Source organism: Ursus maritimus, unplaced genomic scaffold (genome assembly GCF_017311325.1).
Source record: "Ursus maritimus isolate PB19 unplaced genomic scaffold, ASM1731132v1 scaffold_17, whole genome shotgun sequence".
In the NCBI taxonomy this organism is placed as follows: Eukaryota; Metazoa; Chordata; class Mammalia; order Carnivora; family Ursidae; genus Ursus; species Ursus maritimus.
In genome coordinates, this window is record NW_024424119.1 from 52,136,087 (window position 1) to 52,274,209 (window position 138,123).

Consider the following 138,123-nt stretch of genomic DNA (forward strand, 5'->3'; position numbering starts at 1 on the left):
TTCCAAAACCCTTGAAAGACCTAGTTTGTTCCTGAATGAAGGGCCACTTAAACTTAAAACACAGTGCTAGAATGTAAGCTTTCTGGTTTCTGATTGGGGAAATTCTGTTCCCCTGTCCTCTTCTTACCATGGAGCACCTCCTGCCCCACTTGCATGGAGGAGAGAGGTTGGACCGCTAACTTGTCCCCCTCTCCTTTCCCCTCTCACTCTTGGGATTTGGTTGCCCACAGAGCTTGTGTGTTATTGCCTGTCTTGTTGTTGTTCGGAAAAACACGCCCGAGTCCTCTAGAGGCAGGCGTAGAGGCCCATCTGCCTTGGTTTCCCCTGTTGGAGCTCAACAGTCCTGAGACAGCAGTTGCCCTGGCAAGCATCCGGGCAAGTATCCCATAAGTGGCCTGTTCCACGGTCTAAACAGGAGGGATGGGGGCGTAATAGGAAGCCCACTTGGCGGTCGGGCTCAATTACATTCACCAGTGAGACTCTGACAGTAAGGAAGTTGATATTTTGATTTCCATGTGCTTGAGTCTTGTCACTAATTCTTAACTGATTCCAAACACAGAGAAGAGAGCATTCTGATTTACTGATAAGTTCCCACAGCTCCCACGATTGTGAGACAGGCACAGATTTGCAGGGGTCTGGTTAGGAGGTCTGAGGGTCTGTTTGGTTTCCTTCGCTTTTCCTCTCTTGTTCTTCCCTGTCTTAGCAGAGCATCTGGCACGTAGAAAGTGCTCACTAAATATTTGTTGGGTCTTAAGTGAAGGGTGATAGAGCAAAGGTGCTAGCTAGGAGGCTTCTGTCTGCGATGATGAGGGTCTGAGCTAATGCAGAGAACATGGAAATAGAGAAGAGAGGAGCAGCGAGGGGCTGTAAGACATCGTGGAATTCTACACACGCCCGTAGGTGCAAAATGGTAGACAAGCCTGGGCATTGCAGCAGTATTAGCAATAGCAAAAGATGGAAAACCATTGCCTGGGGAGCTGGTTTAAATAAAATATGACGCATCCACTCAGCAGAGTACTTTGTGGCCATAAGAAAGAATACAGGAGCTTTTTGGGTACTGATTTGGAAAGATCTCCAAGGTACGTTGAATGAAAAAATAACAAAAACAAGGGTTGTGTATAGCATGCTACCATTTGTGTGGGGAAAGGGGAAAAGGGAACTTGCATTTTTCTTTGTCAATCGCTAAGCTTCTCTGGGAGGAATATGAGAGGAAATGAGGGGCTGAGGGGGCAAGAGAAAGGGAGGCTTTCCCTGTACAACCTTCTAGGCTCTGTGGGTTTTGAACCAAGTGAGTGTATTCTCTCTTCAAGGAATAAAATACAAATGCCCAGTTACAAACATACAACTTTCAAAAGCAGTGCTGTGCAGGCAGCAGGAACAGCACCCCGGCGACCCACCAGTGCTGGGTGTGAGGGGAGACATGGGTGATTGCTCTGAACCTTGTGCCTGGGGAGGCTGACTGGGGAAAAGATGGCAGTTTGCTGAGCCGCACGCAGGAGTTGGTGTGAGTGTAGGCCGGGGCTGCCCAGGTGTCCATGGAAACTAGGGCCCGCCCTTGGAAGTCCGAGTTTGCAGTTGGAGAGAAAGATCCAAAGTGGAGCTTTGGTTTGGGGAGTTGTTAACTTAGAGGTGATATTTGAAGGCACAGGAGCAGAGAGGTCCCCAGAGAGGGAGGTGGCCTGAAACAGAAGGAGAGGATCCTCACCGATCAAGCTAGGCATGGAGTTAAAAATTGCACTGTTGCTTCATGTGATCTGAGAACCAGGAGGTGTATAGTCTCACTCTGCCAGGACATCCTGGCCCTTTCCCGGGAACTGAAGCTGCATGTGCCCTACTCACCACGGGAGCTCAACAGCCCCTGGAGAATAACAGCTAAAAGCAATCAGGTTTCCTAAGGAGGTTATGCCATTGCTAAGACTATTCAAGTTTTCTATTCTTTGAAATATTATGGTCCTCAAGGGCCAGCAACCCATTTTTGGTGCTCACCTCATCTCAAAGTACAGTACAGAACACTATAAGGACACACTATAAATAGTGACTAGATAGTATTATTCTTTTTAACCGCTGCTCTTACGGAGCAAAAGGAAATAGCTTAGGCTGCCCTGCCCTAAATTCACCTAGCTAACACTCATTTTTATAAGTCCCATTTTGGCCTAGGAAGCAGACTTGTTTTCTTGTCATCTTCTATAGTGATAAATGTTCTTATTAAAATACTTTGCCTCCTACATTTCTGTAAGTTTGGTTTATCTATTTCTTTGCTTTCTTTAAAGCTCTTTCTCTCCCTTGGCTTCATAGTCTCATTTTCTTAGACTATCTCAGAATCAGAGTAGCTTAGTAAAGTCAACATTTTAGAAAGCCTTTCAGAAATATAGTTTGACCTTAAAAGCACAAAGTAAGCTGCTTTTCTTCCGCTACATGGTCTGAACGTGCCTGCAGGAAAACTGCACACAGATAAGCATGGAATGGATCTAAATTGGTCCAGAAAATTAGAAGGAGAATACAGAGATCATTTAAAGTGTAGCTTGGGCCTTCCCCCTCCGCTCTCCTAGGTCACCTCAAGATAAAATTCATTCAGTTCCAGAGCATTTATTTCTATGCTTGAGACCAAGAATTTTTCACATATTGGTATTGGCTATGAAGGGGATCAGAATATGCCACCCCAAAATATGCTACTTTGGCATAAAGATTAGTTTGAGCTGAAGGCAATGGGGAAGAAATTCACAGAAAGAACTCTGCCCTCCCCCTATCTGCTTAAAAGCAGGGCATAAATTTCCCGTTGTAAAGGTGCCCCCTATCTTCTCCCATACCTAGAGGAAGAGAACAACCCTATCGCCAGAGACAGAGAAGGCATCAAGACGAGTCTGCTTAAATAAGCCTTACTAAATAACTTGTATCTACTATTAGTTTTGCCCCTGTATTTATCTTACCATGATTTACCTCTCCTGGAAGCCTCAGGTCCTTCTTTTGTCTAGTCACTTCTCCACAATTTATTGCCCTTTGTTAAAAGGGTATATAAACGCCTGAGTCTAACTGCTTCTTTGGGTTTTCTCCTCTGTGGAGCCCTTGTGCATGTAAAATTGAAAATTAAACTTCTGTGTCTTGACTTCTGTTAATCTAGCTTTTTGTTTGGTTAATTCACAGACCCCAGTTTCAAAACCTAAGAGAGTAGAGGAAAAATTTTTCCTCCCCGACAGCTATGTTCCTAAAGTGTGAAAATTTTAGATTACAACAAATTGCAGCTTGTCACAAAGAGATCTTTTTCTTTGTGTTGTTCTTCAAGCATCACACACATCTTCCTAATGAGAGGCATGGAGCACAACTTCTGTTTATTCAAATACGTACTGTGCTCAAAGTAGAAATCTTGCTAAGTGCTTCTTCATATGTATTTTCTCATTAAATCCAACAGCCCTATGACGAAGGTACTGTGGTTATCAGTATTTGTTGAATTGATTCATTTTTCAAGCCCCATTTTACAGTTGTAGAACTGAGGATTCATGAAGGAGTGATCAAGCAGTGAATTAATGGTGGGCTAGACAGGGCTAAGTAAATGTAGGCAACACTTATGCACATATAATTTCTCTGTACATATAGATATTTATTTAAGTTTAAGGTCAGGGTTCTGTGTTTTCTCTGTGTGACATTTTTAAAGAATTTTTTGTGCTAGAATTTACATGCAATAAACTGCAAGGATCTTAAGTATACGGTGGGGTGAGTTTGGCACTTGTGCCTGATCTACTTTTTTTCCACCTGGTCCACTTTTTAATGTTACAGCGCCAGTCACTTGCATTTAATTGTATCACCTGCTTATTGAAAGACACCAGCCACCAGGCATAGGAAATGTGAACTTCATGAACTGATAGCTAGTGAATGAGGTGACAATTCTTCCATTGTGATGGCTCCCACAGCATTTGCTTTGTTTGCTCGTATCACTGGCATCATATTAATCTCTGAAATGGATTTCCTGATACTCTAACCTGAGGCAACATTTACAATATTCTTATGTCTGACTCAAAACAGATTTCATGAATATGCTGTCTCATGGAGCTCACTTCCAGCAGCAGCTGATTGTGAAATTGAGAGCACATGGGGGTGTTCTCAGGCCTGATCTTAGAGAAAGTTATGGAGCAGCTTCTGTGTTCACCCTACCTAGTCTGGCTCACCCCACCCTCCTGTGTTACTCCTGGCCCCTCGTAAAGAAGAAAAGCCCTAGGGGACATGATGGTTCTCCTCAGATCTTTGAAGGGCTTTCCTAGAGAAGTGATCTTAACTTGTTTTATATGGCCCCAAAGAGTGAGCTGGCTTGTTTTCTTTCATTCATTCATTCATTCATTCATTCTTACACAACTCCTGACTCTGTGCCAGGTATTATGTTAGGTGCTAAGGATTTTGCGTTGAGCAAAACCAAGGGAGATCCTGCCAGTGTGAAGTTTATACTCTAGTGGGAGAGGCAGGTGTTAATCCAACCCCTTCTTTGGAATTTCTAGTCTGGGGGCAGGGGGTGGGTCAGAAAGAAGAAGGAGTTTGGAGAGCGCGTTCCAGGTCCTAACATGAGAAACCCAGAAGCTGCTCATGGGCTGGAGGCAAAGGAAGAAAGGCAGAGTGGCTGAAGTGCTCAGAGGAAGGGGAGCAGGCCCAACCCCACAGTGGTGCGGGTGGGGGGTGGTATGTGATGGTAAAGAAATTGAAGAAGAGTATGGTGACTAACATAACATAATAAAAAATAAAAAATAAAAGAAATAGAAGAAGAATGAAAGGGTGAAGATGTAGGATCAGCTGGTGGAAATCCAGGGGTGATGGACTTTAATTCACTCCTGGAGAAAACTGTTTAATAGTCAGAATAGAGGGCCTTGGGGCATACTGTGTTTGTGATCACTAATGGTGTGTAAGTACAGACTGGGTAGCTCTTTTTCAAGTATCTGGTAGAGAATACACAATCACAGATAACAGGTTGGACCCCAGATGGTCCCTAAGTCTGTGGAGCTGGAAGTCTCTGGAAGTCTTTTCCACCCTAAGATTGTATGATGAGGAGACAGGAAGACTGATGAGGCCATTGTTGGCATCTGGGATTCAGACCATGAGGACCTGTTGGATGGAGGGACTGGGCTGGCTGAGGATAGGGGCTGATCACCCTCCATGGTCGAGGACTGACCGTAGAGCTTGGGAGGGAGAAGTCAACAGTGATTCATTCCATAGCTTGGAGACTGTGAAATAATTGAGTGCTGGCAGAAGTGAGAAACCACATTGTTGGATCAGTTTCAGAAAAACCACACTGACCTCGTGGCACTTCTGGGAGAAGCAGGAAAGGTAACTGAGTGTACGTCAAGCCCAGAGATGTAAATTTGGAACTTGTTAGTAATATCGATGCCATAAAAGTGCACAAGTCCTTCAAAAGACGGACTTCAGGGAGCACTTCACATTTGGGAACAAAAAGAGAAAGAACAAGCCAGTGAAAGAGGCGGAGGTGACTGGTTCTATGGGGTTCTGTAGAGAAGATGCCTTCCCTGGGCATCCAGTGGGTGGGAAGTTGGTCTGTCAGCATTTCTCAGGTCACCTTTGCAATTTATTTTGGTTAAAAATACAGGTGCTTAGATCCTATTCCTGAAGATTCTGATCAAGGAGGTTTGGGGTAGGGACTGGGCATCTATATATTTAGATGAAAAAATTTTAAGCAAACTAAGACTTTTGCAGGGGACATCAGGAAACTGTCTTTATGACGTGTTAGTGAAGGATTTTTTTTAAGTCAGAGAAACAAAGACCAGAAAGGAAAAGATTGAAAAATGTTTACACTAGAATTTTTAATTTCTCCATGATAAAAGATACCAGGAGCAGATTTTTAAAAGAAAAACCACTGTTTCGAAGAAGAGATCTGTGATTTGTTAACCAGAAAGGGTTGGTATTCAGAAAATACCAATAATTCTTACAAATCAATTAGGAAAAGACCGACAACCTATAGAAACGGAGTGGGTGAAGAATCAGGAATAGGCAAATCCTAGAAAACGTAGCCCATATGGCCAAAAAGCAAAGGAAAAGATGTCCCAGCTCTTGTGTTGTCAGGGGAGTGCAGATTGAAACCACGTCCCAGTGAGACACCATTTCACATCCTTCAGACTGGCCAAAACCAATTTCTGACAACACCAAGGGTTATTGAGGATACGGAGCACCCACAACTCCCATGCTGTGGTTGGGAGGGTGAATTGCTACACTCACGTTGGAAAGCAAATCTGCAATGCATAGAGAAAATAAAGATGCACATATGACCCAGCAGTTCCACTCCTGGGTATGTCATCTAGGGACATGATTGCCATCGTACTGGAGGAGAGATATAAAAGGATGTTGATTACAGCGCTGTTTAAAACCTGGAAACAACTGCAATATCCAGCAGTAGGAGAATGGAAGAACAATGGTACATTAATCCAGAAGGATACTCTGCAGCAGTGTATGTGAATGAATCAGAGCTACAGGTATCGACGTGTACAAATTTCAACAACAAATTGTTCAGCCAGAGAAGCTAGTTGCAGGAAGACATGCATAGTAATGGTATTTATTTGTGTAAAATTTTAAAACATGCTAAATAATACTGTATATTGTTTATGAATAAGCACACAGTGCAAATATAAAAATACGAGCAGGAAGTATAAACCAATATTATTTAGTGATTATTTCAGGAGAGGGAGAGATGACAGTGGAACCAAAGAGATGTACCCAGGGGTTTCAGGTCTGTCTTATAATGTTCATTATGTTGTTTTTCTATGTCTTGAAATACTTCATAATAAAACAGATTAGAGAAAAAAATCCAGATGATTCCGATATATAGCTAGGTTTGAGAACCAAGATCTAAAATCAGTGCTTCCCCAAGTTCCATATGCATATGAGTCCTCAGGGGATCCTGCTATTCTGTTTCATGAGCTCGGGGGGGGGGGGGGGGGGCTGAGAGTCTGCATTTCTAACCGGCTCAGGTCCAAGGACCACACCATTCTAAGTCGCAAGCGTCAGAATGACCTGGGTGTTCTCTAGGATCCTTGGCACGTGGGGGACTGTTCAGAAGCACCTGCTCTGGACAGCGTGCCTCCCTGCAGGGTCCGGGTGCAGTCGGAGGCAGGTCTTGTGCATCTCAGTGGGAAAACGTTGAGGACCTGGGGACACAGACCTTAGAGGGATTTCCCCAAAGAAGCCAGATCTGCAGGTGATCAAGGGAGATATGCAGCAACATATGTTTTCTGTTGATATTTTTTCCCTTAAACCAGTTTCTACTTAATACTTTGTGGTCGTGCCTGTATAGGTCTCCTGTGGGCAAATTATCCTCGGAGCTGGAAGGCTCTTCAGTCCCTTTTCTTAAAGGAAAAGAGAAGCTCAGGTCACTGAAGGGTGGGGAAGGGAGAGAGCAGAGGGACAGACCTTACATTTGCAGGAATCCTCTTGTAAGCAGTGGTTCCCAGCTTTCTGGATGGTGGGTCTTGAGCTGAGAAAAGCATGACAAACCCCCCCACCCCGGACTTCTGCTCTGGGCACCCACACCTGACTCCTGAGGGGATAAAAAGAGACTGTTTTACAGTTTACCATATTTGCTCTCCACAGGTGTGCCTTGTGCTTCCACAATATTTCTGTTCCCATGAAGTCCTGTGTCCTTGACATTTTCCCACTGAACCGTAAGCACTGTGAGAGCAGGGACCACACATCCCAGGTTTAGCACCTGAGCCCAGGACCTGGTACCTCATACCTGCTCAGGAACTGCTTATTGAATGAGTGAAAGAATTTTGACTCAGATAGAGTTTTTTTAAATGAAACTTTTTATTTTGAGAGAATCATAAGTTCATATGAAGTTGTAAGAAAACAGAGAGAGGGGTGCCCGGCTGGCTCAGTTGGAAGAATGTGTGACTCTTGATCTCGGGGTCGTGAGTTCGAGCCCCATGCTGGGCATAGAGCTTACTTACAAAAAGAAATAAAGAAATAACCCAGAGAGATCCCAGGTGCCCTCTACCCAGTTTCCCCCATGGTAGCACCTTGTATCACTGGTGTGCGGTATCACAGCCAGAAAGTTGTGGCCGATACAGTCCACTGGTCCTAGGTTCCCATTTTACACACAGTCCTGTCACATGGGTGGGTTTGTTTAGCCATCACCACAGGCCCGGCGGGGAATGGCTTCCTCACCACAGGCTCCCCAAGCAGCCCTTCATAACCACACCCACCTCTCTACCATGTTGTCAGCTCAAGAATGTTAGATAGATGGGGGGCGCTTCGGTGGCACAGCGGTTAAGCGTCTGCCTTCGGCTCACGGCGTGATCCCGGCGTTATGGGATCGAGCCCCACATCAGGCTCCTCTGCTGTGAGCCTGCTTCTTCGTCTCCCACTCCCCCTGCTTGTGTTCCCTCTCCCGCTGGCTGTCTCTATCTCTGTTAAATAAATAAATAAAATCTTTAAAAAAAAAACAAAAAGAATGTTAGATAGATGGAATCACACCTTTTAGGATTGGCTTTTTTCACACACCGTAATTCCCTGGAAATTTATGCTACATGTATCAGCAGTTTGTTCTTTTAATTTCTGAGCAATACTCCATGGGCTGGATATACCATGGTTTGTTTAACCAGTTGCCCCCCTCCCTTTTTTAAAAGATTTATTTACTTATTTTTGAGTGTGAACTAGGATAGGGGCAGAGGGAGAGGGAAAGGGAGAGAAGCAGATTCCCCGCTGAGCTCGGAGCCTGACTCGGGGATCGATCCCACACAACCCTGAGATCACGACCTGAGCCAAAATCAAGAGTTGGATGCTTAACCAACTGAACCACTCAGGTGCCCCCTAACCATTTGCCCTTTCAAGGACTTCGAGGATTTTTCCAACCTGGGGCTATTCTGAAGAAAGCTGCCACGAAACATTTGTATACAGATCTTTGTGACTATCCGTTTTCATTTCTCTGGGATAAATGCCCAAGAGTGTAATTACAGGGTCATATGGGTAACTGCATGTTTAATTTTATAAGTCACTGCCAAACAGTTCTTCAAAGAGGCTTAGCTTACCATTTCCATTCCCACTGAGATGTGTGAGGGGTCCGGCTGCTCCAGTCCTTGACAGCATGTGGTAGGGTTGCTGTTTTTTATCTAGAGAGAGAATTTCAGAGGCACTGGTTGAGATCATTATCGAGAGGAACTTTGCAAGGAATTACCAGAAGGCTTGAATTCTAGTAGAGAACCAGGTGAATTCCGGGGACATGTGTCTTTGTCGGAAACTTAGTGGATACATAAATACTGTAGGAGGAGTACATTCCAGAATGTTGGATAAAAGAGGATTCAGGTGAGAAAGGTGTCTTAGTGATGAAGAAAGTAACACCGGATGTGCCCAGAGGTTGTCAGAGTATCTAATGGCAGATGGGGAGTGAGGAAGGGGAACGAGAAGGAGGCAGGAACCCACCTGGGTGTAAGCAGAGCAAAGGTGAGCAGACAGTATCATTTATTCATGATTCATTTATTCAACCAATTTACTGAGCAGCCGGCTATGAACCAGGTACTCTGTAAGACACAAAAGGCATGGTGATGACCACGACAGATGAGGTCCCCGGCAGCTAGAATAGCCAACATTTATTTTGTGGCTACTGTGCGTCAAGTGTCATGCTAAGCACATTATGGTATATTTTAATCTTGCTGTGGAGATGGAAATACAGACAAGGAAGGAGGCTCAGAGAGGATGAGTAACTTGCCTGGGGTCACAGAGCTGGTGGGCCATAGAGCTGAGCTCCAAATCCAGCCCTGTCTGACCCCCTTACGGCTGGGGGAACTTGCTAAGGGTATGCTAAACCTAACATCCTGGTCCAAGGAACACGTGATGCTGCAACCCCAGAAAGAGGGTAGGGGACAGGGAGCTGTGTCTGAAGCAAGACCCAAGGGGCTCTGACTTCCAGGGCTCCTTACACTCTACAAATCTGCCTGCTTGATTCTCCCTTCCTCGTATCTGAACTGCCTTCAAAAGAGGACAGAATTCTTCCATTTCATCATTGGAAATTACTGTACAATTGCATCTCGGCTTTTCTAGTGTCACTTACCTTCGGGAGAGACAACCAGTCCCTTCTTTGCAGTAAGCTGTTCCGGTTCCTGGGGTTAGGAGGCTCACGCTCTGTCCAAGCCTAAATCTGTAGTCTGGCACATTTTTTAGCCTCTCTGTTCCTCAAATAGGGAGCTCTCTTCCGTCTGTCTATTTCTATCTGCTTATCAAGAGGGCTGAGGCCTCGTCCTGGTGCTGCTGACATTGAACTCTGCTGTCAGTAGTCTTCTGAAAATCAGCCTGTTGCTTCTCACAAATTCTCTCTGCCAACCCAGGAAGAGTCCCCGCAGTCGCTATTGGCTTTAACTGTTTCATTAGGGCTGGAAAAGTCAGGGGCCTGGATTGGTGGGGTCTGGCCGGTCGGCAGGGGGGATCACGAATCTCTAGGTCAGTTGAGCATAGGACCCGTATCCCTTGAGTGTCAGCTTCCTCTCTTTCCTTATTTAGTTTGATTCTTTGGAGGGGATTGTCCTGCTTTCTGGGAACCTGATTTATATAATGGTAATTTTTCTAGCCTCTTTGTGGGGCTGGAAATCTTTGCTCTCATCCCAGGCCTTACTTAGAGACGTGACATGAAGGTCCTCAGCGCTGCGCATGCTTGCAAGGTGTGATCCAGCATCCTCACACATTAATTTGCTAAAACAAAGTTTCTATTTAGAGCCCAGAACACGTTGCATGGGAGTGAGGAGCTCAAACTCTCTGGTTCTTTTTTGCACCTGCCTTGTGCTGGTGACATGCTCTTGGGTCCCAGCAATTCTCTAGGTGGGGTCACACTGCTAGGCCAACCCTTTGAGGGAGGAGACGTCATGCTGAGCCATGAGGCTGCACTTGGCCCCGTCCCGGGAGGCCTGTTACTTGGCCCCAAACCCCCTCTTCTGCTGTGGGGGTGTGGTGTCTTATTTAAAACTCTTTAAAAAGTGGATACTCCTTTATGTCAAATGTCCCTTCCCAGGGCTCTAACAACCTGCGAATTCATACCACTAAGGAGAGTAATAACACAATAGCTGACACGCATTGAGTAGTGTTTATGTGACAGAACTTGTGCTTAAAATAGACTTTTCTTTGTTCTTTCTAATTTATCCTTTCTAACCCTGTTCAGTAGGCGATACTATCAGCCACGTTTTATATAGGAGGGAACTATTGCCCAGAGAGGTTAAGAACTTATATATCTGTGACCGAATCACATGCCGGCAAGGACCATATGACGCGTCCTCCCGTTAAAACAAACACGGCCTTGTTCCTCCTGATGGAAGTGCTGCAGAATGGCCGATGGGTTTCCCAGGGATTCCAGAGTCATCTGGAAGAGCAGTATTTTTCCAAAACACTATCTGTGGACCACCTGCATCAGAATTCCCCCGGCTGCTTGTTAAAGTCACAGCCGTGCTGAATCACAACCTCTGGGAATAGGGCCAGGGAATCTGCATTTTTAGAAAGCTTCCCCCAGGGATTCTCATGGACTCAAGTATTTCCATTGGCTTTATTAATCCCAGTTCATGGGGAGGCCTGAAACCAGCGACAGGGATTTGCGAGGCTATACAGCAGTGGTCGGGCAAACATTTTTCTGTAAAAGGCCAGACAGTAAATAGCTTGAGCTCTGTGGGCCATGCAGTCTCTGTCGCAGCTGCTCAGCGCAGCCCCGATGTGATGCGAACGCCCTCACAGACTCCCTGTGACCACATGGCGTGGCTGTGTGCCAATCAACTTTGGTTGCAATAACAGGCGGTCAGGGGGCCTGTGATTTGCTGACCCCTGAGAGTCATCCTGGCCCACCAGCGCTCTGACTGCCCCTTTCTGTGGGAGTTATTCTTCTGTCTGTTAACGACAGAGAGCTGTAGCCGTTAAGATAAAATCACCTGTTCTCATAAACTCTGAATCTTAGTGACATAGAATAATAAAAGTTATTTTTCACTCATGCCACTGGGGATCTTCTTTATGGTCACGTAGGGACCAAGGCTCCTTCTTGTTGGGGCTTCACCCCTGTTGGTCCTCACAACCCTCTCCAGTCAGCTAGTGGGTGAGGAAAGAGAGCAAGGATTATTCGTGGGAAATATGTATGGGCTGGGTCTGGAAGGAGGTACCCATCATTTTTGCCCACAACAGAACTCTTCTTGTGTGGACCCAGAAACAGTGATTTCTCAAGCTGCGAGGCCCTTGGTGTCTAGACTCTCTCTGTTACATTTCTCCTTTGTGTGAAACCCATCCGGTTCTTGCCTGGGCTCGTCTCTTCTTTATAAAAAAAAAGCTTTGCTAAGGCCAGCCAGGAGGAGCCAGGCACAGCCTCACTGCTGTATCCAACCACTTTCCCTTAGAGCTGCAGGCTCAGAAGGCACAGGGCCCCCTTCGACGTAACTGTGGGGATATGTTTTGTCACATATTCTGCTACTGTGTTCCCTAGATCGCCATCTTCCCAGCCGCCAAGATCCATTTCCTCACTGGCGGCTGCCTGCCTCCCAGGTATTTTAGGCTGTTGCTGTGGTAGCACCCCCACTGCAAGGTACCCACTTCCGTGTTAGTTCGGGTGACACGGCAGCTTTAACAGGTAAACCGAAATGCCATGGGATTGAGATAACTCAGTGTGGATTCTTGCTCACAGCATATTCTCATACAGATGTTCTTGGAGGTGTGGCCTTCCACTTGGTCTTTCAGAGACCAGGTTTTTTCTGTCCTGAAGCTCTGTCCTCCTGCCGGTCCTTGTAGTCCTTTCCACCCTGCTGGCCAAGGGGAAGGAAAGTAAGGGCCTCCCTTACTTATGAGCGCTTCAGCCCATATTCTCTTGGCCAGAGCTCAGTCATGTGATCACACGGCAAGAGGGGCTGGGAAATGTTGTCTAGTGACAAGCCCAAGAGGAAAAGAGAATAGGTTTTGGCGGGTACATAGCAGTGTCTGCTTCTTGGGCCAGGACTGTCTGGACTGGTGGACGAATGACCTCTGGCAGAGGAGGGAGACTGTCAACAGGCAGCCTGCCTTGGGACTCACTAGGGTGCCCTCAGGCATTTGTAGGTAAGATCCAGACAATGTGCAAATACCTTCATCAGCACAGCAGAAATTTCCTGCATGTCCACTCTGTGCTGAGCACGAGGCCAGGCCCTGGGACCCGCAGGAGAGCAAAGCTCCTCTTGGAGCTCTGGGGGACTCCTTTAATCACATCTCCTGTGCTGGGTACCAAGGGGCCAGGGAGCCTGGGGAGGGAGTCGGGGAGGCCGGAGGGTTTTGTGACATGGCGGTTCGAGGGCCTCCGGTAGCCGCAGAAAGGCACCCCATATAGTTCAGCCTGGCTCTCGCCATTAGCAAGCGCTGTCTCCACAGCGAATTGCACGAAATGTAATTAGAGGGGGAGAAGGGCAACGGATAGCAGATGTTCTGTTTCTGTCTCTCTGGGTTGTTTTCATAGGACACTGCTTTCCCGCTATGAAGCTTCTAAGGGTGTTGCCCCAGGATGCAGGGTGGTCATCTTTTTTTGTGTTAGTTTTTGGCTGTTGGCAAAGTTAGGGAGCTGAGAACGCCCTTGGTGGTGCTTAGGGCCACCTGGGGAGGGGCCCAGAGCCTAGCACCCTTGCTCTTCTCACGATGTTGGTCATTTGTGTTAGAAGCTGCTGCCACTGGTGGTGGTGGGGTGGTGCCCCCCCCAAAAAAACTGAAAAGGTAGGCTGCACTGGGCAGACAGAGCTTTCAGTCACCAGCCATTGGGCGTTCGTCCTGTGCCCCATCTCTGGCCTGGTGCAGAGATGCTCCTGGAGACCACTCTTCTTGGTAACCCAGGGCCGCCGGGGAAGGATCCAGAAGCTGTTATGTAGGGCACTGGCAGTATTCTCCAGGAGGGTTTTCAGAACGGGCTAGGAAAATGGGCATAGAGGACATTTTTAATACAGACCGAAATAGGCCATGGAGGGAAGTTTTAAATCTCTTTCAGAGACTTTTTGGGGGGCTAGAAAATCCTGTCTCTGGAAGCACGATGGTAGCCTGGGAAATATCTGGGGCACCCTTCCACGCTGGATTCGTTAATTTGTTGCACATTTTCTGCTAAGGAAATGAGGACTACAAAAGGTTAAATTTCTCGTATAAGATTAATTCAGCCATCTCTGTGAAATGGTGGACGCAGAATACCAATAGACCCTCATTTCTCTCATGCTGTCTTGCTTGGAGCCTATCAAAGAGTGTCCTGGCAAAGAGTCAGGTCTGTGGATGCGGAACAGTGGAGTCAGTCTCTCTCTGAGCGTGCCAAGAAGGCTGTGATTTAGAAAATGTAGCTACCTTTTAAGGAAGGATGAAAAGGTACAAAATGCACCTTTCTTTGCATGTTAGATACCAAATATTTTGGAGCGATTAGACATGTCGCTCCCGTGTAGTCTCGTTTTCTCCGGCTCCGTAGAGTTATTTGCATGACATCTACGAGAACGAAACTTGTTAAAGCTGCTCGCATTTGTGGAGCTCCGGTGGTTTCAGGAGCACCGCTTGGGGTCCTAAATAGACCGACTCCTCGATAAGATCTGTGTCTTTTGAGTGTGGAACTCTGCATTCAAGATGTAAATGCAGTAAGAGTTTTGCCCTTGTTTTAATTGCTCTTCACAATGCGTGTGATTTTTCTTATCTGATTTAAGCCTGGGGGTGGGGGGGTGCAGGGGAAGTATTAGCGCTTGTTACATAAAAACGAAAGATCCTTGAAGTTAGATTTCTGGATTTTCTGTCAGTGCTGCTCTTTTTTCTTTTTTTTCATATTGTCATATTGTCATAAATGAAAGGGGGTGGGGTGGGGCCTACCAGGATTTTGAAGTTTCCTCCTCCTATTTAAAGTTTCATTTCTGCTTTATAGCATCAAATAATGCTGGTTATTTTTATGTTGAATATTTGGGACAAAGAGGCTCTCTTAAAGGAAAGATAATTGCAAGCTTTGTCCCTGGCCTCAAGTTTACTGCAGGGCTTCTCATCCCCTTTGGTTATACAGAAATGAAATTATAAACCACCAGTAGCCTTGGAAATCTCAATCGATTCCAAATGACTAAATATTTAATTCAATCATTGCCTATACTTCCAGGGATGACTCGGGTGTTTTTCTTTTTACCGAGGGCTCCGTGAGCGCCGGGCTCTGCCATGGCTGCTGAGGACTGTGTCTGTTGCAAGGAGGCTCCCCTGCAGTGAGGAGCTGGGGCAAAGCCTGTACCACAGCAGCCCTTTTTGCAAATGGTAGTCGATTTTTGCAGAAGGTTTGTGGCCAGATCGCTATGTATAATACTGATGAAGCATTTTTGTTCCAGCTCTGTCTCGGAAGACCTAGGCTGTAGACGTGGGGATTTCAGTAGGAAACATTATGGATCTGTGGAGCTGGTAAGTTTACACTGTCTGTTCAGTGGTGGAACATTGATTTAGATTTAGAGCATCGCCAAGCTCATCAGATCTTTTGTTGTATATTTACTGTCAGACCATGTGGGTACCGTGTAAGGCTGGGATGGGAATAAATGACTATTGAAAGGCCATAATAATTTGATCATCTTTATCTGTTTGTTTTTATTGTTACGTACTCTTAATCTGTGCCTTCCAGTTTGTTAAAAATATGTTGTGGCTTGGTATTTTTTTCTCTGGTGCACGTAATTGGGGTATAGAATTAAATTAAATGATTTATGAATTAAGAGAGGCAGCATTTGGTTCTTATATTATCTTATTCCTAAAAGTTGATAAATCTAGTTTTTGAGGTTTAAACATTATTGAAATACATGTTCTGATTTTCTGTACCTTTGCTTTCTGGGTATGTGGTAGGAGTTAGAATATTTATGAGATTTTTTTCTTCCTGTTAAAAGTATATTTGTTGGGCTAGAACATACTGTAATAGATGATAGATACCTAGAATGAAAATATCCACATTTTCCTTACGAGAGACATTAGGGTTTATGTTATCATCTTTTAAAATAGAATGCTTTCATTTTAAAAGAGGAATAATGAAGGCATATTTTAGCCTCTATTTTTTAAAAGAACTGTGATTTTTTTCCCCCCAGTTGCATGGAAATTTGAACAAATTTTCAGGAAAATGTTCTCATAGAATCCTCTTGATTATTATTTAACACTATTAAAAACATTGAATTTATTATTTCTATCTATTTACAAAAAAAGAGTTGCTTGGATCCGTTTTTGTGTAGTACCTAATTTTCCTCCATTAATATATGCTGCATTTTTGCAGGGTTTAAGTAGTAGGACAGATTATAACAGAGTTGTGTACCAGTAGCATTCTATTTGAATTCACTTGTATATTATAGACTTGACTGTGTATCTGGCCCAGGGCTGAGTATTCTTGAAAATATAAAATAAGTAAAAGATTTGGTCCTTGTTGTTAAGGAGCTTACTGTCTTGAGCTGGGCAGATAAGATACATAAAATATCTAGAAAATGAATTTAGTCACATAAAAGACACATTGATTGACTCCATCAATGCGTGTTCTGTGCCCGTCACTGGTGGCACCGGGCCAACTCAGACCACCACCTCCCCCAAAGGAGCATGTGTAGAACTATAATTCAGGGCAGGAACTGGTAAAGATCCTGAGAGGGATACAGATAGGGCCTGGTGGGGGTGAAGAGAGGGGAGGAAGTGACCCATCCTAGCCAGGGATCTTAGGGAAGCAGCCGGGAAGGCCTCGCGGAGGCTGTAGGACGGACGTGGGTTGGTGGTAGAGAAGACAGACAGTGGATATTTGCAAACAATGTGATTCTTGGCAGTGATGTATTCCAGGGGCAGTGAGCAAATGGCCCTGTCTCGCAGAGTGAGTGAGGCAGCAGAGCTGAGTGGCCACACAGCAGGCAGGCTTTGAAATCAGGCCTGGCTTCACACACCAGCTCCAGCACCCACCGTCTGTGGACTTCTCTGAACCTCAGTGGTGCTTACGAACTTGTGCCCTGAAGTCATATTGTTTCATCATTTCCTAGTTGTCCGATCTTGGACTTCTTTTGGCCTCGGTTTTCTCATCTGTGGGGATATTATATATTATATATTATATAAATGGGGATATTAATATTATTTAGTTTATAGGGGTGTCAAGAGATTAAATGAGATGATGCATATAAGCACAGTCCATGTTAGTGAGCCATGGTGGCAAAGATGAAATTTGGTAGCAAAAGGAGGACCTTGACTCACAAGTAGACTTTGGACCTGTTCCAGTAAGTCATATGAAGCTCTTGTAAACAGTGAGAGTGGTGTCTGGGGAGACAACAAAGGTGTGAAAGCTGAACCCTTTATAGACTTGTGGAAAGCACAGGCTGGCAGGCTGGGAAGGTCCTTAGAGCCGTGGTTCTCAAACCTGAGCAGGCATCTGCACTGCGTGGAGAGTTTATCAGAACAGACTGCTGGGCCCCCATCCCCAGAGTTTCCAATCCAGTAGGTCTGGGGTTGACCCAGAGTTTGTGTTTCTAGCAAGTTCCCAGGGGATGGTGATGTCGCTGGTCCTAGGATCAACACTTGAAGAAACCCCGCCTTAGAGAACCCCAGACTCGTCTTTGGTAATCCCCAACCTGATGGGGCAGCTCACTGACCAAAAATCTTCCTTCCATTTGTTCACGTTTTTGTTCTAGAGCCATGGGTGTGTCTCTGTGTGTGTGTGTGTGTGTGTGTGTGTGTGTGCGTGTGTGTGTGTGTTGCTAGCTGACTTTTAAAATAGTATAAAGTTAATTTTAAATACATTTAAAAATTCCACATATAATTCCTCTGCCCCATTGCCACTTTTTTCATCTCATTTTGATACCTTCCAGTCTTTATAGTGACTAACCTATTTTCACCTAGCTGTAATCAAATTACACACATAATTTTGTCTTCCTCTTTTCTTCGTTCAGCCGTGTTTCACAAACGTCTTCTTGTTATTGAGTACCATTTTAATCGTGTAATAGCCCAACATCGTTATAAACAATTCTTTGGGTAACAGTTCCCCTCCTTTTGTAAAATTAGGTTGTGTCAGCTTCTCCCTTGTCAGTAATGGCATGCCCTGGTTGTTGGAATGGTTGAGAAAAATCAAATGAGCCAAGTTCCATTTTTGCCATCTAAAGATCTCTTGAAATTCTGACTCCAGTGTTTTAAGGAAGGAGACCTTTTCTCTCATCTATGACCAACACTGAATTATTAAATTAAAAACCATTTTTGTGTTTTCTATGTGCACGAGAAAGTAAGTTTAACTTGTTTTTCACACCGGGTTTGATGAATATTGTTGGAAACCCAATAAATCTTGGGCATCCTGAAACTCAAAGTTTGTAGAAGGGTGCAGAATTGAAATTTTGGCATAGACTTCTTTTGACCTTGAACAAATGAGGTAGAAGTCCTTGTGAAGAACCAAGCTTGGCTATTGACATCAATAATGAGGACAGATTTGAGGGCTCAGTTGCCTTGGTTTAAAATGGGTATGAATCTGGTGAGCGAGAACATGGAAGCTCAGACCTTTATAGACTCGGGGAGGGGAGGTTCTCAGCGTTCATCTAATACCCACATATTGAAGGCTTGCCCCCCCACCTCATGCCAGGCACGGTGCTAGGCACTGAGCGGAGGGAAAAAGCAGTTTCTCTGCCCTCCTGGAGCTGTGGTCTGGCTTTAGGAACCAGCAGCCTCCAGCATTGCCGGATCCCAGCTGTTCCCTGCCTTCATCAGGAATTGTTTCCTTGCAAGGAACAAGGCCCCACTCCGTCCAGCTCAAGTCTAAGGCAGTTCACTGAAAGTGTGTGGGTGAGGCTCACCAGAATGACGTGCAGGAAGCCCAGCTGGGCCTCCTGTGACCAGAAAGCCATCAGACTGCAGCTGATTTCTCAGGTTCTCTCCGGTCCCTGTGATTTCTTCCATTCACTCTCAGGAAGCCGATGCCGTCCTCTCGGTGGACCAGCTCCCCTGAGGGCGCAGTCCCCTCTCTCCCATCCGCTTTCCCAGCGGGGGCGGGATTTTTTAACACTTCTTTTCATCATGGTCCAATATACACAACAGAAAATTTACCATTTTTAAGCGTATAAATCAGGGGCGGGAAGTATATTCACAGCGTTATGTGACCATCGTCCTCATCCACTATCAGAGTGTTTTTCCATCAGCCCAGACAGTAACTGTACCCATTAGAGAGTAAGTCCACATTAGCCCTTCTTCCCCAGCCCCTGGTAACTTACATTCTGCCTCTTTCTCTATAAATTTACCTCTTGTAGGGGCCTCATGTAAGTGCAGCTCTGCCACGTTTGTCCTTTGTGTCTGGTCTGTTTTACTTAGCGTGGTATTTTCAGGGTTCATCCATGTTATAGCATGTATCAGCATTTCATTCCCTTTCGTGGATGAATTCTGTCCTTTGTATACACCACATTCGGCTTATCCATTTCTCTCTCTCTCAGTGCACGCTTGGGTTGCTTGTACTTTTTCACCATTGTGAGTAATATTGCTGTGAACATTGGCGTGCCAGTCTGTGTCCGAGTCCCTGCTTTCTTCAGTTCTGTTGGGTCTGTTAACTGGGAGCGGAATTACTGGATCATGTGATAATTCTATTTTTAACTTTTGAAGAACTCCCAAGCGTGTTTCCATAGTGGCCACAGCATTTTATGTCTCTACCGGCGATGCACAAGGGTTCCAGTTTCTCCATCATCTCACCAATACTTTCTCCATTTTGTTTAATAACCATTCTGATGCGTTGTAAAGGGGTGCTTCATTGTGATTTACCTTTTACCCATGACCGATGATGTTGGGCATCCTTCCGTGTGTTTATTGGTCATTTGTATTTCTCCTTTGGAGAAACAGTATTCAAGTTCTTTGCCTCCTTTGCCCATTTTTTAATCACGTTGTTTGTTTTGTTGGTACTGGGTTACAGGAGTTCCTAATATATTCTGGATATTAATTCCCTTATCAGATATGTGATCTGCAAATCTTTTTCCCTGTTATGTGGGTTGTCTTTTTACTCTGTTGACAATATTCTTTGATGCATAGAAGTTTCTAATTTCCATGAAGTCCAGTTCATCCATTTTTTTTCTTTGTTGTTACTGAGTTACAGGAGTTCCTAATATATTCTGGATATTAATTCCCTTATCAGATATGTGATCTGCAAATCTTTTTTCCTGTTATGTGGGTTGCCTTTTTACTCTGTTGACAATATCCTTTGATGCATAGAAGTTTGTAATTTCCATGAAGTCCAGTTCATCCATTTTTTTTCTTTTGTCATCTGTGCTTCTGGTGTTATATTCAGGGAGTCATTACCAAATCCAGTGTCAGGAAGATTTGCCCCTGGGTTTTCTCCTAGAAATTCAGTAATTTTAGCTTTTATTTTTTTTTCCTTGATCCATTTTGAATTGTTGTATGTGGTATATGGTGTAAGGTAGGGGTCCAACTTCATTCAGTAGGTTTATGATCTAATGGGAGTTACTCTGTGTATGGAATGACATAGGGGTCCAGCTTCATTATTTTGCATGTCGATATCCAGTTTTCCCAGAACCATTTGTTGAAAAGACTGCTCTTTCCTCATTGAATGGTCTTGGCACCCTTGTCTAAAATCAATTGACCATACATGCAAGCGTTGATTTCTGGGCTTTCTCTTCTATCCCATTAGTCTATATGTCTGTCCTCAAACCAGAGTGGTGTTTTAAAATGTTGGCAGTACAATGTCTTTTCTTTCTGAAAACCCTCCATTGGCTGCCCATTCAAGTCCAGAGCCTTTACAAAGCCCTACAAGAACCTGTGTGATCCCGGTTCTGCCTGCCTTTTCCATCCTCCCTCATGCTGCTCTCTCACTGTGCTTCACACATTTGGCCTTGTTTTGGTCTTGAGAATACACAAGTTCTTCCCTGTCCCGGGGCCTTTGCACTTAATCTTCTTTCTGCCTGGAATGGGCTTCCCTATCACTTCTCATGGCTGGGTTCAGCTTAAATGTCACCTTCTCAGAGAGGCCTCCCCAACCACCCTACCTCAAGTAGTCCTTCTCTCCGTGCTGTTCTGTAACTCAGCATCCTGTTTCTTTTCTTAATAGTATTTAGCACACTGTTTATTTCATGTATTTATTTACTTACTGCTCTCTCATCCATTAGAGATGAGGGTGGGAACCATGTCTGTCTTGTTCATATTTGTATCTCTAGGACCTGGCACAGGGTCTGGCACTTATTAAGTTCTCATTAAATGTTGTTTATTGCTAAATTGACTTCCAATCCCCCATTTCCCCTAGTCTTACAGCCCCAGCACCCACCACAGTCTGTTCATTCTTGGGCCCTAATTTCAAATGCCTAGTAGAATGTCATGGATTGGTTCCTCTGGTTCAGGTGTCTATCCCTGATTCACACTGTAGTGCTCAGGGAAGTGGGGTCATGTGGTATAAATATGGCCTCCAAGACCCAGCACGTCAGCAGAGTTAGTGGATGGGGGGGTTTCCTCCGGAAAGGTTGTAGATGCAGTTCAGTTTCAAACAGCATGACACCCCGAATGCATCTCTGACATTGCCTCTAACAGTAGATGATGTAAGAGCTCAAACTAAGAGCACCTGGTGAAAATTCCTTCTTCTGCCAGTAGACCGTTATCCTTGACACTTTTTTCACTACCATAAACAAGGGTGCAGATTATAAACTCCCTAAAAATAGGAGTCATGGCTGTTCAGTTACCACTGTGTCCCTCGCACTAAGCACAATGCTTAGCATTCGTTACTTAGTAGATATTGATTGAATGAATGAATGGTTCAATTTGGTTAAAATTAGAAAGTAGCCTAACCCACCAGATAGAAGTAAAAGAAAGGAATAACAAGCCTCTTTGGCCCCCCTCCCCCAATATAATTGGACTCATTAGCTTGCGGTGCATTCCATCTAAAACAGATGCCATTTTTCTTCCTGAGGAATTGCAAGTCCGGTCTCTCATGGCAGCATTCTCGGCAAGGCATAGCTATTACACCATCGACCATTCTTCATCACTTCATATGGAAATCTGTCAGGAAAAGCAAAGATTGTTTGTAGCTTTTATTGATCTTTTCTTGGCCTCTGACTCAATGGATACGAAACGGATGTGTTACGAATGACGAATGGTATGGGCACAATATAGATCTCTGTCCTGCCCAGCCCCGCTGCTGATTCTCATATAACCCTACGTCTTGATACTTCTGGGGGTGCCACGGTCTGTAAGGTAATTTCAAGTCCAGCTAAATACCGCGCAATCGTTTTTAAACGTGTTCCTTCCTGACTGAAGCCCGCAGTTGGATGAGTCGCATGCTCCCCTGCTGTACAGGAAAGAAACATATAAATGCTTCTCTGTGCGGACGGCATGGTTTTGTTGTGATGAACTTGCAGTGGCCTCAAAGGCTATCTGTACTACCTAATTACTATCAAAAGAACGGTTTACACTGGACTTGCTTAGCATCTGCAGATTTCCACATTTGAGGTCGTGAGTGTTGAGGACTCCTGCAGGCTGATATGTAGTGATTGGTATTTTCGCTCAGGCACGAATTTGAATTATGCCTGTGGGACTGTCGTACAGAAAGATGATTCTTGGCTAATGAGTGATTTAGCGACCCGTCCAGCATCCCTGACGCAGTGCTGGTTTGTTCTCTACTCAGGGTCAAGGAGGCTTTTTGTTTTCATAGGCGTTTTATGGGAGAAATTATATTCTATGTAGTATTACCAAATTGAGAGATTATTGAAGGTACCAGCACGTTTCCCTCAGGAACATCAAAACATCAAGACGTCGACGTTCTACAGCTAAAATCATCATTTCGGCAGATGTTCTCCAAAATGGAACTGGCTCGTATCTAAGTCTTAAATAGCAGGTTGACTCAGTGAGGTGCCTCCAGGCACGTTTAGCTTGGAGCATTTACCAGTAAGTTAACATGGTTTAAAAATGTGGGTGCTTTCGCGGATATTTTTGGTGTCTTTGTGGGTGACTTAGAACCTTTCCCAGCTAACATTTACAATTCTTGGAACCATCTTCTGTGAAGTAGTACCTGACACCTTCATCCTCTAATGATTTCTGTAGCGTAGTGGAGCCAGAAGTCTTTTATTGTGATTATTACTTTGTTATTACTATTATTAGTTTTAGCGTCTGTTGAATGTTTGCTGTGTGCCAGGCACTGAGCTAAATGCCTTAGGTGCGTTTACCTGTTTGACCCTCACGAACAGCTGTGGGCGGTACGTGTTACTTGATTATGCTGCACCTCGTGGGGGTTCAGGAGACGTTTGTGGAAGGTGAATGGCTCCGCATTTAGCTGATGATCTCAGAGAGGTCCCACAGCCAATGAATGGTAAAAGTAACATTTCAGCCCAGATCTGTGTGGCTCCAAGAGCCCCCGGGCCTAATCTCTCAGTCTCTAAGCCCATGCTCTTACAGACCCTGCTGCTTATAGGCTGTTTTCTAAAGAAATGAGGTTGATTGTTGGAACCACTCCTCTGCCCTTAATCAACACCACAGAGAAGCCCTGCTTGAGGGTTTAGCCCAAACGTATAATTTTAAACTCTCTTCTGGCCAAATATTAACAAGCTTGGTTTTAAGAAGAATGTGGATAAAGAATTATCCAAAGAGACATCCGTGCCATAAATGGTATAAATTTAATTCCTGGATTAATCTCAACCATAAGATAGCTACCAACACTTGGCCTGCTGTCTGTGGCCTCTCCTAGACTTGCTTCTCTTGATCTGTGCCTTGACGTTATGCTTTACCCTGCCCTGATGGACAGAATGGAAAAGAGCCATATGGATCTAGATGGTATGTCTCTTGTAAGATGCTCTTGAGGATTTTTCTCAGTGTGCCACAAAGTGTCACTTTTAAGAGGACCTATGAGAAAAGTTTTGCTCAGGACCAAAAAGTACGATGCTTCTCCCGTGAAGCTGCTTTGTTGTTAATCTTATAGGCATTAGGAATCCTGTGGATGAGTTGGGTCTTTTCCTCTTTGCACTGGCCTCCAGGAAGCTCAAAGCCCTATTTATGGCTTGCCTCTAACTACCTTAAAGGACTTTACAGCATACATCCGAATCTGGTTCTCTTATTTTTACTTTATTTACCCACACCTAATTTGCCCTTTTTCTGAACTTGTTCTGTATCTAATTTAATCCTTTGAATAAATATATTTCAGAAAGGGGCACCTGCGTGACTCAGTCAATTAAGTGTCTGACTCTTGATTTCCACTCAGGTCATGATCTCAGGATCGTGGGACCAAGCCCCACGTCGGGCTCCACACTGGGCCGTGGAGCCTGCTCGGTATTCTCTCCCTCTGCCCCTCCTCTCCCACTCATGTGAGTGTGCGCGTGCGTGCACTCTCTCTTTCTAAAAAAAGAAAAGATATTTTGGTAAGCTGCTTTAAACATTTTTTAAAAATAAGGTAGGGAGCGCCTGAGTAGCACAATTGGTTAAGCCTCCAACTCTTGGTTTGGGCTCAGGTCGTGATCTCAGTGTCGTGAGATTGAGCCCGGCATCAGGCTCGGAGCTCAGTACAGAGTCAGCTTAAGACTCTCTCTCCCTCTCCCCTACCCCACCCCCATGATCACTCTCTCTCTAAAATAAATAAATAAATCTTTAAAATAAAATAAAAATAAGGTAGATCGTAAGCAAACAAGGCATTTCCATATCCAGCCCTTAACAGCGTATCTTCTGTCGCTGTTGATGGTAGTCAAGTTTATAGAATGACTTTGATCCTTGTCTCCTCCCCACCCTACTTTTTGAGATAATGTGACTTACGACCTACTTTCATAAGCTCAACAACACTTGAGGAGAATTAGCGCCACCTGACCAGCCATTCGGTGACCATCTTGGATAGTTGAGACCCAAAATGATGCCAAATCCACTAGCTAAACACGCACTGTAATAAGAATGCCAAGTAAGTCCGCTAAATTTTCCCGCATAAAAGTCTTGGGAACAGCCACTTCCATGATACTCAGCACCAGCACGCTCTCTAGTTTCAAAACTAGAACTGGAGAGGGGCACCCAGCTGGCTCAGTCAGTAGAGCATGGAACTCTTAATGTCAGAGTCATGAGTTCGAGCCCCACATTGGGTAGGGAGTTTACTTTAAAAGACGACGACAACAACAACAATTAGAATTGGAGATACTCCACTCCCAGCCTTCTGTGGGCCTGGGGTTGCTCGTGCTCTTCCTGGTGCCTCCCATCCCTGTGCTGCCATGTCCTTCCCTGTGGGATGATCTCCCTGCTGCTGCAGTGACCCCAGCTCAGCTCCCCATCTCTGGCTCCTACACCCTCTACTGGTGTCCCGGGGTCTTTGTTCACGGACTCCAGTGGTCTTCAACTAGTGGGGTATCATAGTACCGTGGTATACTATAAAAATAACTTCAAATTCTGACCAGTGTGTAACAGTTTATTTTTTATGTAACCAGAGATGCAAATTGTTAACAGATTGTTTGCTTGGTAAATTCTTCACAGGAAATCAAGTTTTCTGCCTTGATTGTGGTTTTTCATATGCCCAGGAGGCAAATTTCTCATGTGTGTCTCAAACACACACACTTTCTTGGTGCCTGTTGGGTAATGCCCTTTGCCTCTCCCATCTTACTTGTGCCAGAGCGATCCCTGCCCTACATCTGTTACAGGAGCCCCCTCAGCTTCTAGTAAGACCGGGTACCATCCGTTGTAGTGAAAGTAAATTTTTAATTTGGTCGAAAGTATATCATGTTGTATACCTTATATACTGTTCTCATGAAGAGAAAGTATTTTCATTGTTTTGAAAATGCTTTTTAAGAACCTGGGTTTACTTCTGAATTTAGGCAGGTCCACCACCAAAACTGTGGGATCCACCAACACACACACACACACACACACACACACACACACACACTTGAAAACCACTCTTTCACTTCTCTCAGTGCTGTTAAAGCTGAAAAGGAATTTGGTCTGTTTTCCAGCATTTCACCATGTGGACTCTGAACATTCAGAGCTCTGTTTTAGGCCCTCAGAAGCCAGTCTAGCCCTTTTAACTTACGAACTGCCCCCTGGCAGGTTGGGGGACATTCCCCCAGGGCGGTAGGAGCAAGAGCATTTGAGGCTTCACTGAGGTCCCTCCCAGTGCCCCTCAGCTGAGGCCCTGGCCTTCCAGCCCCGCCCTGTCTCAGGTCAGGTCCCTGCTTTCTTCAGGTACACATCCATCTCACGGGTTGGAGCAGCTTTTCCCCGTCTTTGTAAAAGATGGGAGCATCCATGGTGGGTTCTACAGTTGGCTTCCCTTGCTTTTCCCCACCAGGTGAGGGTAGGGCAAGTCACACCCCGGGGTCCAGCATGGCTGCCATGGCTGACTGGCCACAAAGGGCTTCCGGTTTCACACCCCACTGTTACGGTTGAGCCCCAGCTAATATTCTCATTTTTATATGGAACTATCTTACCTATTTAATTAAAGCAGTGACTTTGGTTTCCTTTATGTGTAAGAAAAGGATTGTATGCTTTTTGGTCTCAGCTTTTTAATCGGTCTACTCTAGTTATCACTGTGGTGCAGTCTTTTAAAATATAATCTCAAACCGCATTTGCTCAAGAGATGTGAAGACTTTTTAATTACTCTGGGAGCACATTTCAGCCGCTCTCTGAAGTCTGTTTTGATCCCTGTGATAGTTCCACGATTTCCCTTCTGAATTCCTTCTTTGGATGTTTCCTCTTCTCCTTCCTCACTGAGCGTGCTCTTGCCAAGGTCACAAAGACCTCATCGCCACCAAATCCGCTCCTAATCTTTATCTTCCAGGACCAGTCTGCAGCCTGGGCCCTGTGAACACCTTCTCTCCTCCCTCCGCGCCTGTGCCTCAGCTCTCCTGCCTCCCTGCTTCACCTCAGCTTCTTTACGGATTCTCTCTCTTCTGCCGAGTCCTCACATTTTGATGCTCGTCAGGGCTCCGTCTCAGATACTCTGCCCCCACTCCACGCTCCTTCTTGGTGATCTCTCCCACCCCGTGGCTTCATTACTGCCTTCGGACCGTGACTCACACATCCATGTATTCTTCCTAGATCTCTGTCCACGGCACGTGGAACCATTTGCCCAAACGCCCACTGGATGTCTCTCCTGGGACGGCCTGAAGGCGGCTGCACCTCAACATGTCCCAGACTGAACTCAGGTTGTCCCTCTTCCCTACCTCAAACCACTGAGGGAATGGTGCTGCTTTCTTTTCAGTTGCTAATTCCGGAAACCAGGAAATCTCCCATCCCCCACATCCAGTCTCTTAGCAAATCTTACTGGTTTTATGTCCTAGATAGATTTGACGGCTAGATGGCTCTTTATTCACGTGCATGCGCACATCAATGCCAGACAGCCTTTTGAGCTGTAGGGAGATAGATACTCGCAGACACGTGTATATATGCATGGAAATATACATGTGTGTTATGTATACTAACGCACATTCCACAACCACCTGATGAGGTGTTCCTACACCCATTTTACTAGTGAGCTAACTAAAGTTCAGAGAGATTAATAACTTGTTCAAGATTGTCCCCCCCACCTTATCCCAGTAGGTTGTATTTACCACGAAGTTCTGTTATCTTGGCTTGTTATGGCCTGTTCCAATGCCCCTCAAACTTTATTGTCCATAAAAGTCACTTGAGGGAGTTTGTTTAAACTTCAGGCCCTGATTCATTATGTCTGGGGTGGGCTGAATGGTGTGCAGTTTTTACAAGCTTCCATAATGAAAGTGACTTTAAGGTCCTTACATGTTTCTTTTTTGATCTCTTAAGGAGACAAGAAGGAAAAAAAAAAGAGCACAAGTGTTTGCTTCTGTGTACTCCCTTTTTTGTATGACATTTATGTCATTTCCTCTTTCCCTGAGTTTCTGGCACATCGTCTTGCCACCCTGACATCTCGCAGATTCCATTCCACCAGTTTTGATAAGATTACATCCAGTTTGTCAGAATGCTCAGCTGTAATTAACCTGAGTCTGGGGGCTTTGATTTCCTTAATGCCGTAAAGAGTTCTTTCCCAAATACTCAGCTCTGTCAACATGATCTTGATGATTTCAAACAAACAACCTTCAGCATCTCTCCTTTGTTTATGGAATAAAGCAGGAAACCGTTTAGCCTGACATTTAAGGCTTTCCCACGGTCTTTCTCCAGCCTGTCTTTGGAGCCTTTGCTCATATAGTCCGTGATCCAGCCGAGCAGGCCTTCACCCACCACTACCCAGGCCCCTGGGGCCTCTTTATGGCTCTCTTTCCTTCTAAAATACCTTCTTGAAATATGTGTCTGCCAGGTCTGTTTTCCAAGCAGCCTTACCTGAGTTCCCTATGGGAAAGTCATCTTTCACCCATTAGAACCCTCCATTTCTTGGGGCACCTGGGTGGTTCAGTCAGTTAAGGGTCTGACTCTGGATTTCGGCTCAGGTCATCATCTCAGGGTCATGAAATCGAGCCCCAAGTGGAGCCCTGCACTGGCCATGGAGCCTGCCTAAGATTCTTCCTCTCCTCTCTCCCTCTCCCCTCTCCCTCTGCCCTTTGCCACCCCCCACCTCCACCTCTCTCTCTCTCTCAAAAAAAATTTTTAAAAAAGAACCCTTGATTTCTTTACCTTTCTCTATGGCACCTGTCATTTTTTACACTGTAATTAGTTGTGGGCATTTCACCTTTTCTAGTGGGCGGGGCTTATGGTTCTTTTGTTGTGGTTGTGTCTCCAGTGGCACTGGCTCACCGCCAGAGGTCCAAGTATTAGCTAAAAGATCGGTTTTGCTAAAAATCTAGTGTCTGATAAGTTCTTTTCCTCTTCTCAGATTTTTTATATTACTTCCCAGTCTTTGTGTGTGTGTGTGTGTGTGTGTGTGTGTGTGTGTGTAAGCCAGCACACTTCTAAATATACTTCTCTGATTATAAAGGGAATGCATGTTCGTCATAGAAAACTTGAAATATACTGAAAAGCACAAAAATTAAATTCGTTTGTAATCCTACCACCTACAGGTAATAACTATTAAGATTTACTGTATGCCCCTTTAGAAATTAAATTTGTATACAAAATGGGTTTGTATATTTTATTGGTATCTTTATTTCAAAACAAAGTTTCATCTTTCTGGAGATGGAGATGCTCTTAGACAAACAACTTTTTTCTCCTCCCACCCGAATGCCTTCCTCCCTTGTGTCTGATGGCATTGGCTGTGACCTCCTGAACCATACTATGGGGTCCTTGTCCTGGAGTTCCACGTAAGTTTTTAGGCAGTACATGAGGGTATCTGTTCTCAATCGTTACATATCAGGGACTGTCTCAAGTAATGGCTTCCACAAGAATAACTTGACTGGTTTTAAAATTTCCAAATGATCACCTTTTTCTCTTAAAACTTGACAAATTCTGATCTGATACTGTATTCATTTCATAAGCCTGCAGTTGGAAATGGCCACAAACTGGATGGCTTAAAACAACAGAAGCGTGTCCTCTCACAGTTCTGGAGCCTGTAAGTCCAAAATCAACATGACACCAGGCCATGTTCCTTTTCAGAAGGTTCTAGGGAAAAATCCTTCCTTGCTTCTTCCTGCCTCCGGGGCTGCCTGCAATCCCGGTCATTCTTCCGGCTTGTAGCCCTCTCATTCCAGGCTTATTCAGAGGCCTTCCTCCCTGCATCCCAGAGTCTGCACGCCGCCTCTCTTGTCTCTTGTGAAGACACCAGCCATTGGATTTCGGTCCCACCCTAATCTAGTATGACCTCATCTTAACTTACTCAATCACATCTGCAAAGACCCTCTTTGCAAATGAGGGCACATTCTGAGATTCCAGGTGGACGTAAATCTGGGGGGACACCATTCAACCCAGCGTGGTCAGCTTCTGCCGTACGGTTCTGAACAGAAGCCCAGGGCAGTTTATTTCTTTTCTTGATGAGCTTTCCCGCCGGGATTTTTCTCAGATCTTCTTTACTCTTTTATTTTAAAATTTCCCGTAACTTCTCTGTGTGTTTCTCTTTTCATTAATTTTGCCTAAAACATCTCATCTCTTTGTTTTGGTTTTTTTTTTAAAGATTTTATTTATTTATTTATCCGACAGAGATAGAGACAGCCAGCGAGAGAGGGAACACAAGCAGGGGGAGTGGGAGAGGAAGAAGCAGGCTCATAGCGGAGGAGCCTGATGTGGGGCTCGATCCCAGGACCCCAGGATCATGCCCTGAGCCGAAGGCAGACGCTTAACCGCTGTGCCACCCAGGCGCCCCATCATCTCTTTGATTCTTAGTCCCTGGTCTTATGTCAGGGATGAATATTGTCTTCTGCTCTATCTTGGATTATTTCTCATTTTTCCTCCCTACACAACAGTAAGAAAGGTCTTTTTCTCTATCCTTTATAACTGTCTTTTCTTTCTCATTCTTTTTGTTTCATTTTGTTCCTTTTCATTGTGGGGAAGCATCTTAAGTAAAGAATATATTTACTGTTGCTGTCTTCTACAATGAACATTTTGCTTCCTGTCAACAAGGATGTTAATCCCGCATTTGCGTTTTTTGGTCCTCTTTTTTTAATCCCTTCCAAAAACTTTATACACTTGTTGCAAAGATCATGTCTTCTGTCTTATTGAGCACAACAACTGATTTTCTGAAATTTTATTTTGGTTTGAGTGTAAAAACATGGTGTGCTTTCCTTTCTAGTTTTCAAGACCATCTGTAGGATTTTTTTTTCGTAGCTCCCATGTTGGGTTGTTTTGGGTTTTTTTTTTTTTTTTTTTTTTTTTTTTTTACAAAATCTTCAAATAAAAACAAAGAGCTATTTGGACCTTGTATTTTTCAACAGACAGAATATGTGACTGGCCGTCGGCTCTCATTGTCCTTTTGGGTGCTGTAGCTTCTCCGAGCTGACCAGCCGAATGGCCAGTGGTTGTGCAGAGCTCCGTGATCACTGTCCAGCGTCTAGCTGGTGTTTATCTGGTGAAGCTCTGCTGGAGGGAGATAGGATGCTCTCCATGCTTGGCTTTGGCTGCTCTGAACCAGTGGCTCCAGAATTTATATGTATAGCACGAGCTGGGGTGGGGAGGGAGGGACAGATAGCAGTCTGGTTGGAAGGGGAGTATCGAAGTAATGTGTGCTCAGCTCTTTACCTAAGCTTGAGAAAATGGCCTCTGTGTGGATTAAAGAATACGATGGAGGTTATCACGAGGTTGAATCTTTCCCCATTCCAGTCACCCTTGGGCATCCTGGCAAAACTGTATGTACTCCCCAGGAAGCCCCGCTCCAGGACTCCTCCTGTCCCTCTCCCTACCTGGGGCGCTAACGTGACAGCAGCTGCCTTAAAATGCAGCACCCGTGCATGTAAGGGTGACTCCCGATATCGTATTGTCGTTCTCCATACAGACCCAACGTCTCTCAGCCAAGATGAGACCGCAGGGGGACAAATAAAGTGCCGTCCAGCTTCCTGTGCTGACCACAGATTTGCTCTGTGTCAGGCAACAAAGTCAGGGATCAAATGTGTTTCTCCATTCTTCTCCATCGGCCATAGAGTAAGTAGAAAATGTCCTCAGATCGTGGCCACAGGATGAGCAGTCTTTCTCAGACTCCTGCATTGTCCTCTTTCGTGCTGAATCTTCATGGGTATTTTACAGGGAAGCTGAGTATCAGGGACCAATAGTCAGATATTATTTTAATGAGGAAACCAAGACAGATATATTTTGAGATGGAGGGTCAAAGGATGGCACTCATCCTGACGGGCCTCACACTTCTCAGTAAAATAGGTGGAGAGGTCATCATCTCTGAAGAAAGGGTGTATCTGGACCGACCGACAAGGCAGAACCAAGGCGGGAGGTGTAATGGAACGTGAGAAAGGAACAGAGGAAGGAATTAGGGAGTGGTCGTGAAGGTCTAGCCAGGGTCAAGTAGCCTGAGCTGCTTGTAGGCCTAGTTTCTCGGAAACTGTTGTGTCTTTGAACACAGAAGAAAAAGAGAGAGAATGTCCTTGGTAGCAGGTGGTTGAGAGCTGGGGCTTGATGCGGGGCAGGAGGAGAGGTCGGCAGGACAGGAGACCCATATGTTGGGAAGCACAGCATTGACGTATTGACCACAGGCCCCGGCCCGAACATACACCTAACACGCCAAGGTGGGTTACAAGCTAGGTATGTGATAACCGAGCTATGCCAGTGCGGGTGAGCACACGTGCAGGGTTTTAGCAGTGGACGGCAAAGCCGTGAGGTAAGTGAGGTCATTAGATTTGAGAAAGCAGAGGACATGAGCTCAAGACAGCAGGTGAATCATTGTGACAGACGCTGCGTTTGCTGAGGATGGTGGCCAGGGATGATGAGAGCAATAAAGCATCTGAGCCCGGATCTGAGGCCTTGGTGGTTTTCCTTCAGTCAACATCCGTTATCCTGGCTGGACGACCTTCTGACCAACCCAGATATGCCAGCCGCCCCAGCCCCCAGGGCTTTTCCCTGGCCCTTGGCACAAGCAGAGTAGGATCAGGTAAAGAGAGGGAGAAAAGAGAGCATCTCTGGTCCCCACCCCTGCTCCTTGCCTCTCCCTGCAGGCAGCGGAAGTCACCAAGGGTGACCAGGACACGGGCCCAGGAGCCACACAAGCCAGTCGGGGGATGGCTCATTCTACCCAGCTTTAAGCCCATTGACCCAGGCTCCTGGCCTTTATTATTATTTTTTTTTTTTACTGAAATATAGTTAATATACAGTGTTATATTAGTTTCAGGCATACAAAATACTGATTCAGCAATTGTTTTTGATGGAAACATTTACACTTTCTTTCATCCCTTCTGAGCAGCGCTTTCGAAGTCAGGTGTATGTGTCTGTATGGGTGTATGTGTGTGTCTGTGATTTGCATAGACAGCGTCAGAAGGGTCTTCTTGACTCGTATTTGTGGTGAAAAAAAAAAAATCTTCCATTGGAAATCATTTCTCAAAGGCCCTGTACACCTTCTAGAATAGATTTCATTACAGCAATGAAAGCTTCTCCACTTCCCCCGGGCAGAGTTGGTCTCTCCAGCCTCTGACCTCCCCCAGCACCCCATTCTTTCTACTGTTGAGGCATTTAACTAGATTGTGTGGTGATTTATCTGTTTATATGTTTGTTTCTCTCCCACTAGGCTCTGGGCTCCTTCAGGGCAGCGATCATGCTGCATTTGTCTTTCTAAGTCCAACAGTTAGTATAGGCCCTGAAAAATAGGTTCTCACGAATGTTTGCTAGATAGACAAATGTTTAAACAGAGCTTCCAAGCATTTAAATTCAGCATTAAAAATAGTTTAATCGTACTAACTGTAATAATCAGAGCATTTTGTATTCATCATTTTGTTACTAGTATTAGTATATGTTGTTAGACATTTATTGAGCATTCCCTATGTCCAGGCACTGTTCTAGGCTCATTACATATTTTATATTATCGAATGTTCTCCATGAGCCTGGAAGTGGCTACAATCATTGTCCCTATTTTAGAGGTAAAGAAGCCAAAATTTAGAGAGGAAAAATTAAGTGATTTGTCCAAAGTCACACAACTAATAAGTATAGAACTAGATTTGAACCCGAGCAGTTGCGTGCCAAACCCACACTCAGAACCACTCATCGGAAAGAAAGGAGATGGGGAGGGTTGGGTGTACAAATTTGAAATACTGCGTTTTAAGATGTATCTTATTATTAACGTTTTGAGATTTTATCCTAGATTAAAATACTGTTTCTGTGACTTATATACCTGAACGTGACCTCTGTAGAGTGCGTGATAACAGAGGTCACAGGGAATCCTTGAACTGCTTTAGAATGGAAACAAACACCAGCCCAAAGAAACAAAGCAATTAAGTAGAAAGAGAAAGAGTCTTTTGTTTTTGAAAAATTATGTATTCATATTAACTTAGGAAATATTCTCACTGAATTGCCTATAATATTAAACGAATAATGATCTTATTTACAGTAGTTAATGACTAACATTTTATGCTTCCTGGTTTTTTTTTTCTTTTAAATTAATTTGTTAAATCATACGACTGGATATAATTGCTTGGATAGTGCTTTTTTCCAGAAATAAAACATCTAATACATTGAACACAGCTTAGTGTTAAATGAATCTGTTACACTTTGGCTGAGTTTGGACCAAAGCCTCTACTTGAGATATGAAATTTCCCTGAATTTCCACCATCGTTAGTGTATTTAACTAACTCTCAGGAGTTTCCGCCTGAGAAACCGATTCGATCCTGGTCACGCAGAATGGTCTCCATGTCCAGCCTGTCGCAGTGCTGCCCGACAACACTTCCTGTGGCTATGGAAGTGTGTGATTTGTACTGTCCAGCCCAGTAGCCACATGACAGTATTGAGCGCCTGAATGTCACTAGTGCTATTGAGGAACTGAATGGGGTTTTTTAAATTTTATTTTATTGTCAGTAACGTAAAATTTAAATGAGGCTCATGGCTACAGCACTGGATAGTGTGGGAACTCTGAAGGAATCCCTCCTGAGTCAAAAGATCATTTGATTTGCGTCCCCCGCCCCCATCTCTCTCTCTCTCTCTCTCTCTCTCTCTCTCTCTCTCAGATAGTCTTCCTCAGCACGGCCCTTCCTTTGGGGTATGACTGAATCGGAAATGTCAGACAAGATAAAAAAAATAAAATAAAAGTCCTGCCCTCTTTTCTTAGTATTACTGATGTTAACACCCTGTCCCTGAATTCTGCTTTAAAACAAATGCAAAAGGATTCTGCTGCTGTCTCCTTTGAGGGAAGGCTTGGCCGCAGCCAGCCTCCCTGTGACTGAGCCGGCTACCCCCGTGGGGACATGCCGCCCCCGCAGCCAGGGCCCCTCTGTGGGGCCAGTTCTCACTACTGCCCCAGTTCTACAAGCAGGTGCTGGTACTTCAGGTTTCTCTCTCTTCCAAAACCAGTTTTCATTATGTGTATTTTTCTGGAAAATGTCCATTTCAAGGAAGGTTCTGATAATGCTGCACCGTCTCAAGTAGCAGTCTGTCATGCTTCAAGAAATTTCTTTCTTCTTAGCAGTTATGTTTTCCTTATTATCACTCTGTATTCATGTTTGTTCTTTGCTTTTTAAAATCAGACTTGCTGGTGGTTTCTCGGCAGTGTTTATTGATTGTACTGTCTTTTTAATTCTATAATTTCTGCTCTGATCTTTTACCCCCTTGCTTTCCGTGGGTTTTGTTCATTGCTCTTTTGGGTATCTCCTAGAAGAAAAGTTGAGGCACCTTCCCCCCAAAGGGCCTAGCTCCCCACATGCCACCCGGGACTTGGACCATCTTCAAGTGGAGAGAATTAAGTCAAACAGCTGCCTTAAGGGAAATTGATCTGGCCATGTGTCCAGGGCATTCCGTCCTACAGAAGATGGCAAGAGCGTATTTTGGTGGCAGCCAGAGCTCTGCACCACATTGGAAGAGGCGGGGCAGGGAGCTTCTAGGTTACGTGGCATTGGACATTTAGATAGGTGCTAGTAGACATTATTTCATTCCTGAGTCGAATCTTCCGACAAAGGGACGAGTTTCGATTTTCTGTAGTTTTAATTAGCCAGATCACAGGTATGAGGAATAATAGAAGGAAAATTACTGACAGAAACAGCTTCTCTGCTGCATTAAAAGGACTTTTTTTCCTGCATTGTTATTTTTCTCATCCCCAAGTTCACTGGAGCACCGTCTCCTTTCACATCGGCTGGTGTACTAGTCCTCCCCGGGCCCCGGCCAGCACGGCACCTTGTGCTTTACGTAGCCAGCTGCCCGAAGCAGCTGTGAGGCGAGCCCTGGGACTGCCATTCGGCCAGCCGGCGCCAAGTCACTCTGCCAGCGCGACCAGTGAGTCAGTCACCTGCCCACCTACTGCCCTTACATGCACGCTCCCCTCAGCCGGGCCTGCCAGCAGCTGCCCAGGGTGCTAGCTGGGTGTGCTGGATCTGATTCCGTTACCAGCAGCCCGGCTTTCCCTTGCACGTGGTGATTCGGGTTCTTTGGCCTGTCCTTCACACTGGTCGTTCCTTTACGTTAGACCCAGTAAGTTCCCTTGAAATTGCTTGCATGAGTCATGAACCTCTGGTTTCCAAGACTGGCCTAGGTCTTACCCCGAATTTTATATTCCTTTGGTCATTTCGGCAGAAATTCGGCCTTCATCTAGTCACATATTTCTTATTTGGTAAGTGTTTAGTGGACATCTATACTGTGTCAGACAGGGTGCTTAGCTCTGGGGATGTGGCGGTGAGAAAAACAAGCCATCATGGTCTCCATGGGGCTTAGCATTGGGGCGCAGGGGAGCACATGAGGAGAAATGGCGGGAATCACGTGATCACACCAAGAAATGTAAACCACAACTCCCAGGAGTGCTCCAGCAGTTACACTGGGGTCATCTTCCCAGGCAGTGAGGTCTGGCAGTGAATGTGGGGGACGAGGAGGAGGTCTTTTTTTTTTTTTTTCTTTTAAAGATTTTATTTATTTATTTGACAGAGAGAGAGCACAGCAGGGGAAGCAGCAGGCAGAGGGAGAGGGAGAAGCAGGCTCCCCAAGCAGGGAGCCCGATGCGATGCAGGGCTCCATCCCAGGATGCTGAGATCATGACCTGAGCCAAAGGCAGAGGCATAACTGACTGAGCCACCCAGGTGCCCCGAGGAGGAGTATTTTAGGGGAAGATGGGAGAGGGTCTTCTGGACAAGGGAGTGCCATGGGTGCCCATCCTCTGGTGGGAAGGAGCAGGGTGCTGGGACAGAGGCGGGACTGTGGGACAGTCAGATTTGTAGTTTGCCGAAATTGCCCAGTGGTGTGCAGGTCGGGTTGGAGATGGTGGGCGGGTGCATCAACCTGTAAGGAGGCAGGTGCAGTCATCCGGGTGAAAGATGCCAGTGACATGCGTGCGGATGGTGGTGGCGGAGATGGGAAAGGTGCGAGAGTCAAACATGTCAGCCTGAAGCCCAAGTTCTGTGCCTGTGGGCTTCAGATCAGAAGGGGCCAAATTCCTTCCAGCCATCAGATCATTAAACATGTTCTTCCTTTCTGCTTCTTGAACCTTTTAAGCAAAAGAAGCGATGAACTTCTCATTCTAATCTCACCACAGGAAAGGGCATCATTGCCTTTGCCTGGCAGTGTCTGGAATATAGTGGTGGACATTTTATTTTTGTTAGGTGAATGAATGAGTGAATCAGTGAATGACTGTCGGCTCTCCTCCCAAGCCTTTGAGTCCTGGTTGAGACTAGCTACAGTGTCCCAGCCCACCTCTAATTCAGGGGAGCACGTGTCCCCTTATCTCTTTATACACCTGTGTCAGGTGTATCAGTTGATGGCAGCTCTCTTTTCTCTCCAGAATTGACCTCAGAACACTTCTCCCAAAGCCCTTGAGGCAGCCTACGCCAAGAACACTTGACTTGAAACCTATTTGCTGTAACCTGTATTTTAATATTTTAACAGACAGTGAATAGAAGCTCACAAGCAAAGAAGAAAATGGCACTGAGTCCTCTATGCTTCCCCTGTGAAAATGGCAGTGACCCCAGGAGACCCACATTCATCTTGCTCTTGTACTCGAGAATTGGCCTCTCTAAACTAGAAACAGTCCACCAGACCTCACTCCTGACATTAACTGCAGAGCACGGAGGTCCCCGGGGCCGCTCTCAGGTTCAATAATTTGCTAGAAGGGGACTCACAGAATCTGGTGAAGGCTGCTAGGCTGGCTTATGGTTTATTACGGCAAAAGGAGATCGATTAGGATCAGCCAAGGGAACAGACACGTGGGACAGAGTCCAGGAGAGTTCCGCATGCAGAGCTGCCCAGTTGTCGTCTCCCAGTAGTTTCATAGACAGCACTTAACCCCTCCTGGCAACAGTGACAGTCCATGCACCGGGAACGCTCACCTGAGTCTTGGTGTCCACAGGCAGATCTGATATGGTGTAACCCAAAGCACCCCCCGCCCACGAGTCATGTTATTCTCCTGTGTGGCTCGAAGACCCAGGTAAACAGACACGCCTGCCAGATATTCCCAGGGCTTAGAGATGACCTCTCGGAAGCCGAGAGCAAAGGCCAGACCTCTCTTGGGCAGGGTTGAATTCTTTGACCACACAGCCTCTGTTGCTCGTCTTCAGTTTACCGACCATGTAATAATCTGATGCCATAAACAGCTAAACATACACGTAACAATATTTTTATTTGTTTCTAAAAAGAAATGATTTTGCAGGATAAAATTTAGGTTGAAAACCTGGGCCTTTTTATGGGCATTCCACAGAGGACGGTTAGGTGGGGTAGCAGTTAAGTGAAGATGACGGGTTTCTGGAGTCTGGCTGCCTGTGTTCACATCCCAGGCCTCCCAGGTGCTAACTAGGATGTGACTATGGCTGGTTATTTTACCTTCCTCTGCCTCAGTTTCCTTACTGGGAGATGAGAACGATGATGGTACCCACCCATATTGCTATTTTGGGAGTTAAATGAACTAACACTTGTGAAGGCCAAAACATAAACCGCTTCTACAAGCACTCAATAAATATTACATACTGGTTTTTTTTAATTTTATTTATTTATTTGATAGAGAGACTGCGAGAGAGGGAACACAAGCAGGGGGAGTGGGAGAGGGAGAAGCAGGCGTCCTGCTGAACAGGGAGCCTGATGTGGGGCTCGATCCCAGGACCCTGAGATCATGACCTGAGCCGAAGGCAGCCGCTTAACTACTGAGCCACCCAGGCGCTCCAATATTACGTACTATTATTTCTATATTTATCATGGAAAAGATTTATCAGCCTTTGCAAATAATTTTCCTTGGGAAGTTTTGTAGGGTTTCCCCTGGTTTTTTTCCGTTTTCACACCTTCATATCTCTTAACATGAGTGAAAATAGGAGATAACCATCTTTCTTAAGAAATTGTATTATCTGTTTTACCAGGTAAGTCTTGAGTTAGAGAGGTAAGAAGTGTCCTCCCCCAGGGCAAGCTCATTCTAATGAATCTGGGAAATGGAAATTCTTGGCAGATCTTGGCTACAAATCGTGGGCAGATTTAAAGGTTAAAAAAAGACCTGTCATTTTCCCAAGTTGCTGCTGAGAAATCTAGGAGATTTGGGAGAAAATAAGTTAAATCTCGAGTCAGTAATTTTAGGACTGATGCGCCAAGCCCCGATCTCACTCATCTCATCCTACCAGTGAGCTCCTTGAAGACTGTCTGTTTGCAAGCATCATGTTGCCAGAGCTCAAATAGAGCCTGCCTGCCTTGGAAGGGGCTAATTGGCCTTTTGGAGACCATTTAAAGCTGAATGAAGCACAGGAGCTTTCTGTGATGTTAGTAGAGCCTTGAGTTCATGCCAGCCATTAATTGTTTTTCGGGCTTTCCTGTGAAGACGGCCGAACTTGAGACTTGGCTTTCGGTTCTGCCATCTGTGAGCTGCACTTGTCCACATGTGATGTGTATTAAGATTGTTTTTCCAGGGATCATCGCTTTGATATTTCTCAGTATTGGAATATGTTCACATCTAGATTTTATTGAAAATGTTCGCATTTAGATTTGATGCTCTTGTTTTCCTACTCTTGTGGGTTGGGGGGACCTCACTCTTCAGCTTCCTAAAGACTGTGGACACCAACTGTGTGAGGGCTTGGCTGACAGAGCTTCAGAAAGACCATTAGCTTCTAGGCTGGGCCCTCCAGCTGTCGTTGCATTTGGCTTACTTATAGGACAGATACAGACAGACAGAAGAGGCTTTGCACATGGTGACCCAGCTACCTAACTAGCACTCTCTTATCCCCTAGCTTATTTCCAGTGATGCTGATGGAGCCATCCAAAGGGCTGGAAGATTCAGAGTGGAAAATGGCTCTTCAGATGAGGTAAGGAAGCCCCACCCCACCCCCGCATTGTCACCAAGCACATGATTATAGCACCTGAGTTACAGCGGTGAGCAGTGGTGATGCTCATTACCGCAGAACACTTGCCTAGGTGCAGCCTGGAAAGGGCTCAGTGGAGCTCTTCAGAGCTTCGCTTGAAGCAGACGTGAGGGGAAAATGCCATTATTCTCTGTATGGAAGGTGCTATTAATAGGGTGATGCATACCCTTTAAAAGCTCTATAATGAATCCAGGGACATTAAGGTGGTCTGCCAGCAGTGGGATCAAAGAAGAATTCACAGCCAGGTCACCCTTTGTGGGTGGCCCCAGAAGCCCAGCTCTCCCCCTTTGCCGAGCTGGTCAGCTCAGCATTGCCCTGTGAGCAACACAGGTTCCAGGAGAGACATGCAAAAGTTACTACAATTACCAAAGGTCATTTTTATTCAGGAAAGACGCCAGGAAAGGTGTCCACCATCCTTGAACCCAAGCCCTCTTTCTGGGGTTTCCAGGTCTTCCTTGCTGCTGGCCACAGGGACTCACCTTGCTTGTCTTTCTTCTTCAGACTTCCACTGCCCACTCTACGCCTTGAGGTCTACCCCCAAAACTGCGGAGTGTGGTGTAAGCCCCAGTGTTTTCCATCTTTGCTACCTCCCTAAGAGGTAGGCCGTCAGAGTGCTTTAGCACCTCCCGCCCCAGCTTTGTAGTCAGACAAGCCCGGGTTCAAGTTTTTGCTCCCCCATCTCCTAGCTATGTGACCCTAGGGAAGTAACCCAGCCTTTCTGAACCTTGGTTTCTTTATCTATAAAATGGAAAGTGTCTCAGGATTATTAAAAAGAGTCAGTGAGCCAAGCTTGTCAAGCTATCAGCACTGCACCCGCCATATTGTAAGCAGTCAGGAAGTGACAGCTATACTAGTGATGATGGTGGAGTTGTTAACATAACTACTGCTGTATTGCCAGCCTTGCTTTCCTAACCACCTCCTTGATCAAATTCTTGGTGAAGGCCTATGGATTTAACTTGAAAGGCCACAGCATTTGGGAAGTTATTTCTCATCTTCAGCTTTGGCCTTAACTTCAATACCCAAACACTGTATCTTCGCCATTGCTCTGTGAGGTACAAGGAGGCCGTCCCATCTTAGGCTGGACTCCTGAATAGGTGCCCACATACCTCTCCTCCACAATGATGTCAAGTGACCCACATAGAGAAAGGAACTCCCAGGGGAATTTGCTTCTGAAGCTTGGAAACAGCCCTCCCCAAATGACCCAACTCCTGAAACGAAATGGTCTTATTACCACGGACTCGTGCAGCCAGCTGTGTGCCAGGAGCTAATCTGGAAGCGGAAACACTGAGTCCTCATTTTCCAGTGCTCAGAAAGCTAGCAGCCACTGTGCTGAGTTTCTACTTTGAGAACCTGAAGTGCCAGAGAACCCAGAGGTTCAAGACATCCTTGTGCTCCCCAGATTTTTGCAAAACTTTAGCCCTCCCGCCTGAAATGATCAAACTGTACTAGACTTCCGCCACCCCATGTAAGCACAGCTCTGCCCCCTGCTGGAACCAGTGTCTAGAGGAAATCCACACTTCCTAAGAAATACGTAAATTTGGCCCAAGATCCCCAAACACTCCTCACCTGGCTGTGTCCCCTGGCCCTGCCCCATGCCAAAGGACATATTCTGGACCCGGTCAGGGATTAGAAATTGCCTCTTAAGCAGGATGGTCTTTAGCTTCCAAGTGTTTGAATTCCTTCCAAATTTTTTCTTGTGATTGAGTTCCAGTTTCAAAGTATTGTGGTCTGAAAATATGCAGGGAATAATCTCAATCTTTTGGTATCAGTTGAGACCTGATTTGTGACCCAGTATGTGGTCTGTTCTGGAGAAAGTTCCATATGCGTTTGAGAAGAATGAGTATTCTGTTGTTTTAGGGGGGAATGTTCTGTATATATCTATGAAGTCCATCTGGTCCAGTGTGTCATTCAGAGCTCTTGTTTCTTTGAATATGACTCAGCCATCAGAAAGGATGAATACCCACAATTTGCATTGACATGGGTAGAACTAGAGGGGATTATGCTAAGTGAAATATGTCAAGCAGAGAAAGACTGTTATCATATGGTTTCGTTTATATGTGGAACATAAGGAATAGCATGGAGGACATTAGGAGAAGGAAGGGAAAAATGAAGGGGGAGGAAATCAGAGCGGGAGACGAACCATGAAAGACTATGGACTCCGGGAAACAAACTGTGGGTTTCAGAGGGGAGGGGCGTGCGAGGATGGGCTAGCCCAGTGTTGGGTATTAAGGAGGGCATGTATTGCAATGAGCGCCAGGTGTTATACACAAACAATGAATCATGGAACACTACATCAAAAACTAATGAAGCACTGGATGGTGACTAACATAACATAAAAAAAAAAAAAGAAGCCTGGAATATTTCTAGAAAGGAATTTGTCAGGCCCGCTACTAAGTGCTTGGGTAGCCACTTCCTGCTTGGCTTCCATACTTGTTTCTGAGCTTCAGTGATCTTAATTTAATAGTCATTGTCTCCACCCAAGTTTCCATTGACAGATGAATGGATAAAGAAGAGGTGGTATAGATATACATGGAATATTACTCAGCCATCAAAAAGAATGAAATCTTGCCATTTGCAACAACATCGATAGAGCTAGAGGATATCATGCCAAGCGAAATAAATCCAAGAAAGACAAATACCATATGATTTCACTCATGTGGAATTGAAGAAACAAAACAAATGATTAAAGGGAAGAAAAGAGAGAAACCAGGAAACAGACTCTTATCTAGAGAGTACCAGCTGATGGTTGCCAGAGGGGAGGGGTGAAATAGGAGATGGGGAGGAAGGAGGGCACCTGCTGTGATGAGCACTAGGGCTTGTACGGAAGGGCTGAATCTCACTATATTGTGCGCCAGAATGTAATATTACACTGTATGTGAACTAACTGGGGTTTAAATAAAAGCTTAAAAACAAACAAACAAACAAAAACCAAAATGGAACCGCCTCTGGAGGGTCATGGGTGGGAGTGGCTCTGGAGTCAGACCGCCTGGGTTCAGCCGGTGAGTCCACAACTCCCCAGCAGTGTGACCGTGGGCAGTTCACTTAACATCTTTGAAACCATTTGGTGAAGTTATTGATTTCACAAATCACTGGTCTGTTGTGTCCAAAACACAGTCCTGTCTCAGATTGCCTCTCTGGGAAATATGATATCAGGGCTCAAATACTGTTTTCAATTTTGTTTCTACCAGAGCCACCGAGCGTGAGTGCTCAGTTGGAGCGCTGTGGCTGTGTTTTATATTGATGGTCTTCAGCTGAAAGCCTGCGGCCAGTGTTAATGTACACCCTGATAAAAGACCTGAGTGCACGGGAGATTCAGAGGGAAACCAGGCTGGCTTGCTCGGAGTCCGTTAAAGCCGTCCGTGCACTAGAAGGGACAGTATTTGTAGCTGCTTAAAATTTTTCAAATGCACGAAGAAACAGATTGCAAAGTAATTTCATTACTGGGTTATTTCTCCTTTTATTATTGCATTTTAAGTGTTCTTTATACAGTACGGATCCTAGACCCTCATCAAATCTGTGATTTGCAAAAATTCTCCCCCATTCTGCAGATTGCTTTTTCACTTCCTTGATTGTGTCCTTTGAAGCACAGACGTTTTTAAATGTAATGATGCCTCGTCTACCTAGATTTTCTTTTTCTGCTCATGCTTTTCGTGTCATTTCTAAGAAGCATTGCCTAATTCAAGGTGGCTCAGTCACTTCTTATACTTACTGTTTCATTGAAGACAATGTTGAATTTGCCTTGCTTTCTTTCCACACAGTCAGTATAACGGTTTTACCATCTGTGACAGATCATTTCACTCTGTGACGTTGCTGGGGCTTTCTGTTGTGTGATTTTTCTCCTGGCCTGTGCTCATGGGGTAGTGGCCTACTGTGTGTCCCTGAGTGCATGACCGCCTAACAGTTTACTGGTATCACTCTTGAAAATGAATTTTTAGGACTGATAGGAGGCCCAAGTTGAGTCGCCTTTTGGTAGGGAGTTTTATATCATAATTTAAAATAAGAAATGTGTATTTGGTCTTTTTCGCAGTTCCTGACACAGAGCTACCCAAACCTGTGAATTTCCTAAGTGTAGAGGGTGAGCAATGTGTCTTTTGTCATGTTAATGAAGTGACTTTTGGAAAGCCCCTAGGAATGGGGGCTGGTGACCAGAGGAACCTCCCATTACAATTACAGGGTTAGAACTTTCAGTCCCACCCCTGACCTCCAACCTTGGGGAAAAGAGAAGGGCTGAAGATGGAGTTCATTTGCCAGTGGCTGATGATTTAATCAATCAAAGCTTCCATAAAAACCCAAAGGATGGGGGTTCAGAGAGCTTCTGGGCTGGGGAACACGGGGAGATTTGGGGAGAGTGGCACGCCCAGAGGGCATGGGAGCTCCGCCCCCTTCCCCATACTTTGCCCTGTGCATTTTTCCTGACTTATATCCTTTTATAATGAATCTAGTTAGTAGTTAATCCAGTAATCTAGTTAGTAAAATGTTTCTCTTGAGTCCTGTGAGCCACTTTAGCAAATTAATTGAACCCAAGGACGGGGTCATTGGAACCTCCTATCTATAGCTGGTTGGTCAGAAGCACAGGTAGGACTGAGCCTTTCACCTGTGGGATCTCAGGCTGTCTCCAGGTAGACGGTGTCAGAACGGAGTTGAATTTCAGAACACCCAGCTGGTGTCGGAGAAATGCTTGGTGATGTGGGGAAAAAACACATATTGGAATTGATGTCAGAATCGGAGAGAGGGTTTGCACTTTCTTTTGCCAGAGACTGAAAACGAAATTCCCAGCATGAGACTTTCCAAACCACCCCAGTGATGCAGAACAGAGCTGCGGGTTTACATGGAGGCTGTCTTGTGGGTATAACACCTGGGGGACACTCCTTGCTCAGCTCTCCTCGGCACTGACAACCTTCCCTGTAGCCTTTGGGGCCCAGGGGGTCTCTTCTGGTTTACCTTCTCGAACGTGTAGCCCTTTGGGGCCCCAGCTTAGTGCGGGTGGGTCTCCTATTAGACTGACCTGCTTCAGCAGGTCTGGGGGTTTGATGCTCTGCCCTCTGGTCTCTTGAGGCCACCAAAGCCCAAGTTTAGTTTCGCCCAGACTGACAAATATCCTCAAGCTAAAAAAGATGTCCGTGGTCCTCCTAACTGTCTGGGTTCCCAGTTGCCTCTGTTTGGGCTGGTAATTCCAGACTATATTATGAGCACGCCAAGGACTTTTAAGGAGATGATTTTAATATTTTTCAAGCAGTTTTAGTTTTTTGCTGTGGGAGGGTTGGTTGAATAACCTAGCCCACCATTACCAAAAACAAACGTTGTATCAGGAGTACTTTATCGTGTAATACATCGTGTCATTCATTCAACCCTCATTTTTCGGATCCTTTCTCAGTGCCAGGTAGTCTGTGCACTGGTGATGTAGGAGTGGGTAAGATTGCTGAGCTTCCTGCCCTGGTGGCCTCAAGGACTGGCAGGCGGAGCAGTCAATAAACAGGTAACACAGATACACAGGCAGATAGCAAGTGTTGGTAAGTACCGTGGGGAAATCAGATGGGGGCGTGGTATAAAGGAAGAGGGAGAGCCCTCCTTAGCTGGGTGGTCAAGCAGGGCCTCACCAGGGATGGCACAGTGAGCCCCAGGCCTCTGAGCAGTGCTTCTCAGACCACTGGTGATAAAGGACCCGCTTTTTAGTTTCCGATCTGTTGCAGAACTTGGTGTGGTCCTACTATGCGTGACCAGTCTGCAGCACCCCCTTCATGTAATTCCTCACCAAACTGAGTAACTCCCAGATGGGTCTGGACTCTGTTTAAAGAAATGAGCCCACTGAGCATGACTTCGGTGTGTCACAGTAATGTCAAAATGCTGTTCCTAAATGCTTCCCCGTTGCTGTACATTTCATCACTGAGCGGTAAGAAGTCCGTCGACTGTTTCTCAGTGCCTTAGAGTTGTCTAGGCCAGTCCCCCACCCAGGACAAGAGTCCCTGCACCAACTTCACCACAGTCAGCTCATCGGTCCCTGCTGGAACACTTCTGCGGGAACGGGAAACTTGCTTCCTCCTTGAGAGGTTGTTTTCCTCTGGACACTAGCTGAGTATCCTACAATTCGGTTCAGTTCTGACGTTAACTACCCGGAGTTCGCTCTCCAAGACTGCCCTCACTTCAGATGCCAGTCGCAAGTATCAGGTCCCCGGGTCACCCACACTTCTGTCCCACTTGGCTACAAGGTCAGGGGTTCCCACACCCCCCCTCCTCAGGTTCAATGATTTGCTGAAATGACTCTTAGAATTCAGGAAAGTACTTCACTTACTATCCCCAGTTTATTACAAAGGATACAACTCAAGAGCGGCCAAATGGGAGAGATGCCCAGAGCAAGGTACTGGGGGGCGAGGGCAGGCACAGAGCTTCCATGCCCCCATTGGGAGGACCAGCCTCCCAGCACCTTAATGTTTTCACCAACATGGAAGCTCCCTGGACTCCACCATGAAGGGATCTCATCATATCAGCACAATTGATCAAATCATTGGCCATCGATGATTAAATCGATCTGCAGGCCCTCCTCTCCCGCAGGATTCACTGTGGGGCTGAAAGTTAGAAGCTTCTGATCAAGGCTTGGTCTTTCTAGTGAGCGGCCCCATCCTGAAGCCCTGGAGAGACCCAGCAAGGGTCACCTCATCACTCAGGAAGTCCCCAGCGGTCTTTTTATTGGACAGAATTTATCTGTGTTTTCCCCTCGGGGTTTCTATTACATTTTCTGTAAGGCTTAGCCCTCTTCACCGTGATGGGCCTCAAGCATTCCAGGACATCTGCTTTTCTCCTAAGATGTGGGCTCCTTGCTCCTCGTCATCCTCACTGCTGGTCATGGGCCCCACGTGAGGTTGTTAATGTTAAGTTGAAGTGGTCAGAACTGAGCTCCGGGCTCCAGGTGCCCCCCACACAGCCAGGGGTGGAGTGGGCGCATCCCCTTCCTTGCCAAGCACACTCTCTCTATGAAGCCAGTGATTCATTTTGAACCGTCAGTGTGCTCCCCTCGCCCCAGTCTCTCTCGAGGTGTCGTGGAGACAATTTTAGCTTCAAACAAACTTGGGTTCAGTCCTCACTTTATCACTTACCAGTTTATGACTCAACTTGTCCAAGCCTCGGTTTCCTGATGGGTAAAATGGGTGCAAATTCCTGCTTTGTAGCACCTGGCCTTCCCCATCCTGTACTGGTGCAATTTGGATTTGTCCCCAAATGTAAGATTTTCCATTGTCCATACTAAATTTAATCTCATTAGTGTGTCCGTAATTGCTCATTGTCAAGAGGTGTTTTTTTGTTTTTTTTTTTTTACATCTTGATTCTGTCACCTGTCCTATTAGCTAACCCACTGAGAAGCTTTATATTACCTTCAAATGTGCTTCCCCGGCCATCTGTGTGCTCATTCAGATTATTAATTAAAAGGAGCGTGACCCCCGGGTGGATCACTGGAGACCTCCCTTACAGCTCACTTGTATGTATCAATTAGTATATTGTGGTGCAGAGGGACAATCTTTCAGCTTTTCATAAATCAATCTTCCTTCATGTGGGAGGATTCTCTTATACCCTGTTGGGGGATATGTAAACGAGTACAATCTTTTGGAAGGGCAATTAGCAATAATTAAAAATGTGCACACCATTTGGCCAGTAGTTCCGCTAGGATGTGTATTGTAAGGTTATTTAAAATAGAAAAAAAAAACCCACCTGGAAACAACTTCAGTTTCCATCAGTAAAGGAATAATTACATACATTATGATATATTTATTCAATGGAATGCTTAATAGCTATTAGAAAGAATGAGGCAGTAGTATATGTAATACTATAGAAAATTGTTTAAGATACAGTTAGACCTAAAAGCAAGTTCCAGAATGATTAGTAGATGTCATCCCATTTCCTTAACAAACAGACAAAAAGGTAAGTAAGTTTGTCTATGCAAGAGAGTTTCCAAAAGGATACATAATAATTAAGCAGTAGTTGTTTCTAGAAAATGGAAATGGCAGGTCCAAAAGAAGATAGAGAGCCTTGACTTTCCATGGCAGTCCTTTTATGCCGTTTATATAGTTTACATATCTCTACTCAACTGTGGTGGTGAATTTTTCTAAAAATCTGCATAGTCGCTAAAAAGAACAAGGTAGATCTAAACATACTGATATAGAAATATTTCAAGATTTTTTAAAAATTTGCATTTATTTAAGTAATCTCTACATCCACCACGGGGCTCGAACTCACAATCCCAAGATCAAGAGTCGCGTGTTCTTCTGACCAAGCCAGCCAGGCACCCCGCCCCCTAACATATTTTCTTTTCTTTTTTTTTTTTTTTTAAGATTTTATTTATTTATTTGACAGAGAGACAGCCAGTGAGAGAGGGAACACAGCAGGGGGAGTGGGAGAGGAAGAAGCAGGCTCATAGCGGAGGAGCCTGATGTGGGACTCGATCCCGGAACGCGGGGATCACGCCCTGAGCCGAAGGCAGACACTTAACGACTGCGCTACCCAGGCGCCCCAAGATATTTTCTTTAGTGGAAAAAACCAAGTTTCAGTGTAACAGCTCCACCAGCATCCTATTTATGAGAACAAATTCTATGTGTATATACATATATGTGTGTGTTGTGAATATAGGTGTATATGTGGACATGGATGTGAATGTGTGCTGTGTGCACATATGTATACAGCAAACACACCTTTGTAAATCCATACAAAGAAAGGTCTGAAACTATACACACCAAGAGGTTATCAGAGGAAAACGATGTGTACAGGGGCATGGAAGACGGGAAGAGAAAGGGATTTTACTTTGTGTCTGGTTTCATTTTTTTCAACTAGCTTATATTTATTTGCATTTGCAATTCAAAAGTTTTTAGTGTTATTTTTTTTTAAATCCATCTTCTTTACTGCCAGCATTCTCTCAGCAATTTAAACCTAGAAACTAAAGCAAAGTCCGTTTAAATGCTTTCTCTCATTAATTGAGCTCACTCTGGAAAAGACTATGAAAACTCCCAGGTGTTATATAAAACTAGGGGTCTCATCTGTGGTCCAAGTGTGTGGTGCAGATTCCCTGTTTGAAGTTGAACACGAGCAAGCAGTCAGATAAAATGAGGGTGTTCTATGTGGATTTTGATTGCATTCTCCTCAAAATATCCTGCCAGATTCTCTCAGTCCTCCTCCTTCACATCCCACAAGTATAAATAGGGTAACAAAATAAAATGAAATAAAATAAAATACAGTAAAGGGGTGTCTGGGTGGCTCGGTCGGTTAAGTGTCCCACTCTTGGTTTTGACTCAGGTCATGATCTGAGGCTCCATGCTCAGCAGGGAGTCTGCTTCTCCTTCTCCCGCCCCCTCTGTTCTTTCTCACTCTCTCACTCTCTCTCTCTCAAATAAATCTTTTTATTTTTTTTTAAGATTTTATTCATGTATTTGTCAGAGACAGTGAGAGCGCACAAGCAGGGGGAGCAGCAGGCAGAGAGAGAAGCAGGCTCCCTGCTGAGCAGGGAGCCCGATGTGGGGCTCCATCTCAGGACCCTGAGATCATGACCTGAGCTAAAGGCAGAAGCTTAATGAACCATCCAGGTGTCCCTCAAATAAATAAAATCTTTTAAAAAAGAAAAAAAAATGAAGTCAACAAGGAGATTTTGTGGGCTTTGGAATTTGACACAGGAATGATTCAGGATTTCTTAGTTTCAGGACTCATTTAACACTGTGGGCATGGTCAGGCATGTCTGCAACATAGAAAAATTTGCGTTTATTACTCTTCATAATACCTTTTCGCAAACGTTTATCTAAAAGGGCATAAAATAACCGTAAGCATTTGCAGTGTTAATCTTTAGTTGTTTGGGCAAATCAGAGGATTTCCTCCAAACTTGCTTGTTGATATCAAATAAATGAAGTGTTTCTGGTGTCATTGTCACCTTAAATGCTGTGGACAAAGTTTCTATATCTCTGAAATCCTCTGTAAAATAGGTCATACTTCAAAGACTTAAGGTTTATTACAAAATTAAAGTCACGATGAGGCACTACTACGCCTACTCCAGAACCACCAAAAGGAAAATGCCTGAAACACTAAGAGCTGGTCAGAGGACAGGGAGCAGCTAGAAACCTCCACATTTGCTAATAGTGTAAGTTGGTGCATCCCCTTTGGAAGTTCGGCAGTATCTACTAAAAATGAATGTCTGCCTCCTCTGGTCCCAGGATACAAACCCAACAGCAATGAGTGCTTGTGTCCACCAGAAGACAGACACAGGACTACTCATGTGACTTTATTCCTAATGACCCCAAACTGGAAGGAGCCCATATGTCCCTCATGGAGAATTAATACGTGAACCATGGTGTTCACCCTGGGGACCAGCTACGTGGCAGTGGGAGAGAGTGAACTTGTTACATCCCCAACATGGGTGAACGTCACAGACGTGGTGCCGAAGGACAGACCTGACTCAAACAAATACACATGATATGATTTCATTTCTATGAAGTTCAAGAGCAAGAAAACGAATGGTGCTGATAGAAGTCAGAGTAATGGTTACCTTCCGGAGCAAGACTGGGTGCTGACAGGTGAGTAAAGACGTGAGTAAAGAGAAAACGTTTTCTGACTTGATCCAGGGAGTGGTTCCAAGGGTGTCTACATGTTTTAAAAATCATTTACTAGTAACTCAAGATTTGTGCACTTTCCTGTCCACTTCTGGTACATACCATCAGAAACCGGTGCTCGTTTTTGGAGTCATTCTGGCACGTCCGATCTTGGGCAGAGGGGGCTTTTTGTTTGTTTCTTCGCTTTAGTCTCCTCTGTTTGTCAGTTCCTGCATGTGCTCTTGTCTTTACACCTCATTATAGGTGATTTTAACAAGGGACAGGAAGTGTCTCACTCTGTGAGACTCACAACTTTTTGGGGTCGGGGTTCCCCCCCCATTTTAGTTAAGGATTGAATGAAGACAAAAGTTAAGTACATAGCTTTTGGATCATTTTTTTAAAAACCTCATTAACTGACACTTTGTACTTGATAGAGATATGGGGCATGCCACTGGCCAGAGTCCCATCTCTGACTCTGAGACGCTCCTCCGATGTTATCCTGTCCTGCGGTTGCCGGTGTTCAGACCTCTGGGAGGGGAGAAGGCAGACTCAGTGCTTCAGAAGATCTAGAGTATGGGGGTCAGCTTTTATGTCCTTTCACCCCCTTGGCAATCTGTGAAGCCTGTAGACCCCTTCTCAGAATATTTTTGAATGCATAAAACAAAATACATAGGATTACAAAGGAAAACAGTTGTGTTGAAATAGTTATCAGAGGGGCGCCTGGGTGGCTTAGTCAGTTAAGCGTCCGACTCTTGATTTCAGCTCAGGTCATGATCTCAGGGTAGTAAGATCGAGTCCTGTATTGGGCTCACGCTCGGCACAGAGTCTGCTTAAGTTTGTCTCTCTCCCTCCCCTACCCCTGCATGCTCTGTCTAAAAAAAAAAAAAAAAGAAAAAAGAAATAGTTATCAGACTGATTTTTAAACCTAATTTATGATACGGTAATATATATCCTTTTTTATCGGTACATGGGATAACAAATCCAGCAGCAGGACTCATAGCTATTGCAATTTTGAACAGTGAAGACTGTAAACAGTAGTCAAGATATCTGCAGCCACTCTAAGGAGTTCTGAAAGTATCTATGATTTGTGTGTGTGTGTGTGTGTGTGTGTGTGTGAGAGAGAGAGAGAGAGAGAGAGAGACATGGTTACCAGGGCTGCTTGTTCTACTGTAGTTTGTTTCATTTTGTTTTGTTTTTCTGCATACATTCATAATTGTAAGAAACACATTAATTTTTAAGATATTTTTAAGTAATCTCTGTACCCAACGTAGGGCTCAAACTTACAGCGCTGAGATCAGGAGTGCCATGCTCTACCGACTGAGCCAACCAGGTGTCCCCCAGAAACACTACATTTTAGTTAAAAGTTAGGGAAATAAAGATTTGGGGGGGGTGCCTGGGTGGCTCAGTCGTTAAGCATCTGCCTTCGGCTCAGGGCGTGATCCCAGCTCTCTGGGATTGAGCCCCACGTCAGGCTCCTCCACTGGGAGCCTGCTTCTCCCTCTCCCACTCCCCCTGCTTGTGTTCCCTCTCTCGCTGGCTGTCTCTCTCTCTCAAAATAAATAAAATCTTAAAAAAAAAAAAAGTTTTTTTTGCGTTACCCAAGTTCATGCCCTCCCTGGATTCTTTTAGAACCCCTGACATAGAGCATTGCTTCTTAAAGTTTAGTGTTCCTCAGAGTCACCTGGGATGCTTGCGAAACTACAGATTCGAGGGCCCCGCCCGCAGAGATCCTGAGGCGGAGGTCTCGGGTGGACCCACGGGTGATAGTTTCACAACTCGAGAGGCACAGAGCTAGGACCTGGTGCGGTGCCATGCAAGCCCGGGAAGCTCCAGAGGCCAAAGTTCCTGGTTCCTTCAGTCTCCTCTCCAGGCTCCGCTGATGGTGTCTAGGATCTCGGGCCTTGGGACAGTGGTGCCAACTGCCATGGCGTCTGACTGGCGAAGGCCAGATGCCTGAGTTAGAACCTGCCTGTGTCTGGTCAGTTGACGCCTGAGGCTGGCTGGGGGACCCCAAGGTCGTGTCACAGCTGCATGCTGCCCCATGGCGTAGTGGACTCTGGATCGGCATTGCCACTGGTTTATGATTATAAAGTGAATACTGTTGACAATGAATCATCCTGAAATTCTACTGGGAATAAAATCCAATTATGTGCTCTTCTTGAGTCACACCAAAAGGTCAAAACTGAGAGGCAACATCTTGAACAGAGGATCAACATTAATATCACCAGTGGGGAACAGATGGATGTCTTGAAGTACAATAAGCTGAGAAGGACAAGCACCACTTGTGTAGCATTCCGACCGGGTATGCATGACCTGAACCTCATCGTGGGGCGACATCAGACAAACCCAGAATGAGTCATGCTCGATTTTAAAAAAGAAGAGGGGAGGTGCGTGCTGTAGTCTTTAAAAAATGTCAGTGTTGTAAAAGGCAGAATCTGTAGAATGTTCCAGAAGAAGGGAATCTAAAGAGACATGACAACTCAGTCGTCCTGCACTCAAGAGGGAAAATATTTTAAATGACATTTTTAAGTCTGTTGACAAAATTGGAAAGCAGATGGTAGATTAGAGGTACCGTATCCATGTTAAATTTATAAAAGTTGGTAAAGCTATATTGTAGTTATGTAAGAAGATATCTATTCTTGGGAAATATACACTGAGGCATTTAGGGATAAAGTGTTATTATTTGTGCATCTTAGTCTGAAATGGTTCAGAAAAAATTACATCTGTGTATGTGAGCAAATGAATAAATGGGATAAAATATTCACAGTAGGTAAATCTGTTAAAGGGTATACAGATGCTCTGTGCAGTCCTATTCCCGCAACTTTTATGTAAGCTCAAAATTATTTCCAAATTAAAAAATATGTATATATGCACATACAATCAGTAGCTGATTTTTAAAACTCAAGAAAATTCAGTAAAAACACAATAATGCTAAGAAACATTAACCTACTTTTTTACTCCTTGAGGAATAAAAGGGCAGAACATAAAAAAGAAGACAGACAATGACGTAATGGTTAAAATTTTTTAAAAAGAAAAAAAGCAACCCTCCGTAATTGGCACTGACTCCATTCCAGCTCCACTACTTATGAGCTCGGCGACCTTAGGCAGCGTAGCTGAAGTGTCCGCGCCTCACTTTCTTCATCTGAAAGTCGGGGATAAGATAAAATCTATGTCATAAAGTTGGTGGAGATGCGGTGGGGCTAACGCATGTCAAGTACCCTTAAAGCTGTCTCAGTGAGTGTCAGTATTTCCAGAGCAGGAGAAAGACAGGAAGCATCCTAACTCACTTTATAAGTAACATAACTCTGAAAGCATGACAGAAATTCATACAGAAAGGAAACCTATTAAGCTCCATCTCACTAACAAATATGATACATAATTCAGTTTTTAAAAATCCAGCAGTGTATCAAACGAATACTCTATACCATGACCTAGTAGGATGGGTTCCAGAAATTTAAGAACCATTCAGCATCAGAAGAGCCAGTAGTATAATTCATTACATTACTGCGATTTCCCCCCATTTAACCTATTCTCTCAATAGTTGCCAAAAAAACTTTCAGTGCAATTCGGTTTTGATTCCTGAGAATGGCCTCTTTGTAAGCTCGGAATTGAAGGAAACCCCCCTTCAACATGATAAAGCCAGTGACCACAAACATCTAGGAAATCACCAGAGGCATATTGGAGTCGGAAAAGTATGTTCCAGTCGTCTGCCGTAGATGCAAGACACAAAGTAGATGCCAATGGAGTTTCAGTATGATTGCATTTTGGTAAGAAAAATATGTCTAATGTAAGAAAAGAGTGAGAGGAAACCATACCAAATCATTCATAGTGACTATCTTTGGAGAGAGGATTCAGATTATTCAATATGTTTATCCATAATTTCCCCATTAATTGTGTTACTTCCTGACAATTTTTTTTTAATTCTACAAATAAATATGAATTCAAGTAAGAGGCTGCAGAGATGTATTCCAGGTGAAATGGGCCTGTTACAGGGGTACAAACAGAAGGGCGTGCCTCTAGGGGGCACCAACTCCCAAATATTTGGAAGGTTCAGACCAGAAAGGAGAGAAATTTCAAGTTTATACTCAAGTTGGAAATGTTGAGTGTGCTGGTTCACTCGGCTCTTTCTCCTCTACTCCAAGGACCTTCAGGATGCTTCTGTGATGTGGACGTGGTGTCTTTTCTAATGAGAACATGTGCTTACAGCCCTGTTTGTACGCTTTTGGCATGACTCCTCTGGTTCTTAGGCCCCTGGTTCATTGCCCGCTTCTTGTTTACTCTCTGAATAAGCCTCTTAATGGCACAATTTTGTTCGATTACAGAATGCAACCGCTCTGCCAGGGACGTGGCGAAGAACAGACGTGCACTTAGAGAACCCAGAATACCACACCAGATGGTATTTCAAGTATTTTTTAGGACAAGGTAACTATGCCATTATGGTGGTTGGGAAGAAAGGATATTCAAAATGAAAATTAAGTGTTGGTATAATACCCTAAAAAGTGTAAAACTAACCAGTTAGGGTCACTAATATCAGGTTAATAGCTTTGTCAATTGAAAGATTCAATTCAGTCTCAGCCCTAGGATTTTTCATATATCTATGAAAAATATACATTTTTTTGATCAGTTATTTTTGTCCCTTGGGAGTTAAAGGGGGATCCAATCATCTAAATAGCTATTTGAGACGTAAGAATTTGCAGGGTGGAAAACAACTTTAGACCTAACAAGGCAGGGTGCCCTGTCTGTAGTGGGTTTTGAACACTTAGTTCAAGGCAACGAGGAAAAGAAATGGATCCCTGAGCTCCAGGGCCGCCACAGAACGAGAGAGGCATTGTCCTGTAAGTTTTGGTGACAAGTATTTATGACCTACCATGTGCCAGGCAATTACGCTGGTAAAGGCAGTCATTCCCTACCCTCACAGGGACTCTAAAATGGGTCTGAATCCTGGTTCTGCCATTCTTAACCGCAAGACTTTACACTGGTCACTCTCCCACTTCTCTGAGACTTAATTTCCTTATCTGTAAAGTGGAGGTATTACTATTACATACCGAGTAGGTTTGAACAGGAGTTTCAGTGAGCTATGCTGGAGAAACAGCTAAGCCCCATGCCTGGCACAAAGAGCTCAGTCGTTAATAGCCATGTACATTTAAGTGAAGGGCTCGGGTGAGCACATGTGGGAAGCCGGAAAACAGGAGTGTGGCTAACGACAGGAGAGACTAGGAAGGGAAGAATAATCACTGTTTCAGGATTCAAGAGGAGGTAGATAAATTGCTTATCAGGCTAATGCACGTGTTTATAGAAGATGTGATGCAGGGACTATATAATGAGAGTGATCAAACCCGAACGATGTCTTTTTAAAAATCTGATACTGTTTTATGCTAAGAAGTTCACTTACTGGACAAGGCATATTTCTTTATAAAGAAGGAAGTCAGCGGGGAAGTTGTCATCCTCCCAAACACTCAAAAGCATAGTGCGCAGAGCAGTGGTGACTTTAGAGAAAGCTGGTGCTATCAGTTAGGTGCCAAGAAACTCAGAGGTAAGGCAGGCTCTGGACTTGGTGGATTCAGAGGCTCAGTGGTGTCATCAAGGCTGGCCCTCCTCAGGGTCACAAGGTGGTTGCAGCACTTCCAGCCATCACTTCTAGACATCGCCACGTCCAGAGGAAGGAGAAGGCCATCTCCAAGAGTAAGGAAGCCCTTCTAGAAACTGCTTGACCCATTTCTCCTCCTGTCTTTTTGGCCAGAATTGGTCACCTGTTCATTTCTGAACCAGTCACTACCAAGGGGAATGGGAGCGTGATTAGGTTCTTTCCAGAGTGGGGTTTGGGATTCTTGTTCCCTGCTCACATGGGAAGGAAAAAGTGTCTACTCCCACCAGGGCCTGGAAGAACCAGTGTGTCTTCACCGTTCTAAACCTGTTTTCCAGTCCATCAGAATTACATTGGAAATGATGCAGAGAAGAGCCCCTTCTTCCTGTCTGTGACCCTCTCTGACCAAAACCATCAGCGTGTCCCTCAATACCGAGCAATTCTTTGGAGGAAAACAGTAAGTACCTGGCTTGCCCTGCAGCCTCACCATCACCCAGAGTTTGACTAGTGTCATTGTCAGAGTGGTTCCGATGAGTCTTTTTCTATGAGGTTCTTTGAGTTTGGATGTTCAGGATTATACCATTCAGAGGTGCGGCCTTCAAGCTCTGAGTGTAACCACGACTTCTCCCACACAGGCCACTACCCGGACATGTCCATTCCCTCCGTCTCTGGCCAGTGGAATACAGAAGGGTATTGTGCAGAGTATTAGCCTTGGCTGTTACTAAGACTGAGACGGACCAGCTGGCTCACCTTCAACTAAAAGAAACAAAATTTATTAGAGGAATATAATACAATTACAGGGGTACAGCCCACAGGGTACTCCTGTTTCCCTGGGTCATTCAGTCAAGCACTCAATCATCTGTGCTTCTAGAATTTCTTTGAGGCTTAGCCCCTTTCATCAATTTCCTGAGGTAGGAAGATGACTCAAGACTTAACAAGATAAGTACCCTCTGTCCGTGGTGGCTTCTGAGGACAGTGACCTGAACGAAGGCAAGTCCTTTCAACTCAGGAATGCAGGCCTCTCTGTAGCTCAGGAAAATTCTCTTATGGTCACTATTGCGGCTTTTTCTTCTCTTTTCTGATTTCTTCTCATAATTCTTAGAGTTGATCTCTGTCTTTCACCTCTTACCTTTTCTCATTATTTTCTTCCCTTGGGTTTTTTTTTTTTTTTTTCCTTTGCTTCTCAGAGAATTTTTTCATAGGCATTACAGACACTGGAAAGAACAAAGGGTTTGGACTTAAGCAAACCAGGGTCAAATTACATCAGTAGCAAATTCATTCGTGTCAATTTGAGAAAATTGCTGATGCTCTACATTTTCTTCTTTGAAAACTGGGGAAAATTCTGGGCTGTGGCTCACGGGGTGCTGAGAACTGTATTAAGTGAGATCTTGCTTGAAAATCCACATTTACACAGTGTCCCAAATCATCAGATCTTAAACTGCTTAGACACCTGAAGGATAGAACATTCTACTCTTGAATCGGTGAGTACAATATATAATTAAGAAGCAATGAAATAAACCACACTCAGAAAACATTAGTCCTGTTATGTGGTGGTCTCGCTTTATGGATGCATTTGTTGAAAGCCATTACCTAGGGGCGCCTGGGTGACTTGGTGGGGCATCTGACTTCGGCTTGGGTCATGATCTCGGGGTCCTGGGATCAAGCTCCACTTTGGGCTCCCTACTCAGCGGGGAGTCTGCTTGTCTCTCTGCTTCAGCCCCCACTTCTGCACGCACTCTCTCTCTCTCTCTCTCAAATAAATAAATAAAATCTTAAAAAAAAAAAAAAAAGAAAGCCATTACGTAATCACTGTGTGCTCATTTTATCTCAGAAGCGTAGTATCTCAAAAATTGCTGTGTATATATTTTTGAGAAAGAAATAATACAGGAGTGTAAAGAAACAGTCATTTTTTTATATACACACACTTTAAAAAAACAGTAATTTATATATACACACACGTGTATAAATACGGTTGCATGCATGCATACCTATACAGCAACTTCAAAAAGCCGAAAGAATTTCTAGGAACCATTACAGAATAAATTGTAGTAAGGAACTTTTGGGGATGATTAAAAATAGTAAGAGTACTAACAATAAAATCTAGCATTTATTGAGCACTTACTATATGCCACATACTATACTAGATCTTCCCAATGCATTACCTCAGTAGGTATTATTGTGCTTTAGGGGAGTTAAATGACGTGGCCGAGGCCACAGGCCAGAAGGCGGCAGGCCAGGGAGAAGCCAGGACTGCACGCCGAGCCGTCAGCGCTGTACATAATTAATTCTGTATGTAATTTTTGGACTCCTGTCTCTCTCCCTAGACTGTGAGCTCCACGAAGGTAAGCCACATAACTGCTTTGCTCTCACCCAGTCTGGTACCTGGCGCATAGAAGTAGCTGGAGATGTATTTATTGAAGGAATTAATGAATGACACCAAAGTCCAGCCTAACCTGTGTGCTCTGCTGCCTCTGTTTATATAAATGTCCATGTTATGTTGCAGAAATCTTTCTCTTTTTAAGCAGGTTCAAGTTAAAAATCTAACGTAAACCCGAGTTAGCTCTTATTCGTGAATGATTTCTTGCAGAAAGGTTTTAGCTCTCAGCTCCCTCCCCATGCCGCTGAAATGGGGGTCAGTCTTGCCATCATCAGAACGGTCCTGGAGCAGAGTTGATGTACCAGCGCTAGAAGATAATGTTGAAGGACTGTGCTTGTTCTCAGCTGCACCCATGACGGTCTTTTCCCATCATTCGCCTACTGAGAAGTGATCGTGCCCTTGTCCAAAGCCTCTGATCTTCTGCACCAGGAAGACCATTTTCTGGCTTGTTTGGGCTTTTTTTTAAGATTTTATTTATTTATTTGAGAGAGAGAGAGAAAGAGAGCAAGAGCAGGGGTGGGGGTGGGGGGCAGGAAGGGCAGGAGAAGCAGATTCCCTGCTGAGCAGGGAGCCTGTTGCGGGGGCTCGATCCCAGGACCCTGAGATCATGACCCGAGCCAAAGGCAGATGCTTAACTGACTGAGCCACCCAGGTGCCCCTGGCCTGTTTTTGTTTGTGTTTGTATGTATGTATGTATGTATTTATTTATTAAGATTTTATTTATTTGACAGAGAGAGAGACAGCCAGCGAGAGAGGGAACACAAGCAGGGGGAATGGGAGAGGAAGAAGCAGGCTCCCAGCGGAGGAGCCCGATGCGGGGCTCAATCCCAGGACTCCAGGATCACACCCTGAGCCGAAGGCAGACGCCTAACAATTGAGCCACCCAGGCGCCCCTTGTTTTTGTTTTAAACTTATTTATATAGTGTTTGCTAATTACGCTATTCCAGTCTCTCTGGTTTAAATATTCTCTTTGGATGACTCTGCCTCTTTTGGACAGTCTTTCCAATTTTTTTCCCCTCCCTGTGCTTCTCGTGAAGTTGCTGTTTGGGTGCATGGGGAGAGGGCTTATGAGAGCTCACGGTGGCAGGACGAGAGGACCTTGAGCCCACATGGGGCCCTCTGGGTTCTTTCCTTCAAGAGATAAATGGTCCCCTCTGGCCTTTTCGTGTCACTGGAAAGTACCTGTAACTGAAATCCATAGTCCCAGCCATTTGCCCCTTGTGGTGAAATCACTGCACACAGTGACCTCTGGGACCCGATCCCAGGTCTCTGCTTGTCACTGTGCCTCTCAGCTCTGTCCCTCTCACCGCCACACCCCCTGCAAGCCATAGAGCAGGTGGGGAGGGGCAGAAGCATTGCTTTAGGCTCTTTTTTTTTTTTTTAAGATTTTATTTATTTATTTGACACAGAGAGAGAGAGAGACAGCGAGAGAGGGAACACAAGCAGGGGCAGTGGGAGAGGGAGAAGTAGGCTTCCCGCTGAGCAGGGAGCCCGATGCAGGGCTCCATCCCAGGACCCTGGGATCATGACCTGAGCCGAAGGCAGACGCTTAACGACTGACCGAGCCACCCAGGCGCCCCTGCTTTAGGCTTCTGTTTCTGATCTTACTGACCATCCACGCTGGAAGCTGCCGAGTTACTGCCCCTCATCAGGTTCAAACAGGTTCTACCTGGACTTCAGGATTCCTCCAGAAGGCTGTGCCTGGGAAGCGAGCCCCGAGTCCAAATGTTCTGAGGTGTCTCCAGGTCTTATCTTGATCTATTTGCAGTGTCTCTCACCCTCAAGCCTGCCCCCTGAACGGCAGAATCAAGGGCCCCTGCATCTAACCCCTTAGCTTCCCTATTTTCCCTCTTCCTAACTTCCACCCAAACAAGGGCAGTTTCGTACTTCCGCCACTTTTCTGGAGTGGATTTTCTCCATGTCCTGTCTTCTGCCTTCAGGCGGTAACAGCCGTTCCACCTCCTGGCCTGGGAAGGTTGCTGGGTACTGGAGGAGGGAGGGTGGAGCCCCTGCAAGGGGAATTTTGATTATTTTAATTTGGAGAGATGTTGTCTGTGTTGCATTATAAATTGTGAGAAACACTCTGAAGGAGCAGGCAGAATGATACAGGAAACCAACTTCAGATCAGATAGCGCAGAAAAGCTTTTCGAGGAGGTGACATTTAAAGAAACCTGCAGGAGGAAGGGGAACCAGCCACATTAAGAGTAAGGGAGGGCGCCTGGGTGGCTCAGTCAGTTAAGCGTCTCCCTTCGGCTCAGGTTGTGATCCTAAGGTCCTGGGATCGAGCTGCTCAGTAGAGAGTCTGCTTCTTCCTCTCCTCCGGTCCCTCCCCCTGCTCGTGCTTTCTCTCTCACTCTCTCTCTCTGTCAAATAAATAAATAAAATCTTAAAAAAAAAAAAAAAGTAGGGGAAGGGGCAGGCAGGGAGCATTCCATAAAGAAGGAACAAGGAAGACAAGACAAATTAGGAGCTCTGGGACTCCTCTTGCTGGTACTAGGAGAAGTCAAGGAGGAGTGAGTTGGACCGCAGGACCCCGTGAGGGCGGTGGGGCTGGCGTAATGAGTCAGCCCGCCTCTACTGAGAAGTGCGGTGCCTTCCCCGAGCCTCTGATCCAGACCCTGCGTTGTGTGCCAGGGTAGGGCAAGCGTTTGCCACCAGCTACAAGTGGCAGTGCTGAAGGGATGGGAGGGACTGAAAAAGCAAAGCAGAGCTTGGCAGGAGGGGTCCGTTGTGAAGCCCCTTTGGGCCCAAAACTAGTGCTGGAGGCTGCAGGAAACCCAAAGAAGCGATGAGCCTCTGCCATGAGCTCACATTTTGTTCTAAAACAGACGAATAGCTAAATGTGTGAACCCTGATTTAAATAGTCTTGTCTATCTGTGCTATGTTTCTTTCTTTTTTTTTTTTTTTTAAGATTTTGTTTGTTTGAAAGAGAGTGAGAGAGAGAGAGAGAGCATACAAGCCAGGGAAGAGGCAGAGGGAGAGAGAGAAGCAGACTCCCTGCTGAGCAGGGAGCCCAAAACATGGGGCTCGATCCCAGGACCCTGAGATCATAACCTGAGGCATGACCAACGGCAGACACTTAACCAACTGAGCCACCCAGGTGCCCCTGTGCTGTGTTTCTTCTAAACACAAAGAAAAGACTTTAAAAAAACAAACAAACAAAAAGAAACCCATACTTACTGTACAAATTCCATCCAGACAATGCAGCTAGTAAAAAGAAGAGGCTCAAAGTCCAACTACTCAGGGATAATCACTGCAGTGGCCTTACAGACACTGGTTCGAGTGCATGCACACACACACACACACACACACACACACACACACCTGCCACGTAAAGGGGGTAATGTCCGACACGCACTTCCATATCCTTGCAGTGATCACTTGGTGTTGCCTGATAGGTACGTGTACTTGACTCTGACTGTGCCTCTGTTGGTCCCACTGGAAGACAGGACTGAAAGGCATTTTTTGTTGGAGAGCAACTCTGCAAAGCTACGAGAGGGCGAAGATGGGGAGGAAGAGCTTTGCCAGTGTGTGGTGAAGAAAAATACAAATCCACAATCCCCCCGAGCCTGGGGCTTGGCATCCATGTAGGCAGCTTATGAAGATGTTACCATCAGCCAGGCTGGGGCTGGATCCTCTCCTATGCCGTACATTCCCCCCTCAGGCTGCCCTTGGCTTCTCTTTAAAACTGCATTTGGTGCACTTGGTGAGAAGAAGAAGTAGCCAAGGCAGGGATCGAACAAGAAGGTCAGATTCAAGACTCTCTTCTAGAAGGGTTGGCATCCCATACAGGTGACCTGCCTGTTCCCATCATAATATTCCTCTATATTGGAAATCCCCTAAAATCTCTGTAACGTAAACTACACTGGCTAATAGAGAACCCATAAGAAGGGCTCTGTCTAGTGCAACTTCTGATAGTTAGCTGGAAAGTCACACTCCCCAGCATGGAGCGGGGGTGAGGTTCCCAGTTCTACAGGGGCACGGGTGTGAATGTTTAATTTACCGAAAGAGATCATTGGCTTGACGAGGTTGAAGAACTCTACTCCTCTGTCATCAGTGTTCAGGGCTTGGACAGATGAGTTGGCATGTGTATCTCGAAAATACAAGGAAAATCCTATATCCTTCCTTGCCAGTTTCCTACAGGAAATGTCCTGTGCCTTTTTCTAGTTGTTTGTGCTGCCAATTTTATTATTAGTCAAAGTTAGAAAGAAAGTTTTAAATGTGTACTACATCGTAATCCCCTCAGCTAAACATACAGTGTAAATCCTTTGTGGATTATAAATCTGTATCATATCTTTTTTGGAGATTATAAAAAGAGTATGATATGCTCATCTCTGCTGGGTGGTGTGGGCACGGGCCTGAACCATTCAGGCAACCCTTCATTCATTCCCTTTCATACAACAAATATCCACTTAGTATTTTCCATGAGTTAGTCACAGTGCGTGCTCATTTAGAGAGGAGGAAACAGAGTTTAAACAGTAAACACAGAGAGGCGCCTGGCTGGTTCAGTCCGTAGAGCATGTGACCCTTGATCTCGGGGTTGTGAGTTCAAGCCCCATGTTAGTTATGGAGCCTACTTAAAAAAAAAATAGTAAACACAGAAAAATCTATAAGTATATATTATGAAAACCTCTCTGAAAGATTCAAGTGATTTCTAGTTCAGAAAGCCTTTGACTTGGAGATATCAGCTGGAGGTGCCATTGAACACGCAAAGACTGCTTTCTTCTCATTGTCTTTGAGGCTGATGTGACTCTTGGCTCAGAGACCAAACCCCTTCTCATCTCAGATGGCTCCTCTGCTCACTGCACCAGGACACCAAGGACCCACCAGTTCATACGTTGAAGAGTAATGCTTAAATCCATAATGTTGGGGTCGGGGGATGGTGAAAGATATTGTCGAGCCTGAGCAAGACTTTTTTCCACCATAGAATGTATTTCTTCATGTATAGATTCATATATTCTTCTAAATGGCCAGGTAAGGCTCTTTCAGAGATGGAAACTGCCAAACTTCTCACAAATCCGGTGTTTTGACTTTTCAGGGTACCCAGAAAATATGCCTTCCGTACAGTCCCACAAAAACTCTCTCTGTGAAGTCCATCTTAAGGTGAGTACTCAAGAGGAGGAACCCAACACCACAAGCCTTTATAAGTGTCTTTCTCCTGCGATCGTTCTCATACCACTTCTCTACTTTCTGGAGCCTTGACCACGTCCCAGACATTTTGCTACGCCTCTGACATGCAGTATGCCCTGCTGTCCTCACAGCAGCCTGTAGGACAGGGACTGCTGTTAGCCCACTGTGGAGAGGCGGAGGTGGAAGCTCAGAGAGAGAGCAACACACAGCTAGCGTGTGGTGGGAATTAAGCTCCGCTCTTACGCATCTCCGAACTGCCTACGTAGCCTGCTCCTTTTTTCTTGCGGGCATGCAGATACTTCGGTTTCATAAAGAAAATCAAGAAATATTTTTCCTCTCATTTTCCTGCTTTGAAATAGAAACTCGTATGTCAGCAAATGCTTCTTAGAGAAGAATGTGCTTATTCTTTGCAAAGAGAGTTAAATGAAGAGGCGGTCTAGCTGCTCCTCGCTCAGCTGCCGCTCCTGCCCCCACCTTTCCGTCCCCCTCCTAGCTCTCCCATGCTGGACGGCAGACCCCCCTCGGGAATGTCACCACGCTGGCGGTACCTCTTGCTGCGTCCAGTCCAGCCAGAAGGCTACGTCACAGTGACAGTGGCTTCCATTTGTAGGGCACGGTGCTAAATGCTCTGTGGTCATTCTCTTAGGAAATTTTTAAACCAGCTCCACAAAGCATATCTGTTCTTACCTACACTCCACCAAGGAGGAATCAGAGCCTCAGAGAAGTGAAGGGATTTGACAAAGATCTCACACTGGTAAACTACAGAGCTGGGATTTAAACCCAGGTCCCTGTCATCCCTGCGCTTGGGCTGTTAGCCACCAAGGCCCAAGTTGTGTGAGTAGGAACACTTATCCCAGGGCCCTGGCGCTTTACTCTCGATTCGTCTGCAGCTTGGTTTGGGGAAGAAATGGTGTTTTCAGTGTCCCCACGGCAATGCACACTTGCCGGAACGTCTCTTAGAGTGACAATCTGGACTCCATCGGTCAGGGACCAAGTCTGGCTGATGAAAGGGGCACTGAGATTCAGAAGCAAAAATGTTTAGATCTCCTTTCAAGCTGGAGTTGGTCTCCAAATTGCAGACCTTCTCCTTTCTGCTCTCGGCCTTCTGGCTTTTCTCCCGAGCAGTCTGCAGCCTGCGCTATGAAAGCATCAGTGAAGAGGTTAACATCTTTATTAAGCACAGAAATATCTTGCTGCTTCTAAGGAGCTGTAAATCTTACCTGGCTTTGAGAGGAGTACTTAGAATTATACTGGCTTAAGATCCGTGGCTTTTTTTTTTTTTTCCCTAAAAAGAAGTTACTCCAGCTCCTTTCTTCTTTGTATTTGAAGACATTTCATTTCGTTATGATTTCATTTAGTCATATGAGTCAGATCTCCACTTCTTAGCCCCCCAGTCATGTAGCCAGAGCACATTTCAGCCAGAATACGTTTTTTTTAAGATGCAGAAGATCAAAACTTCTACAGTTGCTGCCAATAGAAGAAAAATATTTATCTTTATTTGTTAACAATCTTGAGCTTGGAAACTTTTTAAAAAGGAAATGAAAATAGCACTGGAGTCAGGGAAGTTTAGGTTCAAATCTTGGCTCTACTGCTTACCAGCTTTGTTATCCTAGTTCAATTTCCTCACCTTTAAAATGGGCATAAAATTTTTAAAGTAAATTAATTTAATGGGGATAAAATAGCACTTGCCTCACAGAGACTAAATGAGGTCATCCATGGAAAGCATTTAGCAGGCTGCCCGACATTATGATAAGTATTCTATAAATATTAGCTATTACTGTGTTTACCTTACAAATAATGGGATTCCGAGATGACGGACCTTAGGGATCATGCATTTCAACTCCCTGTTTTACCTCTAGAGGAACTTAGGCTCAAGGAGGTTGACACTCTAACGTGAAAGAACCATCTTGTTAAGGAGGGCCTTTTGCCCTAAATAGCAGAGGAATTGCGAAGGAAGAAACACCAGGTAGTCTTACTTACATTTCATTTTATCCTTAACTGCTACGTAAATGTCAATGAACTACTTTTTTGATAAATAAAAGTAAGAATCTTGGAGGTTAGTCAGGCTGCCTGAAACCCATCCCTCCCTTCCTTTCCTATTAGATGAGTGCCATCCAGGGCCAGTTATATAAATAAAGTACCGTGCAGTTTTGGTTACTCTCATGTACCCATTCATTGAGCACCCTGGGTGATCATTGATCTCCTGTGTGCCGGCCCTGCAGGGAATCCAGCTGTGATTTTTCTAGGCGATATTATTTAGTTTCTCTGAAGCACGGAGACTTGCTCCGTGTTAAGTTTCCACCATGCTGTGGCTCATTCTGTCCTTTCTATTTCAGTGCCATGAACCTGGACAAATTTGAGAAAGGCCCCAGAGAAATTTTTCATCCCGAGATCCAAAAGGTAACAGAATTTTATGTCTCATAATGGTATATATATCGGATCACAGTGTTAGATGAGGACAGACAGACCATCGGTGATTCTTAGCCTCGTATCCGAGCCGAATCAGGATCACCTGCGGGGCTTTGAAAACAATCATCATAAAGCACCATACAGCTGAGATTCCGATTTGTCAGGTGGGGATGGGAATCTGCATTCTTCAGAAGTTTCATGAGTGATTCTGAGGCATAGCCGCAACTGAGAACCACTGAACTCTATGGTCCTTGATCCAGGAACCAAAAGGGTGTATGTTCAGAAGGACCTTACTGGCTTAAAAGCCCATCTTTTTACTGAGTGATGTAGAATTGTGTGGAGTGTGAGGTTTTTTTTTTTTAATAGTAAAGCACAAATTGTGTTTGTTGAGCTGTAACATAGAACACTGCACGGGGTACCGTAGAGAATAGAAGGTATCCAGAATCCATCCGGTTTTCTCAAGACTTACTGCTAAGGGAAAGCGATCTGCCTTGGGAGGAAAAAGTTTAGAGTCATAATCTAGGTAAAGGGCCATCACAAAAATGTCAGCCAAACTTTTGTCTTATTGCTATCGATACAGCTTTGAAATTCTCCCCTTGAAACTTACACGGGCAGTCGTCACGTAGCGCCAGCCATGTGTCGGAGCTGAGTTTCCGGGAGTTGCAGACGCCAGGGCCAGGTGACAGGGAAGAGGCTGGAGAGGCAGGCTGGAGGTCCATCTGGGAGGCAGCAGGGAGCTTGTGGAGTCTCAAAGTGGGGGAGCATCGTGCTTACATCTGCTTTTCAGGGAAATAACTTCAGAGGGAACGAGGAGGATAGATGGGAGCACAAGCAACCTTTGCTTGCATGCCTTTAAAATAGTTAGCTTTTAAAATAAAGTCATCAGTTCTCGGCTTACCCCCAAATACAGAGCGTTGCGAAGTCCCTTATCTTCTGTTTTCATGTAATGTTTAAAATAGCATTTGTACCCTGACTCAACCCCAGGTGGAACTGAGGCCAAAATGGGTGTGTTTGGTTAAACCTTAAGCAATTTGAAGCCATGCGATGCTTAAGAACTAATTCCTGATAGCAAATTGTAAAGCAGCTTAGAATTATAAACATGCCGCTACCAGTGTGCCTTTATTACCTCATCTGTACAAGTTATCATATTCTTAATCCTTCCCTTCTTGGAGCCCGGACGGGACCCCCAGACACAGGCCCTAAAACCCGTGGAGCCCCTGGGATGCTTCTTTCTTCATCCTGCCGCTGAGTGTGGCCCCTCGGCGGACTTCGTGTCTGCCCAGGCATGCCTGTGTGCTTTCCCTCTTCCACGGAATCAACGAGGACCAGGAAGCAGGATATGGCAACCTTCTGCCTCTTTATATCATAACTCTGCCTGTTTTTCACCAAACAAAAGACACCTTCCGCTTTCCCGACATCTGTGTTTTGACTCTCTTTCCCTTAACAAGGGTCTGCCCACGTGCTTTCCCGCCATTCCGGGTGTGCGAGTGTGCACGTGTGTGTGCCCCTCGGTAGTGGTGGCTTCGCTGCTGCCAGCGGCTTTCCGTAGGTGTACCCGAGGAAGCCCAGAGCCACAGGTGTTGGGGAGAGGAGGAAAGAAAAGGTCTCAGATCCAAAAAGTAAACAGAAAATAAACCGCATGATAAAGAAGGCACCTTCCCACCAAGTGGGAGGGTGGCTGGTGCTATTTAAAAAATGTTATTCATCTGTTTCTGGCTGCTATACCGTAGTTACACTTTCCTTGGCCAAAATCTTTCCAGAAGCAATGCATGAGAAGCTAGCTTTAAATAGATAGAGAAACCTGGGTGTCTGTGTATTTCTTCCAGCTGCTATGCGTCGTCTTTGTTTCCAGGTCGCTGTGCTGTAATGTGACTTTCCTAGATGACCAAGTAGTTTACAGAACTCTGTACAACAAGACTGGAACACTTTAAGCACTTCTGGGGGGTGAGGGTGGGGAGTGGCATACACAGGAGCTTGGCTTTCGCAGAAAGTCAGAATAAAAGCATCACTGTTAAGCATGGCCGTAACTTTCAAAATTTGGTTTGACAGGACTTACTGGTTCTTGAAGAACAAGAGGTAAGAAATCTTATGCTCCTGCCACGTTCTTTCTGTGTTTGTAAATGTGCTTCTCCCTTCACCCCGACCGTGACCTTTGCTTTCAGTCAAACCCCTACATGGATTTGCTCCCTGAGCTTACTGTCACTGAAAGACTTTACCGACATGTTTTTCAAGGTATATTTCAGGACCTCCTATGCCGCTAGCTAGAGAGATAGAAAAACAAGCTACTTAAATCTGCTTGGAAATATTCAAATTTTAGCCTCGTAATCAGGGTGAGTAATGAGGTTTTAATTTTCATTAAGTCAAAGAGAGGGCGTTTGCGCTTTACTAGCACATTCGATTTACTGATGCCATGTTTATATGCACATCTCCATCCCCTGTTGCCCCACTTTTTAAAAATGTATTGGGTTTTCTAAGAACATAACTAACATAGGGAAATAATAGAAATGCTATCGAAGGCAATCTTTTTGCATATCATGCCTCTCAGTAAATGGTCATATCGTTTGTCCAATGGCTCCGGCCAAACTTGGAAAAATCCTTAACACCTCTCTTTCTCTCACACCTAATCCTTCGGCACATCCTGTGATGATTTTTTCAAAATATACCCCTAATTCAAACGTTTCTCGAGGTTTCTACCATGACTGCTCTCAACCCTTGATGCCACCTCATCCTCTCTTGCCCGCACTGTGCATCTCCAACTTTCCGCTTCTACTCTGTTTTGTTTCTTGTGTAGCAGCGCAATGGTCCTTTTAAATGTCAAGTCAGATCACCCCTATGTTGCAAGCTGTCATGGCTTCCCATCCCACTCCCAAGTAGAGCCCGGAATCCTGACTGCCCCCCCCCCCCGGGGGGCCTGCGTGACACAGCCATGCTGCCTCTCCGGTCCTCTCCTCCACACTACCCACATTGACTTGCTAATTCCTCCGCCTGCTCAGGAAGAGCCTGCTGTTCCCACCCCCCTGCTCCTCCCCGGATGTCCTCAGGGTCGCACCCTCTCCTTGATAGTAGGATCTCTGCTCGGACAGGCTGCCCTTGACCGCCCTGCCTCTCACCCTCTGCCCTGCACACTGGCTTGTGTTTCTTCTTGACACTTGTGTTTTCGTTGACTGGCTCTGTATCTGTTGCCCTCCCGAGAATGTGAGCAGCATGAGAGCAGGGGGGGGGGGCTTATTCAGTTTATTCCCGGCTGTATCCCTCGATCCTAGAGCAGTGCAGAGAGAGGGCACAAAGGAAGTATCTGGTGGTTGAATAAGTGGATGATGTACTGATTGAATGAATTGTGAAAACTAATGATGCCACTGAAAAGAATGAGGTGGACCTTCATTTACTGGCATGGAAAGTTTTCCACGACGTAACATTCCGGGGGGTGGAGGTGGGAGCAATTCACAGGGCAATACCTACAGTATATTCCCAGTTGTTTTGGTAAACACACATGTGTATATTCAGTCATTTACTCATTCATTCACTGATTCCACAAATCTTTCCTGAGCTCCTACCATGTGCTGTTTGCGGCATTAGGAATACATCGACGAGCAAGACAAGGTCCCTTCGTGGAGCTTACAATCTAGGGGGGCAAGACAAACCACACAGATGAGCAGACATAAACCCGGTAACACGGATAGCCCCAAGAGCTGGGAGGAAAATAAGGTAGGCGACACAGGAAGGAGTAGGTTTTTGACATCGAAAAAGGAGGTTTGTCTGAGGCAGTGACATCTCAGCCGATTCCCAAACACGTCGATGGACATGCAAAGGAGCTGAAATAACGTGCCCCAGGTTGTTGGCGGGAGTTACTTTGTGCAAGGCAGCGGGGGTGTAGGGTGGGCTGCTGCGGAGCGGCGGCAGAGACATCCCCGATTTTATCTGTATGTTATCCACTTAGGAATCACGCTTGTGGCGACAGATTTCATGAACTCCATGTATGATTTGTAGAAGGCAAAAAATGGAAGTAAGACACATTTCTGACAGACATTTGAAAAATACAGAAATGCGCTTGGGCGCCTGGGTGGCTCAGTCAGCTAAGCATCCAACTCTTGGTTTCAGCTCAGGTCATGATCTCAGGGTCCTGGGATCGAGCCCCACATCAGGCTCCCTGCTCATTGGGGAGCCTGCTTCTCCCTGTCCCTCTACCTGCTGCTCCCCCTGCTTGTGCGTGCACGTTCTCTCTCTCTCTCTCTGTCAAATAAATAATCTTTTTTTTTTTTTAAGATTTTATTTATTTATTCGACAGAGATAGAGACAGCCAGCGAGAGAGGGAACACAGGCAGGGGGAGTGGGAGAGGAAGAAGCAGGCTCATAGCAGAGGAGCCTGATGTGGCGCTCGATCCCAGAACGCCAGGATCACGCCCTGAGCCGAAGGCAGACGCTTAACCGCTGTGCCACCCAGGTGCCCCTCCAAATAAATAATCTTTAAAAAAAAGAAAAAGAATTACAGAGTATGGATAGTGCTAAGAAAATAAAGGGCTATGGCAGAGAGTAACAGTGGGGGAGGATGACTTTCTGTGGGAAGTCAGGGAAGGCCTCTCTGGAAACGGCCGTTTGAGCTGAGGCCTGCGTGATGGGAAAGAGTCCACCATAGAGGCAGCTGTGGAGGGGTCCCAGGTAAGGGCTCGGCCTGGACCCGTTCTCCCTGTGAGCTCTCTAGATAGAAAACCACTCTTGCTGATGGGTGTGCATCTGTCTCTCAGGTGTGTTGGGGACAGAAAAATGCTTAGAAGCAAAGCCTTGGACCCCTGGATTTTCAGAGTCTCAATTCTCCCAGATCCAGCTGTCCTGAATCCCAGCATTCAGTCTTGACTGCCCGCGCCCAGCCTATGACGCAATGGCCAATGCTTTAATCACCTTTGTTCCTAGCCTACCCCTTGATTGACCACTAAGACTTCCCCCATTTAGTGCTGCATCAGATGGCCTTGCAAAAGTTGATTCTCTTCAACCTCAGGTTTTATTTTATTATGAAATACTTCAGATATACAAAAAAATGGAGAATAATATTATGAAGACCTATAAACTGGTTATCCAGCTTAAGGAAAAAAATATTGAAAGTACTGTTGAGCTACCTAATCTCTTTCCTCTCTCTTCCTACAGAACCTGTCGTCTTGCATTTGGTATTTATTATCCCCACAGGAGCAGATTTTAATCCAGTGTTTAAAGTCGAGGGTAGGGGCGCCTGGGTGGCTCAGTCATTAAGCGTCTGCCTTCAGCTCAGGTCATGATCCCGGGGTTCTGGGATTGAGCCCTGCATCGGGCTCCCCGCTCAGCGGGAAGCCTTCTTCTCCCTCTCCCAGTCCCCCTGCTTGTGTTCCCTCTCTCACTGGCTGTCTCTCTCTCTGTCAAATAAATAAAATCTTAAAAAAAAATAAAAAGTAAAGTCAAGGGTAGTAGAGTGAACATTTGTACTAGCTACTTCTTGATTTTCTTCCCCCTCCCCCACACATCTGTTTTGTGACTTCTTGAGATTAAATATCTTTAAGAATTGGAGAAAACAGGCTTTTAGAATAAATTGCCTACATTTTCCATGTCTGTTGCTAAGACCCCACAGGATATCAGCTGAAGATTGTTGTGTTCAGTTTTGAATTATACTGAGCTCTCCTGTGTTAACTGATCAGAACATGGCACCAGACCTGTGCGCTCCTGCTGGCTCTTTGAGCAGTGGTTTGCCACAGAATGGACCCGGCATCCTGCAGAAGCTGTTAGTAATGAAGTTACAATTAATTAACTCACACAAAAACAAAGAGTTTCAACCGTAAGCTATCAAAACCTATAGAAATAAAGGAATGATCTTGTTAATATTGGTCAAAGTTGAGACGGAGGAGAGGAAATGATGCCTCAAATGTCCATCCTGGTCCCTGAGGTTTTCCTAACGAACAGCACACCTTGTAACTGTATATGTTCTGATGATAAAGTTTACATTCAACACCTTTTGTTGTCTTCTTGTAAGGGCTCTGTGAATTTCAAGTTTGGGGTTCTCTTTGCCAAAGACGGGCAGCTCACAGATGATGAGATGCTCAGTAATGGTAAGTGTCCCCTAATTTGTGCTGACACCCTGTTCTGCCTGGTTGCTGTCTTGACGGTCCAAACGGAACTTACCTGTTGAGTCGGAGTCCTTAACACAAAGAAACAGCCAGTTGCTCTATGGATTGTACAGTAAATTTTCGAGTAAACTTTGTAGGGCAGGAGTTGCCCAGTTTCACTCCTTCAACAAATATTTATTGGTCACCAAACTTGTACCAGGCACTGGCGCCAGAGAGGGAGTCTAACCGGATAATAACGTGGGATGTGAAGAATTCAGTTCTACATCCTAGTCCCGGTAGCGGAGGAAGGTCTTTCTCTGATTTTTATGGTTGGGAGAATGATCAAATGGTGCCGTTTTCCTGTTCTTGCACCTTTCACGTTAGATATGTTCATTATCAATAGAAGCAGTAACAGTGTTTTCGTTCAGCAGTACTAAACCCTTGTGATCCCAGTGTGGCAGCAGGAAGGTGGGTCAGTCTGGTTCTGTGCTTGTCCTGTCCTCGGAGTCCTGGGAACTGTGGCATCTCCTGCGTGGTCTCCGGGAAGGAAGCGTGACCTCTCTGTTCTGTTCGCCCACCTCACACATCTACAGAGCCTCCTCGCTCATGTTCGAGTGATTGCAGTGCAGTTAGGAAATGAAGACGTGCTGATTCTGTACTTTCTTCACACTTTACCTCTTCCTACAGAAATTGGAAGTGACGCTTTTCAAAAATTTTTAAATCTTCTGGGTGACAAAATCACCCTAAAGGGCTGGACGGGCTACCGCGGCGGTCTGGACACCAAAAGTAAGCTCGCTTCCTGATCTCTTCTGTTGTCATTTGTATAACTTCTAGCAGCCAGTCTGATCTGTATTTGGATTTAAACCCAAGCTGGGGGCACGGATGGACTGGGAGGGATGAGAAGGGCTTCACACCCAGTCTGACGCAGGGTGGCTGGGCACGTTTGGGGGCTCCATTGAGTTTTGCAAGACCAAGTCAGCGCTCCCAGTCCCTCGGTGTGGCAGACCATGGTCTGCCCGTGAATACTTACTGTCGAGCGCCTCTGTGTGCCGGGGCTGTGCGAGGCTCCCGGGACGTAGCAGCGGATAAACCACCATGGTCCCTGCCTTTCTAGGAGCTTATAGTCCAGGGGATAGCACAGACATTACACAGATAATTACCAAATACCTTAGTAACTTGGAGAAACAACAACAACAACAAAAGTACAGAGTGCCATGGGAGCATTTTGTCTAATCTGGGGGATAAGAGAAGGCTTCCCCGAGGGAATGATGAGAAACAGTAATCGGAGTCCTGAGGGGGGAAGAGAATTCTAAGTGAGAGAACATTTATGAAGTCCCTGAGTCGGGAGAGAACCTGATATGTTCTAGAAACTAAGAGAACATCTTTATGGCAGAGGGACCGGAGAAGAGAAAGGGGCAATCCCACAAGGAGTTTGAGATCACATGAATAATTTTGGATTTTATGGTAAATGGAATCGGATGTCATGAACGGATTTAAGTAGCAGTGTGGTGGGATGAGATTGCACCTTGGAGCCGAACTTGCTAGCCGCAGTGTGGGGAACGGTCCAGCAAGGTGCATGAGCACGTGGTGAGCTTGCAAGGCTTGCGAGGTCCCCAGCCCCATTGCCAATACTCAGCCTCTCTGTCACCGTCACAACCACTATCCGCTGACCCCCGCTCTGGCCAGGCACCCTGCCAAGCACTTTACAAATAGAATCTTGTACACATCCCTAGGAGTTAGATACTAATTTTATCCCCATTTTCAAATTAAGAAACTGAGGCTCCAAGAAAGGTGTGGTGACTCGTCAAAAGGTCTGCCTCACTCCAGAGCCCATGCGTTCAGCCGCCATACCACCTGCCAGGGAGCGTACTTGCTTTGTTTTATGGACATGATAATTATTTGGACGTCATCTTGTGTTAATTTTGTCCTGTACACCAGGAATACCTGGAAGGCAAGGAATTCGAGAGCATTCTCCTTTTTAGCCCAGCCTTCTATGTGAATCAGATAGCAAGCGAGCTCAGAGCGGGGAGGAAGAGGGCTCTCCATGTGGGCAGGAGCCTTGTATCAGTTGGAAAGTGAGCCATTCCGTTGTTTCCGCTCAGGTGGATAATCCAGAATGATCTTTGGGAATGTACTAACTGTATGCTGTATTCACCTAGCCTGCAAATAAAGCCTTTATTTCCTCAGAGTCTCAGAATTCTCTGCACCTACTAAATGCGTGTTTGTATCTTCCAGATGACACCACAGGGATACAGTCAGTTTATACTGTATACCAAGGGCATGAGATCATGTTCCACGTTTCCACCATGTTGCCATATTCCAAAGAGAACAAACAGCAGGTACGTGTGAACACAGGCTCTTTGAGAAGATGCAAACCGTCAAATAGTGACCGAAATGTGGAGAAAACATTGTCGCTCTGATTTCATAGGATTAGAAACTGTGTGTGTTCGTATACGAGCTGAACCTCGGGTACCAATGTAGGGATATCGTTTACAGTCTGTATATCTGGACTCTCAGCAGCCTCGGGAAGAACCATCCTCACGGATGCTGTCCCCTTAGATAAAGGATCGGCGATAACAGTGCCCATGCGTGGCTGTGTGTGAACGTGTGTACGTATTTGCATGCGTGAGTGTGGTTTTATAAACTCAAGAAACTGCTTTGCATGGGTGTTGCCTTCGCTGTGTGACTTCTCCCCATGTGCCTGGTATCTCACCAGAGACTCCCCAGGAATTGAAATAAGCAGACCGTGAGCGATGGTTGGCAGGCATGTTTCAGGTGAACGCAGGTGGTTAGCGCCTGCTGTGTCCGCATGCGCCGTGTCATGTTGGGGGAAAACCTACCTGAGACACTCCTCACTTACCCCAGAGACTGGCCATTTCCAGGAGAAAACTTTCCAACTTGTGGGAATTCAGACCTAACAAAGATACATGCTGCTGGTTTTTGAAGGATTGGGGGGGGTTCCACTTAACTTTTTATTAGTTTCTTATCCCTTTTTTATACATTGAAGGCATCTGTTTGAATAAATACCACAAACATGAATGGACAGTGGGCCAGCAAAGATTTGCGAGAAACGGGAACCTAAAGAGGGGACGTGAGGGGCCAAGAAGGCTTTTTCTCTGAGCACCCTATAATTCTTATTTCAATAAGACTTCAGTAAGGGGGAAGGACACAATGCCGACCAGCGCGCTAAGATGCGGCGTTCCAGTTGAGAGAGATCAAGGTGCTTCGGGGATGTGGCAGGGAGGGGCAGGAGGAGGTGGCCCTGTTGGACGGTTTGGGGCCTGGAGTATGGAGTTGGCGGGTTTGTCCTGCAGGCAGTGGGGACCCACCGGAGTCTGTAAGCTTGTTCTGGTTGTAGAGAGCTCGCTCTGGGAAAAGTCAGGTGGAAACAGGAGGTGCCCCGGCCCAGGAAGACTGCTTAGTGGCTGAGGTCACTTCCTGCAAGGCGTCCTCCTTTGCACAGCAGAGACCACCTAAATTACCGCAGGAGCTGGATCTCTTGGGATCTTAGGATCATGGGCAGAAGAGGGGTCGAGCTGACCTTCCCAGTCATCATAAATGGTATTGACCCCTTACAGCTCAACAGTAACATCACAGAACTTCCACGGAAATGTTTTACAATCCTCCTCCTCCTCCCACTCCAACCTTTTCAGCCCTGTACAATCACCAAAACTGCCCATGTCTCGTGACAGATGGGGCATTAGCCAGAGAGGCAGGAGGAAAGAATGTGACAGCTCAACCTTTGCCCAACTCAGAAGTCGTTAACCTTATCTCTGAGGGGCTGTCCGTTTGTTAAGGTCAGCAGTGAAACGTCCCCCGATGGACCCTGGTGTTCTTAACATCTTGGGTGTCTCTGTGTGTAGCGCTTGGGCCCTCCGCTGGCCCGGCACCGGCTGTCTCTGTCACCGGGAGATCGTTCAGGTGGGCAGAGAGACAAACGCAGGACGCTAGTGAACCTTCAGTGTCCCCGGCAGGGCAGAGCAGAGAAGGACCCCTGACCGTGAGCCCCTCTCCGTACCTCGGGGCTCAGCGTAACAGACAGAAAGACAGAGGCCAGCCTGGCTCATAAAATCTTGGTGCTCATTGACCTCCTAACATCTAGAACATGAGTGGAACGGTCTGAGCCATATCCCAAATCTGACATAAAGAAGCCAATTCTCACAGAGTTTGTAGACTCCACCTCTCTTCTCTGTCGCTGAACCAAACCTTAATGGGGGGGGGGGTGTTGATATATGCCTCTCTGGGACCTCACCTTCCTCCAAACACCCTGTGATGTCCCCCCGATTAACATCGCCTGTCCCCCAGCTCCAGGGCCTGAGGGCGGCATCTAGTACCGGGTGAAAGCACAGTCTCTGGGAACCGCCTGTCTGGGCCCAGTTCTAGCTCGGCCAGAACTAGCTCTACGATCTTGGCGCACGTGGGGAGCTTTGCCTGGCCCAGGGCACGGTTCTTGGCCCTCTCGTCTCCCCCTCCTACCCATTCATTCCCTCAGTGATCTCCCCCTGTCTCAGGGCTTTAGAGAGCTTTTCTATGCCACCTAAATTTCCTTGTCCGGCCAGACCTCCCTCCAGAAGTCCAGACCCAGGTGTGCAGCCTTCCTCTCAACACCTTCCTGGGCTAGACACCTCAAGCCTAACAGGTCCAAAACTGAACTCCGACTCTCCTGCGGAGTTTCTTATCTCAGAGGAATTGCTGGGTCATGTGGTAGCCCTGTGTTTAAATGTTTGGGGAGCCAGCATACCCTTCTCCACAGCAGCCGCCCCATTCTGCATTCCCACCAGCCACGTGTGAGAGTTCCACTTTCCCCACATCCTCGACAGCACTTGTTATTACCGGGCTTTTTGTATTTTCATGGTTTTGTTTTATTTTGGAATAGCTCTCCTAATGGGTGTGAAGTGGCGGCTCACTGCGGCTTTGATCAGCAGTTTGGAGCATCTTTTCATGCATTTATCACATCGTCTTTGGAGAAATGTTTATTCAACTCCGGTGCCCGTGTTTTAATCACGTTACTTGGCTTGTTGTTGTTGAGTTGCAGCCGCGCTTTAGATATTCTGGGTATGACCCCTTATCAGATACGTGGTCTGCAAAGTCCTTCTCCCGTTCTTGTCAGTAGTGCCCTTTAATGCACAAAAGCTTTCAGTCTTGAGGTAGTCCAGTTTATCTCATTTTTCCTTTTGCTGGGGGTGCTTTCGGTGTCGCAGCTAAGAAGTCAGTGCCAAAAATAGTGACTTTCTGAGTTAAGTTGAACTGAAGTTATTAGAACATCTCGACACCTTCATTTCTGCATTTGCATTTGCAAAAAGGGAATAATATCGAATATGAATCAGACAGGGATCCTGTTCTCTGGGGGCTTACGGTCTAGAAGAGGGGACACATCGGGGATCCACGGACAGTGAATCATTCTGTTTGGCCAGTTAAGCAAAGGTCTCGGACAGGGCTTGGCAAACCATGGAGCATGGGCTAAATCTCACATACTGCCTGTTTTGTTAAAGAAAGTGTTATTGGAACACAGCCACACCTAGCCATTTATGTATTGCCCGTAGCTGCTTTTGTACGATGACAGCAGAACTCCTGGTTGTAAACCAGCAGTATGCTCTGCAAAGCTGAAACTAGGTACTGTCTGGCCCTGCAGAGAAAAAAATGTGCTGACCACAGATCTAGGAGATCATTTTTGAAAGGTCAGCTGAGGTCAGATTAGGTAAGCCCATTGTCCTCACCAAGCGCATCTTTCAGAACCGGCTAAGGCCTTTATAAACATATTCATGTTTGAGCCCCATCCCCAGGGAATTCTGACGCAATGCCTCTTGTCTGGGGGCCTTGAATGCCAGGCTAGGGAGATGAAGTCGGAGTGAAGGTGGACACAATTAGAACAGCAAAATGGGAGAAAGTGGAGGCAAGGAGGCGAGTTAGGGGGCTGCTGCAGAAGGGGAGACAAGAGGAGACGCAGATCTTCATTGGGCAGGGAGCGGAGGAGATGGATAGGAGAGCCCGGACGTGGGGCTGGTAAAACACGGGAGGTAAGAAGTCTAAGATGGCGGAAGTATAGGGCTCCGTGATCATCGCGGTTTGCCGTATTGTGGTAGTGTTTTAACCCTGTGAATCTGCCGTGTTTGAGTGACCTCCTTGGTGATGTTACTTATGCTTACGTCCAGGTGGAGAGGAAGCGCCACATTGGAAATGACATCGTCACCATTGTGTTCCAGGAGGGAGAGGAGCCTTCTCCTGCCTTTAAGCCTTCCATGATCCGCTCCCACTTTACACGTATCCTGGACCTTTGTGAATGAGTTTAGTGAGCTGTTGGTCAGCCTCATGGCACTAAAATGACTCTCAGCACAAATCTGACAGTTGACTTGCTTGTCGTAGTTGTTTTGCATTGCTAGATTTTTAGAGCCACCATTCGGGATTTTTCCCTTGGGGTAATTCTGCCCCCATCTTTCTCCATCCATTGGAATAATGGATGGATTCATTCTTAGAGAATTCTTGGCTTCTAGAATATCTTTCCTTTCCTTGGGTAGTCTTTGAAGTAAGGGAAACTCCCTACGATCCATCAGTAGTAAATGAACTAGAATCATAGGTAGTGAACCCTCTGAGAAATCTACTTTAAATAAAAATTTGAATTGAACTGAAGTTATTAGAATTCAGTTAAATTTAGTTAAATAAAAATTTGCCAGTTAAAATAAAGAGCCAAAATAATGTTTCTTTGTTGATTCTAAACCCTGGAGATAACTAGTGCATTCCCGCCTCCTGAAATTTAAGAGATGATGGAATCAATCATATTTCTATTCGCTTTTCCTTCTGCTTAGCTTATACTGCTGGCAGAGTCCTGCTGAAATTCTCTGTAATGTCCAAGCTCAGCTCAGTCAGATAGACCCAGGACATGAGCTTGGCCAGCCCAACAGACGCCATCATGGCCCTGTTGCTTTGGGTCACGGGCCACAACATGAGACCCAAAGGTGGTACTTCCGCAGGTTGTACATAGTAAATGAAATTCAGCTAATAGGCATTTTCAGAATAAGTTCTGGTCTAGCTATTCATGTTCCCTGGAGACTCCAGTAAAAATGTTGGGAGAAGGACCACTGTGACCTGTCGCATCTGGAAGTAGATGGCTCTGCATGATTTGACTTGTTTACTATAACCTAACAATACAGTGTGTAAGTTTTTAAAAGCGGGGAACGGCCACATTTCTTCCAGGAGAGCAGGGAAGAAAACATAGATGCACCTACCCTTCAATGATAGTGGTTTTTGCTGCCATCCCTGCTCGTCAAGTGATATCTTGTTCCATTCACTGGGATTTAGGGCCACTATTTCCCCTTTCCTGCAGCAGTTGTACTTGTAAAATAGAAGTTTTCTCCAGGTACCATGCAGGGGGGCGAGGGAGGTGGCTCTTTAAGCGACCAAGAGGTAGTCATCATTTTTAGAATTTCCTTGCGTTGTAACTTCTAGATTTGGGGCTTGACACATTTGTTTCTGGAAAGGGGCAGGCAGAGAGTTAATGCAGATTCTTTCCTCTGAGTCCAGGAATGGAAATGCTTTGAGGGACCGATGGCCTTTTAGCCCTAGCAGAGGAAAGCTGCAGGTGGGAGCTGGCAGGGGAGGAGGCGGAAGAGGAGCAAGAAAGCTGGACAAAGCATGGAACCATTTTAGACTCCGCGCACCTGACACGAGACAAGGAGATTCTGCTGAGAGGCTGCCACCAGCCGCATTGGTTTGTTTTGGTTTGTTTTGTCCATCAAAGCCAGAAGGAGAGGGAAGGTGTGCAGTGGAAACATTTAAATTGCTTTTATTTTCAAACTGGGTGAGAGGAAATGTATGTCTAATTTCATATTGGGATGTTTTGTATTTGCAAGCAAAGGAATTGCTCTTTTTGCTTTCTTGGCTGCTTACCTGCAAAATAGCCGTATTTATATTGCTTTTCTGACAGACTGAGAGACTAAACTCTTTCCCCAAAGGATGAGCACATAGAGTTGAGCTTCTGTCTTCCTGAGCGGACTCTTTTAAAGACGTCAAGGCTCTATTTCAACCTAAGAGTGACAGATGCCCTGAGCACAACGTGCAGGTCTGGGATGATTCCGCACAAGGGCGTTCAAGGCACAAGCCATTGACAGTGAGCGTTGGGGTTGTTGATTAATTTCCTTAACCATCACCACAGATATTTTTGCCTTAGTGAGGTATGATCAACAAAATGACAATTACAGGTAGGTGATGACTTCCTCTCAGTTGCTTGTTCTCATTCTCACGTTTACTTGTGAATTTGGCATTCATTTGATGACTGGATGCACGTGTTTGTTGACCAGTTCGACAAGAGTGTCCTCACCCAGTAGAACTTTCTTCAAAGCTGTCATCTCTTTGGGAAAAGCTTGTTCCATATAGTGTTTCCCTGTGCAACAGACCCAAGTGTCAGTTTGGAATTGTATTATACTCTAAAATGGGCACAAATTTGCCATATTTGGTCTTGACTAGAGTACCCCCTTTCCTAGGCTACGTCCTGGCCCATGTATCCCTCTGTTCTCAAAAATGAATCTGTTAAAAGGGTATTATGATGTTGTGAAAAGAGCATGAACTTTGAGCCAAAAAGATTTGGGTTGGAATCCCAGCCCTGTCACTTATTAACTTTGTGGTTTTGAAAAGAAAAAAGTTTACTTCTCAGAGTTGCAGACCTCATCCATAGGACAGAATGAAGGTAATGCTACTACCTGGGCAGGTTGATGAGAATTGGTTGATGCTATGTCTTAAAATACCAAGTATGCTGCCTGGTATACGCAGGGTGCTCAATGGTGGCCTTTGCTATTATTCCCAGGGTTCCTGACCTTGCCCACAGCTTGGTAGGTTGGACCAAGAAGGATGCAGAAAGACGTAACCTCTACCCTAACGCTCATGGGAGAGCTGCATAGTGGCTGAGCCTCTGGCAGCCTAGAGACGGCACTCCTCCTATGGAATGAATATTCTTGACATATCACATAGGCAACTGAACAATTTTAAGGTCTGAATATTAGTGATCTTTGAAGAAAAACCAAATAATTCTGAAATGTTCTCTACATAGGCTGAAAATATTTTCAGAAGAAAGCGTACCACTCTTTGGCCCCCCCTTACCATCCCCACCGGTGTTTACAGACCACCAGGAATTCAGGGACTTTTTGCTAGTGAAATGTAAGTTTCTATTTTGAAATTTTTTGCAACTTGTTCTACATCAGAATACATTTCTTCAGATTCTTCGAGGATGCCGTATAAGAAAAATCTCATCGTTTAAGCATTGATCCCATTCCACGTTCTGTTAATTCTTCATGTGAAACATGCAGTTTTCTGGTTGTGTTATGTAGGTCTGCTCCTGTGTCCCAGTCTGTACCTACTACGCTGCCCACCTGCCTTGAAGTTTATCTACTCTCACCTGCTCATGATACAGGGGGCCTCAAATTTGCCTTGCTGCCCAGGGTTCTGCTATAGCCATTTCTGAATCTCTGGCTATGTGTGTATCTGTGTCTTTGTCGGAGAGTGGGAAGCAGGTGGGACAAAGGGTGGTTATGTGGGTATGTACTTAGGGAAAGGGGAGTTGTTAGCTACTGTGGGGGGAGGAGGAGAAGACAGACCAACAGAGAGAATATGGGTGTGACAGTGCAGAACCTGACCATCCAGGCTTTGTTAGCTGGTGAGTATACATTTTAGCTCCACCAGTAATACCCAAATACCTGACCCTGTGCCCCCATCTTCTGAACCACAAGAGCTCGGCTGCATCCCTCCCCGGAGCAGCCCTTGGTTATTACAGCTGCAAGTTCAGCTTGCAAACCCCATTCAGGAGCATGCGCCCAGTGCTACCAGATAGTCCAAGTTTTCCAAACAAGACAGAGATCCGAAATTGTATGTGAAATTGCCTGCGTCTTAAAATGGGGGGGGGGGGGGTTTCAAGTGTTTCATTCCAGAGGATCAGGTGAAGAACAAGAAACAGACCTGAAACAAAGAGCCAGCAACAGAGAGCGGGTTTAGCAGCTAGAAATGGGGAGGGTCTTGGAAGTGGTGGGGGCAGGGGTCCGGAAGTAAGCAGTCTTTGCAGAGAGCCTATAGCAGGGAAGTGGCCCCTGCAGGCATGGAGTCCTTGAATCACGATTAAAGCCGACTCACAACCTCAGAACCCAGCCTCCTAGTGTACCTGCTGATTTAAATGGAGCCAGTCAGCAGAGGACTTGGAGCAGCCCCCCCCCACCCCCGGACGCTTGGGTGGAATGAAGCGAAGGCTCGATCTACAGTTGAAAACATGCACAGTCAATATAGTGGAAGAACCCAGGCTATGGGCTGTGAAGAGGGGGTGATGAAGGGATGGAGCTTGGGGCCAGGATGGACCAGGAGGGGTTGCTGGACTGAGAGAAAAGGTAGAAGCCAAGGGATCCAAAGTGTCTTTGAATTCAAAGTGGATGCAGCAGGAGGGAGGAAGAAGGCCAAGCAGGAAACTCCACGATAACAGGAAATGGCATTCCAACAAAATTTTTGACCTTTTCCCCTTATTTGGCTGAAACGGGTCATTTTAAAGGGTCCCCCCCTCCCCCCCGCGCCCTGGAGTACTAAGGAGAAAATATCCTCAAACAAAAAATTCCCGGTCACAGAATTAGAGAAGATAGTAGGCATGCCTTAAAGGCATGCAGTTGAAATTCCTGAAGAGATGTCTTGCCACAAACAAGCCCAGTTTGCCCCCAGCACTCAGATCCTATCTAGGAAATGCCTGAGCCCAAGAAGTTCATTTTTCAGTCTGTGAGCACTGTCCTTCCTTTGGCCCTTCCTGTGAGCAGAGTAACAGTTCATATTTATTCCGTTTGATATGCCTGCTATGGTGCCAACTCTTTGTATGTATTACATCATTTAAATTCTTACAATGACCCTATAAGGAGATATGGTTATATCCATTTTACAGAGTGAAAAATGAGGCCCCGAGAAGCTAAATAATTTACTTAAGAGTGTGTGGCAGCGCAGCTGGGGTTCAAACCCTTGACTTCAAGCTCCAACCCCCTAAGGCCCACTTTCTGTCCCGTGCTCTAATGTGGAGCTGCACAGTCCACTTTACTGACTCTTGGTGTCTGCAGTCCACTAACCACCAGCTTTTTTTTTTCCAGAAGAAACTCCCATTAGGGTAAGGATCCTAGTACTTTGTTAGGCAATTGTTACTTTTCTGAACAAAATGTAACGAATATATGTTTAATCCTGTTGACTGGCATCCTGGTAGTTTGGCCCATGTGTTGGAGGGGTGTGTTTAGATGGTTGGGTAGGTGGGTAGGTGGGTGGATGGATGGATGGATGGATGGGAGGAATGGTGGATGGGGTCAGGTTGGGTATGTACTGGGTCTTCAAGTAATTAGATATACCCTCTGCTCGGGAAGCTTACAGTCCAACAGGAAAGGTAAAACAGGCATACCTGTGGACTCTGGGTTTGTATAGAGAAATTTAGAGAGTTTTTAAGCATTATTCCATGAAGGAAAGGTCTTGTCACTGGTAATACCAGTATTAGGGAAGTGGATAGCATTCACTGTGGGGAATTTCCTTGAGAAGGACATCCTTCAATAGCATGTTAATTTTTGTAACTCCCTGTATAACTTGATTTATTTTAGTAATTAATGGTGAAAAAGCCACTTTGGAAACCCCAACATTTGCCCAGAAACGTCGGCGTACTCTGGATATGTTGATTCGATCTTTATACCAGGATTTGATGCCAGATTTGCACAAGGTAACCCTGGGTCCGTGGTCTTCCTCCCTTCTCATGGGTTTGAGTGGAGAACTAAGCCCTAGCGATGAGTCCTGGTTAGCAGAGCAGGGGAGTCATCTCCATCTCTGCTGTTAATGCCAGGCTGTGGCCACAGGGCTGACGTTCGTTCTTTCATTGTTGCCACGAGAGAGTGTTGAATGTCCATATGCAGGAAAGTGATTTTCAGAAATCACAGGCCCGCGGAAATGGAAGTGCAGGCTGGGGGCATGGGTATCAGTCAGCAATCACCGGAGCATTGACGAGTGCTTTTTTGGGGTGGCTGTCCTTGGTGGTACTACTCAACATTACCAGCGCCACAGAGCTGATGGATAGGCAAGAGTGGGAATTTTGGAGAGAGACTGGGAGATTTTTAAGGATATCTGGGGATTTACTGGCTAGCCCCATTTTTGGGCACCTGAAACAAGCATTTACACTTCCTGCAGATTTGCTTTGTGCCAGACGCTTCCTAGGCTGAAGGTATCTCCACACTGATGAGACCCAGCGCCGCCTCAGTGCCTTGAGGGGCACCCGGGCTCCTTGGAGGCCTCCAGACTCAGTGTGAGGTCACCAGATGCCATGGGCTCTTAATGCAGAGTGAAAGCATTGCTGTTCAGAAGCATCTCCTGCCTTTGACGGGGAAGCACAGAACAAGTAGAGAGACTCCCCTAGACTCCTTGCATCCCTAAACTCCAGCAGAAGGCACTACCAGTGATGCTTGTAAATAAACGGGGAGTTGGGTGTCAGGTGCTTACATGCAGAGATGAAAACTATCATAATGAGCTGGTGCTCATATGGTCCTTTCCCTTGGGCACAGTGACCACCACCATTTTATAGGGTACCCCTTGATTTCCGGCTGGCGGGTACACCCTAACTACTCGCAGGGATTAGGCCAGACTAACCCCAGGGCACTAAAGAGCAAGCCATAATCACTAATCTGTCCATTCCTTTTTTTCCCCTAAAGTCAGGGAGGGGTGCAGAGAGGGTGCCGAGATACGGACACAGTGCCCCTCAGGTCCTAGCTGCAGCATGGCTGTCCGAGGCAGGCCTTCCCCAGCCCCCAGATGAACCCAAGTCCCCCTGTTAGATGCTCTCCAATACTGTATGTATGTCCCCTTCATAGACATTCTCCCATGTGCCAATCGTGTAATCAGTTCCTCAGTCTTTCTGGCCATTAGACTGTGCTCCACGAGGACAGGGACCGTGTTTCACACCCCCCACATGTGCCGGAGTAGCGGGCGTGCGGTCAGGACTTGCTGACTGAAGGAGTGTGCACGTTCTCGGACTATACCCTGGGAGAGAACTGTCATTTACTGAGCGTGTGCCCAGCGCCTTGCACGCATCCCCTCGTGTAGTCTTCATCACACGCCTAGGAGATGGGTATTAGCCATGCAAAGACGCCTAGACTCCAAAGTTAACTCACTTGCCCATTGTTACCGCAAGGGCCACGGAGTCGCATGGCTCCAGAGGTACGGGTCACATAGAATTCCGTACGCCTTGTTCCGGGGAGGGGGGCGCTCTGTGCGAACAGCGTCCCTGGAGCTGTGCAGGGTGGCGGCTCCATCACGCTGTTGGAAGCTAGTAAGCCCTGGAGCTGCTGGGGTGCCTGATTCCAAAGCACCGGCTCTCCAGCTGTTGGCCTTCTACCCCCGGCATCTAGCACAGACCCTGGCCCATGAGTGACGCTCCATGGATACTTCTAGAGTGACCGGGTACAGAAAGTTGAAATAGCATTTGGACAAATAGGTCTGTGCATTAGGAGAAGCCACAGGATGAGACTCAACAACCAATTTTGGAACGCGTAACTTGTTTTTTTTTTCTAGAACATGCTCAATAGACGATCTTTTAGTGACGTCTTACCAGAGTCGCCCAAGTCCGCACGGAAGAAAGAGGAGGCCCGCCAGGCAGAGTTTGTTCGAATAGGACAGGTAGGTTTTCTTCTGAAGCCTCTTTGGCAAAATGTGCAGTTGTGAGCCCCATCCACACCAGATGGCCTGCCTGCGAGCAATTTCCTGTCTGCGCACTCCCGTGGGAGCTCTGTGATTCCTCTTAAGGTTACTGTGGAAACCACGAGTGAGGGTTTTGATAACTGCGCAAGCGGGGTTCTCTGCGGGTGGGAGTGGGAGCAAAGCCTTCTGCCGAAGAGGGAGTGCTGCTGCCTCCAAGTAGGAGGCCTTGAGGCCCAGGCGGGGCTCCCTCTTGTAAGGGGAGCACGTACCATTTGCCTCCTTCCTGGGGGGTTTCTGAAGAGTGAGGAGCCCGTGTAGGAAAAGCACCTCGAACTCCCCTGGCAGAAGTAAGCCCAGAGGGGTGCGTCCTCCAGGCCCCAAGTTCCCACCCTGCTGCTTGGGCACAATCCTCAGAGTTAGGCGCCTCCCACCTAGCATCTTATTCCAGATTTCGGAGGACATCTCTCCCGCTTTCCTCACTCCCACGTGATGTTCCTATGGCTCAGTTTTGGGAGGTGACACAGCTTTCTGTCTTGATCCGTTGTCACATCATGGAGAAGGAGGAGGGCTGCCAGCTGCGGCTCAGATTCCAACCCAAAGGAGAGAACCAAGCAGGGTGACCCAGGAAAGCTTAGGGGCAAAAGTAACTTTGCGCCACACAGGTGCAGTGTGACAGGGGCTCTCCGATGCGGGTCCTTGTTCAAAGGCACCCGGACTCTGCTTCCCGAGATTGAGTCATCAAATTTGAGGAGGGACTGGGGAATGTTTTCAGCCTCCCCGTGTAGGAATCACTGCACTGAGCTACTGATGAGTTGAAATGACAGGATGGGGTCGTTTGGGCTGGGACGCTGTCAGTAGGCTGCATTCCTTGGCTTCAACGAGAGGGCAGTGTGGGAACCTGAAACTTTAGTCTAAAATTACTCCTGTTTTATTTAAAAAAATGTTTTTCAAATCACAATTGTCGAGCCTGCTGTTCTTTCACTGCCTGGTAACAAACTTTAAAAGAGATCTCTGTTCTGTAAGGCACTAAAACTGAAATCCATTGTGAGAGGGGATGCTCCGTCAAGCTTGGTGGCTTCGGGGATCTGTAAAAAAGAGGTGAGTCGATGATACTCTTAAGTTCATCTGTGAATGTCCTTTTTTGTCAGTGACGTTATCGTAATTCTTCAACAGAGATTTGTGGGACAGGAGGGAGACGGGCTTGGCTGTTGCAGGGTCCCCAGGGAAAGTCCCAGAGGAAGTTGAGTAGCATTTAGGGAGAGCCCCCAGTTTCCGGAGTATGCATGTGCTTTTGCGTGCTGAAGCGGAGCAAGCTTCGGGAGCAGCCCCGGTCAGGCAGGCGGGCCGAGCAGGGCTCCTCAAGCCGCGTGTGCTGCAGATCGCCTGTATGGACGTCCCAACCAGATGCACGTTCTGATTCTACGGCTCTGTGGAGGAGTCACGGTGGTGCATTTCTGACAAGTTCTCGTGGGGTGCCTGGACACACACCACAAAGCTCGAGGGCTGTGTTTCTCAAGCTTTTGTGTGTATGACAATCACCCCTTTTGAATTTCTGATTCAGTAGGTCTGGGGTGAGCCCTGAGAATCAGCATTTCTAACGAGTTCCCGGGCGATACTGATGCCATTGGTCAGAGGACCACAGCTGAGAAACCACTGCTTCATTCAGTTACCCCAGAAATTATGTGGCCTATGTATCTACTTCTCGTTCCCACTTTCCTTGGGAAAAAAAAACTAGGTGGTAATCAGGAAGAGGAACAATAAACTGGTTGCATAGGAACTTACTATTTGCATGATTTTGTATCGTAAAACAAATCTCTATGTCCCTGATGATGTCTGTGTTCCAAATACGTGAAAGTTAGTTAAAAGGAACAAACCCACAGACAGTGCGTCGCTAGAGAAGTGTCCGTTATAAAAGCAAAAGAATTACAAATGCATTTACTCTAGTGATAAAGGTATAAATGCTTTGTATCTGACTTACGGAACCTATACACTTCAAAGTCTGGTTTCAGGGAAATGATGAGCTCAAAATACAACTGATGCTAGAAAACCACAACCAATTTAGACCAGACTGATGGCAAAGCATCTTTTCCAAAGGTTGCATAAATTCCCACTATCGGCTTGTTCGTGTGAATGGTAGAATTCACAGTGTTGCCAAAAGCTCTATAAATGCCAAATTCTAGCAGGATTTAGTAACCTTCTTGATAAGAAGTTCTTAGGCATACATAAAAATGAAAGTCTGTGGAAATGTAACTTGTTCACCAGTGAAGAGCAAAGAAAGAACTTCCATTTTTTCTATCCGTTCAGAACCTACTATTGGGCCACAGGCCTTCCTTGGAGAAACACTGACCTAGAGGCCCCCACGGACTTCCACGCAGCTGCCTCCGCAGAGGCCAGAGTCCCACATGCTGCTCCCAAGAGTGTTTTATTTCCAAAGAAAAGGCTTTGTCAACCTCCTAGGCATCCGTCAGTTCATGCGCTGTGTTAACATTCTCAGAGGCTCCAGCAAGGAGTCCTACACTTAGGCCACATCTTTGCCCTGCAGAGTCTGCACCAAGCTGCTCACATGGCAGAAGGGAGTCCAATGCAGTGGCAAAGGTCATCAGTCCTCAGAGTGGAGCCTCTGTGAGACCAGGTCTGAGTTTCTATAGCTGACACTTCCTACGTGATGTCCTCAGGCGACCTGGAGTCCCCGGCCCCTAGAGAACCCAGGAAAGCAGCGGACACCCCCCCAAACACACAAGCCCATAAAAATGTACAGGTGGCACTTGTACACAACATTTTGAATACAATTTCAGGGCTTCACACCCCTCCTGAAGCTCTCTATGGATCCTCTAGGACCCTCAGATCTTCTGGGTTAAGAACCTGTATTCTGCATAAGTGTTCCAAATTCAGAGAACATTTTGTTATGAAAAGTCGGTTTTTATGTCTTGGTGTTACCTAATGCTCAGATGTCTGTGTCTCTCTCCCAGTTGGCATGTATAGTGGTTTTGCTTCTTGAGATCCTCCCACTATAAGTCACAAAGTCGGAATTTCCAGACATCATCTTAGGGAAATGCCATTCCAATTAATGGCCTGCACTTGTGTAGCCCTTTCCAGGTTGTAAAAAGTCTTCAGATTCTTTGTGTGATCTTTCCAGAAGGGCCTGAGCCTCATCTTAGAGATTAGAAGATTTCTTTTGAGGCTTGTGAGTTTCTTAAAGGGACAGCACACTTTTCTAAGAGAGCAGTAATACACACAGTATTTACCCTCATCCCAGATGACACCAGGGAAGGTGACCTCATCGCCACCCCTTCTACTTTCAGTAGGCAAACATGGACTCACTCACCCAGTGCACACACACACACACACCCATGTGCATACACACTCATGTGCACACAGGGTCTTGTACCACCCCCAGGGGGCACGTCTGATTGAGAGTAAAGGTACAAATGTAAAACTTTGACTTGTCCCTGAGAATTCCAAAAACGTCTTTGTCCTTTGAGGCCAAGGCTACTAGCTCCAGGCATCCCACGCAGCTCGCAGCTCGGGGGCAGCCGTAAGGGAGGGCTAACCCTGATTCCGGAACCAACCGTAAGACGAAGGGGAAGAGTTCAGGTGGTATGAATACATCGTGCGGGGAGCATGAGTAGGTTTCAGGCAGCACCTTCCATATTCTTACAAACATGTTATTTTTTTCTCTAAGATTTTGTAGCCTTAAGTGAGTCAATAAGCATTTTTATGTTAAGGCTGTATCAACTTCTTGCATTGTGCATGACTTAATGATTTTACTGACTCAGCAACACAAATCTGACTTTTTTGGAGAGCTACGTGGGTCTTCCTTTGGTGATGAGTTCATGTGAAGTCTGTAAAAAATAGGCAGCAACTGGTCCAACTTCAGATATTAAGGAAAAATGTTTGCTTAGAAGACATTACTAATGCTTTGTTGTCTCCAGGGAAGATTATTACATATGGAGACAGGTCATGGTGCCAGAAACGTGTGACTTCCCTCTTTTCCTACTGCATATGTATTTGAAAGGAGACTTTTCTTCCTAAGAAAGGTAACTGAGGGGCTCCTGGCTGGCTCAGTTGGTGGAATGCGCAACTCTCGATCTTGGTGTCATGAGTTCGTGCCCCATGTTGGGTGTAAAGATTACTTAAAAATAAAATGAAAGATAGGAAAGGAAAGGAAAGGAAAGGAAAGGAAAGGAAAGGAAAGGAAAGGAAAGGAAAGGAAAGGAAAGGAAAGGAAAGGAAAGGAGGAAGGAAGGAAGGAAGGAAGGAAGGAAGGAAGGAAGGAAGGAAAAGAAAGAAAAGAGAAAGAAGAGAAAAAAGAAAAGAAAAAAGAAACTGAGTGCAGGCCCCTTTAGCTTCCTGAGTTGCGGTCGCCAGTGGCGTTCTGTACATTTCCATCCTAGGGCCTCGGGGTGTTCCTTCTGGCGCACTTACTTCCCCATGCTTTTGTTGCCTTGCAGCCTTGGGAGCCCCAGTGTTTCTGCAGTAATTTCCCTCATGAAGCCGTGTGTGCGGATCCCTGGGGTCAGGCCCTGCTGGTTTCCACTGATGCTGGCGTCTTGCTTGTGGATGGTTAGTGAGTAGCTGCTCCTTCAAATGTCTTCGTTCGTGTAACTGGTGGGACTTCTAAGATGAGTGACAGCCCGTCAGCTCTCTAAATAAATGTGTCCTCAGCAGTGAGGTTAGCAGAGTTTCCCTTCCTTACAAAATTAACCCCTTCTTTTCAGGACAAGCAGAGGGAGTATTTTCTGAACGAGCAAGCCGGAGGGTGAGTCGTGCCTGACAGGTTCATGCCTTCCCCAAATCCGATTAGTCCGTGGACGTCAAATGACCCGCACAGAGAATCTCCGTTTTGGCCAATACTTATCATGATTCTAACATTTTACCTTAAATCAACAAGGACACCCTTGTTATTTGGAGCTCCTATCTCAGGGATATGCCCCCCCCCTTTTTTAAGGCTTCTGATTCAGAAAGTATTTGGTGTCCAAAACAAATAATAAGAATCTTAGATAACCCGGTTTTGTTGCATATAAAAAGAGAAGGATTTGATGGGAGGACAGATTTCAACTTAATATAAAGTCACACTTTTTGACAATCAGTGTGCCTGGGGAGGTGGTCTGTTCCCTGTCACCGCAGATGAGCCAGCAGTGGGACATGCCCTTGGCAAGAATGCTGTTGGGAGACTTCCCCTTCAGATGGGGATTTCATTTAGACTCAGGACTATGTGGTCCCTTCCAGGAGGAGGCCCCTTTGGATTTTTCCAGACTCCTGATGAATGATAAAGGGTCTAAACACTGGTAGCAAGTCGTCTCCTGGGGCTTCAGAGGGAGGCGTAGGCATAGAGACAGTGTCTTCCACAGACACATTCTCTACGGCACAGACGCAGGCTGCCCAGTCTCGGTTACCATACTGATGTTTTATGAAATTCCTAAACTCCACCACTGAGAGTGACATAATGGCCTAAAACTGTGACATCGTCCCATCCTTGGCCACAACCTTCACTTCCTCTTCCAACCCGGTCAGTGTGTTTCCTAAGTGCCTGCGATGCGTCGGGCCCTTGGGAAGTGGAAGTAGGTAGCTTCTGTGGGGAAACAAGAAAGGCGGACCAGGCTTATAATGGACTTATTTCTGACTTCATCTGTTACTTTTGATGTATGTTTCCATCGTGTGTCCATAACATAATTATTTAAATGTATGTATATTTATATATATACACACACATATATAATTGTATATATAACCTATTTATTTACTAAAAGGCAGATAATCTAAAATTTACAAGTTGAGAATTTAAATTAAATAATTTTAGAAACCACAGAACAATTAGAGAATCTTTGTGATCTTGAAGAAAACTGAACCTCTGTGAGCTTCAGATTTCTCTGAAGGGGGTGCAGTTTTTTAAGCGGCTGAAAACTAGTTTACAATAATGAAAACAGACAAAATAAACAAAATGGGAATGATGAGCATAACTCCAGGAAGGGATTGTAGAGATTATGAGTACCCATGCTCAGTGCTTAGGTCAGTGTCTGGCACACAGTAGTAACTTAGTAAACAACAGTTACTATATTTAGGATATCCCTGTGAATGCGCTAGAAAGGTAACAAAGTCCACAGATTTTTGCCAAAATGTAACCAAATAAAATAATTTATTTAAAAATAAAACTTTAGACTTTAGACCTTTAGTCTCATCTCTTCATTTTATGGATGAAGAAACGAAAGAAATGATGTGTCTTGCCCAAGATCACACAGCTGGTTAGTGGCCCATCTGAATCTGGAACCCAGAGGTGATTCCTAATCCAGCACTCTGGTCACTAAACCAACTACATTTTATTAAAATCAAATTAAACCCTACCCGTATTATTGTCTTTACCTTAACACAGGGTTCAAAAAAATACAGTCCTGGGAAAATAATTATGAGAAATGTTTTGAACGAAAGGAAGTTATATTCTAGCTGTTTGTTCTTTTTAGGAACGAGAAAATATGCTTTATAATGGCTCTTTGTAGGGCTTGTCTAAACAACAACACAATTCTATTTGCGTTGCTTCTGTTTTTTTTAAATGTAAAATCCAAACCAAGATTACCAAGTCCCCTTCTGAAGTTTTCATATTTATGGATCTAAAATTTAATGGAAGTGTTAAATACAAGGATTCCCGTGATGTGCCAGGAAATTCTTTTCTTCCAACTTGAGGGAAGTCGTCTAACACAGGTGGTAGCCATGTACAACCCCACGAGCTTGGATTTACTTCTCAGATTATTGTTTTCTTTCCCTGGGTTTGCAGCTCTGCTACCCTATCTGCTTGTGTAAGAAGAGAATAACCCTTAGGGCTTTCTTTGTATTCCTCATTGTGCTTTGAAGCCAGAATGCTCTTATTATTTCTTTGTTTACCTTTTTCTTGTTGATACTTAATCACATTATGAATCGTTTCCATGAGTGACCGGGTTCCACTGTATCCCATTAGCATCTGCCTAATTTCATTCGACCTACCCCCTTGAGAGTCTGCTTCTGTCAAGGTCATTATTAAAACTCAAGATCCTTTGTATTCTAAGTGTAGCAAAAGCTACTTTGAAGGGAGACTAAGTGCGGATGGAAGATGCCATGAGCATTTGTTTTGGGTTTGCATAGAAAAGCCAGCTCTAAAAGATCACTGCTTCATAAAGAGATTACAAGAAGGAAAACACTGCTACGAAGGAGTCATTAAAGTCACGTGTCACTTCCTCAGATCCTTGCTTCCTCCCCCTTCCTGTGCCGCATGTAAACCCGTTCAGCCACCTGAGAAAGATTTGATGGAGAATAAATGCTAATTTATTCTGTACACAGGTGGGCTGCTACACAGTAGCCCTCTGTCTTAAATGTCAAACGAAGCGCTTTTGTTGTTTATGAATATTCCTTACGGTTGTACGGTGGCCCCATCCATCCACGGGGGTGCGGTGCTGCTTTTAGGCTAAGAGTCCAGGCTTCGTCCCCACACGGACCTGGGTTCCACATGTTCAAGACGTGACGCTGGACAAGTTATTAGCACCTCTGAGCCTGAGGTCCTCGTCTGTTAAATGGGAGTATCAGAAGTTCCTACGTAAGAGGGTCATTGGGGCATTTCAGTTAATAACACGTGAAATGCTTAGCTCTGAGGCCTGGCATGCAGGATATCTTCCGTGTATGTTAGCTGCTGTTCACAAAATGAAATAACAGGGCGCCTGGGTGGCTCAGTCGGTTAAGCGTCTGCCTTCGGCTCAAGGCGTGATCCCGGCGTTATGGGATTGAGCCCCACATCAGGCTCCTCCGCTATGAGCCTGCTTCTCCCTCTCCCACTCCCCCTGCTTGTGTTCCCTCTCTCGCTGGCTGTCTCTATCTCTGTCGAATAAACAAAGAAATCTTAAAAAAAAAAAATGAAATAACCATAGTTATATAGTCAGGTACGACGATGGGTGTTGGCGTGATCATCCCATGTTTTGAAAATTCAGGTCTCCCCCCAACAGAAGCACAAAGCCTGAGAATCAGTTACGCTGATGGAGGCCTGGGGTAGAGGAGGGAGAGTGGTTTGATGGGCTAGCATAGAATTTACATTTGCAGCAATAAACGTAGGGCAGCTAGAGCAAAGCCCTCTGTCTAACAAAAGCTTAGCAGGCTCTGTGCTCCCACAAATCCAGAGCCTTCACAGGCCTGCAAGGAGCAGGAGAGCCCTCCCCTGTGAAGCAGTTATCAACCCTGTCCAGACAATGAAAGCTCTGCTCTCACCATCCAGGGAGGAATGAACCAACCAGACAGATTTCTAGAAGAGCCAAGACCCTCAGGGCCCCATGCACCTAAATTGTAGCCAAAGAAACAAAATCAGACTCACAACAGAGCACTTGAAGACCGAAATGTCAGACAAACACCGATACAGAATACGCCACTTATCCAGCCTGAAATGTCTACACCATCCCAGGACCTCTTTGCCTTGCGATGATTCTATGTCAAGCTCAGAACAGACCCTTTGCTTATGAAAGAGCCTTAATATTTCTTTTGGCCCTCTCTGTCCTGGGGACCCCCAGGAACAAGGTATTTTCTAGCAATTTAAATGCCCAATAAGTAAACTCAACAACAAATCCTACATATATCATTGCCGTGTCTTCCGTCATCCATCTACCTGACCTTTTTCTGAATGTTTTCATTACAATTAGCTTTTCCTGTTATTTGGGCAACTTAGTCTACATTTCTCTTATTTTTGTCTGAAAAGGAGATTTCATATTCCTCTGTGGAGAGATACTGAAAATGTAGAGGTAAACTCTTGTTGATACGGATCCAGGCATGGAATAGGGTGTGTTTCTATTTGTTTCAAATACAAAAGGAAATTTTAATTTTGCTTTCTGGAGAGATACACAAAATAATCTAAGAAGTGATGTAATTTCAAAGATTACATAAAAATAAGAAAATACTTAAGAGAAGTGACTGAGCTTTTTTTTTTCCTTTTTTTTTTAACTTGCCGTTCCACCGTTTGGTACACCGCCAGTAAAAGCTGGGTTGGAGAGATGATGCGTTTTCTTTGATGAATACTGAAGAAAAGAATATGGTTTCTAGGCCCTGCTGCTCTGCTTCCAATAGAGAGGAAGGAATGTCAGTCCTTCTCCGTGGGCTGAGAGAATAGTGTTTGACCTTACGAACGCTCTAGAAGCTGACGTTCTTTGCCTGGAGAGAACTGGGGTCCAGGACCACTCACAGGCACGTTTTATAGCGTGGGCTGGGTTCAGTTCTGGGAACCATGTCTCCTCTTCCAGATGACCTTCCATCAGTGCCCGTGTTTGACAAAACCCTGCCGGTGAAGCAGATGCATGTGCTCGAGACTCTGGACCTTCTGATCCTCAGAGCAGACAAAGGTGATACTCCCCTTCCCGGTGGTGTCCTCTGGGAGCGGGGGAAGCAGGTAGCCTTCTGTGGCCGACCGCAAGGATCACGGTGGTCTGACCGCATGGGTCATGCCAGCTACTGCCTTGTGGGTGGTCTGTGCTCAGGGTCCCCAGGGGGCCCTTTGTTCTCTGAGGGGGGTCGGTGAGGGAGAAGGGTGGGGGGCACAGCCTTCATTGCACTGTTGGGTGGAGGCAGTGTGGGGTTTCTTCCCAGTTCTAGAACACCTCAACTCCTAGTTCTGTAGCAGTTGCTTTCCTGCACAATNCGGTCTTCCCGGCCATCTCCTCCTGCACCTTCTTTATCTCACCAGGGAAAGATGCCCGCCTCTTTGTCTTCAGGCTCAGCTCTGTGCACAAGGCCATCGAGGGCAAACAGGCCGTGAAGAGCAAGTGTGACTGCAGGGACAACAAGCTGGAGAAAACAAAAGGTGACCGCCGTCTTCGTATTTTGGTGGTTTCTGTTCAATTCTTTTTTTTCCTCAGACTGCCCAGATTTCACTGGAAATAAAAATGCGTGGGAATTTGATTTTATTGGTTTGGTTTTTACTCGGAAACATCACCAAGATAGCATCACTGTTCCCCTGAGAGAAGCCTGAGAGGTAGCCCAACATGTGGAGAGCTAGAGGAGAGTCTAGGCCTGGCGTGACGAGGCTTGAAGGTAAGTTGAGTTCTGTTCACAAATCTGCGAAGAGAGACTTGTAGCCTCTGGTTCCTGGAGCTCCGCGCACCTGTCACTTTAATTCATATGGTGTCATGGGTGTGAAGCTAAGACCACAAACTCTAGAATACAGGGAATAGGACTTCCTTAATTTTCCTGAAACTCAGCCTAACTTGTATTTCACATCTCCGTTTGCCTGGTGGCCGCAACGTTCTCAGGCACTCCCCTGGGTTATGCTTAATTTCCAGGGTCCTTAGGTGTTGCCACACTGTCGAGGCCTGGGCGCTTCCAGGCCCCTGTCACGTGTTCAGCATCGTTTCTGTCTCTCCGCAGGCTGCCACCTGTATGCCATTAACACTCACCACAGCAGAGAGCTGAGGATAGTCGTCGCCATCCGGAACAAACTGCTCCTGATCACGAGGAAACCCAAGCCGGGCGGGGTGGCCGGCATCTCCCTGCTGTCTCCCCTGGCGGAGTCCCCTGTGGAGGAATTCCAGTACATCCGGGTAGGTCCGCTCTTCAGATCCCTTCTCTCCTGGCCAAGGTGTCGGGAGGCGGACTCTCTCATTCCACCCGGGGTCAGTCACCCACTGGGGTTGTCTCGCAGGTCAGTACCCAGCGGGTGGGGGGGGGGACCCCCGCCTGCTGCTCTGGTTTCCCCAGAGGACTGAGGCTTCGGGGCTTTTCCACTCCGTCCAGCTCATTCATGCCAGGGGACACCTACTGGGGCCGATCCCAGTACTAGGGATAGAGCCATGAGCAGTCTCCCTTCTCATGGAGATGACCTTCTAGTTGCCGGAAGACGTAAAGGAGGAACTAATTCTCTTGAGGGAGGAGAGGACAAGGAGTAGGGAGGGGGGGATCTGTTCTGGAAAGGATGCCCCAGAAGCCCTCTCTGAAAAGGTTGCCTTTGAGCAGAGATCCAAGAGAAATATGGGAGGAGGTGAGGAGGATATCTGGGGAAAGGGGACTCCAGGCAGAAGGAGCAGCCAGTTAAGGACCCAAGGCCCTGTTCGAGGCACAGTCAAGAGGCCACAGTGGCCAGAGCCGAGGGAGCAAGGCAGGGAGGTCAGAGAGCCCTGAAGGCCGTTGCTAGGATTTGGGCTTCAACTCTGAGTGAGAAGGGGCAGCCACTGGGAGGTTTTGAAAAGATCTTTCTGGCTTCTGGACAGAGAAGAGCATGGGGGTGAGGGGCACGAGCGGAAAGAAGGAGACCGCTAAGAGGCTAACGCAGGATCCTAGCAACAGATGACGGTGGCTTTGGTGGCTGGAGAGGCGAAGAAGCTGCCCTGCCTGCCCGAGCCAGTAGGATTGGCAGATCCAGTAAGGGTGGGACCTTGTGCGAGAAGCCTCCTTGCGGTCCCTTTCCTGCTCTTACCATCTCTTACCTTCTTAAAAACTTCGGTACCTTAGGTGTGAACCGTGTCAAACATTGGCTCCCAGGGCAGACTTCACCTGTAGGTGAGCTGAGCAATTATTTTTGCCAGGGTTAAAGCCTCCTGAATTGTGCATATCAATTTCTGCCGATAGTCAGTTTAGGGGGACAGAACCGCCATCACAGTGACGTTGAAACAAGTTAAAGTCTTGCTCTAATTAGGCGTGAGTCTTACTACAGTAATTAGCATCTCAATGATGGTTTATGTAGAGCATGTGCCTCCACATGGCGGAGCAGCTCTGCAGTCAGATTTCCTGCGCTCCAGGCTTGGCTGCACCCACATAAACTACGCGAATGTAGGCAAGTCATGTGACCTTTGAGCCTCAGTCTTCCCATCTGTAAAATAGAATCATAGCCTTGCTTATTTGACAAGGTCGTTCTGAGGATCGAGTGAGAACAGCACCTGGCACTGTGTTAAGTGCTCAACAAGGTTAGAAGTTACTCTTATTATCAAATCACAGGACAGGGCCGGACTCTCTGAGGGCTGATACGGACCAGACCGTTGAATTGGTTTTGCCAGGTGTGGGTTTTGAGGACAGGTTGTGGGAGGGGGGAGTCTGGCACAATCCCTGCCCCTCTTTCCCTGTCCCCACCTTCCCTGCCGGCAAAGGGCTCTGTAGAACCTGGGGGTGGAACCCGCTACTGGATGGGGGGTGTGAGGGGGAGGGTGGTTGATATGAAAATGGCTGCTCCGTGTCCTGACCCCTTCTCCCATGTCATCATCAATCACACAGGAGATCTGTCTGTCCGACTCTCCTGCGGTGATGACCTTAGTAGATGGGCCAACCGAGGAGAGTGACAATCTCATCTGTGTGGCTTACCGACACCAGTTCGACGTGGTGAATGAGAGCACGGGGGAGGCCTTCCGGCTGCACCACGTGGAGGCCAACAGGGTGAGTTGACAGGTGGAGGGCAAGTGGGAAGCAGAGAAGACCAGGAGTGCGTCTTCTAACCTCGCGAGGTCGCGATAAGGATTTCTTTAAAATCACGTGCAGTTGACCACAGCGGTGTTCTGTGATACGCTGTTCAGGCTGCACCCCGTGAAGTCACCTCCTGGTAGGTCAGAATGGTTCAGTCTAATTGAATTGCCCCATTGCCCTGCTTAGCTTTTCCAGATCTCCCTCTGCCATTCCATCCTTCCTCGTAAAGGAGAGGCGAAGGGTCGAAAAGCTCAACCTGAGTAACTAAAGAAATGAGAATATTTGTTTGGTCATTCACTCCGGAAGGGCCTTATCCTCTCTGTGGCCACAGCTTGGGGCCTGGGTGGCTGGGGTGGGTTCAGCCCCTGGGTCCATTCCCGAAGAGGCCCCCTAGGAAAGGAGGAAGGGACGGGACACCACGAGAAGAGAGAAAGAGTGTCTCCCTCTAGCCGAGCTGTGCGGAGTGCAGGGATGTCCAGGGATTTGGAAGAGATCCAGGGCCCACCTGCAGCTGTATTCGAATGCTAAAGATGCCTGGGTGGGGTATGAGCATCAGTGCCCCTGGGGTGCGGGTGGCGGGGCAGTGAGCGCTCACCAGCCTGAGACCTGGTGACCTGTCTGTCCCTGGAGCTGCACCATGCCGACACAGCTGATGGGAGAGTTCCGTGGCCATTTACCACTGGGAAGCAGGGCCCAATAACACTGGGGCCACTTGAGGTTTGCATAGTGGGGAGCCAGCACCCCGGCTTGGCCACCAAGGACACTGCAGAACAGGGGTGTGGCCCCCACGGAGAACATAGTTCCTGGTGAGGACTTCCAAACCTACAGACTTGCTCCAGTCCTGTCCAGCTAGGTCCAAGAGACTGCAGAATTCCTTCTGATAATGCTTTACAAGAAATAAAAAATACAGCTTCTGTTAGGGCACACCCTACCTAAATAGTCATTAAAAAATTGCTCATTACTGTATTAAGACTTAATACCAAATGAGAGTAAGATTTTAAGAAATAAAAATCAGAAAAAGAAAAATCTAGATATGGTTAGACCTTGTCTTCCACAGTTACCGATCACAGGTCATCTGTCGTTTCTCATATATGTGTATATTTGGTGACACCCACACTCGTCTGCTACTGGAGTCATCTGAGGGGCTTTAAAAGCTGCTGCTGCCCGTGTCCCACCCCCAGAGATTTTGCTGGTCTTGGGTGTGGATAGGGGCTTCAGAATGTTTTGAATGATCGTCAGGTGATTCTTACGTTCAGACGAGTCTGGGAACCGCCGGTGGTGCATTGCTTCTCAGCCCTGGCTTTACCTTCCTGAAAGCTTTAAAAAGATGAGTGCTCTGACCCCGCCCCGGATCAGTTAAATCAGAATTTCTGGGTGTGTGGGGGTCAATATGCTGTAAGTCTTGCCAGCTGATGCAGACATAGACCTAGTAGAACGAGTCTGCCCTGAACCTCTTCCTAATTTAAAGCCGGAAGGACTGCCCCTCCATCCCAGCAACTGGGAACCCATAACCTCTTCCAGCTTCTGAGGAGGAAGGGCCCGATTTGGCTTTAAAAGTTCTTGCCCTTCTTGGGGGCACCTGGCCGGCTCAGTCAGAAGAGCATATGGCTCTTGATCTTGGGGTTATAAGTTCAAGCCCCACACTGGGTGTAGAGATTACTTTAAAATAAAAGCTTTAAAAAAAAGTTCTTGCCCTTCCTACTTTTCAAAACCGTGTGACCACCCAAAAGAGGTAGAAAAATCATGGCTCCGCAGGTCTTTGTTCAATCAGTCCCTTCCCTGGCAACTAGTTTCCTAAGACTTCGCATGCTTTTTCTGCTGATTGTTATTATTTACTTATATTTAATACCCTAATTTATTAGAGTGTTTATGGATTTTTTTTTTCCTCATAAGACTCAGAAGGCCCAGGAAAAAATCAGATTAAAGGTGGTTTTCTTGGGTGACTCCTTTGTTTTGGTTTTCTGAAAGTTCTTGAATATGCTTTTTAAAACTAAGTCACTAAGTTTTTCCCTAAGAGAAAACCTTTAAAAAAATTTAAAGCCTTTTCCTAGATGTAAGTGGGTCAGTTCCATCCCCCGGTACATCCGCGGCTGCCGCGTGTTTGCTAAGCCCGTATGGATCCTCAGACACAGCCCCTCGTCTTTGCAAGGAGTTTACTGTCTAATTGGAAAGATAAGCCCTAGAGAAATGAAAAGGTAATGAACAAAGTGTTTTCTAATAGCCAGTTAGAAACAGCCTGTGGGAACAGGGCTAGCTTTTTTTTTTTTAAGATTTTATTTGAGAGAGAGAGAGAGGGAGAGAGAAGGAACAGGGGGAGCGGCAGAGGGAGAGGGAGAAGCAGGCTCCCCGCTGAGCAGAGAGGCCCACTTGGGGCTCAATCCCCGACTCTGGGATCATGACCTGAGCCAAAGGCAGACTCTTAACTGACTGAGCCACCCAGGCGTCCCCAGGACTAGCTTTTTACCAAGATGTTCCTGCAGCCCAGGCCACAGTGCAATGGAGGCAGGAGAGAGGGGGGCCGACCCCTCCTAAGTCATTGGGCATTTCAGGGTCATTCAAGTTACTCTTTGCGGCACCAGTGTGGAATTTCTGGCCAGTTTCTTGCCTCCATTCCTCCTCTCTTCTCAGCCAAGCCCATTCAATTCCCATTTCAGCCTTCAACCCCACCTGAGGGTCTCAGGAAACCCTAGGTCAAGAGAGGAAATGTTTAAGAAGCCTCAAAGCAGCAATCTGAAAGTCAACATCAAGTTCATTTTACCAACAGGCCTATCGTGACCTGCTGCCCCAGCTCCAACAGCCAGCCTTGACCTCCTTCCTAAAACAAAGGTCTCCTCTAGAAGGAACTGCAGACCTGGTCATGCGATCTAGGTCTCTGGCTTAGATGCTGGGCCTAAGTCCCCATCTTGACCATCTGCCCAGGACCCAGTGGATCTCAGTGGGAAGCTCACTCCAGAATCACATGGGCAGGTCAGACGCTGACCTAGCAGTGGCTCCCTCTTTCAGCTGGGGCTGGGGCCGGGAAAGGTGGGGTGCAGACTTGGCTTGTTACAAACCTGTGTTTTGAATTTTCGCAACCACCGTATGTTGCCTTTATCATTTTAAAATGCCAATAAAGTGAATTACTTATTTTTAATCAAATAAAAAATCAAAAGCCAACACCTGTGTCCTACCCTGGACCTACTATAGGAGGATCTCTAGGAGTGAGAACCCAGAATATGTTCTTTAAAGCTCTGTTGATTCTAGTGTCCTCACCTGGTCAAGAAACAATGTTTCGGAGACTGACTCCTGCCAGGCCCCTCACCTGGGGAGACCCACGTAGGCATCAAAGCATGGGTCTCACTGCACTGTTAATAGAGTTCTGAACAAAATGCCAGGGGGTAGGTCTCACTGCACTAAGTGTTAATAGAGGTCTGAACAAAATGCCAGGGGGTGCCAGGGAGTAAGTGACTAAGTCCAAGCCATGGTATCCCTGAGTGCCAGCCCCGTGGCCGGAGCTCTGCCACTGCCTACCCTGCAATCCCCACATGCAGGCGTGCTTGTCCACCAGTCAGCATGGCCCTGGGACCCCCTCATATGGCCCCCGCATGTCAGTGACTTCCCTGATGTCTGCTGCCACCATGTCCAGACCTTGGTCCAGTTCTGCCTGAACTTCCTCTATTCCTGTGATGGCCATGCGTCTCTCCCTCCCCCACCCCGAGCACATACACGGGCCCTACCTCTCAACACACAGGCTGTCCCGTCCCAGCCTTTCCCACCAATAACCCTCCCATGATGAGAATAAACACGGCCACCACTGAATGATCGCTTCTGTGTCTGGCCCCACGCCAGGGCACCTCATAAGCCCTGTCCCATGAAATCAGCCCAACAACTGTGGGGAATGTACTGTTCACTTCCCCATTTTTACAGAAAAGGAAACTGAGACTCAGAAAGGAGTAGTCGCTTGTTTACCCAAAACCACACAGCTGATAAGTAGCAGAGACAGAACTTGAACCCAGGCTCTCTGACTCAGAAGTCTGTGCCCTGGACCCCAGCATGCTGTGGCCTCCACAGCCACGTCCCAAGGCATGATGGGGGGTAGGCCACAAATGTCCAGGCTACAAAGCTGGTAGCACTTGGCCCCTCCTGTCCTCCCTCTGGCTGGGTAAGTGTCATCCAACTGACAGGTACTAGGACACGTGACGAGGAAATGATTCCAAGTCAAAGTGGTGGGGACGGGAAGGTTCCCTTTGGGACCAGAGAGTTCAAAGGCTGCTCCCTCACGTCACATACCCCTTGATGCCGGTTCCACAGCTAGGGCCTGGTGTCAGCTGACGTATAATGAGCATTTCCCAAGTAGCAGGCCCTGTGCCGGGTGCTTCCGTAAGAGGCCTCATGGAATCCCAGCCCCCGCAGGGGCAGATGTCCTTCCTAGCTCTCCTTTTACAAGTGGAGAAACTGAGGCTGCGAGGTTGAACAAGTGGCCTAAGGGCGCACACCTCTAGAATGACAGAGCAGGACCTCCTTTATTCAGTCATGCAGTCCCCGAGGATTTATTCTGCTCCTGCCACGTGCCAGGCCCCGTGCAGATGCTGAGTGCCTAACAGTGAACAGCACAGGCGAGGCCTCTGTTCACGCCGCTGATGCTCTACTGGGGAGGGGGGCTCCGATCAACAGACAAGTAAGTGAACGTCACACGGCGACACACACTGTGCAGGTCATTAAGGTAGAAGGGTCGGATATATAGCAGGCAAGAATTATCTGGAATTTGGTCCCCAAGTCTTTCTGCTCCCAGAGTTGACATTTGACCTCTGAGCCTCGCAGTCTCCACCCCCACCCCACCCCCCCGCCCCAAGCACCCACAGCTCTTGCTAATGGCATTTGGCTCGTTGTACCTTGTTTTATGTATTTAAATGCTTTCCTGGTTTTTTCTTGAGGGGTGGAACCCTGCCTTATTCATTCATTTCTAAGGGCTGAATGACAGCTAGGACAGTGCCAGATGATGACGGACGAGAGGGGACAGGGGTTCCATCGTAGGGAGGCCGGAGCCACGGCAGAGGCCCCGTGGGAGGAGTACCCCGTACTGAGGGTGGCCAGTGGGGGGTTCAGCACAGTGGTGGTGACAGCAATAGGGAGGAGGGCTGGCCGGTGGAGGGTCTGCAGGAGGAGCCCAGGTGGGCCTGGGCGGCATTGACTCCAGAAGGGGCTGGAGAGGCAAGCTGAGGGGGACAGGCCCGTGCTCCTACCCGGGGCGGCAGCAGGCACACACAAGACACCCGAGAGCCCCTGAAGAAGAGGCTGCTGGGCTTGGGGGAGTGAGGGGCCCCCTGAGACGTCAGGGCTAGCTCTGCTCACAAAGAGGAGGAGGTTTAAGAGGGAACTAGTCACGTGTGAGGGGAAGATGGTCATAGTGCTGACCAGGCAGTGTCAGGCCCTCCTCGAAACACTTGGCCTCGTCTTGTGGAGTTCTCATTACAGGCCAGCAAAGTTATTGTCCTTAACACCAGTTTTACAGGCGAAGACCTGAGGCCAGAGGTTAAGCCGTTTGCCACGAGCCACAGAGGCAGTCAGTGGTGTAGACAGGATATTCACTCGGGTCTGCCTGACTGGAGTCCGTGCCCCTGCCTGCGGCCCTGCTCCCTCTCCTGCCTCTCCGGAACTTGGGTGTGGAATCTGTTGGGTTGGGAACAAGAACGAAAACCTTGGAAACGTGAGCAGGAGCTCTGAGGAGAGCGTGTGCCTGACGGGCGGGAGTCAGGGATTTTGAGTTCAGAATGAAGTGTGAAGCTAGGAAGAGGATTATTTTTCTAAATGAGGGAAGAGCCAAGATGTGGAAGAATAACTTGAAGTGGGAGAGCGGCCAGGAGGGAGGAGATGCCACATGTCAGGGGCTGCGGAGAGCTGGGCAGAGATGAGCCTTGGCCAGAGGTCGTCAGTTTGGGGCAGAAGGAAATCTTTGTGGAGGCCAAAGAGGGCAGACCCCCAGTCGTGGGGGGTGGGGCAGACCACCAGTGAAGACAGTGAGGGAGTGAAAGGAGTGGGGGGTGGGGGGTGCCTGGGTGGCGCAGTCATTAAGCACCTGCCTTCGGCTCAGGGCGTGATCCCGGCGTTCTGGGATCGAGCCCCACATCAGGCTCCTCCGCTATGAGCCTGCTTCTTCCTCTCCCACTCCCCCTGCTTGTGTTCCCTCTCTCGCTGGCTGTCTCTCTCTCTGTTAAATAAATAAATAAAATCTTTAAAAAAAAAAAAAAGGAGCAGGGGATTAGTGTAGAGGGCCGGGGTTTGAAACTCCAGAGGGACCTAAGCAGCCCCAGGTGGAGCACTGTCTTCTCAAACCAGACACTGCAGCCCAGGGAGGCGAGTTTGCCCAGAACTAGGAACGGAAGACGAACCAGGTCTTCCGATGCCCTTTCTGTGGTGTCCTGCTGCCTCCCTCCGAGTGCAGGAGGGCGAGGGAATGGAAGGGAAGACCTGGCCCAGTGGTTCTGAGATTGTGCGAGCGTCTGCTAGCTGAAGTGTGAGAGTGGGTAAGGTTGTGCGAGCGTCCGCTAGCTGAAGTGTGAGAGTGGGTCACTTACAGCTTCACATCTCTGAGTCTCACTTCCCTTATCTGTGAAGTGGGAGGAATACCACGTACTCCCCAGGACCGATGTGCGAGTGAACTGAACTCCCCCTGCAAGGAAGCTTTGGGAACAGGAGCACGCTACCCAAATAGGAGTCCTGTTAACAGAGAGAATGGAGATGCCCGTCTCCCGAGAGCTCCTCGACGGATAGAAAAGATGGTGACAAAGTCCCACTGGGGAAAGGAAGGAGAGACGGTTCTGTGCATTATAACCATGGCTGCCCGAGGTGGAAGTGACTCCCCAGCACCTGAGTTTACAGAAAGCCAAACCCCCCCGACCCCCGCCGAAGCCTTGACCTTGAGAAGGTCTTTCAGCAGTGTCCTGTCCAGCCTGCCCACCACCGCTGCCTTTCTCATTTCAGGTTAATTTCGTGGCAGCTATTGATGTGTATGAAGACGGAGAAGCCGGGCTGCTCTTGTGTTACAACTGTAAGTTGCTAAAATTAACTGCTCTTTTCCTGGGCAATTTAAAGGAAGCCAGACCTAGATTTACCTGGTGCCTTGTTCCTATGACCTTAATTACACTGCAGGGAGCGTCCAAAATGGCATTCCAAGCGGGATCTCCCAGCCCTCCTGGTAAGATGGGCCTGCCCGTGGCACTGTCTCCAGGATACGGGGTGCTGACAGTGGCTTCCATTTAGGGAACCCTTACCGTGTGCCAGGCGCTGTGCTCAGTAGACTCCAGTGACTCTTTCACTGAATTCTCAGGTATTGTTATTACCTGAGGTTTGGAGATAAGGTCCCTGAGGCCTGGAGAGGTGACCTGCCTTTCTCGGGATCATGCAGCTAACAAAACAGCAGACCCAGGGTTCACATTGGGGGCCTTCCTGACCCCAGCACCCCAAATTTTAACCACGGTTGCTCTTCTACTCGTTGCTGCTTCCCGGGTGTTAACGAAATCAGCCTCAGCCTGGCGTATCCGGCCTCACCTGCGTTGGCTTGGGGCCAGTGGCAGGGTGGCTTTCAGGCAGACCAGCTCGAGCACAGCAAAGAGGGTCTTCAAGGATTTTCAGCATGTCAAAAGCTACTATGATACTACAATAAAAAGGATCCTTTTAAGGCTAAAAGTAGTAAGATATTTGCCTGGATAAGCCTGCCCAGTATAACTAAAACAATAAAACATATTCTTTCAGCCTAGAATTGTATAGATTTCGATATACATGGGGCTGATAGTTCGATTGATTTTTGATTAGTAAATATGGGAAAGCTAATTACCAGCAGAGAAATTCGTTTGATAAAAATCATTTTCGAGATGCGAGATTTGATAGCCCTGTGGTGTGGGGGCTGACAGGCAAGACAGCAGGAACAGAGCTCACTGCCTGCACTCCAGCCGGGTTCCCGGGCCCCACGGCTCAGCCAGGCTGCTCCAGCCGCCCTGGCTCCTGGGTTACGGGGCCCAGTGAAGCAGGAGGGTCACTTCTATAAGATCTCTTTATCTCTTTCTTTCTTCTCTTTCACATGCTGTCTTTCCAGGTTATTGAAAAATCTGGGAGGAAAAACTTGTGGCAGAATGCTTTACAAACCGATGTCAATTTTTTTTCCTTTTAACTGCTTGAAAAGGATAGGAGGGATTTTAGGTGGGAGAGAAGATCAGAACAGAAAGATAGAGCAGGTTATCAGAATGGGATGATTAGTCCCAAACTGAAAAGAGAAGGAACATGGAAACATGTGGGTGACATCCTCCCTGTCCCAAACCGGAAGCTTACGGACCTGAGCAGGCCGCGTTCCTGCGATCAGCAGTGGCCCAGTGCTATGCCAGGTGCGGGTCAGGTGGCCTCTCTGGCTCACGGAGCCCCGGGGAGTTCCACTTCCTCTGGCTTTGCTGGTCTCCTGGCTTCAGGCTCTGGTTTCATCTCAGATGGGATCGGTGTGTGTGTGTATGTCTGTTTTCCTAGACCCACCAAGCCGTCAGAAGGTAATAAGCTCTGTGTGTTTAGATGCCATGTGGGTCAAGGCCTTGGGAATCCCCGAGGTTCCCAGACCCGCCTCTGTCTCCCAGCTGTGCCACTTGCTTCCATTTCTCTGGGTCAGGAATCTGGTTTTCCTTTTCCATCTCCCTCCTTCTCCCAGCAGGCTGGCGGGTCCCCAGTGAACAAGCCCAGAGAACCAGCTGGTTTCCCCCACAGTCCCCCAGGCCACTCTATAACTCATTCCCCCACACACAGTGCACGCTGCGCTCACCCGCTTCTATCCAGATGCCTGTGCCCTGAAGACCCTTGTCAGTAAGGTGCTATCAAATGATCTTGCTCCCCCCAATATTTACAGCTGATTTGCATCAGTTTTTTTTTCTATTTCTATTAAAAAACAAAAAGTAAAGCACAACTTTTATAAACTCAGAGTTTCATATAAAGAGACTTTTATCTCAGATATGTTAAAGATGAAAATATTTTGTAATAGAAATTATAACTTCCAGTTATATGTTCTTTGAGAAAAATGTATTTGCAGGATCAGTTTCGGGGGGGGGGAGTATAAATGCTTCAATATACCAAGGATCTTTTTTTCTTGTAATTAATCTCTATCTTGAATATCAGAGTCAGTCTTGACTTAAAAAAAGAAAGAAAATTTGGCCGTGACCATAGCTTTCAGTAATGATTCACCTTTAATGCAAATAATAAATTTCAGTACTAAGGTGAACTCTGTTTGCTGATGGTGTTTTAAAGATAATCACACAAGGAAACTAGAAACACTCACATAAGTACCATTGATTCTCCGTGTGACCACATTTAACCTGAGTCTTAACTTCCAGGTGAGTCATGTGAGGAATACAAAACCTACCTCCCGTGTCTGCTGTGAAGATTAAACAGACTATACGTGTAAAACCCATAACATGTTGCCAGGCACGGCAAGATATTTTTTTCCCCTTTATTCCAGATTCATCAGAGCATCAATCAGCATCCAGTTGGTTTTGTAACCTCCATTGACTTTTCTACATGCAGAAAGGGACTTTTCTTCAGAGAAATTTGTTTTAAAATTAGAAGTAGTGTCTGTCACCCTGCTGGACGGGGAAGGTCAAAGGAGGCAAGGTCATGGACTCCTAGCTCCTTCCTGTGCCACGACATTTTTAGACTCCTGCCCCTCACCCCGGCTCCCCCATTCAGGCTGCCCCTTTTTAAACCACAACGGACGATCTTCTCTGTGCCAGGCACATGCTAGATCTGAGACACAACAGTGAAAGGCGCTGCCAGGGACTGCAGTGAGCTCACAGTTTAGGGGAGGGCCAGGCATGGACTCCAGCGCTATAAAGTGTGAATGTGCTTCACAGCTCTGGGGCTCAAGAAACATGCTTTGCTTACTTTTCTAAGTCAGTTCAGTCTCATTTAGAGCCCCCTGTCCTCAGGTGCGGAAACCAGCAATATTAGTTCTTGGGAGGGAGAGCCCTCTACTTCTCTGGGGTCATATTGGGGTCCCTGGGGCTTATTCACTTGGCAAGGGGAGCAGAGGGGCCTCTGAAGTGCAGTCTGGGTCACACCATCCATGCCCAGGTGACTATTTCTCAGGGAGGGCACTCCACTCTGGGACAGGCTGAGCTCCCGAGGCACATACACGGCATCCCCAGCCATCCAGCATGATCTCTGCTCCGCGAGCTCAGGTCTCCTCCAGCCCAGAGCTCCTCAAACCCACCAGCAGTCTACTGTCCCCTGGTGGGAGCTGGGGTGGGATAAGGGGGTGGAGAGGAGATGTGTGTGATGGACCCGGGCCTTGAGCACATCACTGCTGTGTCCTTCCTGAGCGGGGACGGCGAGGGAAGAGTAGTTCACTCATTCTACAAATATTTACGGAACACCTAATGTTTCCATAGTGAGTAAAAGATACACAAATCCCTGCCTCTCAGAGTGTACATTTTCAAGGGGGCAGATAGACAATTAACAGGATAAGTAAGAAAAGCACCTAGTATGTTGAATGGTGGTATGTGTTATGGACGTCAAGCAGGGAGAGGGGCTAGAGGTGGGCAGGAGTGGGGACCGCGGGTCTCCATTTAGGGAAGGTGGAGAAGGAAGGCCTCCTTGGACGAGGCGCTCAGAGAGATGACCCTGAGGGAGTCAAGAAGGGGTGTGTAAGGACCTTGAGGAGGGAACAGGCTAGTATTTCAGGGTGACCCCAAGATGACCAGTGTGGCCACAACAGCGTGAGTGTGGGTGCGAGTGGATAGAAATGCTATCTAAAGAGGACCAGGTTCAGGGTGAAGGGCCTTTTAGCTGGTGAGCAGCCTGGAAGATTTTGAGCAAAGGGGCGACAGGATCAGACCTAGGCGTGAAAAGGACCACGGGCCACGCGGGCCTCTGTGTGGAGAACTTCACAGAAGCGGGTAAGGCAGTTCGCTTACCAGGTGACTGCACCCACGTGATGAGAGATGACAGTGGCTGGCACCAGCACACAGCGGTGGAGGTGCTGAGACAGGGTTAGACCCTCAGCGTACTTGAAATGTGAGAGCCAGGCTCATCGGTTCGTGAATCTAACATGGCGTGGGCCGGGAGAGAAGGAGGCTGCGCTTTGGGACTTGAGCAGGTGGGAGAATGGAGAATACCATTTACTGAGATGTAGGAAACTTTAAAAGGAGCAAGTTTGGGAGGAAAGATCAAGAGTTGAGTCTGGACACTGTCAGTGCCTCCCAGACAGGCTGATGGAGACACGGGGCTGAGGGGCGAATGCCCATGGAGATCCTCGTTAGCGTGTAAGGGACACTGAGGGTCTGGGAAGTGGGGAGAGAGATGGGAGGAACCAGCAGACCGAGCAGTAGCCACAGGGAAGGAAATCTCCCGAAAGGCAGCAGTTTAAGTAGGGAACGGGGATCCTGGAGCACGAGGTGGAGGTCCTCAGGAAACCTTGATGAGAGCGCGGGTGTCCCTGGGAAGCAGCGGCAGCAAACCCCACTGCACAAGATGGGAGAGAATGCAAGAGGAAGTAGAGACGGGAGCCCAGAAGAGCCTTCCAGAGAATTTTCCTTTGGGGAGAAAGAGAAGGCAGAGTTCAGTAAAGGAGGAAGACAGGTCACAGAGGAGGAAGAGCAGTAGATTTCTAGAAGGTGGAAGGAGAAGTCAGTGTGCTTGTGGGCTGGGGGGAAAGACCCGATGAAGAAGGGTGAACTAGGGTGCAGCCCTGAGAGCAGGAGCAGATGGGCCAGAGGGTAAGAGGGGGGACCAGCCACACCTGCACCTCTGAGCGGCCGGAGCCACAGGCAGGAGGCAAAGGGCGCAGCCGTGTCCTCTCTGGGAGCAAGGGCCTCAGCTGAGACCGAAGGTACCTTTTTCTCCCCTAGTGAATCCACTGTAGCAAAAACAAGACAGCACTGACTTTGGCTCATTTTTCCTCTCCTAAGGACTTAGTCTGTTACTTAAACTATATAAGGCGATTGCTTTGCAAGCCTAGTGGTCACATGAAAGGAGTCCCTAAGCCCCGATGGGGCAGGACGCTCCAAACAGATTTGACAGGTTGGGAGCCTCAGCTGGGCTGTGGCAGCTGCCGGGAGGGCCTCCTGCTCGCCCCCATGCGGGCCCTGACCAGCAGCCCTGCTTCCCCAGCCTCTGCCCTCCCACGGCGCGGGGCACAGCGTTCTGGTCCAGACTGGTGGGAGTGAGTGCTTAACGGGCATGACGTTTCTTCTTAGGGTCATGAAGAGATGATAAAATTAGATTGTGACATTGTACAACCCTGCCAATGTACTCAGATACTTTGAATCGTACCCTTAAAGGGGATGAATTTTCTGGTACCTAAGTTATATCTGCATAAAATTGTTTTTTAAAAATAATTAAAAATAAAACTGTATGGTTAACACACGAAGGGCTTCTGGAATAACAGGAGCCTTTGTTCTATACGGACCTTCTCACTCAGAGAGGATCCGAACCACCGGGACTTACCTTTAGAGCTCAGAGCAGGCCGGGACTGGGGCAGCTGTTCAACCTGGACTTCATTCTGGCTCGTGTTCCCCAGTGCGACACAGGCATACGGCTTCGAGTTTTCCTGGTAAAATGTGGAGGAGGGGAGGTGGCGGGGAGTACACGGCCTGCACCACACTCGTCGCGCCGAGTGAGGCTCAGAGCATGACCCACTTTGCAGGAGCGCCTCCTCCGTCGGGGGGGGGAGTTTCATCAAGCGCCCCTTCTTGTCTGCAGTCAGGCACACCCGCGTTCAAACCCTGCTCCCCCGTGTGGTACTTGTGACACTTGGACAAGCCGCATCACCTCTCCTGGCCTCAGTTTTCTCATCTGTAAACTGAGCGTAATAATGGCATCGACTTCAGAAGGTTACTTAGATTGAACAAGCTGGCGTGTTTAAAGCTCAGTGCCTGGCACGCAGTAAATCCTCCCAGAATGGCAGCTGTGATACTTGCTGGAGTTGTGTCGCTGTGGCTCCAACCGCCTCCTGGCTGAGAACCTGGCGTCGAGGCCATGTCGTTCCAGCTACGTATGACGACCTAGCAGAAAGGACACTATCCTGGTTGCCTGTGTTTTCGTTTAGCTAATTACCGGCTCTAAGCATTGTCTCTCACAAAAAATGAGTCGCTATTGTTTTGTTGCAGACAGTTGCATCTATAAAAAGGTTTGCCCATTTAATGGGGGCTCTTTTTTGGTTCAACCCTCTGCGTCAGATTTCCAGTTCTGTTGGAACCAGGCTCCTTACGCGATTGGTAAGAAAAACCTTGATCACTTTGCTCTTCCCCTGCACAGACCCATCCGAACTGTTCAGTCCCATGTAAGCAACCTCGCTGGCTCACTGCTAGATTGCCATGAGTTATGTGAGTCTGATGAGTACTCGAAGTGTTCTTTTTCCTTTTTAATTTTCCTGTTTGTTCCCCTTTCGGGGACTGTTGCCGTCCCCTGTGCCTCCCGGTTGTGAGCATGTGAGCATTTGAGAGCCATGAAATCCCAGTTTTCAGGACTTGGGGATCTGCCAGTTATCATTTCATTTCTGGGACTTGCTTTCCTTTACCTACAATTTGAGAGCAAGATCTTCAGCCTTAAAAGGCCGACTGACTTGTTGGAGAAGCACAGTGCCTTCTGTGCCTTTCTTATATGTTTTGAAGCTTGAATAGCTTACCTAGAATCACAGAAACGCAGGTACTTTCCCTGCCACGGAGACATCCGGGCGTGAGTGGTGGTGCTTTCCTTCTGGGGTTCAGGATTCACAGCTGGGCATCTACCTGGTGAAGAGTCAGCTCAGAGCCAAGAATGTTCGAGTTAGTACTGTTTTCCCCTAAGGACAAGTATGTGATGATAGGCGAACATTCCAGAGTCTTGAGATGAGAACAGAAGATCCAATCCAGATAATGGAGGGACCATTCAGGCTTTGGTGACAGACGAGATATGGCCAAAAAAAGAGAGAGAGAGAGAGAGAAGGGTTGAAATTGCTTTCAGGTTTTGAGCCCCAACACTGGAGGTCACTTGTGACAGCAAGGCTAGAGGCATGGGTGTGGTAGAAGGTCACCCCCACTCTGGGTAAAGCCAAGGGAGTAGAGAGTTCACCAAGGAGAGAGCAAAATGAGGGTCCCTGGGTGGCTGAGTCGTTAAGTGTCGCCTTCGGCTCAGGTCATGATCCTGGGGTCCTGGGATCGAGCCCCATGTCTGGCTCCCTGCTCAGCGGGAAGTCTGCCTCTCCCTCTCCCTGCTCTTTTTCTCTATCTCAAATAAATAAATAAAATCTTTAAAAAAAAAAAAAAAAAAGGAGAGAGCAAACGAGAATAAGCTAGTATAAAGGAGCATCATGGGAGCATGAAGTGGCCGGTGAAGAGGCCAAAGGCGAGGTCCCAGGGCAACCAGGGCAGTTGTGGGGCCTGGAAGTCAGTGTGTTGTAGAAACAATTTCAAGAAGAGGGGCCGACCTTTAACAAATACCTCAACAAACCCATAGACACCACAGCCCCCTGTGAGGGACAGTGAGGAAGAAGACACAGCCCTGACCCAGGCATACATGGCAGGAGAAGCACAGAGAAGAAGGGAACAAGTGACTGGGCATGAAGACCCAGGAAAGGCGGGGGTTCAGGGCACAGCGACATCGGCCCAGGGGAGGGTGTGCCAACGCCAGTCTGAACAAGAAGGGGGAATGTCTCTCGGGACTTGGGCGGGGGAGTCTCCAGGAGACCGGGTTATGAGGAAAGGGGAGAAGGAGAAACTGAGGCAGTGCTCACCAACTTGAAGCAGAAGCCTGGCAACTAAGAGGAGACTGTCTCAGGAAGGAGTCTCTCTTAGAAGCAGGGGACGTGCCAGGGGAGGAAGAAGAGAAGCAGCCAGAGGAGGCGGGGAGATGGAAGTTTCCAGAGCAGTGAGGGCAACTGTGGGACAGTCGGGCCCCTCGAGAGCCACCAGCCAGCGGGCCGGCAGCTGACGCAGCCCGTTGCCTTGCAGTGTGTGCTTTCCCGTATCTCCTGGCCTTCACCACCGACTCCATGGAGATCCGCCTGGTGGTGAACGGGAACCTGGTCCACACCGCGGTCGTGCCGCAGCTGCAGCTCGTGGCCTCCAGGGTGAGTAGCACGTCTGAGGGGCGTTGGGAGCCCCGAGCCCGTGAGCTCCGCGAGGGCGCGGACGCGGTCTCATCAAGTTAGGCCCCTCGTGTGCCAGAGTGAGGACATCCACAACAGTCGCGCCGTCGGGTTTTCGTGTGTGGCCCCCTCGGGCTTCCCGGCGCCCCTTCTTGGTTTTGTTAGAGTGTCACTCGGTGCTGGTAGCAATTGCCAAGCTCTGGGCTGAAGGACTGTGCCATCAGCCTGGGTTAGGTCAGGGGTCCCCGCGGCCCCAAGGGACAGCCCAAGTCCAGAAAAGGAAGAGCTCGTGGTATCACATTCTTCCTTTGCCCCTTTCCTTCCTCAGCTGGATTTTTGTGGTCCGTGAAATATGGCTAACCGACTAATCCATGTCTAGAAACAGAGTTTGAACAAAACCGAGGGACACGGAACGGAGATGACTTCCCAAGGTGCCTTTGTCGCTGGCACACAATCCGAGAGGTCTTGTCTCGGCCCCTCCCGCGTTAGCCCCACACAGTCTGCCCTGTCCGAGCCAGGCCCGGCTGGCCCCCCGCTCAGCCCCCGAGGTGCCGTCTCCATCCTGACATGAATCCATTTGGGGGTGGGTGACTGCCTGTGTGTCAGTGGGTCCGGGACTAACACAGCGCCAAGGGTGTGCTGATAAAGGTTGAACCACAAGCCCTCTGGGGGGGGGGGTGTGTACATGCATAATCATGTATCTCAGTTGGTTATAAATTTTACCGATAGAAAAATTAAAATAGCTAATGATTTACAAATCGTAAAATGTGCAGTGCTTTTTATCTTGAAATCTAGTAGGCCAGTTGTCTCTCACAACATACTTCTCGTTAATTTTTGCTCGCCGTGGTTACGGGTCTACCCTGACTTTACAGCTGCGAGTTATAGCTCAGCGCGTTAATTCTTTTTCCAGTAAGCTTGCTGTCATGCAATCTGATACGTGATCCACTATTAAACCGTTTCTCACTCTCATACAAACCGGTCATTCAACCAAAACTTCTTTCAATTTTGACACTAGCTTCAACGCATTTCTGCTTTCAGTCTTCACTGTTAGAAATTTTCTCCATCCCGTTAAGCCCAGATGGTCAACAAAAGAGCAAATCAAGCTCTGGTCTGTAGTGCCTGCCAATTTCCACGGTGTAAATAGTCCCACCATTAGGGTGTCCAGCTTCCAGTGTGAAAGTTGATGTAAATAACCTCAAGACCATAGGTCATGGTAAACGTAGTCAAAGAATGAGAAATGGTTGAATTCTGACATTTCGTACCTTTGTTTTTAATGTTATTTATTTACGTTTAATAATGGTTGTGTTTTACTTGCAAAATCCCTGAAAATCGGCACTCACGGGTCAGTTATAAGCCGGCTCCGGCACACGCCTGCTGTCCCCACCAGAGCCAGCACCGGGCGGGTGTGCGTGAGTGTTTGCTGAACCAGTCAATGAATGGTCTGTGTCCCCATCTGTAAGTGGACCCAAAAGAATCCCAGATACTTTGCGGGTCTGACACTGCACGTGCCTGATGTTCCTGTTAGGCAGGTGTGTGCTGGGTTTGCGTCTGCAGAAGAGAGGTGGGAAATGGCCTCTTTTCTATTGTGAATCAATAGGCAGGTAAGGGAAAGTGTGAGGAACTGAATACCCGGGAACGGCCTGGGGTGGCGGTGCAGGACTTTTGCTCTGGAAGCCCCCTGCCCAGGCACGTTACCACACTGCGTGCCCCAAGGACGGAGCGGCCAAGCCCAGAACGGTTGCGGGCTTTGCAGTGATGACAGGAGGACCATGGGTGCAAGGCTCTAAGCCACGCAGCTCCCTAATGCTTTCTCTTTCATTCCAGTCGGATATATACTTCACAGCGACCACTGCTGTGAATGAGGTCTCGTCCGGAGGCAGCTCCAAGGGGGCCAGTGCCCACAATTCTCCTCAGACACCCCCAGGCCGAGATACTCCAGTGTTCCCTTCTTCCCTGGGGGAAGGTGAAGTGCAATTTTATTGTCTTATTAATAGATATTTCCAATCCATTCTGATTTCTGTTTTTTAAGATTTTTATTTATTTATTTGAGAGAGAGAGCACAAGCAGGCAGAGGGTCACAGGAAGAGGGAGAAACAGACTCACTGCTGAGCAAGGAGCCCGATGCAGCACTCAATCCCAGGACCCTGGAATCATGACCTGGGCCAAAGGCAGACGCTTAACCGACTGAGCCACCCAGGCAACCCTCCATTCTGATTTCTCTAGATCATTCTCAAATATCGACATGTGATTACTGCCTAACCAAGTCACTATCTAAAACTATTAAAAAGAAAAAAAAGAAAAAGAAAAAACCTGCATTCTGAATGCATTGGTTGCATTCTTAAAAAAAAAAAAAAAAAAGACTATTTGAGAGAGAGAGACAGGGTCCATAGTCGCCCAAGCACAGGGGCAGGGGGAGGGGCAGAAGGAAAGGGAGAAGCAGGCTCCCCGCTGAGCAGGGAGCCCAAGGTGGGACTCAATCCCAGGACCCGGGGATCACGACTGAGCCAAAGGCAGATGCTTAATTGACTGAGGCACCCAGGCGCCCCCATTGGTTGCAGCGGGGAGTCTACTTCTCTCACTGACCCTCACCCCACTTGTGCCCTCTCTCTCTCTCTCTCTCAAATAAATAAATAAAATCTTTACAAAAAAAAGGAACCTGTGATAACAACAAAAAAAGCCCATTACATGGGGAAAAGGGAGTTGAGGGCTAGAGATTCCAACTTGCCGCAGCAAAGGTGTTTTTCCTTCATGGATGTTAATGATCTGGTAGGTTTTTATAGCCAAAAGGATAGAGTCCTAAAACCTACAGAGCACACCCAGCTTTCGCTCCATCTGGTTCTTCTCACGAATCCCAGAGGCCTTTGCTGTGGTTACCACTTTGCTCTGAGCACCGTGCTTTTCCCGGCTGCTCACCGCATCAGTCGTTACTCCTCCTATCCCTGGAAGCACAGGGCACCCCAAGCAGGCAGGGTGCGGCTGGGTGTGATGCAGCTGTCTGTCTTCCCAGGGCTCTCCCCTCCTGGGCGAGCAGAGCCGGTAGCAGGTGCATTTTTAGCCCCGTACCTGTGAAAACGGTGCCCTTAAAACCAAAGCCCTCAGGCACCATCCCTCTGTTGCTCCTAATGGGGTCTGGGAGGTCAGCATGCGGCATAAATTCTTCCTTCATGCTCACTGGGTTGAGGAACCGAATCGCCCTCATTGTTCATAGTACAAAGTTTGCTTAAAGTTCTCATGTTCTTTTCTCAATCGTATTTCAGGTGAAACTCCGTCCAAAAATCTGTACAAGATTCCGCTCAGAAACCTTGTGGGCAGAAGCATCGAACGACCTCTGAAGTCGCCTCTGGTCTCCAAGGCCGTCACCCCTCCCACGGCCATCGGCCTGGGCATCGCCGCCATTCCCGTCACTCACTCCCTGTCCCTGTCCCGCATGGAGATTAAAGAAATAGCCAGCAGGACACGCAGGGAGCTGCTGGGTAATGGCGGGCCGTTTTTGTGTTCTCGCTGTTTGTAGATAGGCCAGCTGGTTTCATCTTTGGATGTTAATCATCCTCGAAAACAAAGAGTTAAAAAAGAAACTTTCCCTTTAACAAGGGATTATAAATCCATTACAGCGCAGCTACACCCAGGAATAGTATACAGTTTACTCCCCAGCAACGATGTGTCGGTCTGTATTTATTGGTGTGGAAGGCTGCCCAAACCAGGCTAAGGGCAGAAAAGGCAGTTTACAAAACAGGAGATCTAGTCTGACACAATTTCTTAAAATATAAGTATCTGTACTTGTAGGATTTCCTAGAAAGTGTCTAGAAGGATTTACAACCTGCAGTTCTCAGATAATGTGTTATATTTGTGTATTTGAAGGTTTAAATTTACCATGATTTTGATGTTCATGGTGCAATTCAGTTATGGCTTCTCGAAGCCCATAGACCATGAGGGCGGGTCTGTAGGGATGGCACAGACCTGAGATATTTGGTAGACCCTTTTCTCGGTAACACTGATGGGAGACCAGACCGGAAAAGCACAAAGCACTGTGATGGTCATGCAGAGGCGAGACTGCTAGAAAAACTTTTGTTCCAAATGGTGAAAACGAAGTGAAGAAAAAGGAAGTGATGTGTTAAACCAGTTAAGAACTGGTTTGAAAGCTAACTGGGACCTGTAGGGCCTAAAACTGCAAGGACAGTTCACTTTAGGGCACCCCTGGCCTGGAGTCGTGTTTCCGGACAACTGGGGCGGAATGCAGGCCACCTGACCGGGCCGGCTTTGACTCGGCAAAATCGGTCTGTCTTAGAAGTTGGTGCCTTCCATTGTGCTTTCAAAGTATGCGTGTTGCTACTTTAACCCACTATTCCCCGTGAAAGCTTGATCTGCCAGCCACTGTTTCACAAACCACTGTGCTTTCTGAAATTGAGCCTCGGAGTTGGAGAATTACAGTTTCCAGTGGTAGGATCATAGATTTTCTCTCCTCCTCTAGACCCTTCTGAGTTTCCTTCCTTCCTTCCTCCCTTCCTCCCTTCCTCCCTCCTTCCCTCCCTCCTGCCTTCCCTCCCTCCATATATATATTCTTTAGGATCAGGAAAAAAACCTTCTGCCAACAAGAACACCAATTACTTTAAAATATATACTTTATCAACACTTCCTGACCCTATCCCAATAATGCACCAATAGCCAACCAAGAAAAAAGGGGGGAGGGGCATTTTCTATCTCCACGGCAGCCTAGTGGTAGGAACCCTCTGACCTGTGCTTCTCCCGCATAATCCAGGCCTCTCTGATGAAGGTGGACCCAGGCCAGAAGGAGCACCAAAGCCCAAGTCAAAAGCCCGGAAGCAATTAGAAGAAAGCCAAGGAGGCCCCAAGCCAGGGACAGCAAGATCAACTAGCAGTGACAGGTATAGGAGGCCATCCCCAGCCGTCCCTGCTCAGGGTGGTCGCCCTTTGGGTCACGGCACTGCCATGAGGCCCTTTCTGCTGACTGATGATGCCATGGGCAGACAGCATCCATCTTCTCTCTGAGGGCCCCTAGGCTGGCCCAGGGAGGGGCCCAGGAAAGGGGGCAACCTCAGTTACAATTCAGCAAATGCTCATAAAAATACATTAAGAGATTTTTTTCCTTTTTTACTTTCTTTTCTTTTTTTTTCTCACCAGATTGACAGAGATTTTTTTTTTTTTAAGATTTATTAATTTGAGAGAGAGAGAGAGCAAGCATGAGCGGGAGGGGCAGAGGCAGCAGGAAATAGAATCTTAAGCAGACTCCGAGCTAAGAATGGAGCCCACGGTGGGGCTCGATCCCACAACCCCAAGATCACGACCTGGGCCGAAACCAAGAGTCAGATGCTTAACTGACTCTACCACCCAGGCGCCCCTGACAGAGATATTTTTAAATGAAAATGCTCAGTAGGGGCGACAGGTGCTCTAATGCTTCTGGTGGGAATAGAAACAGGTACAGCCCTTTGGATGACCGTTCAGTATCCCATGCCAATGCACGTTTGTTAAATCCCACTGATTCGTCCCCTCGCAGCCTCTGTGTCCCTCAAGCTCCTGTATGGAGGTTAAGGGGGCGCATGTCCAGGCTCCATTAATTCATTCAACACACATTCTTAGAGCACCCGGCACTGAGCTGGGTGTCGGGGATATGAAGGTCATTCTCAGGGGATCCACAGGCCAGGGGGGATGGCCAACAAGAACACCCCAGGAATTGCAGCATTCGGGGTGGCAGGTGATGCAGAGGAATGAGGAGTGCTGGCCACCCCACACTTGGAGCAGGGAGGGTCTCAAACACCAGGAAAGGCCGAGCCAGATCTCATAGATCCAGTAAGCATTAGCCTGGCCGAGAGGGGGTAGCGCTCACAGATGCTTTAATCCCATAAACTGAGCCCCTACTGCGTGGCAAGTCCTACCCTCATGGACTTTACGTTCTAGTGTGGAGACACAGACCATAAACCCGTAAACAATTAAGCAAATTAAATTGTTTCCAGTAGTGACAAGTGTTGTAAGGAAATTTTTAAAAAGATAAGTGATGGGTTAAGGTGGGTGGAAGTTCTGCTTTGGGAGAGGGGTGTCAAGAGGGCTTTTCTGAGGAAGTGGCATTGAGCCAAGCTTTGACCGAATTAGAAGGAATGAGGCAAACAGCAGGGGCAAAGGCCCTAAAGCCGGCACAGCATGGCCTGTTCTGCGGCCAAAGGCTGGGCCGGGGGCTTTCACAGGCTAAATGAGCATTTGTTGAACGAGTGAACTCCCTGAACTTAGTCAAATTGGTTTTGCAGCTATCAAGAGAGTGTCCTGAGTACAAGAGAAATCCAGGCGATGGGGTGGGCTGGGAGGAGGCAGAAGGGTCCTCAGGGCCAGATCCTGTGGTCTGTAGTCCTGTGGGTAGGACTTTCAGCCTTATCCTCAGGCCACAGGGAGCCCCAATCAGGAGGGTTTTAGGCAGAGAATGACATTATCTAGATTTGTCCTTTAGAAAGGTAAAAAAAACACCTCAAATACTTCCTATGTGTCACCGCTGGCCTTTAAAACACCCAACAGCCCATGAGGTAGGGTTGGCTGACTGCAGACCCCACGCTCTGTGGGGGTGACTCCTGCATGTCCCCACCTTTCCCCCCCAATGGGTGGGGGGTGGGGGGAGACAGGCTTTATGAGCTCAGATGAGCAGGAAACTGCCTGACGGAAGGGGCCCAGGTCACTAGTGCTCTCCAGGGATCCCTCACGTGACTTTTCTCTTCTAGAATCACCACGGGCTCCTTGGAAAGTCCTTCTGCTCCAGAAGCCAACCCCGAGGGGCGCTACCACTCGACAGGCTCTGACCAGGACCCTGTGGTGGACAGAGAAGGCAGCCCCGTGTGGGGCACCAGCCCCTTTCAGCTCACAGCTTTCTCGGATGAAGACATTATTGACCTGAAGTAAACAGGGTCCGGATCGAGTTTGCCATCTTTAATTTTCTTATGGAGGTTTCTACTCTTTAACCAGTTCTGACAGCATTTCTCAACAAAATGTGGCTTTTAGCCCACCCATGATCTACTGGACCAAACCTTCTGCACACCTGGCCGGTTTGGGTTTCTCCAATGTCCGGTGCCATCCTTCTTGACCTTTGTTTCTTTCTGTTCAGGAACCATCAGTCCCCTTGTAATAAAGGTGGTAGATTTCATTGAGGTTTTAGATTGAAACTTTGAATAAATCAATAATGTTCATTCTTATTTACTGCAACCTTCTCTTATATTTTATATACTTAGATGGAAAAATTATTTTTTCATTACGGTTTTGATTTATTGTCACATAATGTGTTTCTTTTATAAAGAAAAGCCATTGCTTTTAAAATTTATTGTAAATAACTTTTCTTCCTGCACCTTTGGCCCCTGTTGCTGTTTCGGTTCACTGAGTTTGGAACCAGCTGTGTCCCTGCCTGTAGACTTTTGAGAAAAGCTGAATGGTTAGTTCTTAGAAACTCCTGCTCCCTCCTTGTGTCTCACAAAGAATAAGAAAGGGGTAGGAGCCTGTTAAGTCTTAAGATTGTTTGGTTTCATTGTTACTCTGAAATCATGTAGCCAGGCAATAGTCACTCCTTACCACCAAAATCATCCTCAAATTCCCTTCTCATGTTCAGGTCTGCTTTGCTCTTTCACGTGAACCAAGTGATTGTCCTCCTATCATCACCTGCCTCCTGTTGCTCCGTCCTCAAACTGAGAAGAAAATGTGGGCTTGACCAGTGCGAATGAAACCGTGAAATGTCAGCCTCTAGCCACGGGAGATCAAAGGGGGAAACCTAGTTTCACCGACACTGTAAAAATTTTGATCTGTATGAAGAAGGTAATTTACCTTTGGCTTTAGTCTGATGGATTCCATTTTATTAGCTCTCTTCTCACCTATATTACCCACCAAAAGAAACTTGAAGCTTTCCCCCGTGAAAGCATCCCTGAGGGTCCTTCTGCAGGGCTTCTCTGGGAGTGCAGAGAGCTGTGTTTGACATGACCTTGATCTGACAGATTTTACAGAAGTCTGGGTCCTCCCTCCTCATGGGCCCTACACACTGTGAGGAGAGCTCCCTTGTCTGCCTGTTGCACAACTGCCTGTGTGGTGTTTGTGCAAGAACCAGCCCAACACGCTGGACCCTGTGAAGCCTGCCTGGTTCCCTTCAGCGGATGGCGAGAGGGCGAGAGTAATGCAGACGGCGCTTTGTAGGTGTGGCCAGGTAGACCCTCGCTGTCCTCAGCATGGCCGTTCCTCCTCTGTGTTTCCTTCTGCCCCTTTTCATATTTGGGGGAAACACAAGATCCCCCGCACGCTGTATCTCAACCTCAAGAAAAGTCTCGGGAGTTAGGTTTTATTATTCTTGCTTTTCAAATAAGTAAACTGAGGCTCAGAAAGGGACAGTGATTTGAAACTGTGAGATCTCTGACCCCAGAGCTCTGCCCTCTCCCCTGTCCACCATACAGAGTCAGGCTGAGTTCCTTGTGTCAGTTGGAGCTGACTGGTGTTTTTCATGTTAAACTAATTTGTAAGCTTTATAAGCTTGTCCGTGTGTTCTTTCTGTCATCTTTTTTTTTTTTTTCTGGAGTTTCTTGCTTCTCTGCCTGGAATAGAAAAAACCAAGGGTGATTTAGAACATTCTTCCAAAGAGATTGGAAGCATCAGAACTGCCCCATGATTTGACAAGGGTCACACATCTGAGGAGTGAATGTAGAAAGGGCAAGAGGTGGACCCTATTAATCAAATCGATGGTGACTGGCTCATAAAAGGGGGGTCAGAGGCGGCTCGGGCAGCAATATCTGCTTACGAAGGCCAAGAAGTGACTGCTGCACCTTTGGGAGGGATACCACGAGCCAGAGGGCGGGAGTGGGTTTGTAGGGCCTGTGGCTCGGAGGGCTGGTGCTAGGTGGGTTCACTAGAGCAACCTGTCCACAGAAGCCCCTCTGCCTACCCCACTGGCTGAGTGACCCCACTGTGTAACTGCAGCACTTTGCCCGTGGAGTCGGAGGCATTCGTCCACTCTGCAAAGACCGAGGGCCCACCGTGTGGAGGAAGAGGTACATCCATTAAGGGGGAGGGGGTAAACAAGTGATCACACAGCAGAGATAAATGCTGAGATAAGAATTTATAACCAGAGCACAAGATGCTGTGGAAGCATAGAGGGGCGGGGTTGCCTGTCTTTAAAGATAGTACAATCAGGAAGCTGCACTAGGTCAAACAACCTCCATAATCATATGGGCTAGCATGTGAGTGCTTCACACGTGCTTGGTCTTTCACGTACATGGCCTCTGCTTAAAACCCTCCCAGAAGGTAGATACTGTCATCCCCACTCAGATGAGGAAATAGAGGCTCAGAGAGAGATGAGAAGCCAAACCTCTTACTCTCATAGCCCTGGTTCTTTCAAGAATTACACAGCACTGCCTCTCAGCTGCCTCATCCAGAGAAGGGCTGGGTACAAATGGCAAGATCCTTCAGAGTCCTGACATGGTCCTATCTCCAGCAGTCACCTGGGTGCACACATGCAGAAGTGGCTATTTTTTTAATATTTATTTTTGAGAGAGAGCGCGAGCAGGGGGTGGGGGGTAGGGGCAGAGGGAGAAGCAGACTCCCGCTGAGCAGGGAGCCCCATGTGGGACTCGATCCCAGGACCTTGGGATCATGACCTGAGTCGAAGGCAGACGCTTAACCGACAGAGCCACCCAGGCGCCCAGAAGTTGGCTATTAATACCCGCAGGAGACTCAAAGATGGCAGGTGTTAAGATGAAGATTGAACAGTCAGAATGACCAATGAAGTGAGTGGAGTTTAACAGGGAGCCTGGGGCTCACCATTTTAGCCCAGATCAGTCACACATATGAGGGCGCTGCCCAACACAGGTCCTCAGCACCTCGAGGTCCTGCTGGTTGTCGGCTCGTAGCTGTCAGCAATCTGTGGGCTCCGAGTTATGACCCGCACGGAGGTGGGCTGCGGCGCGCAGGTCCACGCCTCCGCCCCCAGCAGCCCAGGTTCCGAGAGGAAAGACAGCGGCCCAGGAAAATCGTTTGGAGACATTCCTCCTGCGGCTGTCAGTGGGCTAAGCTGGGCCAGGCGCGTCCAACCCCTGTCCCATGGCAGCGGTTAACGCGGAGCAGGAACTGCAGAGCTGACCAGACAGGACGGCTGCTACTGCCCAGAGTCCGGGCGGGAAGTGCGCTGCGCCGCGCACCTGCTCCACCTTCGTCCAGCTGGTAGCCTCATTGGTTGAAGCTAGACTGAGAGGCGGCTCCAGAAGCCCCTGAATCCCCGCCTTCCACCTTCATTGGCTGGCTCCGCTTGAGGCGGCTTTCTGATCCCGCCTCTAGGCTCGCACCACACTCCTATTGGATGGTTCAACTCCAGGCCCACATACAAACTCCGCCCCACCTAAACATTGGCTAGCCTAGTCCTAGGGGCGGTTCCAGTGAGCGTCGCTAACCGGCTCTTTGCTCCCATTGGTCGGCCTTGATTTGGGGAGTGGCTCCTAGCGCAGAGGATAACCACGCCTTGCGTTCCCATTGGCAGTTCTCATACCGCCCCAGAGCCGCCCCTCCCCCGCCTATTGGCCGGCTCTGCCGTGAGAGGCGGGGCCGGCTGCACTCGCGGGACCCGTGGCAGTTCAGGCAACAGAGCTGACCAAGCAGGCGTTGGCTTCAGACATGACGCCGGAGGACCCGGAGGAGACACAGCCGCTCCTGGGGCCGCCCGGCGGCAGGTGAGCGGGTGGGGGAACCCGGGCCCGGGACGCGGCCTCGCCCCTCCTGCTGCGCCCAGGCCGGCGCCGCTCACCCGCCGCCCTGTCCCCGCAGCGCTCCCCTCAGCCGCCGGGTCTTCCTCGCCGCCTTCGCCGCCGCCCTGGGCCCGCTCAGCTTCGGCTTCGCGCTCGGCTACAGCTCCCCGGCCATCCCCAGCCTGCGCCGCGCCGCGTCCCCAGCCCTGCGCCTCGATGACGCCGCCGCCTCCTGGTTCGGGGTGAGGCCTCGGGCTCACGCTCCAGCCCGCCTGGGCCCCTCCTCCTCCACCCCACGCGCGAGGGGCCCCTGCGCTTACCATGCTTCGGGCGGGCACTGAGACCCTCTGCCGGGTGCGTCCCGGCTCTCCTGCGGGGGGTCACCATCCCCTCTTCTAGAAGGCGGCTGGGGCTGGGGTTGAGGGCGAGGTTGGGCCGCGGCCCTGTGGCGCCCCGGCTCCATCCTGCGGTCGCCCCGCCCCCAGGCCATCGTGACCCTGGGCGCCGCAGCTGGGGGCGTGCTGGGCGGCTGGCTCGTGGACCGCGCCGGGCGCAAGCTGAGCCTGCTGCTCTGCACCGTGCCCTTCGTGGTCGGCTTTGCCGTCATCACCGCCGCCCAGAACGTGTGGATGCTGCTCGGGGGCCGCCTCCTAACCGGCCTGGCCTGCGGTATTGCCTCGCTCGTAGCCCCGGTGAGTGTCCCCCAGCCCCGTGCCCTGGGACCGGGAAGGAGCGGACCTGGGGGCGCGGTTCTCCCTGGCTGCGGCCTCCTGGGTGCCTGGCACCGTGCCCCTCCCGGCTTTATCTTCCTTCGCCCCCGCGACGGGCCTTGGAAGGAGCCGCTGTTATCCTTGTTCACAGATGAAGTGAGCTTCAGAAACTGAAGCCCTTCGTCGAGCCACAACTAGTCAGTGGTGAAGCTATTACTCGAACCCAGGACTGTGCCACTTAACCAGGTGTCTCTTTTGCTCTACAAATAAGATGCCGTCTGTGGATGGTCACAGAAGCCTACAATAAGGCGTAGATCTCCCATTGTCATTCAGACCGCTGACTACAGTTTAGCAGGAAAATCCTGTTCTGGTTTGTCCTGGCAGCAAAGGCTGCTGGGCTCTACTGTTCCCCTTCACTACTCAGGAACCGGTCCTCCAGCTGCTTCCCCTCTTCTCTCTTTCNCTTTTCCCATGCACCACTGTCCGGGCTGACTTGGGAGCCGTCTACCTAGGTGAAATCCTGGGTCTGTCTCTTACTGGGGCAGAGTACCTCTGTGCCTCAGTTTCCTCCCCTTGTAAAATGGGAACAATGGCCTTACCTCGTGCAGTGGTTGTGGGGATTAAGTGAGACTGCACACATAGCCCTGGCATGGCTTGCGGAAGGGCTTGGACCCTGGCAGCTGAAACTGCAGGGTGACCACTGAACTGCTGGTTCTGCTGGCCATGGGGTTTGGATGGTCAACCACCCACATGCCAACCTGGTCAAAATTGAAAGTAGTGGCCCCGAGTCTCCCTGGTCATCCCTTTGCACCCACCACTCGTTTTACCTGCATTTGCTGGGCAGCAGGCAGCAGCCAAGTCGGATTTTATGTTTTGGGTTTTGTTACTGGACAAAAACTCACCCATCTTAGCCATGGGCATAAGGTACAGAATAACCTGGAAGTATGGGTAAGACCTTTCTGGCCTCTGAGCCCAGAGGAAGCAGTGGCAGTCACTGGTAGCAACTGAGGCAGAGAGTTGGCTTTCACTCCAAGGGCACCACTGGGAGTGTGATTCTTGGCCCAGCAGCCCGGGTGTCATCTGGAGCTAGTTAGAAAGGCAGAATCTTGGGCCCCACCCGAGACGTACTGCATCAAAACCTGCATTTTATCAAGGGTAGTCATACAATGAAATGAAAGTTTGAAGAGCTCTGTGCCCCCCTCACACACACAATCAGCAAGCCATGCATGTATCCTCAGTCCCCTTTAAAACACCCGCTGCTGATCACTTGGAAAGGTGGGGAGGCATGCAGTGGGCTTTGCTGACCTGGGACCTGCAATTAGAGGCCCACCTGGCTTGCAGCAGCCCCCCCACTGAGGCTCTCCTCAACTCTGAATGGCTGAGGCTTTTCAGTTTTAAGAACTCTCCGTCCCGAGTACAGTTTCCTCTTCACTGCCAACAGGTCTATATCTCTGAAATCTCCTACCCCGGAGTGCGGGGGCTGCTGGGCTCCTGTGTGCAGCTGATGGTCGTCACAGGCATCCTCCTGGCCTACCTGGCAGGTAACTTTCACAGCCTCTCTTTTGATCCCCATTAATGGCTGTGTGGCCATTTTATAGGTGTAGACCCTGAAGTTCAGAGAGGTCAAGGGACTTGTCCAAGGTCACACAGCCTGTCACACAGACCATCTGCCGGAGCCCCTGGGACATGTGGGTCCTGTGACTACGTTCCAGGGAGAGCTGGAGAAGGTGATGTCCTCATCTTTGAAAGCCCATTCCGAGGGGGTTGAAGGGTGGGAGCTGACTGGTTAGGTCAGTACCTCACTGCGCAGTGACAAAACAGGATTCAAGGGGTGACTGGGACACCCCTAAAACTCTTCAGCCCTGGAGCTTGGAGGGCCCAAGCTTGTCTCTCAGAAATACCAGTACTGGATTTGCTGTGTGAAAGAGGAGGATTCTAGGAGACCCGAGGGTCAGAGCTGGGGTCAGCATGAGGAAGCTTCTGGAGGCAGACATGTTTTCACCAGAACTGGGGTAGAGAGAGGCTTCACATCAGACAGTCCCATGTTAGGGGACACGTACTGGCTGTGTGACCTTGGCCCAGTCATACTGCCCCAGGGAGCCTTACTACTCCTGTCTTTAAGTGGAGATAACCCCACCTAGTCCAAGGCTGTTAATGAGAATTATCAAGGGATGTCCTGAGACCCAGTGGGGAACAGGAGCTTCAGGGGCCCAGAGTTTGTGCCCTCTGGTTCTTCAGAGTCGGCGACATCCTGGTCTGGGCTCTTTGATTTTTGCCCACTTACCATCCAGATTCTAATTCAGAGTCCTGCCAGCAGTCTGGCTGCTTTGGCGGCCCCACGGAGTGCCAAAGCCCCTGCCAAACACAGACACTGACGCTTGGGACAGACACATGGGTGTCAGTATGCCCACAGAACTACCTCCAGTTCGTCCTAACCAGCACGTTCATTGACCAGTTTCTGTGACTACTGATCCACTGGCGTTCCGTGAAAAGTCTCTCCCACTCTGTCCCCCTTCCTCTCCAGAGGAGCCAACCTGGCCGGCTTCTCGGTGGCCTCCCAGAGTCTGTGCATATTTACTCTCCCTCCCCTCCCTTTTAGACAAAGAGCAAGTGCCTCGTTCTGTTTTTAACTGCACATAAACATTCACCGAGCAGAGGTAGCATCCTGATGTGCCCACGAGCGTTTCTACAATATTTACCGACCACAGTCGGTAGCAACAGTATTGGTGACAAACACGAGCGTAGCCACACAGAGGTAGTGAGGCCCCCACCCTTCAAGCTGAGCCCCTGGGGTTGGTGAGAGGGTGGGCACGCCCTGATAAGATCCAGCCTGGCCCCCTCCGCTCTGACGTCTGACACCGCCCCCCCACCAGGCTGGGTCCTGGAGTGGCGCTGGCTGGCTGTCCTGGGCTGTGCGCCTGCGTCCTTCATGCTACTGCTCATGTGCTACATGCCTGAGACCCCACGCTTCCTGCTGAGCCAGCAGAGGCGCCAGGAAGCCACGGCCGCTATGCAGTTCCTGTGGGGCTCTGAGCAGGTCTGGGAGGAGCCCCCTGTCGGGGCCGAGCACCAGGTGAGGGGCTGGGAGCCAGAGCCGGGCAGGGTGGGGATGGGGGAGGTAGGAAGCAGCGACATATGGCCCTTTTGCAGCCGAGGGAGGCCAGCACAGCCTGTCCCCAAGGCTGTGCATACACACACGGGGAGCGGAGGCACGAGTGGGGGCGTTGTCCTGTGTGTGAGCAAGCAAAGGCCTGCTGGAGCCCCACTACCTGGCCGGGCGCTAGCCTTGACCTTACTGTTCCAGGAAGAGAAAGTTCCGGCTGGGTCACAGGGAAACCCAGGTGCAGAGTTGAGGACCTGGAGTTTTAAATGGGGTGTTGTAGGGCAGGGGAGAAGACGGAGTCTCTGCCGCTTACCTGCTGTGTGCCCTTCACATCCCTAAGCCTTCCTTTCTTCATCTGTAAGATGGGAGTCCTAGCATGTGCTTGGTGGTGGTAGGGATTCAACGGCACCAGGAGAGGCGCTCAGCTCAGACCTAGGCCCAGGGCGGGTGGGAATCTGGAGCCCCTGTCTTTGTGCCCATATAATCTCTTCTTGGTTCCCCCAGCAAATCAGGAGGGGGCACAGGGAGGTGAGGATCTTGTCACCTTACAAAAGGTGAGGCTAAAGTGATGTGGGGACCTGTCTCGGACACGAGGCCCAGGTGATAAGAGCTGAGGCTCACTCCCTGACCAGGCTTTAGGACGGGGCTCGAAGCCAGCAGGCCCCTCAGGAGGGCGGAGGGAGGAGCGCTGACCCCGGCCTCTATCTGAGCAGGGCTTCCACCCGGCCCAGCTGAGGCATCCCGGCATCTACAAGCCCTTCATCATCGGCATTTCGCTGATGGCCTTCCAGCAGCTGTCAGGGATCAATGCTGTCATGTTCTATGCAGAGACCATCTTTGAGGAGGCCAAGTTCAAGGTAAAGAGGCCTCCGCCCCAGCCTGCCTCATCTGGACGCCTAGTCCCGGGGTCTTTGCCTGACCCGCCTCGGCCCATCTCCCCAGGACAGCAGCCTAGCCTCGGTCATCGTGGGCGTCATCCAGGTGCTATTCACGGCCATGGCGGCCCTCATCATGGACAGAGCTGGGCGGAGGCTGCTCCTGACCTTGTCAGGTAAGGCCCGAGGGCCAGGGGTCGGCCCTGTGAAAGTGGGGTGGCGTGGGCCAGGCTCCCCACCACAGGCTGGAGGGTCTTTGCTGAGGCCACCGCACGGCAGCAGGAAAAGGCCAGCCAAGTACCTGTGAGAAAAGGCCGAGACTCACGGGCGCCCTTACCGAGCGCTCGCTCCAGACCAGGCCTGCGCTCACAGCGTCACCGTACGTGCCTGAACCCTTGCCGTGAGCCTCCAAGCAGGCACTGTCAGGGCCCCGGTTTACGATGAGGAAACTGAGGACCCAGGAGGGGAAGTGACTCGGAAGCTTGTGGTCTTTTAGGGCAAGTGACTTCACCTTTCTGAACCTCAGTTTCCCCCGTATGAAATGGGAGCAACAGGGGGGCCATGGTGAGGATCCAGAGACGATCCGTGTGGGGGTTAAAACCCGGGCTGCTGCCACAGTTACCCCTCCTGCTCCTCGGGCCGGGGAGGCTCTGCCTCCAAGAGGTTCTCGGAGTCTGCTGCGGTTCAAGGTCTAAGCCGGGGCTGGCAGGACCGGGCTGGGTGCTGCCAGTCTGGGCTCCCAGGCACCAGCGCTTGCTGCCCTCTCAGAGACACCCAGGCCACAGTGCCGTGGCCATACCGCACCGAGACTCCAGCCCCGAGTTCCGCATGCCCTGGCTGCGGTCCTCTTCTCCCCGGGCCCCGCCCACTGCCACCCTCCGCTTGCAGGTGTGGTCATGGTGTTCAGCACCAGTGCCTTCGGTGCCTACTTCAAGCTGACCCAGGGCGGCCCTAGCAACTCCTCACACGTGGACCTCCTGACGCCTCTCTCCATGGAGCCCGCCAGTGCCAGCGTGGGGCTGGCCTGGTTGGCAGTGGGCAGCATGTGCCTCTTTATCGCCGGTGAGAAGGGGGTCCGTGGGGAGGTTGGGGGTGCTATAAGGACATCCTGTCACCACCAGGCTCCTGCGGCTCCCAGCACATCCAGGCCTCCCAGGCCTTGCCTATCACATAGGTCCCCACCTCTGTGTCTGTGGCTCTGACCACATCCCAGGCACTGAGCTAAGCTCTTCTCTGCCCCTTTCACTTAACCACCCCCCCCCGCCCCAAACAGCCCTCCAAGCAGGCCCCATCATGACCCCGTCCTACAGAGAAAAGCCTGATATTTGAGCAGTGGAGGGACTGGCCTGAGACGTCGCTGAAGGAAGGTGCAGAGCTGGGTGCCCCAAACTGGAAACGATGAGCTCTGATGCCTGTCTTGCTCCCACAGGCTTTGCTGTGGGCTGGGGGCCCATCCCCTGGCTCCTCATGTCTGAGATCTTTCCTCTGCACGTCAAGGGCATGGCCACCGGTGTGTGTGTCCTCACTAACTGGTTCATGGCCTTCCTGGTGACGAAAGAGTTCAGCAGTGTTATGGTGAGTGCAAGCTCCAGGGGTCTCCCCCTCATGTAGTCAGTGGGGAGCGCTTTTTAGAATTACTCTTACTGTAGAAGGCCTCGTGTGCAGGCAGAAGCCACCCTCCTGGGACACCAGCCATCTTGGGCAGGGATGAGGGGAAGCCTGATGGGCCAGGAAGGGTGAGGAACCCAGGCTGTGACCACTTGGGAGGCTTCAGGCTATTCTGGCAGAAGGACAGCAGGACTGGCCTCTGCCATTGGACGCTGGGGACCTGGGCCAGGATATAGGGCTGTGCAGGAAGAGCCCTGGCTTTGGAGTTGACAGGCCTGGGCTCTCACCCCACCTTGGTCACTTCCCACTGTGTGACCTTGGGTATACTGCTCACCTTCTCCGAACCAGCTTCCTTGGCTAAAAATGGAAGAGGGTGACGGCACCTTCCCCTTAAGGTTGTGGGAGCATCAGTTCATGTTAACATCCTGCGACTTTCACATGGATGAACTGACACAGACCTGGATCCTGCCTCAGGGGTGCCCCAGCCAACAGGGGAGGATGGTTCTAGAGCAGACAGGCCACCTGTTCAACCATTCATTCCCCTCACGTCTCCTGGGACATACCTTGCCCATGTCTGTTCACGGAGCCAGAGACAGCAGTGAGGTAGACAGAGTACCCTTTACGACCAGACTGGGATGGCAGCGGACAGCGGAGAGAGAACGGAGCACCCGGAGGCTGGGCGAGAGCAAGGAGGGGCAGGCCGGGAGAGGCGTGGGTGCCTGGGGCTGGCCTGGAGTCTCTGCAGGGCCTGGAGCACTCAGATGGGCTGCCCTGGGGAACATTGGGAAGACCAGGGCAGAGACGGAGAGGTGCACATGACTTGCTGGAAGCTGTGGGGGGACCAACAACAAAGGAGGGAGGAGATGGTAAAGGTCCTAACAGTGACCCGGGGTGCACAGTGTCCGAGAGGCTGAGAGAAGAACTTCTGGGGAAGGCGGGGGACGGGTCCAGAGAAGGAGGAGCTGACAAGGGAGGGGGCTTTGCTTCTGGCACCTGGGAGGTCACCGGGCCTGCACTAGGAGGGTGGCCAGGCTCTGAGTGAAGGGAACTGCTCGCTCTCCCCTCCACGTTGGTGGGCCCCGAGTGCCCTGTGTGCTCACACTGCCCCCTCTCAACCTGCTGAGAGCGCACCCGTTCTCTCCGGCACCAAGAAGAGACTCCTCCGGAGGCAGAGAACTCAGCGCAGGGCCAGAGCAGAGCGTAGAGAGTGGGTCTGGGGGCCCTGGAAGCAGACCCTGCGGTGGGAGCCCAGCTGTCACTTGATAGCAGGTGTCTGGCAGCATCAGCTTCCCCATCCACAGGACACCCACGCCCTGCGTGGTGCTTGGCCCAGGCTTCTGGATGGCCAGGCCAGAGCCTCCTCCACTCCCCCGAGCCTGGGCAAGGCAGGCTGCGGCCTCAGCTTGGGGTCACGTGAGGGCCCCTGACCTGCGGTGTCCACATGAGGCCTTTCCCTCTCCTTGCAGGCAGTGCTCAGGCCCTACGGCGCCTTCTGGCTGGCCTCCGCCTTCTGCATCTTCAGTGTCCTTTTCACTCTGTCCTGTGTCCCTGAAACTAAAGGAAAGACTTTGGAGCAAATCACAGCCCATTTTGAGGGGCGATGACAACCCCTTCTCGTGAGTGGCTGCCCCTCCTAGCAGGGCCGGCTTTGGGCTCCAGAGCCTGTCTATGACTCCAAGCTGGGCCTCAGCCAGAGCCTGGAGCCCCTGCCTGTCCCCAGGGAGCTGGAATCCAGGACCGCAGCTTGGAGCCTTGTCCTCTAGGGCCCTTCCTTCCTACCCGCTCTCTACAGCCCACCGGACCATGGGTATGAGGTTCCCAGCCACTGGGCCCAATTCCCGCCACCCCCATGCAACTCCGGAGGAGGGAACATCTTGGAGGGGCCTTGTTGCCCTGTGGTCCATCTTCCACAGGCCATCTCCATCTTGCCGCAAAAGCAACAGCAGAGGAGGGGGACTCTTGACTCCTCGTTTTCTGGAGGAGATGCTTTTGGGGGGTGGTCCCTGGTTTCTCCTCTCACGTGGCTGTGTTATCAGGAAGGAGCTTTGTTTGCCAAATAAAGATTTGACTCAGAAAATCAGGTCATGGCCTCTTTGCGTGTTTGAGAAGGGCATTTTCCTATCCCTTCCCTAAAGTAGGCCTCCCACAAACTGGGCCTTGCCATGAACATCTATTGATTTCCTTTTTCTCATGGTCCGCCAGGCTTCCTCTTGGCACTTGGAGGTCATTTCTGGCTCCTTCCTTGGCCTCAGTCCCCTGGATCATTAGTCATCGAATCTCATTAACAACAAAAAAGCATCTCTTTTTCTATTGACTTTAACAGAGCTGGAAGTCTTTTACAGATTACTTTTATTATCCACTTTATAAGTAATACATGTTTCTTGTAGGAAAATTGAAAAACCTAGATTTATTTAGTATAATTATATTTATAGCAGTTAACTGTCTACTAGGCATTGCCCTAAGCACTTTACAAATATTAATTCATTTATTTGGATAAATGATACAATAATTATTCACAGCTGTACCTCTCCAAAGTTAACTTCTTTTAAGAATTTGGTTCTATCCTGAAAGATCTCCCTCCCGACACATATCCTTTCTCGCATCACTCCATACAAGCAGGACATCATACTTCCCCCTCCGTGATCTGCCTTGTTCACTTCCAGGTTGTGCAGTCCCACCATGTGCCCACCTTGGCATTTTCCATTAAGCCTTGTAATGGGACTGGGGAGTAGGGGAGTGGAAGTGCAGTGGGGTCCAGGGTAGAGCAGTGGGGAGAATTTCTGGAAGATTCTGCAGCAGCCACTCTGATTTCAATAAAATATGCTAAGTAATACCCAGGACAACGTTCAGCCTTAGCAAAGTCCAGATTCCTTGGGGCCTTCCAGAAGCGAGGTCACGTCCACATGCAGGCACGTCTTCCATGGCAGTAACTGCATGTCTACACTCTCGTTTTAGCGCCCGCACAGATGTCCACTGATGGGGTTGAGAACCACATCCTGTTGTTGGGCGCAGTGTTCCACAAATGTCAATTAGGTCAGTTGTCGAATAGAGTGGTTCAAGTCTTCTACAGCCTCACTGACCCTCTGTCCACTTGTTCTATCCATCATTGAGAGAGAAGTGTGAAATCCCCACTGTGAATGTGGGTTGGTCTCTCCTCGCCCTTCTGCTGGGTTTTGCTTCATGTGCCTTGGGGCTCACCGCTCGGTTTGCACACACTGGGGATTGTTATATTCTGATTATTTTTGTGCTTCAGCGTTATGAACTGACCTTCTTTGTCCCTGGGAATATCTCTTGTTCTGAGGTCCGCTTTGTCTGATATCCGTATCACCACTCCAGCCTTCTTTGGACTGGGGCTTTGACAATGATTTTCAATTATATCTTATTATACATTCCTTTTTCATAGCATCCTATGCTTTTCTTTGTGAAGAAAATGCCTTTTGGGGTTTCCCTGAGGATACGTACTTTCACTTTTAAAAACGAGCTTTATTAAGGCATTACTGACATGCCATAAAATTCAACAATTGTAGGCATAACAATCTGATGACTTAGGTTGAATGTATACACAGCTGTGTACCCACCACCACAATCAAGGTAAAGGACATTTTCCTCACCCCAAAATGTTCCTTCACGTCCCTTTGCAGTCAGTCTTGTCTCGATAGCTTTGCATTTTCTAGACTTTTTGTCACATAGTTTGTAGTGTTTTGCGTCTGGCTTCTGTGACTTAGCAGAGTGCTTTTAACACGCATCTGTGCTGCGCGCACCAGCAGCTCAGTTCTTTCCATTGCTGAGTAGCGTCCATCGGACCTCTGGGCGAGTTCCAGTTTGGGGCTATCATCACTAAAGCTGCCATAAACTCTTGCTACAAGTCTGTGCGCGGAGTGGAACTACCGGGTCCTGTGGTAAGTTTATGTTTACACCGTAAGAATCTGCCAAATGGTTCTCCGGAATGGTTGTACCATTTTGTTTTCCCATCAGCAGCGCACAGGATTCACTATTATGAATAAAACCATTTGTATGTTTTAATTTTTTGAAAGTTGTCTCCTAGGCTCTCGTTTCCTCTGGAATCCATGAATCAGGTTGTCTTGGTCCTTCTCTTCTATGCTGCTGGTTTAGCTCAAGGATCTGGGGAGCTTTGGTTGTCCATATGTAGGAATGAAGAACTAGGGGGGTTTAATGACAGTGGCTGGTATATGCCCCCTACCTCTGAACCTGTTCTCAGTTCTGTTATGGTTTTTGTTCCCTTCACACACCTTCACTGTCATTTCAGTGGCAACTAGAGGAAGAGAAAGGGGAAATGTGTAAGTTCAGTCCACCAGCTTCAAATAGAAGCTCTCTGCATTCCTCTAACGATTTGTTTGCCATGCGAGTCATAGGGTGTGGCGAAGGTCAGGTGCTTAAATATTTGTTAAATTCAACAAATTAAGAGGATTTTGTTGTATAACTAAGAACTTAACCTCACATTGTCCCATATTCAGATTGTTTCTGGTTTTCTGCTTATTGATAATTCTGCTACTACATCTAGAGTTAGAGAGGGAGATGAGATGGAACAGAGGAGAGATGAGCGAGAGGTGCTAGAGAGATGAGAGAACGAGATGAGAGAGATGATGGAGATGGGAAACATGATGGTGATAGAGATGGAGACAGAAAATAGAGACGGAAGTGATGGTGATGATGGAAGTGGAGACGGTTAAACTCGTGGGCAAGGAAAATGCCACTGTGGCTTCAATTGTACCTTGGCCTCTGTCCTCCATAGCCCAGGGTCCAGGAGCCTGGTGACTGAGAAGCAGTGGGCTTAGTTCAGATTCTGGTTATACGACTCACTGCCTGTGTGACTCGGACAAGTCATTTAACCTCTCTAAGCCTCAATGTATTCATCTGTAAAATGGGCATAATGACGCTATCTCCCTCGTGGGGTTGTTGTGAGGATGAAAGGAGAGAAGTATGTAAAGCACCTAGAACTAGGGATGACACAGCGTAAGTGCTCAATCGATGTTAGCTGCGGCTGGTGGTGAGGCTGTGGTGAAGGTTGGGAGCTGCACGAAAGGTGTGATGCTCAAAGGGTGCCTCAGAGGGACACGTGAAACCTTTACACATTTTTCTCTTCATATTCTGTTTCCTACCCTGGTTCTGCAGCAACTCCTGCTCATACCATCTCTGATTGCTACCAGCATCCACTTAGAGCTACCAGTGACTGTGGACACACACACACACACACACACACACACATACTCTTCAGAGGTTCCCTAGGACTTCCTTGGGGCCTCCTCATCAGAGCCCAAGATGCTTCAGGGACTAGAGTCAGCCCCAGCTGACAGTCTTGAATCTGCCCCAGAAGCTCGGCACAGGATCATGGAGGGCACATGGAACATCCCCAAGGGACAGGTGCAGCAGCAGAAGCTGTACTTTACCCCTCCCAAAGCAAATTTTTGCACCGCCCCCCACCACCACCCCACATCCAATCCCTACCCCCAGAACTTTCAGGAGAATCCTGGCTTCTGCACTCTCGAGGCAATGAATGCCCCGACGCCACCCAGTGGCCATAGGCAGAATTGCACCAGTTGAGGAGTGAAGCGCTCTGCTACCTCCCAGTGGCCCAGGTTGGGATCCCAAGACTAAGGAAAATCGCTACTGCCCCCCCGGCCATTATGGGGTTAGCATCCGCGGGACCTTGTGGCCATGGGCAGAACAGCACCAACTGTAGGGGGCTAGGAGCCAAGGAAGGCAGGCAGTCTCTGGAAGCTGGAAAAGGCAAGGAAAGCGATCCTCCCCTAGAGCCTCCAGAAGAAACATAGCCCTCCCCATACCTTGATTTTAGCCTCAAGATCCATCTCAGACTTCTGGCTTCCGAAGTTGTAAGTAAGCCCAAAACTGCAGCAGCCGCAGGTAGAGAAAATCTTATCTCAAAGAGGTCTGTGGGTGTGGCTTGTCTAACGGAGTGAATCCCAACAAGATTCATAGAAAAACCACGAACTTAAGATAATCCTACTGGCAAAAAAACGCTACCAGCTGTGGCTGAAAGGGACAGACTGCACAAGATGAAAAGAGGCCTTAGGACCCTCAAACTCTTTTCTGCTTCCCAAGGAACACATTACCATCTTCTTAAAGTCAAAATGCCTCAAAACTGAATTAGTGATCAGAAAACTGCCGGAGTGGTGAATAATTTTCAACGGGCAAGAGGGGAAAATGTCATCAGTGCTCTGAGGAAGCCCATTGAAATATCCTCTGGCTCAGCGCAGAAGCCTCCAAGGGATAGAATATTTAGGAATCTCCTCCCGCAGTAGTGCTGACGGAACACTATTAACACTATTCGGGGCTTCTGCCCCTGAAATTACTGAAGTTCCCTCCTGCTAATAGATTTTTATATTCTACCAGTTCCAGGGTACCAACCCGTGGCTGCCCTGTTCACAGAAAGGGGCCCTCCCTCCTTTCCTTTACTCTTCCCAAACTTTGGGTACGGCTCAAAAGGACCCTGAAGGTGGTTAGGGTTAGCCCCTGAGCTAAGGCCGCGTTAAGAAAGGACCCCCGCGACACAGTGTTCCGGGAACGCGGAACCACTAAGGAGAAATGAGCAGAAATCAAGCCTCCAGCGCCAGCGTAGGTCCGCGCCTGCGCTAGAACCACAGCTCCCAGGATCCTTCGCGGCCAAGTTCCTTCCCGCCTCAGGTCCCTCGCCGTGGGATTCCGGTGGACTGAATGGCATGTGGACAAAGCATGGTAGATAAGAGATTCCGGGAGCAAAAACAGACGGAGACTCTCTGGGAAGTACGGTCCACAAGGGTGTATAGGTCACAAACCTGGCGAGAGAGAGAGAGAGAGAGAGAGAGAGGAGAGAGAGAGAGAGAGAGAGAGAGAGAGAGAGAGAGAGAGAGAGAGAGAGAGAGAGAGAGAGAGAGAGAGGTTTGGGCCAGGAGCTAAGCTCGGAGACTTCTGGGAAATGGAGTCCCGTGGGGCGGGGAGATCCGTACGCATGACCGGAAGTGGCGCTATTGGAGCGCGTCCTTTTTGGCGCGGGAGCTGGGCCTGGCGTTTAGCGGTGCCTGCCACCGCGGTTTCTGAGCTTGCGCTGGTAGCCTGTAGCGTTCTGGGGTACCCGGCGGCGGGTTTTTCCACGAGGCGTTCTGCTTGAGACCGAGTCGGTGGTTGCGCCACGGGCTCCCGAGCCGCGAGGCCTGGCTGCCGCTGGAAAGACTGAGAGACCCGGCTGGACGGGCCAGCCCCGAGCTCCCAGGGCCCAGCATCGCAGGCTCAGACCCGGCCTCTGAGGGGAGAGGCCGGAGAAAGAGTCCAGCCCGGGAGCAGTCAGAGCAGGCCTGCAGAGCGCGGCTGAGGCTCAGAGAACTGCTGGGAGGCGGTGGCACGAGGTGGGACCCAAATGCTGGAGGAAGGAGGTGAGAAAGAGTGGTAGAGGGAGCGGTTTGCCCGAGATCCGGCGTCTTGTCCAGCCTGCCCACTAATACAGCTGTGTGACCGGGACCAGAACTCTGCGGTTATCCTTTCCACAGGTGGTTGGGGATTACCTTTTTTTTTTTTTTTTTTTTGAATAAAGAATTCTAGGGTCAGGAAAGTTCGAGGCGCTCAGGCCTGAATAATCTGAGTTTCCTGCTTCTTACCCCGATCTGCTTGATGCACTGATGGCATTTGTGAGTCGGGAGAAATGGGCCCTGGGAAGGAAAAATGGGACGACCCAGGGTCTCCTGTTGTTTCTGATGTTCCAGCCGTTCTTGAAGCAGCCAGGGATTCTCAGAACAGGAGCCTTGTGGCTCCACGTGAGATTGAGGGCCGGTTCAACGCAGTTGGACTGTGAAGTCGAAGGCGATATTTGGGAGTTTGGAATCAGAAGGCTAGGATTCCTGTTTAAGCTATGGGGTGCCGGTTAGGTCTTTTGACCTGTGTTTCTTCATGGAGGACCTCGTTTACCTCTAGGAACTGTAAGCATCAAATAACGTTTTTGAAAGCATCTTGAACAATCCATAGAACAGAACAAACGTGTATGTCATCTTCACCACCGAGATCTGTGCCATCCTCCCCCAGATCAAGGGGTTCCTTTATTGATCTGTAACTCAAGTCCAATTTCACATCCAGCATTGTGTGTTGTCTTCCCCCAGAGACTTGGAAAGAGCAAGCAGGATGGTTTTCATCCTCCCGGTGCTAACTACCAGAGGACATGAAGGTTTCATGAAGTGAGGTACAACTCAGTAACATAAGGTCTGTACTAAGACCAATATCCAGAC

General features: G+C 47.9%; 3 protein-coding genes across 5 annotated transcripts in view; all 3 read left to right on the forward strand.

Moving 5' to 3' along the window:
- The first annotated feature begins 15,162 nt into the window (after positions 1–15,162).
- Positions 15,163–120,083, forward strand: GARNL3 (GTPase activating Rap/RanGAP domain like 3). Its single transcript, XM_008698748.2, has 28 exons — positions 15,163–15,351; positions 39,522–39,596; positions 54,529–54,628; positions 56,129–56,247; positions 63,206–63,270; positions 65,634–65,697; positions 67,756–67,782; positions 71,699–71,774; positions 72,459–72,557; positions 74,007–74,110; positions 77,924–78,032; positions 79,921–79,966; positions 80,812–80,918; positions 83,360–83,475; positions 85,314–85,418; positions 86,463–86,537; positions 89,891–90,002; positions 94,682–94,780; positions 95,122–95,238; positions 95,802–95,974; positions 97,638–97,796; positions 104,784–104,850; positions 110,939–111,046; positions 112,760–112,878; positions 114,721–114,859; positions 116,154–116,369; positions 117,653–117,779; positions 119,616–120,083. Exons 1-28 carry the CDS (start codon positions 15,208–15,210, stop codon positions 119,791–119,793), a joined length of 3,045 nt encoding a protein of 1,014 aa, XP_008696970.1. The 5' UTR covers positions 15,163–15,207; the 3' UTR covers positions 119,794–120,083.
- A 3,361-nt stretch (positions 120,084–123,444) lies between these two features.
- On the forward strand, positions 123,445–131,972 carry SLC2A8 (solute carrier family 2 member 8). Of its 2 annotated transcripts, XM_040631921.1 has the most exons (10): positions 123,446–123,581; positions 123,676–123,838; positions 124,082–124,288; positions 125,748–125,847; positions 127,180–127,379; positions 128,123–128,266; positions 128,352–128,460; positions 129,173–129,346; positions 129,714–129,859; positions 131,359–131,972. In XM_040631921.1, the coding sequence occupies exons 1-10, from the start codon at positions 123,526–123,528 to the stop codon at positions 131,494–131,496; spliced, it is 1,437 nt and encodes a 478-aa protein (XP_040487855.1). In that variant the 5' UTR covers positions 123,446–123,525; the 3' UTR covers positions 131,497–131,972. The 2 variants fall into 2 exon arrangements, with proteins under 2 accessions (XP_040487856.1, XP_040487855.1); XM_040631922.1 differs by lacking the exon at positions 129,714–129,859 and having other exon boundaries at positions 123,445–123,581.
- Positions 131,973–136,635: 4,663 nt separating this feature from the next.
- Positions 136,636–138,123, forward strand: part of ZNF79 (zinc finger protein 79) — a 14,618-nt gene continuing 13,130 nt past the window's right edge. Inside the window, exon 1 of one of the 2 annotated variants that reach the window (XM_008698744.2) lies at positions 136,636–136,654. Coding sequence is in view for 1 of the 2 variants with exons in the window: in XM_040631916.1 (XP_040487850.1) it covers positions 137,265–137,280 (16 nt within the window). In the remaining variant the exon portion in view is untranslated. Of the gene's footprint in view, positions 136,655–136,797; positions 137,281–138,123 lie in introns of those variants that run through there. The other variant, XM_040631916.1, reaches the window with a different exon arrangement.

Bases quoted from the DNA above. Each gene is read 5' to 3' on its own strand.
- GARNL3 (XM_008698748.2), top strand. From the start codon at position 15,208: ATGGTAGTCGATTTTTGCAGAAGGTTTGTGGCCAGATCGCTATGTATA. The intron at 78,033-79,920 runs GTATCCTGGACC...CCATCACCACAG, and splicing joins GATCCGCTCCCACTTTACAC to ATATTTTTGCCTTAGTGAGG. The intron at 94,781-95,121 runs GTGATACTCCCC...TTATCTCACCAG, and splicing joins GATCCTCAGAGCAGACAAAG to GGAAAGATGCCCGCCTCTTT.
- SLC2A8 (XM_040631921.1), top strand. From the start codon at position 123,526: ATGACGCCGGAGGACCCGGAGGAGACACAGCCGCTCCTGGGGCCGCCC. The intron at 124,289-125,747 runs GTGAGTGTCCCC...CACTGCCAACAG, and splicing joins TTGCCTCGCTCGTAGCCCCG to GTCTATATCTCTGAAATCTC. The intron at 125,848-127,179 runs GTAACTTTCACA...CCCCCCCACCAG, and splicing joins CCTCCTGGCCTACCTGGCAG to GCTGGGTCCTGGAGTGGCGC.